The following is a 144,179-nucleotide window of genomic DNA, read 5'->3' as shown; positions in this document are numbered from 1 at the left end:
GAAAAAATGAGTGCCATTGCATATTTGAATTTTGAAACACCCATATAGAGTGAGTTTTCCCATAATAGTGGTTTCTCTTTCATCTTCTAATGTCCTCTTCCAGCCCTTCCTTTCTTCATGGTCCTCTATCTCTTCCATCCATAATGGGTCTTTTCCTTCAACGGTTACGATAGCCTACTTTGATCGTGCATTAAGTCTTCGGATAGGACAATTGCATGGTCTTTTGAGTACTTGGCTATATCCTCTCCCAAGTGTATGAAGGGGTCATCTCGTGATATACTGCCACTATTTTTGTATATTGGTGGAGGAATGATAACATTCTAAACAAGGTCTGTGTAGGATCCTTATGACTGAAAACCACAAATGCAATTCATTGATTGAGTTCGTTTCATGGTTTGGCAATCCCATGCATTAGTCCTGTCAACATCACCCACCTTTTCTTTTTATTCTCTCTTTTATTTCTCTTTCTACTTTTCTTACTCATTCCTTTCCCTAATTTTCCAGTTTCCCCTCCCCTTCCCTTCATTTTAAAATGTACGTATGTTTAATTAATTGAATTTACAATGCGTGTTAGGCTTTATGAATGAAGTATGACATCTAAGGAGCTTCAAGTTGTAGCAAACTGGAAATTTATAATGTGTTTGTACAATAATGATGAACCAGTAGAAAATTATCTAGAGATATCTTTAGAATTTAAATATGAATTGCATGAAGTATAGACCCGTGATGGACATCTTGTATAGATGGCTATTTTAGTAACACATGGTGGTCTCTGGGGCAATCAATTTTCTATTTTATGAATTTTTAAGTTTCTTCAAAAAGCGATATATGTATGGTCATTAGTCGATAAGAAGATCTATATGCTGTATAGGCAAAAGTATATTTTAGAACCTTTAGTCAATAAGAAGATCTATATGCAGTCTAGGCAAAAGTATATTTTAGAACCTTTACAAATTTGTATGATTACAAGACTACAAGTCTTGCTCACTTTGAGCCAATCATTCAAATAATTATAACCTTATATGGTATGAACTGCACTGCAACTAGTTGTTCCACTAATAGATGATGTTGACTTTGCGAGGTCCCATTTGGCAAGATGAAGTTGTAGTCCTTAGAGCAACCACAAAAACATCAACTCAAGTAGATATTAAGTAGGATGACTCAATTGACATTGTACTACACAAGCAATATTGTGCCATGAAAGAAATTATAAATATAATCTAGGTGATTGCTTGTTTGATATGATAAAAAATTTAATAGACATAAATTTGATGTGTGAAGAAATTCGAGCTACAACACTCCAATAATTTATCACTTCCTTGCATAAAAACGATACGTAAGCAAAATATTGCCTAAAAACATACTTTTGCAAGGATTTTTTGCATAGTATGTAATATTAATTATGGTTGTATAAGGATAGCACATATTTGCAATGATAAAATGTCTTAAAAGTTTACAAGTGACATTTGTTTTAATAATACATGTAGACACTAAAAAAAGTAACTAGAAGAGGGCATAATAGATAGAAAATGAATTTGGTTTTTTTTTGTTATAGATCAATTTAAAATTTGTAGATTATAATATGTGTACATTTTATGAATACCCATTTTGAGGCCCTAGTTCACTGTACTCTATTTTTGCTTCCATGTTTTGCACTCACATGTTTTATATTTTTGTCGTCAAAATATTGATATTGACCATTTTTTTAAAATATGGAAATATGATTTATATTGGGAAAACTTTGTATGAGAGAATTGTATACTTTCTAGTAGGCTACAATTATAATGTACATGATTCGACCATTTGGATAGGGAAATAATGGCCTAAAGATCAGGGAAAGGCACTATGGACGACTTTTTCTACTTGGATTTACTACAAGATTCTACAATGTAGATTTGAGACCTAAGATGGTGGATTTTAATGGAAAAGTGGTGAGATGATAAAGGTTATAGTGAATTAAAAGATGGTTCAAAGTCATATTATTGATTATTTTCATATTTTGCACCATTTGGGATGTAAGCATGTAGAGCAATTGTGTTGACTGTGATAATCTCTCAATTTGGGTGAGGGTGAGCACTTTTGGTACAAGAATCTATGTGATTACTTCTTTTGGTACAAGAATCGATGCTACTTCTTTTGACTTTTAGCATTCCTGTAATGTCTGCTTGTTCGATCAACTTATCGACCTACAATTGATCAACTGACAATCATGTCCTACAGAATGCACATGAGTGAATCTATTGCTTAGCCAAAAATCATATTCTAATCATGCCTTAGTATAATCCAAAAACTAAAGATATCGACTCCATTTGGATCAGTTAGTCACTTTGTCTTGAAACATTACAGGCAAGGCCTTCTTTGATGAAAAAATCCAAAGCTCCCATGAAATAAAATTTTACCGAACTACTGGCAGAAATGTTGGTGTCAAAATTCAACAGCAATGGTCATGCAAGCCTAAAAATTATTCTTGTGTGCTTGTCCCAATCTTTGATCTACTGTACACACTAATAAATTGCATGCAAACAATGAATTGAGATCTTGCTTAAGCCACGAATGAATTGATATGTTGCCTGATCCTCGGATCCAAATGATTGAAAGCCACCTCTCATGAGCTATACCAACAATCTAAGCTTCTCGTCCCTTCCTTGTTGAAAACCTGCTCAATCCCACATACGGCAACTTGATGTGTAGTCTCTTCAAGGAATCCAAGGCCTAAGGAAAAGTAAGCCTTAGCAGCTAATGAAAGGGACAGTCTAAACTCTACTCTAGACTTTGACATATGGACATATTTGAAGCTATTTAAATGATTTGGTTTTCTATTTGTTATATGGATTTCCCGTTTGGTACATATTTCACATGTACTTCATTTGGTTTCTTGGTTACAATATAAATAATAATATCTTTCATGTTCATTTTGTTTGAATTAAATTTCTATACCATCAGTGGTGGTGATGAAATCTTAGGATGACTTTGTGGATGTAAAATATTTCTTGCAACCTTTAAAATAAAATTCATAATTTAGCATGTATCTTAAAGATGATATTCATGTGTAGTCAAGTATAAAAGTCTAAGTATTATGTGTCTAGATCATCTTAAAAAGTTGTGCTACATAAATTTGTGCCCTTTTGTAGAACAATTGTTTTTTGGATGTTGAATGGAATCATTTTTAGAGAAGCCATGCAATGTTTTCACTTCATCTGCAATAGTGTTTACATAGGAAAGGGAAATCAAAAAATGCTACGACAAGCATGGATATGGAAGAAGAATGGAAGATAGTTCAAGCATGGATTCAAGAATTAGCTCCACTTTCTAGAAATCTTAATAATATTTGTTAAAGGCAGTCCTCATGAGTACTTGTACTCTCTTGTTATTTTCACTAAATTTACAAAAGAAACACTCAAGAAAATAGCTTACAGATACTTTATTTTCTTTATTTGAAAAATCACGTGTGCGTGTGTGTGGAAGACTTTACAACCTTTTTGCATAGTGAAAAGACAAAAGAGCAAAGCTAGACAATGAAATAGGACTATGTGCATTAATGGAGAAGTCTGTACAAGTCGGTGGATCCCTGTTTATAAAGGAGACTAGTAGTGGGCACTTTTGTAAAAATGACTTTGTGGAATCTGTATGGAAGTTGAGCTTGGATAAGTCTTGGCAAGCATCACTTTTATTGAAGAGGGGAGTCTACCTACCTGCCACCATCCAACAAGAAAACATGATAAGAACTAGGTTAGTTGGGAAGACAGGTGTCATAAACCCTCCTCCCTTGTTATCGGGGTCACAATAAACAAGAAGCTTAGCCATAAACTTAACCAACATGATATTTGAAGGGAAAATTTTGAAGGGCTATTATAAAGGGAAAATGTAAAGGGAAATACTAATGAGAAAAAATATAGGAAAACTTTGAGGGAATTTTTTACAAAAGAGAGAGAAGGGGGAGGCCACCTAGGAACGAATGAAGAAGAAATTATGATAGGAGAAGGGGGAAGAAACTAAGAAAGTAGAGAAGGGGGAGGGACAATAGATAACTAGAGAAGGGGGAAGAAAAGAAAAAGTCTTTTTAATAAAAAGGAAAGGAACAAACCTATTAAAATCAAAGGGGAAACGGAAAGATCTAAATGATTAAGAAGTAAATGTCATATAATAGGGGCTTTCTCAACATCCTCTAGCAAGTGCTAACATTATGTTAATCCGCAACCCTTGGTAGCTATTACCATCATAGGTGGGTAATCCACACCCATAAGCAAAGTCCAATATCTTAAACACACAAATTATAAGAGGGGGTAGTCCACACCTCCCTCAAAACCAATTATTTCATCAAAACGCACAACTGTTCTATAGCTTTAACAAGGAAATTAAGGGACACTGACATGGGGTAATCCATAAAGTTAATAGATGAAAGAATTAAGTTTTAACAAACTAACAAACATAAAATATATATCTATCCCAATATGAATTCAAAACAATATATGCAAGGAAAATTATTAATTAAACATAGGAGATAGGGCAATTACATACAAGGAAAAAGGAATAGATGGAAAAAAGAAGAGGGTCGGGGGGGTTAATAAAAGACAAGAGAAAAACCACATTAAAAAAAGGGGGGAATGAAGTAACAAAAAAGGAACGGAGGTTAAACGTGTGTATAATAAGTACACTTGTGAGATTTGAATGGACCAGTGCTCGAAGGGTGCAGCATAGTACAATAGTGACAGGCGGGATAGTGAGTCGAGGGAGACGTGCCAAAAGCCAGACAACCGCGCAGGGACCGAGGAGCATAGTAGATGGGAATCAAGGGAGAAATGAAGTACTAGAGGTAGATAGGACCGAGGTCACACGAGCAGGCGATGGGGGGTTCTAGTACTTGGAATTGCACGGTGGAGCGTAGATTGTGGGGGTGGCCATAGTAGTCTACAGCGTAGCAACAGTGTTTGGGGAAGAAGCAAGGGAACTAGAGGTAGGCAGAAGGCAGCACATGAAGCGGATTTCACAAAGTCTTTTAGTCGTGAAGGGTAGAATAGACTATATATAAGGGGGCGCGGAGGTTTAGTCAGGGAGATAGCTAGGCAATTAGGGACTTGTCTTGGGAGGTGGGGGGAATTGTCCATTATGTACCAAAGTGCATGAAAGTGTGGGATGGCGGGTAATCAGTGGCGACTAGACCAAAGTGGGGAGGGGGAACTAAATGAGGGTAGGCCACTAAGTTGGGTCCTTGCCAAAACAATAAAATTAGAATTAGAAGTAAATGAAATATAAGAGTAAGGAAAAAAGAGTTTACTTGAGTTTTATAAGGTTAGGAAATCATGACTTTAAAAGATATTATAGTTAATTAGCTAGAGTTAATTAGAAAAGAAATAGGATAATTAGAAAGTATAATAGGACATATTGGAGTAATTAAAAACAACAATAAAGAAAAGAAAAGGGTTTGGAGGAAAAAAGAAAAATGGAAGGGAATAGTAATAACACATTTTTAAAATATAATCATTTAAAAGAAAAAAAGGAAATTTGAAGAAAAATCAAAGAAAAATTAAAGGGACAATAAGGAAAAAATTAAGAAAAACAAGAGAGAGAGAGAGAGAGAGAGAGAGAGAGAGAGAGAGAGGCATAAAATATGAATAAATTGAAAATTTATAAAAAAGGAGAAAAAGGTAGGGGCAAGAGTTTAATAAGGGGGAAACTAAGAAAACATCAAGGCTAAAAATGAAGAAATAAGGAAGAATTAAAGAGAATAACAAAAAGGAAGAAAAAATAGAGATCTAAGGAAAATTTAAGGAAAACAAAGGGAAATAAGGAAAATTTAAGGAAAGTTAAGGAAATTAAGAAAAAATAAGGAAGGAACAAGGAAAATAAGGAAAAATAAGAGACAATTAAGGAGAACAAGAAATTAATTAGGGAAAATAATGAAAACTAAAGGGGGATTAAGGAAAAAGGTAATAGGAGAAATGATTAAAAATAAAAAATAAAAGAAGAAAAACATATTAGGGAAATTTTAAAAAGGGGGGAAATTAGGGAGAAATTAAGGGGAGAATAAGGGAGTTAGAGGGAAGAGAAATTAGGGAAACTAAGGGGGGTTGTCGAGGGGAGCTCTAATGACCAAATGGTAAAATAAATGGAGGAAGGGATAGTAAGTATGTGCATGTGTGTGTGTGTGTGTTTTTAAAATATAAAACCTCTTAACAACATGGCACACGAAGCTCAGATAAGGGTGGATAAAAAGTTATTTATTACATGGGTGTTCATAAAACAAAAGTTGGTACCATAGTGTAAACAAAAATAATAGCACCGATAAAGTCTTGACAAGCATCTTATTTATTGAAGAGGAGAATCTGCATACTTGCCACCATCCAACAAGAAAACATGATAAGAACTAAGTTAACTTTAATTAGGAAGACAGGTGTCATAAACCCTCCTCCCTTGTTATCGGGGTCACAATAAATTAGAAGCCTAGCCATAATAAACTTAACCAACACTATGTAAAAAATTGAAGTGTAAAAGATGGGTTTTATAAGAGTGGAAATGTACAGGAATAAACCTGGTTACAAATAAGAAGAAAGTGGAGGGTGGGAAATATTTACTTGGGGGAATCAGTAAGGGGAAAATACTTTGGGGGGAGGGGGGTTTTTTGAGAATTAGAAGTACATATATGTTGAGAAGGGTGAGAGTTTTATATATATAGAGTAACGGAGTGCATTTGTAGAGGAGCATTATGGCTAGAGAGGGAGAAGACATGTAGAAAGAGATAAGGGGGTATAGTTAAATATGGAGAAGGGTGCAGGAAAGAGGAAGGAGTACTAGGTTAAGGTAGAAATGGAAAAAAATGTTTAAGAAGGGATTAACTATCCGGGAGTAATGAGCGTAAACAAAATAAAAAATAAAAAAAGGCTTCAAGTTAAATGTTAGAAAAATTAAAAATTTTAATAACCTCAAAGTAGTTTTAAGAATAGAGCAAAGAAGACCTTAAAAGAAATGAATTTAGGAGAAAAGAGAGTAAAAAGAATTTTAGGGAAATAAGAGATAGGATTTAGAAAGGTCCATAATTACGAATAAATTAGAGGTAAGTTTAGGAAAATAGAATGAAAAGATAAGTTGAAGTATTTTTATTTTTAGATAAAGAGATTAAATAGGAAAACTTTGAAGAATTAAGGGGATAGTGAAAATTTTTTTTTAAAATAAAGGGGGAGAAGAAACTTGGAAAAATTAAAGGGGAAAAGAAGGAGTATTTTAAGGGGGAATGTAAGGGAGTTATATAGAAATAGAGAGGGGGGAAGGAAAAGGAGGGGCAGGGGGGGGGGGTAATTAAGTATAATACAAGAAAATCACGCAAAACTAGAGTGAGAAAATGGGGGGGAAATTGGAACCTGAGAATCGGCAGGGAATAGACGGTCGTAGGAGGACATAGCCAATAGTAGATAGTAGGGTTGGCACAACGAAATGTAAACTAGGAAGTAGGGCCATGTACAACTTCTCTGTTTTTAATTGTGCTTTCTTGGTTGCATGGGCTAACCCCCAATAAGTAGCTATCTTCGTTCCAAGCTAGTCAACTGGATCCAACCCAAGGAGTTTCTACCAAAATCATCTACTAAAGGCTACCTTAATCAAGCCAAAGAGGTGCGAGAGCCTATGGCGCAAGGAAGTGATTGTTTTCAAAGTGTGTACATCTAGTTTCTCATAGTCGTGGAGGTGGAACGATTGTGGGTGGCTTCAAAACTGTCGAGCTCCTAATTATCGTAAAGAGCTCAAGTGAAGTGTAGCAGTATATATACCTCTCTAGGCTGGGAAGCATCTAGACAGAGGAGACTAAACACTTTACCAAGAAAAATGTTACCAAGAACTCGGGCAACCTGGCACATGCATGAAGAAGTACTCAAAAAGACCACAATCATGGCAAGTTCAACCCGGTAGTTTCTGCATAAAATGTCCTCAGTGCTAGCCTTACATGAATATGTTAAGAGAGCAGTAATTTACTAAGTCTCGCAGACGGGGTCTACTAAGTCTTGCCATATGGAGCTCTAACAATGCCTTGCTCCTCAAGAGCTCGTATTGATTTCCGTTTGGAAACCCAGGACTGTGGTCCCCCCCCTAGACTTTCATTCCAGTAGATGAGTAAGTGGGTAGTTGTGAGCCAAGAGCCATACATAGAGACTCATCAAGGTCTAATGAGGGTAGTGTAAAGTTCCAATGCAAAAATCTAACACTGCTTGAAGCTACATAAAAAAATCCCTTCGTTGAGGGATTGAAAAATCATGCCTATGTGGGAGGAGTACGCTTACCTATCACTTGTGATACTAGTAGCCTTCGCATATTTAGGTAGCATAGCATTATCATCACTTGAAGGGTAGTTGAGTTGCTCAACGATGCCAATCCCCATGTCTTCATGGGCTAAGGCTAAGCTCCTCAAATTTTGCAGCCATCTCACGTGAGCAATGTGAAAGCAGGTAAAAGAGTAAATTGAGTGGGTACGCCCGTTCATGAAGATGAGGATCTATCGTGAAGAAGTCTAGGGAGGAGTTGACTATCACATAAGGGCATAGAGTTGAGCTTCCCAAGAGTCTTAGCGGGGGAATATCTCTACCCACTATCATAAAGACCCCATTTTTTAAGGCACATGTCCAATAACCTTATTACATAGCACATTAATGACAAGGTCCTCAAGGTGCTTGTAAAGGACTGTTAGTTTGTATCTTTTACAATAAGATCCTCAAGATCACATGCCAACTAGAGTCATTAAATTCCACGAATGGTTGAAACAAGGTGCCTTGGTTCTCCCTCTATCAATTAATACCTATTGTACAAGTGTCCATTCTCTACCTTTATTAATGCCACTATTAATACACAACCCATTAGTAATGGGCAACTAAAGTGCTGACAAGTGTTCCATGCATACTTGGTGAGGGGACCACATCTTTATTCACCACGTGGTGGTCCAAGTTTTTCCAAGCTTTAACCAAGGACATTTTCCTTTCTATAATATTTAATTATCAAGTTAAGAAGAGGTCTAAATATATACAAATCCTTGGGGTCTAAACATATACAAATCACATCCAACCCATTTTGATTTCCCTTATCATGATTAGGTATGCTAAATCTATCCCCATCAATGCATAACTCATGGACCCCTAATCAGTAAAAATTTCAAGGAACCCCCTATCCTATAGTAAGACATAAGTAATCATGGCTAGGCCATAAAGTTGGAAATTTAAATCAATCATTCACACACACACTCACTCACTCACACTCACATTCCCCCATATGTTTTTTGTTTTTAATTAATCCAAATCCCATAAATAAGGACTTTATTAAAATTTTATTAATTAAACCACACTCACCCATACAATGTAAACTTTGTGTTGACTTCTCAATCTTGTTTAAATTAACTAAATATTTCCAATGCAAAATTATTATATATTCAAAAATCCAAAACCTAGTAGAAGTGCTTAACGTTCTTTGTTTATACAATACTTGTTCCTTTTGGCACCAAATTTTTTTGGTATAGATGTGTGGCTAATGGGGTGTATTGGTGTCCATTAAAGAAGAAATCAAAAAACACTATGAATTATTTAAGAGTGACCGATTAAAGACAAGAAATAATGACATAATAGTTCATCAAACACCAATTAGAGGCAAGCAGTAATGGCATAAGAATGAACCAAAATTCAAAGATTTAAAAATCCCCCTAGCCCTAATGCGCATGCGATTGCATTGTAAACACCAATAAGTAGCAAGAATAAGACAGCTAGTGACATAGATGCTGATTTTATTTAGCCCTATGCGAATGGTGCTTGTGCTTTTTCTAACTAATTTAGATATGAAACCTATTATCTCAAAGGCAACATTTCTATTGATTTTTTACTTAAAAATATATTTTTTCTTAAATAAAGAAAGCTAACAATTCTTCTTTTTGGAATGAAAGAATATGACAAGGTAGTGCTCATGATTACTTGTACTCTCCTATTATTTTCACTAAATTTACTAAAGAAACTCTCAAGAAAATAGCTTATTGATACTTTCTTTTCCTTATTTGAAAAATCATCCTTGTGCATGCATATAAGGAAAAAATGTTTGAGACATCTAAGTTGAAAAATGCAACTAGAGTTTGAAAAAATTTCGATCAAAATTAAGAATTTTAAATAATATTGAGTTTGACAAACATAAAGATGTTAAATCCTCAGGCAGTCCAAGTTTCGAGGTCAGGGTCCACTTACCTGCCACTTCCAAACAAACTAGATGTTAGAACATCATAATTACATTTGGGTAGACAAGTAATGCCTATTTTCCCTGGCTTGTTATCGCTTTACCTAGGAATATAGACAACCATATGGATTCTTAAGTGAAGTTTAAGTCACAAGTGGAGTAAGGAGCGAATGAGTGCATGGGTTAAGAAGGGACTAGAGGAGGTATGTGACGATTAGTGGGCTTGGTATGTGGGGTGGTTAAAAAGAAAGCATAAAGGGAAGATATCACAGGGGTACATAAAACAATAACTCATAGTTAGGAAAGTATTCATGTGTGTGTGTGTAAACAAAAAAGTGATTGTGTGTGAGATACATTTACTATCAAATTTATTGTGTGTGTGTGGCCCACCCCCAACCCAGAAGGTAAGACCACATGGTGTGGAGTAAGCCCACCATGTGGAACTTACACCCCACCTACTAATAATAAGTGAAATAAAGTGGATCTATATGATAAGTGTCAAAATGAAAAAATAATGCCGATAGTAAATGTGTAAACCACTTTATGACAAAAAATATATAAGTTAGTAAAAAATAAGGTGGATCACAACATGACTAGGGACTATCCATGCTAAAGAATTATCCAATGGATGTGAACTAATTGTATGGCACTAGCTCGGCCAAAGGCTAGTTAGGAAACCAAAGTGTGTGTTTAGATTAAAAAGTCCCATCAACAATTAAGCCATACAATTAATTCCATCAATTGGATAAAATTTTTAAAAAAGGAAAACATATAAGGAAAAAATATTTGAGACATCTAAGTTGAAAAATGCAACTAGAGTTTGTAAAAATTTCGATCAAAATTAATAATTTTTTAATAATATTGAGTTTGACAGACATAATATTCAAAAAAGATGTCGAATCCTTAGGCAGTCCAGGTTCTGAGGTCGGGGTCCACTTACTTGCCACATCCAAACAAACTAGATGTTAGAACATCATAGTTACATTTAGGTAGACAGGTAATGCCTGTTTTCCCTAGCTTGTTATCCCTTTACCTAGGAATATAGCCAACCATCTGGATTCTTAAGTGAAGTTTAAGTCACAAGTGGAGTAAGAAGCGAATGAGTGCATTGGTTAAGAAGGGACTAGAGGAGGTATGGGACGATTAGTGGGCTTGGTATGTGGGGTGGTTAAAAAGAAAGTGTAAATAGAAGATTTCATGGGGGTACATAAAATAATAATTCATACTTAGGGAAGTATTCATGTGTGTGTGCATGTGTGTGTGTAAAGAAATAAGTGTCTGTGTGTGTGAGACACATTTACTATTAAATTTGTTATTTTATTTTATTGTGTGTGTAAGGGGGGGAGTTTTTTTAAGGAAAAAAAGGACTCCAAGACCCCATAATTTGAGAAAAAAAAGGGATCCTAGGTCCTAAGTGTGTGTGGGTGCACACAAATGGGCACCCATTTGCATGCTCATGCACACGTAGGGCCCAAAAGATATTTTTTTCAATAAATAAATAAACCTAGACAACCCCCCCATAGCACACACACACACTCACTCACTCACTCACATTCACACATGTCTTTTTTGTTTTTAATTAATTAAAATCCCATAAGTAAGGACTTTATTAAATTTTTATTAATTAAAACACACACCCCTAGACAATGTAAACTTTGTGTTGATTTCTCAATCTTGTTTAAATCAACTCAATATTTCCAATGCAAATATATTCAAAAATACAAAACCTAGTTGAAGTGGCTAACTTTCTTTGTTTATACATTAGAATAAGAAGACTAGTGACATAGATTATGATTTTACTTAACCTTATGAGAATGGTGCTTGCGCTTTTTCAAACTAATTTAGATATGAAACCTAGTATCTCAAAGGCAACATTTCTGTTGATTTTGTACTTAAAAAAAATATTTTTTCTTAAATAAAGAAAGCTAATAGTTTTTCTTTTTGGAGTGAAAGAAGATGAATTGTGTTAGAAAGGAAAAGTACAAGAAATCTCCATTGGGGAGCCAAATATAATATCTACAAAAGGGCACACTTTAATGCAATAGGTGTTCTCTAAAGGACAGCAACACCTACAAGCTATATGTAATATGACGGTTTTATTGGTAAGTGCTAAAAAAATGACCACTTCCATTACATCTGCCTCAAAAAATGCTAAATACTACAATAACCTTCCCTCTAGGTTTGATGGCTTGAATATTTTTTGCCATCAATGGTCAATATCCTTGAATTCCATTTGACATTTCTCCCCACATGCTTGGAAGATGTTGAATGATGTTTATCTAATAAACTGTAGAGAGATTAGTTAAGAATCTCTAGCATTCATCCCTCATGTACCATGTCGATTGCACCCTATGCTTCCTTGCTCCAACACTAGCTACTACCAATAAGCACACAATTCATCACATGTGCTTGTACTTGAGGGGTCTACTTCTTGTTGGTAACATTCTAAACTAGAGCCATTAGAAAATTACAATGAGCATGCATCATGTAGCTTGCATCCTATGCTTTGTTGCTTCACCACCAACTATCAAGCACTGCATTGAGGTGAGTCTTGTAATGGAGCCATAAGAGGATTTGAAAAATAGCTTTGTAGACACGGAATCAAAGCAACAAAGATTCTAGATTAGCACAGGTTTGGAAGCAACAAAGATTTGAGATTATAAGATAACGAAACGATGAGAAGAAATTAGATTTAGGGGTTGAAAAGTGATTATGGTAAGAAGAAGGATTTAGGGGTTGGAAAGTGGTTACGGTGAGAAGAAGAGTTTAGTTGTTGGAAAGTCATAGGCATGGTTTGGGGAAAGGTTTAGATGGGTTTCAGGCCATTTAGGCAATTCTAAAAAAATGGGGGGAGTGGTATCCGTGACACTTTTTGGGAATGGGGACCATCTTGGGGTGTAAAGCAGGGCAAGATAAATGGGAGGCCCCTCTAAGTAGGAGAGAAAAGGGACACTTTTTGGGACCATCAAAGCCTAGGGAGATGCATTTTTTTGAACTCATATGGGGGTGATGTGACACTGTATAGGCCTTATTAGTTCTTTATCCATTTTGCTAATCCACTCCTTATGAGGTACCACTTGAGTCCAAAATTTCCCTAATGTACTTAGGTTGGCATGAATTTTTTTTTTCAAATGCAAATCTTAGAAAATCAAGTGCTCAATTGGGTTTGGGACAAAAAGCTATGTGACCATAGCATTGATTCTATGTTGATCACCAAAAACTACCAAGCTTTGGAAACCAATATATCTTTTGATTAAAAAATCCAAATAGGGTCATGTAGCATATAGAATGAAATGGCAATACATGATTCCATCAAGTTTAGAGAAGATCCACTCCTTATGAGGTACCACTTGAGTCCAAAATTTCCCTAATGTACTTAGGTTGGCATGAATTTTTTTTTTCAAATGCAAATCTTAGAAAATCAAGTGCTCAATTGGGTTTGGGACAAAAAGCTATGTGACCATAGCATTGATTCTATGTTGATCGCTAAAAATTGCCAAGCTTTGGAAACCGATATATCTTTTGATTAAAAAATCCAAATAGGGTCATGTAGCATATAAAATGAAATGGCAATACTCATTCCATCAAGTTTAGAGAAGATCACCCATTTTAGGCTATCATTTTGCAAGGGTAGGGATGGTAGGATAGCCAATTAGGCGCTCCTTTTTCAAGGGGGTGCGTGAAGCTCTTGAGAGTCCTGTATTGCACTCTAAGTTTAATTTAAGATTCTTTTCAATTGTTTTCTAAATGTAAAATTGTGTATGTTTTTGTGTCATAGATAGCATTGAATCAAATTTGGATTATGTGTTATAACTTCATTAGATTAGTTTTTAGCATATTGTGTATTGTGTCACAGTTAACACTCTATACCATTTTGGATAATATGTTGCAAATCTTAACACATTGTGTTATATATGCATTCTTGTTTGTCCCACTTGACATTCTATCCTAATTTGGATTGTGTATTGCAACTATGACATCACTTTATTACATACATAACGTTATTATACATAATTACTAGTTTCAAGTTGTTAATTAGTCTTATTTCATGACAATGTGTTGCAACCTTAAGACATTGTAGCATCATGATCCCAAGTTGGTATTCTTGGTTTTGGTAGTATCTTTCATGACTCCCCGATTGGCACTCTATTCTATTCTTGTTGAGTAGACATAGTGTTACACACCTGATAAATTGTGATTAGAAATAGGAATTGCTTGGTTGACACTCAATCAAAAGGAAAGATCTTGCTTTGCAACCAAGTTATAGAGATTTCATCCCTACTACACCCCTAGTTGACAGGTAAATGTTATTTAAAGATAATGTCTTTATCTCCACATGCAAAGGTAGGATAGATACCAAGTGGCTTGAAGACCACATTAACACTCAATAAAAGTTATACATAGTACAAATTATCTAGACAATATCTCGATGTATACAATAGTTACACATCATATAAATAATATTAAGAAACATATACAATTAAAGATTGTCATGTATGTCATGCATATTATGGTTACATGAAATATTGTTGTTTCCTTGTATATACACATGTTTTTTTTTCACTTAGCTAGATTTTGACAGCACATCTATTAAATGTCAATATTATGTTCTATAGAGTCTTCTCATTTTCTAATATTATGTTCAAGGCTTTTTGCTATCTAATATTCAATAATATTTTGATGGTTCAAGATATTGCATGGCAGACACAGGTGAGAAGAGGATGCATTGTAAGCATTCAAAGCTCACACAACCTCAAAAAAAGGTCCTAAAGAACGAGAATGTGCATTACTTAATGACTGTCAATCAAGATTTCATTGAGACCGCTTTCAACAATGGTGAAAGCAATGTACAAAATCTTGTAATTGGCATATGACCACTACCACATCACCCTCCATGCCACCTCATCATTTAGATCACCCTCTTGGGATCAAACATTGGCCATCCTTCCAGAAGCCAAAACTTTTGATCCAGGTGGAAAAGCAAAAATGATCACCATATCGTGCTCTACGCGATGAGTACCTCAGATCTTATAAGTGACATTTCTACAAGTCAACATCATTGAATCCTCATCATCGGGACCACCTCATGATCCATTGCAGCATACCCAGCTCATAAAATTCTTTTGCAGCATTTGATGCTTCGACGCGTAGTCTAGCTAGCTCAGCTTTAGAGGAGATTAAACTCCACCAAGCCAAGTAAGCCATTGCCACATTATCTGATTAGTTCCCACCAGTCTTAGTCCCATCAGATCTATCATCGTGGGGTAAACACTTTCACACATTTAACACCAATTCAGTACTATTGGCATTCGACAATTCATGACACATTGTGACACTTGGCAGAGTCATCTCCTCTTGGATTCAGGATTGTTGCACATTTTCACACACACATGCCACCCCTGTAAAGTCACACATTGTTGTTTATTCTTTCGCATTGGTTCTTGCACACATACATCAACCTTGTACAGCCTCTTGGCCATGCCCAACACTCAGTTGTCATCATTTCATTACAAGCTTAATCCTTGGCACACAACAATCCTTTCATCACATGACTTGGTTTGGATTTACAAGATCAACATAAGCCCCTAGTGGTAGCTCAAGCATAAGCCCCCTAGTGGCAGCTTTTTTATAGTGTTCTCATGGGTAGATGCTCTTGCCGGTACATGGGCAAGCCTCTTGCACATAGCACCATCATGGAGTTATACACATCACAGTTGATGATACACCAATCATGACTGTGAATGGATCTCTGAGTGGAAAGAGAACCTTCTTTGACAATTTATTGCCATAGGGTATGTACCGATGTATGATGTAGACTTGAGCCTCATTGTCTCACCCCCTTTTTTATCATTGAGATGAGAGGTACTGTGCACAAGGAAAATAGTAGTGGCGACAAGGGACATCCCTACCTGATAGACCACTTGAGTTCAAAATGCCCAACTACTCCTCCAAAGACATAGTATCACTAAGGTATTTTTGAATAGCATCTCCACCAATCAGACAAATGTCTCCCCAACCCTAAGCCTATTAGCAGTAACCAAGGAAATCCTAGCATATTCTATCATACGCTTTATTTAGATCTATACCAAATAAGACACACTTTTGACCCATTGTTCCTAGAATGAATCTCATCTATTCATTGTCCACCACCTTCATGCAGATTTTCCTAATCCAGATTGTCAAGGCTTTGGCAATCACTTTTTATGACAAAATGAGGCACCAATCCCCAACCTTTCTTTGCAAACAACTTTACCAACCTTGACCTTTATGACAAAATGGTGTGCCAATCCCCAACCTTTGTCCTATTAGGCCTCTTTGGAAACAATTTTACCAACCCTACATTTAGATCTTTAGACAACATCCCCTTACTAGCAGCTGCATTGGCCATTCTAACAAAATTAGCTTTTGTGAGATCCCAAAATTCCTTAAAGAATTCCTTTGTCAATCCATCAAGACCTGGGGACTTCTCATTTTCCAAGGAGTCAAGAGCTTATTACAACTCTGCTTCTGTAAAGTCTTGAGCCAATCATACTCTTTGAGTTACTAAAACTTGGGCATTCACACCATCCAACGCTTCTTGCACTTTTTCATTCCAACTAGCATTCACCATTGGTGGGCTCCAACTATTGTAGCCAACTCTTTCTTTAAAACCTCTGCAATTTTCCAAAACCCAGTCACCAGGCATCCTTTGCATCCTTTACCTTGTTAATCAATTATCTTTCATGCTTGCGCTTTAAGGCATGGAAAAACATATGAGAGGGCCTCTCACCAGTAGTAGCAAGCCACCATAACTAACGACTCTAAAATTCATCACCCCTCCTTATTCATGTATATGCCTATAATCCCTCTTGATTAAGATCACAACAATCAACCAAATCCCAAGAAGCACACAAACCCTCCCATGCCTCCGTTTCAACACAAGACAATGGTTGTTTTCCGTGCGATCTATCATTCTCCATCACTGCAATGTTTCAATCCACACAAAGAAACCATTTAGATCTAGAGAGCTGATCCTTTAGAAAATTCCACCATTCACTTCTTTCCTCAGAACCATTTGGGGCATATATTTAAAATTTTATGAGAACCCACCACTAAACCTCCTTGTTGCCATTGCAGCATATGTTGGTGAACCTTTTTGCTCTCCTCTGTTTTCCTCTACGTGAGACTACATGGCCTCATTGTGAACCTCCATTGCTAGGGCAACTCTTGAGTCAGGGTTTCCAACATCCTTTCCAAGCACCGCAGCTCCTCGGGATCCAATAAGCAATGTCTCTTCACTCCATATGCCTTGGAATGATTGAGGACATGACACTCGATGAGAGGCTTGCATGCACAACGTTCCTTCCCTTCACCAATCAAACAATTCTTTTTCCTTTGTTATTGTTTCCTATCTCTTTCCCACTCCCTTATGACTTGCCGTTCAAATGACTTGAAAAGCAAGAGTGAGTCAGCAATGTCGTTGCTTGCTTGCATTTCAAGACTGAATGTCCAATATGTTGCTTGAACACCATGCCTCTCCCCATCTCGCAATCCTACAGATGCTTGCACCTACAAATCCAATTTCAGATCACAATGCAATCCTTTACATATTGGCAACCCTAGCTCTTGCAATCCTACAATACTATAATCAATCCCTGCCTCGTCTTGGAAATCCTGAAGCTCATCTTACAAACCTACTCTCGACTTACTGCTATAACTACTTGCATCACGTCTCTTGAAATCTTGCAATTTCATAATCAATTTTCATAGTGATTGTTTTCGATTGATTTATTTGCTTACCATCATGGATGTATTACAAGTTAGAATGAAAAATCAAGTACTCATAGAAAATGCATTACAAACATTCATATCGAAGCAACAAAGGAAAATTACTTTCGCTACATCTTGGATTTGTTTTCTCTAGAGAAGAACATTTTATTAAAAAACTCCTTAGTGACACAAACACCAAGGAAAATAAAACTCCCTATGAAGGGTATAAAATAAAAACAGAAGGATATCCCCTTGGCTTGCCACCCTATGAGGGATTACCTTGTTCAAAGGGTTGAACAAAAACCACTTCAGTAGTTTAGCTACATCTTGGAATCTAATTATAGCGGCGGTTTCAAATTAATTCATCAGCTTACCATTGGATGTATTACAAGGGAGAATCAACAATCAAGCACTATAGATGCATTATAAACATTCATATCAAAGAAACAAAGGATAAGTGCTTTACTTATGTCTTGGAATTTCACAGTGATTGTTTCCAATTGGCTCATCCGCTTAGCATTATGGATGGATTACATGGGAGAATAAAAGATTAGGAACCCCTAGATGCATTACAAACATTTATATCAAAGGAACAAAGGATAATTGGTTTAGTTGTCTCGGGAACTCATAGTAATTGTTACCATCATGGATGTATGGGCAATTGCTTTAGCTAGTAGCATCTTGTAATTTCATTCTTAAACCGTTGGAGACTATCTAGATCTAATTAAGTGCAGCATCATCTTGAGCTATGGCATCAAATTTTCTTTTGCAGGTAAAAGATCAAATTTTATAAAAAATGTAGCAAAAACTATAGAAAAGAGAAGATCGGCATTAACAAGAGGGGCTACACATCAAAACCAATATTTACAACAAAATCCGGTGTGTAGCTCTAAGGGCAGATTTTTTTATTCCAAAGAAGTGGGCGATTCTTGTGAAATCAACTATGAAATCCTCCATAGACAGACTAGACACCGGCATCTTCTTGAACACCACTCTGTTCCAGACCTGGGTAATAATTAAAGCCCTCACCAACTACCAAATCTCTTGAGCTCCTCATTCATACCATTTTTAAATCACCTACCAATGCAACCTTCCATTTGATGTTGAAATGAATCGGCACTAAATAAAATCTTCTCACTACTCCTCTCCAAAAGCACGAACAATGAAGTAGTCCCATAGTAAATGAAATTGAGTCTCTATCTATCTTCCACACAACGGGCATAAAGGCGAAACTCTCGGGCTCCATGTAGTGATCCTATCTCTAACTGGCAACTTCCCTACCAAAAATCTCCATAACATGAAGTTAGTTTATAAGAGGGGGAGGCTTTCCAAATCCTTTGAAGTCTCATAGCCCAAATTTATGTCCTATCCAGAGGAGCCACAGTTTTCCATTGTTCTCTTGCAACCGTAGCAACATTCACTGAAGCCCCCTCATTGAAATCCTTGAGAGTGAGTTTTGAAAAAGGCTTTCCATTTTCCCATACATACCCCTTGAAAGAGCTACTATCCTTGAAGAAAGGACTCCTATTTAGTTCTCCCAACCAGCTCTTTGATAATTGCAGTCTCAACATTAGATAAAGCAAAAGTTTCTTTGATGCTGGCAGCATCCAACCATTTTTGTCCAACCAGATCCGAGATTTCTCTGAATGTGAACTCTTATCCCTTTCCTGAATAGGCACGCAACAACTTTGGGATGGTTGGCAACCAAAGCCAGTCCATCAACAAATGCATGCTCGTTTAACTAGATTGACTTGCCCAAAGAGGCATCACCGTGTACCCGACCAAGTAGAGCCTTGAATTTTTTCTTTCTAGATCTGCAGTAGTTTAGCCACGAACTTTGACTGTGGGATCCTGACTAGCAAATGAGACAAAATGACATCTTGCCAGGGCTAACTTGAGCATCGTGAGACTGATCAAGTGTCTTGCTATTCTAGCCCATGGCTTTTCGCTTGCAATAGACATCGGCCATTTCGAGCATAGCATCTCGTTCTTAGTCTTCATGTGCATTAAATTCAGGGCCCCAATAGATTTAGGTGTAGTAGGTAGATCCCAAGTGAAGGGGTGCCATCTACCTTCCCATAGAAACTTGGCAATACAATTGTCCACTTTCTTTAAACATGCATTAGAGAAAGGCATCAAAGACAATACATAAATGAAGAGTGACTCCATTACATGTTTGGCAATTGTAAACCTACCAACCACAGAAAGAGGCTTACCTTGCCACTTCTCAAAGTTACCTTTTATTCTCTAAAAGGCCCAATCAAATCTGTCTTTGAGAGATACCCCAACTCCGAATGGGCAATCAAGGTATCTAAACACCTGACCTTAAGGGATCCATGTAAACTGAAAATTCTCTGTCCATTCAGGTTTGTCTTCCCATGATAGCCACAAAGCAGTCGACTTTTCACTATTAACTTTTGAATGCAACAAATGCATCGACTAACTGCATGAACCTTTGGACATTGTCTTCAGTGGCATTCAAGAAGCTGGTATTGTCATCAGCAAAGGACTCATAGCAATAGTCTAGCAGCTAAACGCTCATCTAATAGTCGACTTGGCAAAGAAAAGGCTCCTCGGGGAGCTCGGAGCACTCGTTTTAAAAGGGAGGCACATGGACAAATCACCAACCCCTATAAAGCATGCCATCCCAAGAGGGAATGCGAGATTTTGGGAAGGAAACGAAAATAGAAAGAACAAAGCAATGCGTGTGCAAAGTTAAGCTAAAAGATGTTAGGGGAAGGAATTTTGGTTGCACCCTATTTTGGCCAGTGTTTTGCTCGAGCGATTAAGCTTCCTTGTCTCCATCATCGTCGTCTTCATCACCTTACCTTCCAAGATGGACTTTTGCTCTACTCCAAGAGTCGAGGAGCAACATCAACACTTCTGCCACCCCGCCGCTTCCTGAGACAGGTTCCTCCGATCTTCTTCCTGCATTTCCACAGATTTGCACGCCTTTGCATGCCAATCTCCCTCCCCCCATGTGCTTCCACTTCGATCATATATTTGCCGGCACAACTCCATGGATGGATCACCTGCGCGATTGCACCGCCCCGCACTCCTCTTTGTCTTTACCGTGAATTCCAGCATGTTGGAATACAAACAAGTTTGCTCGCCTTCCAACGCGCTAATATTTTTTGCAAAATCTATCGTTCTTGCGAACCAAGGATTTATTGTCATGCGTTCATGTATCCTTGGGATCCAGAAATTCTTGTCTCTATCTTCCCCAAAGAGAGCCCAAAATCTGTCAGTTTATGCTTCGGAGAGAGCGGCACATTGTGCATCCCACGCGTCGAACAGATTTGCAGCAAGTCCAGTATCCAACTTCTGTCGTCTCCACCTTTGTTTGCAACATTTTTGAGGAACGGAGAAGCCTCCCCTCAATTTTCATTCTCTCCTCCTTGCACAAGTTTACCGGGCCTTTGGAACGCAAGCTTTGCACTGAAAAATTATCCTCACGCTAACTTTTCGCAGCAGCAGCTTCCGCGTGGCTCCATGCTTCAACCAGCATCTTCTCCGTGACTCGCGGATAGCCGGGCTTAATTTTTTGAGAAGCCCATGGCTGGATGTCATCTGTCTTCTGTAGAAGCATGACGGCCTCCTGCATGTGAACGAGCGCATCCCAGTACACGCGTAACTCGCTTCGCTGTGTTAGTGAATCAAAAGTTTATATGCAGCGATCGCTGGCTTCACGGTGATTGTCAGCTGTCGCGAACAGTGGTTTAGTGAGACGTGAAACTCTAGCGCTCAAACAAATAAGTGTACAAGTCTCTGCATTCCCTGATCCACTCATTTGCCTCTTTCAAAAACTATTCTCATACAGCTTCATTCATTCAAGACTTCTAAAAGGTTGTGTACTCATTAATGCATACTCAGGCATAGTTGGGAACGAGGGAAGAGCTTGTCTTCTTAAACCCAATTTAGTTATGAGCATGTCGAAAATGATCTTTGCGCTGGATCTAGGCATATGGATCTACATGCACATTTATCCATAAATTTTGTGATGTGATGAGGGAAAAAGTCATCAAATTCTACATCAAAGTGGACTTTAATAGCATTGCTCTTTGCGTTGGCCTACATTCAAATTAACACATCATCACTACATAAAAAGTGCCGATATGAACGACGACGTGGTGGTATTATAGACAATGACTAGAAACATTTGCGTGCCCTATTTGCTAAGCGTGGTTGCAATTAACAAGAATTTGACAAGCAAACTTTATACTTGTACCTTCTATAGCTAGTTTGTTTGGTCAACCATAGAAGTTGGAGATCGCTCTAGGACACCTCTACTAGGTGTAGAGGCTAATGCCTAGGGTTGGAAACACCACTTACCATCCATCAAGGAGAGGAGAACTTGTACATTTGTAAGAGTACGAAAGGGTTCCGAGAGAAGCAGCCATCTAGGGGCTTTCTTTTTGCCTCCAATGTCTTACGACATGCATTCCCCCATGAGCTTATAGTTGTATGCACACTTGGGCTCACAAACTTTGCAGCTCGCTCAATGGTGTAAGCTCGTGGGTACTCTTTTTGGATGCCAAATGAGCGTGCAAGCCTTGAACAAAATGCGACAAGTTGCTTCTATGAAATGTATCCTGCACAAAGAGGGAGGAATCTCCCAAAATGCTATGTATACTCGTGGACTAGATAATGCATAAAAATCAGCCAAATTTTACTCCAGGATGAGTGAAGGTAACGAAGTAGTCATCTTCAGGTTATGAAAGTGATTCCACGGGAGAGGTATGCTTGAAGAGTTGCATGTAGCGCTACCAAGTGTGGGCATAGCCTTGCAAATGCATCTTGGCATAAATGATCATTGTCCACGTCATCCTTGTGATACAGATAAGAAGTAGTCTTCTAGCTTCATGATCCACTGCTCAATGTCATCGTGTTTCCTGTCAAAGTTATGCATTGTGAGTCTGTCTTTCATGTCTTTCAGATGGCTGCTTATGCTTGGGTACTCATGAACATAAACATAGCTAAGTTCTTTTCTTCTTTTTTGTTTTTCTCATTTACTCATAATTTTGGCTTACAAGCTTCCTTCTTTCCTTTGTTCTTTTGCTGATTCTATACAAAATGTTTAATTTGTAAGATTGGATATATTCTAGTCGTATGAAGGTATAGAAGGTATATGTCTTTCACGTCTTTCAGAGGCTAACTCTTGGCTTGGGTCGTCTTGCTTGAGGTTGACATAATGATGTAACGCATTCATATTGGTATCCTCAAGTAGGGCACAGTATGACCTAAGTACACATCATCCGCCTAATGTCTAGCCTTCACCCCAAGCTCAAGAACCAAGTTTTTGATTGAATAACATGATCGACGGGGGTGGCCACAGATTGAGGTACATAACCTTGACTGCAAGATGAAAGTTTGTGCATGATAACGCTTGAAGAACTTTACCCCAGCACTGGCCGTAAAACCCCTATGCATCGGGCATCACAATGTCTAGCTGAATAAAGATGCCAACACTCTTGCTTCTTGTGCTCCTCGTGCTTAGGCATAGGCTGCTTGTAGAGGGACTTTTGCCAACCTTCATTCCAATGTGTTGACTAATTTGTTGGCCAATCTGCTAAATAGAGGGAGGTTTGATGGAATCCCAAACTCGCAGACATGACAAGTACAATCAAGGTGCAAAAGAAAGATAGGTGCAAACAAAGATGATAGACAGGTTGGACAATTATGGCAGGTAGGAAAATTAGGGTGGTTAAGGAAAATGGGGCAGATAGTATACATAGGACAGTTTGGATTATCGGGGCACTTGGGGGGGGGGGGGTGGGGTTTGGGGGATGGTCACCCTAACTGTGCTTAAGGGCTTAAACCTTAGGGTAGAAAATGGCAATGTGTGGCATATGATGATGATGACTCACTGATATATGGCACCAGAGCGCTGAAAGAGTTTCTGTTTGGCGGTCTCACTTTCTTAATCATACACAGTATGACATACGTCAAAATGACTCATACATAAACTCATAGGTAGTCACATAGCTCTTCCAAGTGATGCCAGCAAGAAGGCTAGTCTTTAAGAACTCTGGCTTTCATTGGTTCTCCAAACCCCCAAGGGAAGAAGCCTGCATGGTTGCACAAAACTTCAGTGCGTGCTTCTAGCTAGGACCGTGCTACTAAGGAAAGTTATTAGAAACTGTGTACTCTTACTTTTCTCTTTAACCTTCAAGGAAGAGGCTTGCACAATATTTACTGTTGCCACACATTATAACGCTTAATCATCATGCTTTCATGACATTAGCAACAGTTAATCATTATGCTTTCATGATCACATGACCGTTCTGATTCCCTCACAAACTTCAAAGGATAGTTGCTGAAAGAGAGCTGTGAAAGGACTTGAGCTAGCTGCATCTTAGGGGGCCTTTATGTCAAGAGTGGCAGCGGAAGATGTAAGCAAACTGAAGCTACAGAATCACACAGAGAATACTAGAGACAACAAGATGTGCCACAAACAGATCTGCTGTAACTTAGCCCATAAACCAGGGCAGCAACTGTAATACAAGGAGTCCTGAACAGGATGAGAAACAGGAGCTGCAGAAGGGGCTGAACTGGAGCAGAGGATCTGGGCACAAGGAGGCTGGAGCCTGAGAGCACGGAGGCTGGATCCTAGGAACGAGGAGGCTGAAGGAGCCTGGAGCGAGGAGGCTGAAGGAGCGTGGAGCACAGAGGCTGGATGAGCCTGCAGCGAGGAGGCAGGAGGAGCCTGGAGCGAGAAGGCTAGAGGGGCCTGCAACGAGGAGGCAGGAGGATCCTGGAGCGAGAAGGCTAGAGGGGCCTGCAACGAGGAGGCAGGAGGAGCCTGGAGCAAGAAGGCTGGAGGGGCCTGCAATGAGGAGGCAGGAGGAGCCTGGAGCAAGAAGGCTGGAGGGGCCTGCAACGAGGAGGCAGGAGGAGCCTGGAGCAAGGAGGCTGGAGGAGCTGCACCAGAAGATCTGCAGAGGGAGCGTGGGCAGCCAACAGAACAGCTGAAGGGAGGCTCCGGTGAAGATGGCCAGGAGCAGGCTGAAGACAAGAGCCTCGAGGAGCTGCTAGAAGAAGTGATAGATGAAGTGAAGGGAAGGAGGCCCTTTTATAGGGCAGGCCAGGGGGGGAGTCGGCCAGTCTGGCTGGACCGACCAGCCTGGTCGGTCAGGCCAACTGGGCCGACCAGCTGGTCGGCCAGCCTACCCCCTCTGGCCCCCCTTGCTACATGGGGGCTGGTCGGCTGGCCACTCCTGGAGATGCTGATTCTCAACACCCCCTCTCAGCTCCAGGGTGTGGCACAAGACCCAGAGAGCTGGTATGACGTTGGAGAAGGGGAGGAGAAACAGATTTGGTAAATATGTCGGCGACGTTGTCGGAAGTGGTGCTGAATAGGAGCACAATGGTACCATCAAGAACCTTCTCTCGCGTGTAGTGGTACTGAAGTTCAATGTGTTTTGTCCGAGCATGAAAAACCGGATTGCGGGCAAGGGCAATACAGCTTTGATTGTCACAAAAAAGTGTGGTAGAAGTGGATTGCTGAAAACCACAATCGAGAAGAAGGCGCCGAAGCCACACAGCCTCACAGGTGGCACTACACATAGCCCGATACTCAGCCTCGGTGGAAGATAGGGCGACCGTGGGTTGGCGTTTACTGGACCAGGAGATAGCCGCAGAACCAAAGAAGAAAACATAGCCCGTGGTAGAGCGGCGAGAATTGGGGTCGCCAGCCCAATCGGAGTCACTCCAACCTCGGAGAGTGAGCGGGGAAGGAGAGGAACCACCGGCAGTATATAAGAGCCCGAAAGTAGAGGTCCCCTGAAGATGGCGGAGGAGACGTCGAGCAGCTTGCCAATGAGAAAGCGAAGGGGTTTGCATGAAGGTACTGAGGGTGCCGACAGAAAAGCCGAGATCCAGTCGAGTGTTAAGTAGCCAGAGAAGAAGCAGGGAGCTGGGTGAGTCCGCAAGAAGCTGGTACTGTCGATGACGAGCCGGACTGTTGAAGGATGGTGAACGGGAGAGTCCCCCTCGAGAGTATGTTTCCGGTTGGGGCCATGTAAAGAAACAATCCAAGACTCGGAGTGTAGTGCAAATGAGGAAGGTTTGTCGGTGAAGAGAATCCGGTAGATGGGAACCTGTACGAGAGAGTAAATGGAGAAGAGGATGTCTGTCCCCCTCTGAAATTTCGGCGATGTTATCCTTCCAGGTGTCATAGTTAGTACCATCAAACTTCTGAGTTTCGGAGAAGTGGGGAAGGATTGGGATCTGTATCTGGGTGTGGAGATCCGTACTTTTTAGATAGGACTTATGATTTCTTGAGTGGCTGAGGTCCCCCATGTGTTTCAATACCAAACAGAGAACTATCGAACCCAAAAATCAAGAGCCAATAAATTCTGCCAGGAACCCCTTAATAAAGTCGTACGGGTGAAGACGGGATCCGACCCGATGCGCGATGAAGGAAGGGGGGGAGAGGCTCTTGATGAAGCAGTAGGCTGCTATTGATAGTCCTATTGATAGTCCGGGGTACGGGTGCAAATTTTCAAAATATAAATTCACAAAACCGATTTTCAAGATGCCGACTGGTGCCTCGGAGTAGGAGATGCTAGAGAAGCTGTCGAGGTCACAGATGTACCTGGATTCAGGGGCAGGATGGATGCCGACTAAAATTGGTGCACAAGAGGTACTGCCGACCAACAAGACATGTGCCTAGGAAGATGCCGACCAGAAAACTAGGAGCCTGCAGTGAAGCCAACCATAGGGAGAAGTGACCAAGGTGCCGATCTCGGGGCAGGAGGAGAAGGCAACGGGCTGATCACAGAGGCAGGAGGAACATAGGCTGCCGACCAGCAAGAGAGATGCATAGAAGAAATCACCCAGGTGTTGGTGGATGCTTCAGTAACCAAGAGGATGGGGAGCACCTAGTGCTCTAATACCATGTCAAGAGTGGCAGCGGAAGATGTAAGCAAACTGAAGCTATAGAATCACACAGAGAATACTAGAGACAACAAGATGTGCCACAAACAGATCTGCTGTAACTTAGCCCATAAACCAGGGCAGCAACTGTAATACAAGGAGTCCTGAACAGGATGAGAAACAGGAGCTGCAGAAGGGGCTGAACTGGAGCAGAGGATCTGGGCACAAGGAGGCTGGAGCCTGAGAGCACGGAGGCTGGATCCTAGGAACGAGGAGGCTGAAGGAGCGTGGAGCACAGAGGCTGGATGAGCCTGCAGCGAGGAGGCAGGAGGAGCCTGGAGCGAGAAGGCTAGAGGGGCCTGCAACGAGGAGGCAGGAGGAGCCTGGAGCGAGAAGGCTAGAGGGGCCTGCAACGAGGAGGCAGGAGGAGCCTGGAGCAAGAAGGCTGGAGGGGCCTGCAATGAGGAGGCAGGAGGAGCCTGGAGCAAGAAGGCTGGAGGGGCCTGCAACGAGGAGGCAGGAGGAGCCTGGAGCAAGGAGGCTGGAGGAGCTGCACCAGAAGATCTGCAGAGGGAGCGTGGGCAGCCAACAGAACAGCTGAAGGGAGGCTCCGGTGAAGATGGCCAGGAGCAGGCTGAAGACAAGAGCCTTGAGGAGCTGCTGGAAGAAGTGATAGATGAAGTGAAGGGAAGGAGGCCCTTTTATAGGGCAGGCCAGGGGGGGAGTCGGCCAGTCTGGCTGGACCGACCAGCCTGGTCGGTCAGGCCAACTGGTGGTCGGCCAGCCTACCCCCTCTGGCCCCCCTTGCTGCATGGGGGCTGGTCGGCTGGCCACTCCTGGAGATGCTGATTCTCAACACTTTATTGGTGACTGTCTTGAGCTGTTCAGCTGGCTGTGTAAAGGGAGCATTGACCTGCATGTAACTGTGCATAGGTCTGCACATACATTCCTGTTAACTGAGCACAAATATAACTATAGATTGAGGAGAAGTGTGGCTTTAAACTGAGAAACGCTGACCTGCAAGCTCAGCAGTGGTTGGGTTGCAAACTGAGCAGTGTGGAGGCTTGCAAACTGAGTGTTCAACTGGCTGCATAAGGAGCTTGCAACTGGTTGTAGGTAGACTGCTAATTGAGGATGGAAGCTGGCTACAAAGCTTGGCATGAAAGCTGGCAACAACTGACTGCTAACTTGTCTGCTAACTCATGTGAAAGCTGGCTGCGACTGGCTGCTGACTGGGGATGAGAGCTGGCTGCAACTCGCGGCTAACTGAGCAGGATACGGCTGCAACTGACTGTTAACTGACCAGGATAGCGGGCTGCAACTAACTGGCTAGTAATTGAGCATGGAAGCTAGCTGCAAAACTTGGCTTGAAAGCCAGCAACAACTGATTGCTTCTTGGCTGCTAACGACCATGAAAACTGGCTGCAACTGCTGCTAGCTGAACGCTCCAAAAGGGAGAAAGAAATAGAAAGAGCTGATGGTCTGTGAAAATCTCTAAGGAAGGAGAGAAAGTTGGCGAGGGGGCTGATGGCCTGCAGAAGCTCCAACGGTAGACGTAGAGAGATAAAAGCTGCAAAATGGCTGAGTGGTTGCACTTACCGTTGTATTTCGTGAAATTCGGAGTAACCTTTGGTGTGGTTGAACCCGAGGAGGAAGCAATGCTCATGCCCTGCATAGTAGCCAACATCTGTTTTGTTGGAGCAACATAGATTCCAGGTTGAGTCGGTGCTGCTTCTCAGCTTGGGCCATCTCGTCATGCCGAAGTGCCGCCTCTTGTTTGCGCTCCTCGTGCATCAGCAAGAGAAGTTTCTCGAATTCTGAGAGTCCCTTGCCGTCTTCAGGTTTGTCCTCCTCTGTAGTTTGTTTTTCTTCGAGCCGTTTCTGTGTTTCCTCCAGTTGCTTGTCTTTTTTGCCCAACTGCCATGAAATTTCTTCAAGCTGGGCCAGGAGGAGTTTGTTCTGTTCCATGAGGTTCTCTATCATTGCTTGAGTGCTTGGCAGAAACGTACTTTCTTTATCTTCGTGGTAGTCGAAGCTCTGCTCTTCTTCTCTTTGCTGCTCAATGATGCTAGCCTGTGTGTCTGCACGCGTGGTAGTCAAGCTGGATTACAAACCGAAGCTCTGATACCAATGTAACATGCAACGGTGAATGATCGTGTAATGCGCAGCAAGACCTTTAAACCTTTGTGCAAGGCGTATGCGTATGCACCATAGTAGGGTTAGAGAGAGATTGTAGATGACACCAGATTGGGTCCCTATACCCACTGAGGGCCGCTCCCCAAACGGGAAAGAATTTGCTTTATATCTTTGAGAACTGCAAAAGAATACAACCTTTTCTACTCGTGATGGTGTACGCAAAACTTTATCGGACGTTTTGTATGTGCCAACTCTTGCAAAGAGTTTGCTTTCAGTTTGTGCAATGACCAGGAACAACACGAAGGTGGAGTATGATGACAAGCAGGTTTTGGTGAGAAATCGCTAGAACAATGAGATTGTGGCTTGAGGAATCAAGGATGGTAGTCTTCATCGGATAAATGCATTGCTTGCTCGTGATGATCAACATTTGGCGAGCATGTTATGGCACAGGCATGCTGGCCATGTACCACTCACCATGTTGGTAGAGATGCATGAGAGGAAGATGGTGACATGGCGTCCAAAGCTTCATCTACATTCTTCTATCTGTATAGCTTGCCTTGAGGATAAGCAACATTATCAATACTTTCCACATAGCCAGAACAGGCCTTGCATTTACGTTGTTGGATGTGGGAAGTAGTGGAAGAAAGCTGGAATGCAAGGAGGAGACAACAAGCTGATGGACCTGAAGTGCACTTGCAAGCAGACAATGTGAAAGTACAAGAGATGGCCAATATAAGACCCAAAATCAACCAAAGTAGGGCTAAAATATCCCGAGTGTACTACGTGTCCCTATAGGACTAAGTGTCCTAACTAGCCCCAAGGCTCCATGGTATGGGTGAATTATCCTGGTCCCTGGATACATCTCAGGTATATATCTGGGAGCTATATCATTAGCAACCTATGATAGTACTGGGAAGCAGAATCACGTAACAAATGGCACCAAGTGTAAAGCGGTACCGAAAAGCTTCAAACTTGGGTCGTAGTAGAGCCTTCATGAAGAGATATGCTAAGTTATCCTCCGTGGGAACGTAGGACAGTTGTATATCTTCAGCTGAAACAGTCGCTCTCTAACATAATGATAGGGCACCTCAATGTGCTTGGTACATGCGTGAAAGGATTACATGCAACGGCCAAAGCACTTTAGCTGTCAGTGTAGATCATGGTAGAAGATGCTTGGCTGACATCAAGATCTGCAAGTAACTTGCGAAGCCAAACACACTCTACAGTGGTTGTGAAGGCTACCTTGTACTCAGCTGCACGAGTAGCAACTACAGGCTGCTTCTTGCTGAACCAAGAAATTCATGAAGAGCCAAGCATGAAACAGTTGCCACTGAGACACGAGTGTCGTAACAACCAGCCCAGTCACTATCCCAAATGCCGCGCGCCTTTCAATTACCAGATGATACGTTTTACTGCTTGCCACTGCTGTGTACTAGGCTTGTGCATGGACCTACTTAAGTGAGAGACTACGTACTGTAGATCAAGCCTGGCGTGACTGGATGTCAGATAGTAATACAACTTGTCCATAGCTGCTGATAAGGGGTAGCATCAAGTGGGTCAATCCCATCCTTTGAGGAGAAACATAAGCACTAGAAACCGGCTTACAATCCTTGAGCTGGAAGCATTGTAAGAGCTGTCCAATATACGTGGATATGCTCATCATTATATACTCAAAACTGGCAAACTGGATGTCAGATAGTAATACGACTTGTCCATATCTGTCATAGCAAATGATTTTTGCAAATCATCTTTGAAAGCTGCAATTTACTTTATATCTGGCCTAGTAATAAGCATGTCATCCACATAAAGTATTAAAATCAGAAAATCTGATTCACTCTTCAGGACATAAAGAGTGGCCTTTGTTAAAATTCAAGTTATTCACGACCACTAACTGAATTCACGAGCTGAGCAAAGAAGAAAACCAATACACAAGAATAGACAAAGAAAGCTTTGTATTCCAGAATATGCAGAGTAGACTCATCTTGGGCGGTTTTTTATATCCAAAGCACCTCGCCATTGACTCATAAAATAAACCGGACACTGCCATCACCACCAACAATCACGCCATAATCTGCTGCGCCGAGTAGTCGCCATGATCAACAGAATCGCTCTAATGCCCTATAATTCTCACGCTATGCAATGTGCATGCAGACGTGCCATATGGCAGATGACTCACCAACCCCCCTTGACCTATGAAGCAACCAAACCCACTCGAGGTTTGCCAACCAACACCCCCTTCAAACCGAGAGTGGGTGAATCTCAAGCATAGTTGCCAGCCAAAATGGAAACGGAAGAAAAGGAAACGGGAAAAACCGGGGAAACGGAGTTTTTGGCCCCCGCCAAAACGAAAACGGAAGAAACGGCAATATGATACAATTTATGTATAAAAATTTATTTTTTATACATAATATAATTATCAATAGAGTGCAAATCATACATAATTCAATTATCTATACTTGAAGCATCAATGCATTATGCATGCTTCTATGATTCTAAATTCCTGAATGATGCTTCAACAATCAACATGTGTCATGACTAAGTTTGATGTTACAAGAATCTGAAATTTAGAAGTTTGAAGTACTTTAAACTTAGCACACAAGTTGAAACTTGAAACTTGAAAGCATTCAATGTCCATAGATGATCATGATCCACAAATTCCATGATCATGACTCATGATTCATGTAAGACTCAAAATAAAAGCATCCATGGATGATATTAAAAAAAGCAGCTGCCACCAAGGTCCAAAGTATACTCAGTATTGTATCTACTATCATAAAAAAAGAAATAACATAGTCTAGGATGCATTAAGTTATGCATCTGAAGTGTCATGACTAGGAGTAGGCTAGCACTATAGTCTGTACAGTTGTAGTCAACAAGGTACATCACTACTACTAATCATCTGCATCATCCATGGACTCCTCGTCATCGTCATCCTCTGCCTCCTCAGATGAGCCTGAGGCATCTGTGTCATTGTCTGAAGAAGAAACATCAACATGAAGATCGGGTGTAGCTGAAGCACTAGCACCATCTCTAGATGGTTGAGCTTGCGATCGTGTGTGGTTTGCTGGTGGTGACAGCTCCTCATACAACATGGAGTATATGTCCAGTTCGTCTCGTGGGATATCTGGTATGACCTTCATCTTCTCCACGTCCCCCTTGTCTACATTCACTTGGCGAGGTTCGGGGTAGCCGACGGCGAACTCAAGGAGACGGAGGTTGCAATGACAAAACACCAACCACTCCAATTGAGCTGTGCTCAATCTGTTCCTCTTCTTTGTGTGAAAGAGGCCCAAGTGGTCCAGTTCCTCTCACAAGGACCAGAACTGCAGTCTTGTGAGAGAATACGTATAACAAGGCGTTTCTGCTATAAGCCATTTAAGCACAGATAGGTATCAGGAACTTAATAACTTAAAACATATTTGTAGTAGATAAAACTTCAAATTGCTTAACTACTAAGTTCTAACTAGTGACGTTGTAACTTGTCTCTTACTAAAGTAGTACAATTGCCATATTTCTCCCACCAGGAGACAGGCTGTAATCGTGTCTCTCGGAGCCTAGCCGTAGGTTGACCAAAGGAGAGGTTGTGATTGCGGAACAATAGAAGTTCCATCCTCCATTCTTCGTTGCATCTCCAAGTCACCACTCGTCCAATTTTGTAGATACTGTTGCATCCCCTCCCCCAACTCGTCATTCTCATATTGCTCTTGACTGCACCAGAGGGGATGCAATACATGTGCCACCGCATGCATTACCACTTATTCCATATAGCATGGATGGACTCAACCCTAAATCATGCCACAAGAAATTAGAATGCATTATGCATGCAAAATTCATAGTACATACATAATACATATTTAAAAATTCCAAGCTCCAGCCATAAGCTTTGATAGCAAATTGCAATTTAGTAACTGCAATAATTATACATATTACAAAAGTAAAAAGCCTTACTTATCAGGCGATAGGGAAGTGTTTCTGTTGAGGGCCTCTCCAATCTTGTCCATAAACTCGTACAAGAGCCCTAATGTGCTTCCCTCCATGTCTTTGATGCGAAGCACTGTGTAGATAGGATTAATATTTGATTAATGCCTCCGCTTGATTCCACCAAGACTCATCCATGATCATGCGGATAAATTTGATAGACTTTGCTTGGCCTCTATCATCCCAATCTCCCCACTCCCGAGACACAACTATGCGCAACAAGCCCTGGCGCACTCGCACAAGCCTCTCCACCACTATGAACATGTAAGTAAACCTTGTGGCTGGAGGTTTCAGTAGCTCAAGGTCATTGTAAGCCCGATAGATGTTGAGGACTTTGGGTCTCTTTGTGACAAACTTCACGATACTACGGGCTGTGCTAAAGATGGCATCAATCCAAGGTATCTTCCCTAGTTTCTCGATCTAAAGATCAAGGCAATGTGAGGCACAGGGTGTCCACACAATCTTCGGGAAATCATATTCTAACATGGCACCCATTGACACACAGTTGCTACCATTATCTGTTACCACTTGCACCACATTCTCAGCACCTATCTCCATAATGGCTGCCTGCATATGCTCCCAAATATACAACCCTGTAATCTCTGTACCTGCAGTGGAAGCGTCTATGGCTCTCAAGAACATGGTCCCCTTGCAAGAAGACACTAAAATATTGTACACACTCCTCCTGCGTGTATTTGATCATCCATCGCATAAGAGTGTGCATCCATATTTTCCAAGTCTCTTTCAAGGGCTTCATTTGGTTTTCCACACATTCCCTCTCTCTTCTTAACTCTCTTGTCCACAAGGCCTCATATGTAGGCCCTTCCCATTCATACCCAATGCGGCTCACGGCTCTCATGGCCTTCCTCCATCGTGTAGTCTTCGCCACATGAAAGGGTATTGCACATTGTATGAAGAGCTTTGTGAGCTCACTAGTGGCCTCTTTCACTGCTTGCTTTTGCAAGCGTGCTTGAATGCTAGACCTTTGGAGTGATGTTCTTTTTCTCGCACTAGCATCCACACTAACTGATCCATGTGGCAAGGGTGTTCTTGTAGCACTAGGACCCGCGCTCGATGCAATTGATGCCCCTCTACTTCTCTTTGTAGATGAAACGAACCTTAGCTAATTCTCTTCTTCGATTTCGTCTATCACGGGCGATGGCATCTCGTATTTCCACCCAGCCAACTTCGTGGATCGCATGGTTCATCTAATACGTAATTTTTTCTCTCATGCCTATCCACAAAACCCACAACTCCCTAGATGGTTCCCTCTGCCATATGTCATCATTTTAGCCCTTTTTACTTGGTACACCATTTACCCCTCTCTTGGGGCACAATTAAACCATTTGCCCCTTGGCATTATTACACATTTAGGTGCACCTAGGCCTTAGCACTCAGAACCACCTAGTCAATGCCATTACACCCTCACCTAGGACCTTGGCAGTTACTTCTCTTGACCATTTTATTTACGCACATTAAATATTACAGAAGTCGGTCATCTAAGAGAAAATGCCCATCGATCTTTCCGAGGTCATGCTATCTCGGCTAGAGCATAACATTCCTTCCCTCTTCAAGCATCAGCGTCCTCGATGATGAAATCTGGGAACACTCTCCGTAATTGGTATACGGATTCCCAGGTAGCTTCCGATAGAGGTAGACCATGCCATGCAACCAACACCGTGGGGATCTTCCGATTGCGCACTTGCATTGTTCCTCGGTCCAGGATTCTTGTTGGTTTGCATCTTGCATTATCCTCTATCTCCTGAAACAAAACAACACCTTCGATTAGTGAGTCGCCAGTATGTAAAAATTTCTTTAAACGAGAAACATGAAACACTGGGTGCACCTTACACCCCGGTGGTAATTCTAATTTATAGGCTACCTTGCCTATTCTTTTTAGAATTAACCACGGCCCACAGTATCGAGGTGATAACTTAGCACACTCTCCTGAAGTCAACGACTTCGAGTGCGAAGGAACTCTGAGAAAAACTTTTTCTCCTTTTTTAAATTAGACCGGGTTTCATCCGCATACACCTTGGCTCTATCCATAGCCTGGCGGATATTAGCTCTCGCAAGTGCTAGCATCTCCCGCATCTGAACCACAAAGTTCGCGGCACTAGGCACTTTCTGAGGTACTCTAACTATAGTTGGATTTGCTGGTCTATAACCATAGTTCAGCTCAAACGGACTGAACTCGGTAGAGGAATGTTTTCTATCATTGTAGGCAAACTCCAACAATGGCAACCACTTGTCCCATGTATGTTGCCTCAATGACACATATGCCCTCAGCATATCCTCTAAAGTCTGGTTGACTCTCTCCGTCTGACCATCCAAATTAGGATGATCCCCACTACTCACTCCTAACTCAGTCCTTAGTGTCTCAAAAACCGCGGTCCAAAAATGACTGGTAAATCTGACATCTCTGTCTGACACTATGGATCTAGGCAATCCATGCAGACGAAATATATGTCTAATAAACAAATCCGCCACTTGTGGGGCACTAACAGACTCCCTAGTCGGAATGAAGTGAGCCATCTTGGTTAGACGATCAACCACCACAAGGATAGAATCATACCCTCCTTGTGTTGTAGGCAGCCCTACAATAAAGTCCATGGAAATGCACTCCCACTTACTTAGTGGTATCTCCAAGGGCTGTAAAAGTCCGGGTGGCTTCACCCGCTCGGCCTTGCTTACCTGACACGAGCAACACCGTGTCACATATTCATGAATATGCTTTTTCATCTTTGGCCAAAAGAAATCTCGCTTCATGAGATCATATGTCTTCTCGACCCCTGGATGTCCTGCACACGGGCTATCATGGCACTGTCGAATGACTCTCTGCCTGAGATCATTCTGACTAGGTACTACAACCTTGCCATTTCTTTTCAGCATACCATCTCTTATGGTATATCTTGCATAAGTTTGGCCTTTTCTGGATGCCAGGTCATCCTTTTCATTTTCTCTGGGTTTAAACACATGAGCCTTAGGCCATAAGCTCTGGACAAACTCGTCCATCTTTTGAGTTTCTCTGATCTCGGTCATTAGAGCACTCTCTAATACTGTGAAACTCAGGCTGTGCATAATGCGAGACAACGCATCAGCAACCTTATTATATTTTTCTCTTCGGTACCGAATCGTTAAATTAAACTCCTGCATGAGCTCTGCCCACCTAGCTTGGCGGCCCCTCAAGTCAGGCTGTTTACAAAAATATTTCAGAGTATCATGATCCACATCCACATAAAACTCTGAACCATACAAATAATGCCTCCATGTTTTCAAAGCATGCTCTTCAAAGTTTGTGTTGTCATTGACGACACACATCCCGGCAAACTCCTCTATGACAGCATGGGCAGCCTCTTTTTGATTCCCAACTTCTTTGTTCTTCTGCTCAGTGTCATCTCTCTTCTAGTTCTCATTGTGCCCTGGCTTACCACAGTAGCTGCATCGTAGGTCAGCTTTCTTTGCCTGCTTCCCAGTTGTCTTCGAGAGATACACGTGCTCTTCAAAACCTTCTTCCATCTTGCATAGTGTACCTTTTGCACAAAACATCCTCCCAAAGTTCGGGTCAACCAGTTACCCACATCAGCTGCCACAAGCATGCGACCTGGAAAGAAAACTATGACAGCATTCTTGGCATATTCCCGTATAGGATCAACTATGTCATCAATCTCTACAGACAATAACCTCATACACAAGCTGAGCTTCATGTGAAAATTGAGCAGGGTCATCCTGGCCCATATCCTGCTTCTGTTTTTTATTTTTGGAAACAAAAGTTTGTTCCACCTGAGAAGTTGCCTAAAGCACACCCCCCCCGTGTTATGGTAGATAAGGAGAAAACACACACACACACACATCTTGTGGGAAACAAGCGTAAACACACACACACACTGTGAAACAGATAAAAAGAAGACCATAGCAGAGTAATAAACAGCAGCAAAAGCGAGATGGAAGAGTACTTACAAAAAATCAAAATGGGCCAAAAAAGCATGAAATAACGACACTCACGCACACGCAAGTGGCAAAGCAAAGAGGGGGGGCAGCAAGTGGCCGAACCCACACGGTGGACTGCATTGACAACAACAATTATGGCGATGAACAACTGCAGGTCAAAAGGCGAAAGAGAGGGGAGCATTTATGGCGATGGAAATCTGCAGGTGAAAAGGCATGCAAGCAGCTATTGAAGCTGAACACAGAACTGTGAGCAGAATTGAGACGCCAAGAAGGGGCTTCAGAGCAGCGCAAATACCCAAACAAAGGTAATCATGCATGCAAAGAGGGCTCCATGGAGGAGGAAATCCAGGACGTAGTAGAGGAACAGGGCTCAGAACTGATCGCGGACAGGGGCATAGGGTCTCACACGAGGGCTGTGAAAGCTATGGTGATCCCAAAGGGGAAGCGTTGTGCATGAAAAAAGCCCTAGGCCGCCTGGAAGCTAGCTCCCGCCATAGCCTGCTCTCTCTCTCTCTCTCTCCTTACACACAGACACACACCATATGTAGTCGACTACACACCTATGTCCACAAGCTCACACATGTGACCCCTAGACTCTAAGCATCCTATCCCAAATACATCTAGTCACACACCTATGTTCACATGAGCGCTCACACATGTGACCCCTAGACTCTAAGCACCCTATCCCAGATACATCAATTTGTTCGAACAGCAGCTTGATATCAGGATGCAAATTCATAATTTTGATCCAGAGGACGCAAATAGTCCCAAATAAAAAATCATTTTATGCCATAGGAGAGGATTGATTTGGTTCTCCTCTTTGTGTATGTTGATGATATTCTTATTATTGGCAGTAGTGATAGCAAGATGGAGCATTAAAGGATGATAACATCTGACTCTTGACATGTGAGCTTTGGGAATGCTCCATTACTGCTTGTGAGTGCAGATAGCATTTTTCGTGAGTATTGGTATAGTACAGATGGCATTTTCACATGTCAAACCAATTACTCAAGGGAAATATTGCAGAAAATTCAACATGCAGGACACCAATCAGCAGCACCTCCTCTTCAGGCATAAATCTTACACTCTCAATATATATCATGCAGTAAAGTTTTTTGATGCTATACTTGAATATACTCAAGTTTGAAGTTTGTTATTCTTTTCATGATTCCCCTATGCAATTTGTTTCATGTGAGTATGAAAGGCATGATACCTAGCTATGGCATTACAATTCTGGTTTTAGAGATGGGAGGAGGGTCCTTCTCTAAATGAGCCTACATCAAGCATCATATGACAATGTCAAGGGGGGAGCGAATTGAAAATTTCAAACTTCTCATAGGTTGCTATGTCCTTATCTAGCATGAACATGTGCAGCCACAGTACCTTAAGTACAAGTATACAAAAGGAAAAATTGTCTTACATCTTACTCAAATGGAGTGAAGGATGGAAGAGCAAAAGCTTGTCCCAAGCCCCAAAATTACAGCACAACTAGAGGGAATCTCCTACACACAGCATGCAAATTCACACTATTAACAATACTGGTGGGCGCCTATATGCTCAGGGATTGATTCTTGTCTTTTGAGTATTTTAGTCATTTCATTTGGGCGCGGGATTTGACTGATATTACAATGGGATGACCTCATAGGCTAGTTTCTGGGCCTAGACAGACAACTAAGAGCAATAGCTGGCTTCCATATGTTGCCATTTAGGATGTGCTTGCTTAGTGGATTGTGATGATGCATCTTACGTGTTGTAATGTTGGACCACCTATATATTTCAACTCCCTAAATCGGTTTGGGTTTTGCCTTCACATGCATTGTTGGAGCTGCCTTGTCAGAAACGATGTTGTATTGCTTGTTGTGCTCATTTGAAGACTTTAGATTGATTTGTCTATTTGATCTTTATTCCAAGGTGCAGGCGGTAGAATGCTTCCATTGATACTTCTTTGGGAATCATGGTTGTCCCTTGTAAATAACTGTGAAATTACTGTATGCAGTTCACTAAGGTGACTTCACAGAAACATGAGTTTTTAATCATGTGAATCTCGCGGCTTGCTTGGATATCTACAATACGCTGAATTTTTTACCAGAGAGGTCGCCAATCCTGTGTTTGTGGCGGTGCAGCTTGCTTGCAACATTTTCAACTTACCAGGATAGTCCCGACCAGATTTCAGAACACAAGTGTTGATGCACCTTGTTCTTCAGTCTTTCAGGTAATCAAGAATATCAGAATATGCAATGAAAAGAGGCTGCTTTTGCATTTAATGTTCCTCTTACCATGGCAAGCATTCCCTTTGGAAAATTTATGCCTTTTTTATTTCATTACTATGAGCAAGGTAAATTTTTGGGTGTCGAGGGCAAATCATTTAACCTCTTGTTGTGCAAGTCTAATCTGATCTATGTCAATGCATTGAGTTTTGGATGGAAGCTAGAAGATAAGGGTGACTTGTCCTCTGATGAGTGTTCTGCAGCCACTTTGATCCTGTCAGCTGCCAGGTACAGGCATGAATTCAGAAGGCTCTGGCGAGGTGGAAGCTGGGCTAAAAAACCCTAGTGGGATAATTGATTCTGCCCAAGCACTTGGAGGTCCTATGCCTGCAACTTTGGCAGTTTTCTTGGTTTAGTACAAAACTGTACACTGCTGGTTTTGGTGATTGAGCCCCTTCCCCTATATTTTCCCTTTCTTCCCTTACAATAAGAAACATTAAAGCTTATTATTGGTATAACATCTGCATTCTTCTACAGTTGATCCAGCATCATCGATCGGGACTACTGTCATAGGAGCCATCGATGGGAAGTTTGATCATGGATACCTTGTCACGGTGATGGTTGGTGCCAGAAAGATGAGGGGTGTTTTGTATCATGTACCCTCTACAAATATGCCTTCTCAAAATGTATGCGTGCCATCTTTGATGAAAAATGTTGGCTCAGACTTGAAGTCCTCTGACCTTGTGCAAATGGTGAGCCGGAAGAGGAGGAAGGACATCTCCAGGAAGGATCCAAATGCTCCCAGGCAGAACCGGACTGGCTACAACTTTTTCTTTGCTGAGCAACGGGCCAAGTTGAAGACCATGCAACCTGATAAAGATAGAGCAATAAGCAAAATGATTGGGGATTTGTGGAACCGGCTTTCAGAAGACGAAAAAACTGTAAGTGGCAGCTTCATAATGCAATGCTATTTGCTTCCTGAAGTATGTCGTGTGCTCTGGGCATTTAGTCCCTATCTTGAATGTCTAGGTTATGGTTTTGCAGCCGTACCAAGAGCAGGGTCTTATAGACAAGGAGAGGTATAAGAGGGAAATGAGGGAATACAAGGAGAAGATCAAGCCCCCAATTGTTTCTGGGGATGGTCTGAATGATTGCAGGTCTCCAATACAACTGCTGGAAAAGAAGTGTGGAAATAATGCTCAAGATCCTCCTGTGAGTGTTAAGTCAGGTGCTATTGAAGAAGAGAAAAGGAAAAGGTTGAAGAACCAACCTGAGACATCTAAGGCAGATATTTGCACCCCTGTTGTAAAGAGTTCTGAATATCAAGGTGGAAGAGAGGGACAGGTTCTGTCAATTCAACAGTAAAATATGTTTTCATAAATATGCTTTGTGAAAAAAGAGGCCCCTTTATACAAGAGTATTGTGTCGGGGGTGATGAAATGAAGTAAAATCTCACATCAAGATTCACACTTTTATTGTATCATAGTAATTACCTCGTGTCTGTTGGCCAGAATTGAAGGTGGAGACACACTGAAAGATAAGTAGAATCTTCATACAGGTTTAGTGTTCAAGTTAGAAACATTGCTGGGATTTCTCAAATGTCAACCAGAGAATCCTGTGTCATCAGGAATAACCAAAAGGAAGTTTAAGTCATACAGGTTTAGTGTTCAAGTTAGAAACATTGCTGGGATTTCTCAAATGTCAACCAGAGAATCCTGTGTCATCAGGAGTAACCAAAAGGAAGTGTAAGTGAGGATGAATTTAATACCTTGTCCCAGCAGGATTTGCGTTCAATCGTAGCCCATTATTTTGATTAGGAAAATGAGATTGTTTAATTTCCTCTGCATGTAAAAGATGGCATACATGAGAGTGTACTAAAAGATCTGTGTGGTGACTTTTGTCATGCTTTGGAAAGTGTACTGCCTATTAGAAAATGTGACTGTTGGACTGAAATGGTTGTTGTCTTGTAATATGAGACTTGAACTGTCATATATTTTTCCTCAACTCTTTACACCAATTGTGGATATGAGTTGTAATCTACAATAAATACAATCAGTCAAACCATATGTTTGAGATCTTGTAATTCAGAGTTAAAGAGGTTAAGATGAGATGAATGCTGGATAGTTCAGACTCTGATGAATTGATTTTTCCTGATCAGCTTTGAAAGTAATTTTTGGTTTGTTTACATGGAAACACACAGCGGAGAACACATTGCCACTGTTGGATGCTGCTAAACTAGGAATATTTTAGAAGATATTTTGAAGGCAAAAGCTGTTTGGGTGGAGGACCTGTTTAGTGTCTTTTTCTGTGGTGGTAAAGCAGAGCTGTGATTTTGTGTTGCTTCTGAAGATAATCATCAGTGATGCATGGCAAATGATGCAAAATACCAAATCCTAAGATGCCATGTCTGTTAGATGATGGACTTCCGAACAAAGGTTAGGAATGTTATTCCCAGCAAATATATATTCTGCATCAAATGTGGCACTCCTTGTTTCAATGAATTCTGATGTTTTCACCCGTGACCTTGATTGATGAAAGCTGTTTGAATGCTGTGTAAATTGTGAAACCACATGTGACTCATTTGATGGTGTAGAAAAGCTAAATAGAATGAAGTCCTGGTTTCTAGGGCTTTCCTATATTGTGGTTCGTGCTGTGGATAACTGTAGCTTTTCAATCTTAAAAGTGAGAAATGCCATGATGCAGTGGAACATGTTTGGGCTTTCCTACATTGTGCTTCAGCAATGGATATCTATAACAGTATTAGCAGCATGTGAACTCTAAAATGCTCATATATGCCGTGGAACAGGTTTTTGGGGATATCATACATTGTGCTTCAGCAATGGATATCTATAACGTTCTTAACAGCATGTGAGCTATAAAATGCTCATGATGCTTGGAACAGGTCGTTGGGGATATTATACGGAATTCTCAAGATCTGAAGACCCTCTTCTGGCTTGCTGCTGGTAGTCACAACAAGATATGAAGCATGGAGTCGATCAGATCGTGTTGATTGGGAATTACTGGGCTTAACAGAAAAGTGTACGAGGGGGATGGGGTCTATGGTCATAAATGTTTTTATTTTCCGTGAAGTTGAGAAGACATTTTTCAGTGAAATATTAAATTTACCACGTTGTTGCTTGCTTCATATGTGCAATAAATCTAACATGCAATCTCCTAGGGCGTTTCTGGATTCTCAAGATCTGAAGTGCCTCTTCTGCTGCTAGTTACAAGTGTGAAGCATCTAAAATTTGCATGGAGTTCTTCAGATTGTTGTGATTGGGGTTTGCTGGGCTCAACAAGCAAGCACATGATGTATATTCTCTCTGAATGTTTGTACTTGCTGTAACGTTCATGTGAAGCATCTTATATTTGCATTGAGTTCTTCAGGTGGTTGTGAGTGGTATTCACTGGGCTCATCAGAAAGCACACGATATACTTGAGCCTTAAATTCTGAATGTTTGTAATAGGTGTGAAGTTGCAAGTACTTTTGAATGGTCCTTCAAGGTCAAATATACCACTTTGTCAATTTTCAATACAATGATAGTCTGGGACTGATTGTTAGCTAAGCATTTTTAATGCATTGCATATGATTATGTTTAAGGTCATTCAATGTTGAAGGGGTGGTGATCAAGCTGAACAAGGAGGTTTGGAGTACCTAAGGTTAGCATTTGTTGCAAAACCTTCTCTGGTCATCAAATGTATTCAATATCTCCTAGTGTTGTATGTTTCACGGAGGGAGGACAAAAATGTATTTGCGAGTTAGCTTTTCATACCTACCGTAAGGTGGGGTTAGCCACTGGTGAGGCCCTTGCCATCATGCTTCCTTTTTCTCCACCCCGCTCAATGCTCCCCTTCATGCCCTTGCCATCCCTCTCTTGATCCCCACCCCACCCCCCACCTCTTTTTTTACGAGTTTCAAAATTTGGGAAGTCCACATTCATGACACCATATTTTGTGGTCTAATGGCCACATCCAAGAGACCGTCATTTAAGGATGGAGGGGTTCGTACCATAGCTCTTGTCACAAATTGCATAGATCTTGCTTCAACGATGTCTAGCATATTTGGGCAATTCATCAGTACCGTGGCTTAGTACCATGGCTTCACAGTGAGCAGCATGGAGACCAAGCATCATGTGCCATGCTTACCAATGACACTCAATTTGTAGAATGGCTTCACAGAAGTAAGCAACATCATGGATCATGTGCCATGCTTACCAATGACACTCAATTAGCACAATGGCTTCAAAGTGAGTAGTACAATGGCTTCATAGTAGAGAGCAGCACGGAGACCAAGCATCATGTGCCATGCTTACCAATGACACTCAATTAGTACAATGATATTTTATCATCGATTGGGGAACACTTTGACTTCATTTTTAAGTCAACTACTGTTGTGGCCTCGGTCTATATGGATCAGGGGGTATTGAAAGTATAATTGGTTGTGTTGGACTTGCCCTCTCCAGAACATTGTAGTCAAAAGCATGTGTGGGCCAAGTAATGTGTGTGGACCTAAAAAACAATAAAGAAAAGGGGCCCCTTTGGAAAGGTAGCTTTAGGATTCTTTGCCCAAGGAGAGCTAATTCTTGGGCGAGTAATGTAGGTTGGCTTAGAAAACAATAAACAATAAAGAAAAGGGGCCCCTTTGGAAGGCGTCTTACACGCTCCTTGCCCTAGGTGGACTCTTGGATTGTTGGAGACTTCAACAACCTAGGGTTTGCTAAGGAAAAGAGTTTTAAAAACCTTTTCTTGTCATTAGATTGTGGATGTGGTAGCCTTTGATTCGTTCCACTGGGCTCATGTTTTGTTGTATTGTTTATGAAGGAATACCTTTGACTTGTTCTACTTGGCTCATGTTTTGTTGTATTGTTTATGAAGGAATACCTTTCTCCATAACTTTTGGTATGTAGGCTAGATCTTCCATCCCCAAACATGTGGATCATACCTAGATCTTCATCCCCCAACGTGTGGCATGAAAGCTTGTTGTTGAAAGTTATACTTGCCTTCGACTTGTTCTACTTGGCGCATGTTTTATGAAGGAATACCTTTCTCCATTGCTTTTGGTATGTAGGCTAGATCTTCCATCCCCAAACATGTGGTATCATACCTAGATCTTTCATCCCCCAAGCATGTGGTATTAAAGCCTGTTGTTGAAAGTCCTAGGCTAAATTTGAGAGCCTATGGTTCAAAGTCCTAGATTCTAATCTCTGCTTTGCTCCTCTTTGTCCCATCCAAACATCTTGTTGAAATCGTGCTCGATTCCATATTAAATCTCCCTCAGAAAGGTTTTTGAGAAAAGTCTATATGGATTAATTGTAAGCTCCATAAGAACCCACCCCCCTCTCCAACATGCATGCGCATGTGAACGTGCATGCCCACGTCCACGCGCGCGCACACACGTGTGCGCACACATGCACGCACACACACAAGAATGTAGTGCAACATAAGAGAGACGCACACACATGCACGCACACATGTGCACATCGGTACACATGAGAATGTAGTGCAACATAAGCGAAGGTCCATGATGGTGATGATTAACGTTGCAATGATAGTAGAATGCCCACTAGATAGAGTACAATGGTAGATTAACACAAAGGTCACCATGCATGTAGATGTTGAGAAATAATGACTTGATGTCGAAGTGTGTCTTAGGGATGATTCTGATATTTGTTACTATAGCAAATTGGTATTCGTAGAAAACGTTGTACATGAGATTGGGAATTCTATACCTCATGTCCCATGTATTTTTGGAATTTCATTTGTACTTTTGGTCCTCTCGCTACCTTGACGGACCTTGGCGGACTCGGTGGTGGAATGGGTTCAGAGATGTCCATTGTGACTTGGTCCCCTGGATTCAATCTTTGAACTTGTGATAGCTATGATGATTTGTTTTCTTGTTCTTCCCAAAACTCACCTCGTATTCCTTGGAGGTTGAGATTCTCAACTCTCTTGACCATTTCCTTCTTCCTCTCTTCGTTTTGTGTCGGTTCTACCAAAGTGTTCGGCCTACTCACTCTTTTGAACACAATGTTGACCGGGGCAAAGGAGCTACTCCCCAATTTGCCCTGCCCTTCGATCAGCTGTTCACATCGGTGCTCAGGGCATTTGGTTTGGTGAATCCCTAATATGTTGATACTAGGGTTCAACATCCAACAATTTTTTTCCCATAAAATTGTAAATATGTCTACCATGACCTCATCATGACTAGGGCCCACACCTTTTGTTTCTTGTGGGCTTGGTCCTATGCCATGTGTCTAGATTAGTGAACCAAGTGAAATTGAACGAGCCAAATGCCTTCTTCGTATCAATATCTCCAAGTGTTCTGAGCCTCTAAGATCTCCACACGAGTATGTAGTCTTTTAATCTCTTTAGGTTGGGATGCAATCCATGGTAACATCTTGCCTCACTAAAGGAATGAATGAATGTAGCTTGACCAAGTAAATGATTCTACTAGCTCGACCAAGTGTTGTGTGCTTGTGGTGTGTGCACATGGACCTAGCTTCTCTATTCTCTATAGTGGCTCTCTTATGCTCGGTAGGTATGCCCTTTTCTATTTTAGATAGTGTTCGTCAAAGCCACACGAAGATGCGATATGTCATGGACATAGACTTGTTGTGGATAAAAGTCATGGGAATTTGTTGGTTGTTTGGCATATTCCTTTCTATATTGAAGTAGGATAACAGCAAAACCTGCAAAACCCTTGTGTCGAAGATCTACTAGCTTTAGCTAAGAGTACCTATTTCTAGCTTGTCTTAAGCAAAGAACCAATATGTTTCTTAAGAATTTGATGGACATAGTTTAGCTACTTCTCTAAGGCTAAGAGGGTCCCCTATTAGTGTATCATCATCAATAAGACCAACAATGAAGCTTCCTAAACTCGCTTTCCCTAGCAAAACTCTTCACTCTCCTAAAATTGCTTGTGCCGTTGGGTAATTCAGCTATACTTGTAAACCTTGTTGAAGCTTCTTGAACTCACTTTCCCTAGTAAAACTCATAGGTCTCCTAAAATCACTTGTGCCCTTGAGTAATTTAGCTCTACTTGTGAACCTTGCTCATGAGGTATAAACTCCACATTTGTATTCTATGGATCACCCATTGATGGATTTATTGCCTCTTGTGGATCACCCATGGATGGGTTTACCTCCTCCATTGCCATTCATGAGTATTCTAAAGCAAGACATTCATTAATGAAGATATCTGGGAACCATTCTCAAAACGTTCTAAGTCCCCACTGTGAGGAGACAAGTGTGCTCAGATGGCACTGCTGATATGGATGTTGACTAGGCAGGTTAATTGGGCACTATGTTGTCTGGGCATCCTACTTAGGTGGTTAGATGATGTGGCAGAGCATAGAAAACATCAAGACAATCCATCACACAACTGACATCTTGCTCAATATTTCTAGAGGTAAGTGTAGTGTCATGTGAAAACTGTAGACAGACAAGCTGTTTACCATTCATAAGCTCAATCCCTTGGAGACTGCCCTCTTGGATTTGGCTTTTGAGGAACCAACCAAGAGCATCTGCTGCTATAGCAAAGAGAAGAGGAGCCAAGGGACATCCTTGTCTGATTGATCTTTTCAAAAAGAAAGGATCACTCATCTTCCCATTGACATTAACTTTAGTTGAAGCATTTGTGAGAAGAAGCTTGACATTTGAAACAAAGGATGGTGGACCCAGACCCAAAGATTGAATTGAGAAATCCCATTCCAATCTATCATATGCCTTATCAAAATCAACCTTAAGAAAGCATATATCCTATCTAGATTCTTTGGCATACTCACACCCTTCCCAAATGATGTAAATTATGGCTTCAAGAAGGTGACATTCTTTAATGAACCTCTTTTGTTCAGGAAGAATCCACTCTTTCATCTTACTTTGTAATCTAAGAGCCAGAGCTTTTGCAAAAATCTTGTAGCTGCAGTTTAACATTGTTAAGGTCTCCAATTTTTAAGTTCATCTTTGGGGGGATTAGTTTAATAATGCCCCCATTGATATGAAGGGGGAGAGCACCTTTACCCAAACTTTCTTGCCATAGTAGCAAAAGATAAGGGCCAACCAGCTCCCAAAAAGTCTTGTGAAACTCAATAGGTAGCCCATCCTCACCTATTGTCTTGCTATCTGCCATAGCTGAAATTGCTTCCTTCATCTCCTCTAATGTAAAAGGCCTCTCCAGATGTGGTAGATCTTTTTGCTTGACATCTTTCTCCCTTATAATTTGGCATAATTTTCTAGCTCTCTCGGTGTCCTCATTTGGAGTAATTGCAGTAGAAAACAAATTCTAAAAATGTTGTAGGATAAAATGGATATTCTCTTCTCTAGTTGCAGAACAAGAGCCATCTGCTCTTTTAAGAAGAGGAATCTCCTTCTCTACTCTCTTTCTTCTGATTAGTTTAAATGTTTCTTTAGTGGGTCTATCTATCCTCCCTGCCCACCAATCTCTAAAATAAATCTTGGAGTCATTTAATCTGATCTACTCCTACCTCCTGAGATCCTTTTTAGCATTAATAAGAACCTTTTGGGCATCTGTATCTCCTATTGTGGCATTCTATTCTAGGACTTTGACATTGTTTTGTATTAATTATTGTGTATTGAGGCACCTAATTGAAAAGAAAAACGTGGAAGAAACGCCGAACCCATTACCGCCCGATGCTCTGTGGTTAATACGTGCTGCTCTTGTGAGCTTTTAAAAAATGTACTCACATGTGGACAACCAAAGCCCAAGCTTTTGCAACAACAGAAGTGTGCTTGGAAAAAGCATTTTGCCAAGCCTTCCCAATCAGAAATTGAACACTCGTTAACAAGAAAAGCTTTGGATCAGCTTTAAACCAAGAGGAGCCCCTAATACCAAGCCCAAAGTCACAACTAAGTAAGACAGGTTTTGGTCTAACAAACTTAGAGAAGAGAAGGTTTCTACTTCTAAGGATAAATGACTGTTCAATAGTCCCTGCGAAACATAAAACCTATCACAGTCTGGCCTCCCTTCTATTATCTCCTACTTAACTATTGCACCAAGTGAAATCACCACCAAATGTTCCCACATCTACCCATTGCCAATGTTCCTTGCAATCCTCCCAAGACAGTAGCTCAATACCTCTGATGCATGTCCCATTTTCAAGCCACCTATCTGCCTTGCATTCAATCATATCAAAATCTCCCATAGTAAAACAGTTACCATCTACATATTGTAAAGATGCCCATAATCATGTCCTCTCCACTGCTGAATTAGGGGCATAGAGAGAAATTATTGAAAACTTAATTTCCTTAATAAGACATTTAAGCATTACCCATCTATTGTGATCATCTATCATAACTTGAGTGATACCATCCTTGTAGTGAGATAGGACTCCAATGGTTGTCCCACCTTTACCCTCCACATGTGAAGTATAAAAGCATACTGTTCTTTTAATCTATAGCTTTCAATCTAGTATCTAGAACATTCCCACAAGCTTTGACTTCTTGTAATGCTAGAAAGAGAAGTGAGAAAGAATTAGCTCTCAATTAGAAGGCTAGTTCCTCACTCCTTCCAAGGTCCATTAACCCCCTAACATTAAGAGTCAAGAAGGTAACAGCTTTATCTGGGATTCTTTTTCTACCCCTTTTTAGCCCTGGGGTTGGGGTTGTTCACTTGGACAATGGCAACTTTGGATTACCTCCTCTTGTGTTGAACCACGGTGAAGGCCTTACGTTGGCTAGAGTCATCGTGATTAACTGTGTTGACAGGAGTACCCTTACATTGGCTAGAGTCATCTTGATTAATTGTGTTGACAGGAGTACCCTTCACTTGACCTTCTTCTGATTCCTCTTCACTCTCTTCTATAGCATCCTCTCTATTGACATCTTCTTCAAAGTATTTTGACCACCTAGCTTCTATCACCATATTTCCTCTGTTAAAGAGCCAACGTGTGGTCGTTGCCAGTAAGCCTAGTGCACACAAGATCAACGGAAGAACTAAGGAGGCTCAAAGCACACTAAATAAGACATGAGAGGGAGATAGCAAATCTATATCTCTTGCAATGTGTGTGTTCTCAACAATACATGATAGGCCTCTTATATAGAGAGTGCCCTTTGAATAGTCAACAATTGTGGGATCTTCTAATCCACATCTCTCCTTATGGATATCCTTGATCCACATCTCCATATCATGTAGTCCACATCCTAGGGTGGCTACTTTAATTCTTTCCTTAGCACATACCTTAGCCTCTAATTATGTGCTCATGGCACCACAACTCTCAACACCTCCCCTTGGTGCCATGATCCTTTGGCTACTGCAAGGTGGTCAGATGTGAGTCTTCAATCCATCACCTCCCCTTAGTGCATACATTGCTACTTAAGGTGGTCAAGTGTGGGTATTACAAGATCAAATCCTCCCTTGGACGCTTACATGGCTATTCTCAGGTGGTCAGGTCTAATTTACAAACATATGGGATGAAGGTGGAAAGGATGTTGCTTCTCAATGCTTGATGTCAATGGCGTTGTCTTCTTTGCTTGATGTCGCTTGGTGCATGATGCTTTGTTCTTCCATGTCGCTTGGTGCATGATGCTTTCTTATTCCATGTGCCTTAACGCTTTATATGTGGATGCCATGTTCTGTGCTATGGTCATCTCATGCACTTGAGCTTTTGGCATGCTTATGACAACGATGTGTGCATTCATGCTTTAATTTGTCATTTGTTACAAAGGTCTTACCAATTGATTTCTTTCAATATTGGTAGTGTCTAATTGCTAACAATGATTCTGATCTGATAGGTGCATAGAGCTCAAAAAGACAATCACTTTTCCTTTCTGGAGCATGTCCAAATTCTTCCTGGATTGGAAGTTATGACTTGTCGAAGTTTTTGTGAAGAAGAGGGCCTTTGATGATGTGGCACAAGGATTCACAAGCTATCAATTCTTATCTGCCATGTGTCATTTTTTGGTGACCTTGGAGAACCTTAGGAACTCTGAGGTGATGCGATGTCGAAGGAGAATGCTTGCAGGAGCGATGTGGGCTTCGATGGTTGACGAGCTATGGAAGAAGATGCAATTCGTAGTTGGTTCTGTCCACACGTTGTGAAAGGCCAACAACTGTCTCTTGAAGGAGTGTTGGAAGTCACATTGTTAGTCGCTTGGAGTGGAGGAGTGGAGGCATCGTCCATTTGAGGCTGGTTGGAGCAAAGAGTCACGGGCAAGGCTTTTGTAGTCAGCTAGAGCGTTGAAGGCTATGAGGACGTGAGAGATCATTTAAGCGTAGCTTCGTCTATGGTGCAGTTTGTCTAGAGTAGACGGTGCTATAGCATGGCTTCTGATCACTGCAGGGTACTCATTCAAGTGGAGGTTGTCTTCTTAGGCTTGCTTGTAGGAGCTTTGGAGCATGTGCTCGTCGGTGTTAAGGAAGCCGGTGCTATCTACAGTTCATTGCACAGAGGGCATCGTGAGGCGTATGCATATGCTTTCTCGTAGGAGGGCATCGTTGGAGCTTGCTATGGGTAGTTGTTCATGGGATGTGGAGGCGGCTGTGTAGCTACTAGCTCTATGGCTTGCTGTGAGCATGGAACTTGGAGAGGTCGTTGAGATCATAGATGGCGCACTGGGCTAGGCTGGAGCATTGCAGATCTTATCGGCCATCGGTGGAGGTGCTTGGCTAGATGGAGTGTCATTGTAGCGGTTGGTTGAGCTATAGAGCAGTTGGTAGAGCACTTGACTCTCTAGGAGTTGCTAGTCCGAGGAGAGGTTCGCTACAGGAGCTGCTTGGGAGGTCAAGGGAGAAGTCGCGATGGAGCCTTCAAGCCCTAGTTGTTGTAGGAGACCGCCAAGGAGGATAGAGTCTTAGCTAAAGCCTTGTGAGCTTAGGCTATTGGAATGATGGAGGCTGCTAGTCGCTAGAGGTAGCAGTTGAAGGACAAGCTAGTTTATGAAGCCTTCTTTGGAGGCTAGGAGACTATTAGAGGCGACTGGCCAGTGGTGCTGCTATTAGTGAGCTGTGGCGAAGGAGCTCTCTAGTGTGGAGACTGCTCGCTGTTTTGAAAGTGACAGCTTGTATGGATTTGAAGCTAGAGCTGGATGCCTTGTCTTTGAATTTCCTCTCAGAAATCTCTCCCTATATTGCTCTTAAAATGAACACACTCTCTCTCACAAAGGACTCTCATAGAATCTCAAAGCTCTTAATGAACACTCAAGAATCCACCATGAATTAAAACTATCTCATGGACATAATCTCACAAACTTTCCCTAACATCAAGATAAGAGTGTGCCACTCACTCTAAACTACCTAGGCTTGTGGGCAACCTATGCTTTGATACCATGTTAAAGAGCCAACATGTGATCGCCACCAGTAAGCCTAGTGCACACAAGATCAGCGGAAGAACTAAGGAGGCTCAAAGCACACTAAATAAGACATGAGAGGGAGATAGCAAATCTATATCTCTTGCAATGTGTGTGTTCTCAACAATACATGATAGGCCTCTTATATAGAGAGTGCCCTTTGAATAGTCAACAATTGTGGGATCATCTGATCCACATCTCTCCTTGTGGATATCCTTGATCCATATCTCCACATCATGTAGTCCACATCCTAGGGTGGCTACTTTAATTCTTTCCTTAGCACATACCTTAGCCTCTAATTATGTGCTCATGGCACCACAACTCTCAACATCCTCTTGACTGATTTTGCTACTATTTTCAATGGCATCTTCTTTATCTTTGAGAGGTTCAAAAGGATTCTTGTTTGTTGAATCTAGAACACTAGCACCCTTGTCTTTAACACTATTTCTAATGACAAATCTGATCTTGATGCTGATTATTCACTAGAGGTGCTTGAGTTTTAGGAACCCACCTTTTAGTAGGGCTAGCTTGCTTGACCAATGGGGGTTTAGTCTCTTTGGTCTTGCCCCTCTTCAAGGGATAGTTTTTTACCACATGAGTGGAAAGACCACACAAAAACCAAGAATGGGGAAGGTTCTTATAAGTCAAAGGTTACTCCCTATATATGCTAACACTTCTATTAAGAATGATAGGTGTGTTTATGTGGTAGGGATTATCGTGTCAATAATGTGCTTAGGATTGTCCCATGTGAGTGTGGAAATGTGCCGACCAATGGGGGTTTAGTCTCTTTGGTCTTGCCCCTCTTCAAGGGATAGTTTTTTACCACATGAGTGGAAAGACCACACAAAAACCAAGAATGGGGAAGGTTCTTATAAGTCAAAGGTTACTCCCTATATATGCTAACACTTCTATTAAGAATGATAGGTGTGTTTATGTGGTAGGGATTATCGTGTCAATAATGTGCTTAGGATTGTCCCATGTGAGTGTGGAAATGTGCCGGTGCAGACGAATCGAGCTTGCTCTTGCGGCTTTCATTCATACTGAAAAAATAATAATAATCAGTCCTATTCTGGTAGCTCATTTGTATGGGGTTTTTTCAAGCATTAATAGAAGTTTCCTTTCTTTGCAAAAAAATGGCATGATTGCCTTGCCCTAGCACACCTATAATTTATTATTAGTCTCTAATTTTGGTTTTGTATTTTCATAGGTTATTATAATTATCATGGTTGAGGTTTGTGTAACCATGGAAAGGGCCTCCAATCAAAGTCCATCTCCCTTCCTCTTCTGGCTGCAGTAGACAACGCCCACGAGCAGCTCCCTGAGGATAATAATGTCATCGCTCTTCCTTCTATAAGAAAACAATACAACGTCTGTGCTCAACAGATAACAGGATCTCGTATGCAAGAGAGTGCGCTCCTATGAGAGAAGCTTCGATGGCATGCTAGAAACAGTAGAGGACGGAGGCTGGATGCTAAGGAATCAAGGTTGCTATAGCCAGTGATAAAATGGGCTTCACGAGCTTGCTCTTATATAGCCACCAATCGTAGTCGGTTAGACCCAATTGGGTAACCGACCCAGTCCGAACAAAACGGCTGACTGGGAGTCAGTCTCGAAATAGGCCACCGACCACACGATAGAACCGTGGCCCAAAATAAAGTAACTGACCTACGGGCACCGTTTGGCCCAGAGCCATCCGAGATCATTTGGGGCTCCAAACGGGCCTTGCAACCTGAGAGTGGGCTGCCTCGGGAAATGCTCCATCTACCCTCAGTGCGGTCAGTCATGGGATACCTTCCCACACTTGCATGTAGCCTAGTTGGCAGTGTGCCAACTTTATCTGAAGCCGTCCAGCCATCAGGCCACACATGGCCCCCATCTAGTGTCCAAACCAGGACCTACCAGATAACCGAGCTACTCAAATGCCTTCTCCTCATATGGGGGGCTTCCAAGTAGAGTTAGCTGGTTCTCGCGTAGTTACAGAGAGTGGAGCATTGATATCTAACACCTTCAATAGCCATGTTCTTATATTCTTTTTTAACAGTATGTACATTCTCAGTGATCCCTTCCAAAACTGCCCACATTTCAAATGTGATGGGTGCTATAACCTTCAAGTCATTGAGTGACCACAACTTATGGTCCACCTGGTGTGCAAATGTCCCTTCTAGTATTCTTCGTGGGATAAGGGGATTAATTGAAATATCCTTGAAATTAAGAGCCAAAGTGTCTAGTGTAGGAAAGTGTTGTGTAAGGACACTTCTCTCTTCTTGAGATAAAGTATCAAATGGAATAAGAGAGTGTAATTTTATGGAGAAAGGTGTAACAGTGGTGTTACGCTTCCTTCCTCCATTACTATCCAAAAGATATTCCACATTGTGGTAGCAGTAAAAAGCTTTATCACCCCATTCGATTTTCTTTTATACTACTCATACTGTGATTCATCATTTGAATTTATCTTTCCAATACATTTTGATAGCTTTTGAATAGTGGAAAGGGCATTGTCAGAAGATTTTGCAGAAAGTTCCCAAATGCAACACCAATCTAAAATACTTAGCTGGATCAACATTAGTTGCTAGTTCTCTGGATCCATAGAAAGTAAACCATTGTCATGTTGGATGAATTTATGGATTTCCATACTAGAAATGATGGATAAAAATCCTTGGATTCCAATGGAAGGGGCCAGAAGGGGATCGATAAATCCCATTTTTAGAAGATCACCGTGCCAAGCATAGTCCTATTTAATTTGGACAAACAAGAAAAAGATTGGATAAATGTTATGGATGGCAATAGATGAGGGTTATCATCCCTTGTCCATCCCCCAAGTGTGTGTGTTCATTTCAAGACAAATCTTAGACTTATCATTCACGACAGCATGTGACAAGATAATTTTCACAAGGAGGGTTTTATGAAAAAAACATGCAATTTGCTAATTTATAAATACCGAATGATATTGAAGGAGCTCCACTCCCCTGCATCCATCCACAACAAGGATAAGTTAGAACAAGAACCCTTATTTTTGGGACCACAGGCTTCAATGGGTAGCTCCACTTGTTATCGATGTCACAATATCATAGGTTATTCTAATATGGCAGATTGAATCAACCTTGGATGGTGGTGCATCATGCGCACCTCAACATTTGAGTCACAGGCATCCAGATTCTAGATGCTCCATGTGTATGGTGTGAGTTTTTCACACTTTCTGAAACATTATTTTACAAATTACCCTAGTTAGGGGTTTGGAATAAATTTTAGTCTTGATTGATATGGAGAAAGTTTTATCTCCATTGAAGCTATAGAAAAGATTCTTATAAAGACCAAGGATTTCTCCATTAGTCATATAAATTACCATTCAATGACATATAGCAATATACACCTAGAGATATCAATTCATGTCTATAGGAATATGTCAATAATATGCCTAGTGTAAAGTATATAAAAAAATCATCATACCTTTAGAATATGAAACAACAAGGTTAGGCCTTGAGGCAAGAAGTGAAGTATGAATTTCTCGAGTCTCCACCAACTCACATCTAGGATCCAAGTGAATCCTTGATTATTTTCCATTTTGGGAACAAGAAAATGTCATTTCTGTATATATACACGGAAAAATGGTATGTGTCTAGGAACTATATTGGCATTATACTCACTATTACCATGCTTTAAGTGGTGGAAAGCATTGAGTGTTCCACCCTATCATTAGTGTGAAAATTCATGCTATAGTGCTCCAACCAAGGGTCGGAAATCCAATTATAGTAAGTGTACTTATCATGTAAGCATCAATTTTGACCACCAACTTGCCCTTATAAAGCTTCACTAGGAGCCAAATAGTAATGATAATCGACTGTAGATCATTAGATTATTAGTTCATGAGATCAAATATGACCGTAAAAGAGTTAAGTATAGCTTCAAAAAGGAATGCCTATCAGTCTCTAGATCACCTCATATGGTCAACCAGTTGTGTTCATAAGCATGCACATTGTTTGCCTTAGTGTGATAATCCGTGGTTGGTCGTGTGCAACTCCCGTGCAATTCGTCAGATTGTATGCCAACACTAATAACTGGCTTTGGTTGCACAGATCGTCATATCTCGGTGCGATGATTGGGCACAAAGTAGTTGGCTGCAAATTACATATCGAAACTACAATATTGTATCATGGCTATTTTATATAACACATAAGATGGATAAGAGGTGTAAGTACCTGTGATCGCACACTCCCCGTGACTTCGAAATGTACTCTTGTAGATGTTTTGAGTATCTTTGCACCCTCTTTACACGTCAAAGACTCTGGTGGCTGACTTTGAAATCATATGTGATATCCCTCATAAATTATGTGTAGCCATCATGCTCAAGTTGTAGCAAGTGAACATTAATACGACTCAAATACGGCTTCTACACGTATCAACTAGCTTGCATGCTTCTTATTAAAGTATGATAATCGGTGTGCCACCTCTCGCAGATCATGAGCAGTTTCTAAGGTAGACAGCCAACAAGAATACTTACTTCTGGCATGGCTCTTTGGGGTGTCGACCAACGTATATGTAGCTTGCTTCCATCGTTGAAACCTTCCATCAATAGCGTGTAGCCTTCAGGTCTTTAGATGCGATGCTAGACCTTCCCATGTGTTTGTAGACAACTGGCGCACATTTGCTCGTTCAGCCACATCAGTATCCGGTCTCTATATAGGCAAAGGAGGACAGCATGATTTCTACTACAAGGTCAGGGAAGCCAATCGTACGCAGCTCAAGGCGGAGAGATGAGTAGAGGCTTCGACAAACACGCATCCAGCTCAACAAGAAGAAGATGTGCAGGGAGCAGCTATGGCTTGCATGGGTTGATTAAATAGCCATTTCGCTCCTTAGGCCGACCCAATCGTTTCATTTCTTCAATTTCACGTGAGGATTTCCATGCCAAACCATGCATAATGCCTTCAAATTTACATGTATTGAAACCATGTAATTTTATAGGCCCTATTAAGATAGTCCTGCATCGTAGCTTGGAAAAAAGGGGAGAAGAACCTAATAGACTCATCTTTCTACTATCATCTAGAGGATATGAGGATGATATCATTTGCATATAATAGTATCTCTATCATCAAGCCAGCAAGCAATGACCTTCACCTCCAAAGTGGTCAATAAAGGATGTGATCTCATCAACATAGATCCCAAAAAGTGTCAGTGAGAGGAGGCATCCTGGATTCACTCTGATCGTGCTCTCGATCTAATAAGATAGGCCATGCACTATTTGTACTCTCCTACTGACTGACTCATAAAAGGTTATCACCTAGATTTGCATCTCTTAAAGACTCTTAAGAGATTATACAAGATCGTGAAGCTGTATCAAAAGCTTTTTGAAGTCTAGAAGGCAAGCATAGACGTTCTAAGATCTCGATCTTTCTTCCTCAATGATGGCTTGTCAAGTGAAGGTGAGGTTTATATGGAGTGTTGTCTCCAAAGCCCCGCCTGTCTTAAAGCCCACTGCCCCTGAGCCTATGTGAAAGTGTTGATCTCTCTCTCTAGTACACATTTCTACATAGATCTTGGCCAATCTATAGTCAATCATGAGAGTGCAGAAGTATCTAGTGTCCATGGGGTCCCTTAGGTTGTGTATCAATACTATGGTGGTGGTACTCTAGGCGACCGAAAGACGTGACATACAAAATGATTGAATATTTGTGCTAAGATCGAGGCCAATACTTCTTGCCCATGTGAGGAGTGCTCCGTCCATAGTCTCTCCTGGTCCTAGGCTCTTCTATTGTGGGATCGATGTAGTGCAGCCCATACTTTCTAGGGCCTCAGTAGTTAAGGACATATCAAGTGGTATCTCAGATGTCGTCAAAAGTCCGAAAGCCTACTTGCATATGAGTTGAGATCTCATCTCTCAGCACTCAACATCAAGCCATAAGTTTTTGGGCATCTTCCTAGCTAGAGGGCATCCTATGGATCGAGTCGTGCATGGAAATGATCCAGAAGCATCATCCTGAACTACCAATTAGGGTATCTGGGTCGATAGCTCGCAAAACTAGTGAGTGTAATAATTTGCATCACGGGCATTATCAAAGTGTAGCTTGATATGGGTGGTGGCAGGAGGATAGGCATGTGTCGGGTCTAGCAATCGAGAAACAAGAATTGCCGATGCAAAAGGGGGGGGGGAGGTCATGTATGCATGACATAAAGACTTTAATGCCTGGGAGCCCCATCAAGTAGTCCACTGTACTTGTCCCCTCACCATGTGGGAAAGAAGTGCAAGTCATGTACAGCTCCCATCTCCAATAGGTAACACCCATACTTGTGAGCTATGGTGCATCATCCAACTACCTCACTATCCCAAGCTCTATAGGACCCACCTTTGTGCTCTGAGGTCGAATAGTTTTCTCCCCATGCGTGCATTGAATATGAGTTGCAGCTCTCCGCAGTGATATCATGTGCATAGGACAATGTATGTAGGGGACAGTAAGACATAGCAATGAAAGATCGAGCATGCAATTGCATGAGATTTTTGAACTCATACCCACGTGTTGTGCACTCCCGCATCACGAAAATAAGTGGTCTCAAGTGTGATCTCAAAAGAACTGCTACAACCCTAAAGCCTCGTACCCCACTGTTCTTATCTCTTTCCTATGGTTCAACTTCTAAGTGTATCTTGTCACCATCGGTAGCCCTATCTACATATGGAAGATAACATCTCTACCAATGTAGGTCTCTAAGAACCACCTTGGACCTACACTGACTCTTGAGGTGGCCTGATGTGAGTATGACCCACATAGAGAAGATGACCTTTGAAGAGCTTTCACAGTACTAATGAAAAGAGCTTGTGCCAACTAGCTATTCACCACCCATAGCAAAATAAGAAGGGAGTTGAACCATTGTGGGATGTGCCATCGTTACGAGGTACTATGCATAGGATACCATTGGGATTCCGCATAGCCAAGCACAATCTCTCCTATAACCATGCCCCAAAGGCCTGATGCTGTCATGGTTCCTTTTTATCCCTTTCTCATCTTCTCCTTTTCCTTGGATGATCCCCGTACTATCTTTGTACGCAACCCATTTCACTTCAAGTCCAACTGCCATTACTCAAATCACTCTCCCTTCTATGCACCAAGAGTGTGACATCGACATCTAGGTATGTCCTAGTTCCCTTCAATGCTGCCCACATTTCCATGAAGGTTGATCTATGCATTGTATTTCTAAGTCTTCTCAACATTGGCCTTAGTGGTGCATTAGCTGCATCTACTCTCTACGCTGCCTCAAAAGTGATATTTATGTCCATTTTGTTAACCAAAGCTTTTGCATCTCCCATCAAGGTGTCATCCATTGCCAGCTCTTTGACAAGCATATTTAAAGCTTTGTTATTCCTCCTCTTGGGTTCTCTTAAGGCATCTTATCCAAAACCCTTAATAGAGGTTGAATTACCTTTTCTAACCACCTCTTTCCACTCTAGCATATCTATTTTTCCCTCAGTTATATTTTGCAAAAATTCAGCATGTTTATTAACCTTATAGCTATCATTCTATTTATCAAAAGCTATTTTTTTATTTCAATCCTTCCATTACCTTGCTTGCAACCTCTAGTGATTCCTTCATCTCCTTGAGTTGTTTGGACTTTGCTTCTATAGCTTCCATCTTCCCCTTTGTATTGGTCCTACCCAACACCCATTCAAACTTTTGTTTTTCCCACCCTTCTCTTTTATTCTTCTCCTTTTTCCATTCCTCCTATATCTTCCCTCTTTGCTTCTTCATCTCAACTAGGACTTTTTCCAAGTGTCTTCTCACACATCGGTGCCATGTTTGTGGCTTCTAGGCTATCAACCTTCCCAATCAATACAACAGAGATTTTTTGAGATATCAGAGGTGGCTTAAGTGATGCCATTGCCTATTCAAGTGCCTACTTTCCCCATGTGTCCTCTATCCAGTCTCGTGCCATCATGATGTGGACAAGCAACCCTGCACGTTTCTTTTTCCTTGGTCTTTCTAAATCCTTGCTCTTGGAAATTTCTTACATGACATATTTGTTACCGACACCTTCATGTCTCTTACATAATTGGTTGATTGACTGTAGGAGTAATCACACAACAACCTCAATCAACAACAGCTTCACCAACCTCGACAATAGGAGCTCCACAATAGCAACCTTACTAGAAGTAGCAACAATAGGGAACTGCACCCTAGTAGCAATAACCTCACCATCAATAGCAACAACATGCCAAAAAAGACTGAGAGGTTTCACATTGACAGTCAGCACATTAATCTAGAGATTCAAGCAAAGCATCCACTTGCTTGAGATATTAATTGTACAACATTTGCTAGCCACTTTCTCGATCCATTTTTCCAATCCTTGCTATCTACATTATAGATGACTCATGTGATTCATTCTTAGTGATGGGTCACATGTCATGACAAAGGCCAATGTAGTATGGTTTCTTTAGTAAGAGTTAAGTAAGCTTGATAGCTAAGTGACATGTTGCATGCGGAAAGGCATTACACATACGATAGTCCTTCTAAGCCTCATGTATATATTATCTACTCACTCAAGATTGTAAGAATCAATTAACCAATATACTCACAGAGAGCTTCATGCTACTTTCGACATTAGCTTGCCATTGACTAAAACCAACTATAACATAAGAGAAGAAAATGAAGGTTAAGTTGTAAACATGTTGCCACTATGCACTCTTTTTTGATTTTGTTGCATAATGCAACACTTTTATTTTAAATAATCCAAACGTAACTTTTGCAAAAAACAATACAATTTAAGAAGAGGTGTTGGGAATGGTGTAAATTGCATCATGGTCTAGAGGTCCTAAAAGAATGTAGGCGACAAACCCTAGCCTTAAAGGATGAGATGTGCATATCTTAGTTTTCTTTTTTCCTAAAATAGTATAGAAAAAGTCATCTTGAGTGTGCACTCCTCCCCCACTACATCTTTTCAACATCCAAGCACTAGCTCCCGCATAATACGAATTAATATGGACCAACTCACAAACCCATTTCATAGATTCGACATTGAGGCAAGACATGAGATTATGCATTCTCTATTACATACAAGAGGTAGAGATAGAGTATGCTCTGATGAGATGCCCTAGATAAAATAAAATTTGGGAGACATATGCAACACAGTCTCCCTTGTTTGTACATCCTTGTAGAATGTGATAGAATATGTTTGTAAATGGTTAAAATCCTTATCGATCCAAACGGTACAACTCTTTTAAGTGCCTCATCAAGGAGTCCTCCTTGACATAGTCTTTTGAATCCTTTAAAAGATCCAATACAATAGTCATTTCTCACCACCATGCCTAATTTAGACAAGAAATCGTACGTTTGCAAGGCGTAAAAGAAGCCCCCAAACAACCTCCTACAACTTTAGACAAATACTATGCATATGGGCATAGCCATTGATAATCTAGACTAGAGATGTCATGCACTCTTCGTAAATGACGTCACCTAACTCCAATCGAGACATGATGCCTGCTATAGAACATGGTCCCAAACAACAATAGATCACACACTACTTGGCCCAAAGTGATTCGGGAGCATTGCGCTTGGGTCCCTAAGCCCAATATGCAAGGTGAGCAAAAGACAAAACTCAAGCCCCATTAGCACATCATCCCAAGGCACCATCATAGCTCTCTCTAAGGCAACATCTCTCTCTCTCTCTCTCTCTCTCTCTCTCTCTCTCTCCCCCCTTCGTTAAACGAACAATCCGAGCATTCAATGTTTTCAAAACTTTTTGTCCTACCTATAATGGCAATAGCCCAAACATTGCTATGACCCTAACATTGAATTTGTTTTTCATATAAAGTGTTCATCCACAACTTTTCCTACCATGCTTTGCAACTTGATCTGAAATCCTTTGCAAGACTGACGAGCATCTTCTAAGCCCAAAGAAAAAAACACAAGACTTAGAAATTGTTATGTGCGTGCTTGACCTACCACTGCAAAACCCATCATGCCTTTGCCATATGAGAGGTAGACGATGGTAACATCGTAAAAATTGTCTTCATAAAACACTTCTCAACCTACCAACCCTATATAGTGTAATCAACATGTATACACAGATTTCATAGACCACTATTAGATCGAAATAGAAATGAGTCTCATCAAATACCACACACACACACATATATATAGATATCATGTAAAACTTTATTTAAGAAAGAGTCTCTCAAGTGCAAACTCAAGTATGGAATACCATGTAGGGCCAAAAAGGATCCCTTATGTCATCTATAAGCATAGATCACATAGTTGTACTATTTGGAGCAAGTTTGTTTATGCACGAGATAACAACCCCTTCGAGCTGTCCACAATACACACAAGCACACGTTGGCATTTATGTAGTCATGTAATATATTTACTTGCAGTATTAAGTGTTGCATAGAAACTCACCTTGGAATGCTTCCCTTCCTCCGTCCATCAAACTCTGTGGCCTTGCGTAATGCTCTCGCAAAGGCTTTAAAACAGGCCTCAATAATATGATGTGAGTTTTTCCCTGACAGCTGCACAAAGCACGCCTGTTGAAGGAAAAAAACTACGTAGATCGATACAGTCTGCTTTCTTATTAAAAAAGTTCAGATTCACTCAAACAGACTTTGAGGGCAAAACCTTTCGGATATGAAGAGTCATGCCAGAGGTGTTCACCAAGGACTGAAAGAAATGCTCTACCAGCTGAACAAACAATAAAATAAATACACTTGTTAGAATAGATCTTACGCTTAACGTTCTATAACTGGAAGAATGAACTTTTCCACCCCCTTCAAAACAAAGGAAAAGAAAACAATCCATCTCTCTCTCTCTCTCTCTCTCTCTCTCTCTCACAACCGGAACCCCTTCAAGGACCACACAAACACATTCATAGTGTATTCCATTTTTCAGTTTCATTACATCTTTAGGTGTGTGCTAGACACCTCCAGTTCTCTTGAAACAGGTTTTCTAATGAAGTTCCAGGTTGTTATCACTGCCTATTCAGAGATGGTTTTGGACCCCCCTCCACCTTCCTTTCTAACCCAGATTAGAGATGCCGTGCTGCCGTGGTAGAACAATTGATGTGGATAAGAAAAAATCATGTGTCCTTAATCAAATGATTGACAAGTATAGAGATTTAAAGTGGGTGAAAACGTTGGATATTGATGCCACACCAAGGAAGGATGTAAGAAAAAATGCCATAGATTTTAGAGAGGTAGTATGAAGAGATTATTAAAAAGAACACCTTGGAGACCACCATTAGGCACAGAGATCACTTCCTCAGGAAACAGAGACAGGGTCAGGGCACACAACCAGACTCTACCCAGAGCATGATCATGGAGTTTTTCCAGCTAGAGTGCACGGACCGGCAAATCACGGGTAGTCATCAAGGCCGAGATCCAGAGCCAGTGGCACAACTTGACAATGGGTTGACGTACAGATAAAGCTTGGAGATCTTCCCTCCAAGTTCACTAGATCGGGCGCACGACTGACGGGGGGTTGCAATGGCTCTTGTCAAACGCAAGGCCGCCATAGGAGACCACAACAGGTCACACGCATAAAGCACCGCTCTATCACACATTTCCTATCATCACAACCTCATTTATCGATGGGCTCCCCTTGAGCTTCCACCCCAGCCATGTGTCCAGATTTATTTCATGTATTAGATCTGATATGATATGGTTATGTTGTATTCATTGTAGGCGGTGAGTCCTGATTAGAGGCTACACCCTTTCAGCTCATGGTATCAGGCTTCTTTCAGTCTCATAGACCCTTCGGTCTTTCGAAGACTTTTAATAAAATTTCTTTCCTTTTTTTCTCATAGGCCTTTCTCACCATCCGAAAACATCTCTCTCTTCTCTCGCTCTCTCTCTCCCCCCCCCCCACACACACACACACACATGTGTGCATGTGTGCGTGGGTGTGCGTTTGCGTTACGTGTTGTGCACACAAATGCCTCATTTCATATCATCACCTACCTCCACTAAGCTAGACATCATGGCCACACAGCCGTGGAAAGCCAAAGGTTTCCATAGAGAGCTCTCTCATATCCATGCAACTCGCACTAGTGGGTGATGAAAAGTGTTGGTATGTGCGGGCCACTGGGTTCGCATGTCCCTTCTTATGTGCGAATTTGCACTAGTGGGTGATGAGAAGTCCCTGGATGCACCCTTCTTATTCCTAACAAGACTAGAGGTTCCTACAGTCATCACAAATCATATATGGATGATTTATGTTCAGCATTTGAAGAGGCACTGACAGAACCAAACCATGAGGGGGCCCACGGGGGAAAAAAAGGGGCATAGGGGGGTGGGGCACGCTGGTGTATAGAAATCTAGAAGTCTGGGGGACACTGTTTTGGGCCTTCCCAAAATGTTTCAAAAACTCATTCCTTGGTGTTTTGGGTTCCCTACATGGTCGCACAATGTGGGCTAACAAAGAATGCAACAAGCTGCCTTGCTTCACTCATATCTTGCCTTAACCATTGTGCCTCTCTCACTCCCTAGCCTACCCTCCACTCCACTCAATCTCCGTAACCTCTCCAAGCCTCAAGCTTGCTTCCTCACCTACACTCCACTCTTACACCCCCTCAAGACTCTATTTCCCATAAGTCCTCACAGGAGAGAGATTCTCTCTCTCTCTCTCTCTCTCTCTCTCTCTCTCTCTCTCCTCTTTTAATTGAGAGATTGAACCGGGCTACAAGAAACCAACCATTAGTGCTTCATTCAAAAAATGTGCTATGAATGAGCTGTTCTTGGATAGAGTATCAGCAAGAGTAACACGAGGTAAAATATGCCATGCAGTCTACATGTAGGATGAAATACTAAAGTTAGGTAACATGAACTACTTAGGTAATCCTGTTAATCTACATTTGGCACGCTTTGTATTTCAACCGTTTAAAATCTAATTGCAATTTGAGATCTAACAGGAGAAGCCATTGATGCTGGGACAGGAATATTTACAGGCACATTTAAAGTAACGTGCAGGCTATGCCCCTTTGCCTCGACACACTGGTCAGACCAACAGCCATGTGAAGAAGACCAGCCTGAGGGTAATATGTGTGTAGTCCACTAATGTAATTTTGAGAGGCTACAGATCTTGATGTTTTCTTGCCTCATCTGCAACAAACCCTCTTTTGCACACCAGATCACCCTCATAGAGTCTGCAAGTAGTAGCCACTATGTTACAGTTAGAGGGTATACTCAAATGCCACATTTGGGAGAGATAGTATTGCCAATTGTTCACACCCTCTTGGTTGGCACTTGTGTTTCACACAAAAAATACCAAGAGTACAATGGAACTCAAAGGCAAGATACTCATGCTTTCACCTTTTCTTTGAAACGCCTTCATACCTTCCAATTTAATTTGAATAGCTCAGGTCAGACCTCTCCTAGATATAATTAGGTAGAGGACTTCATCTGTACAGTGACAGCATATACCTCTTCCATCTTGGGGGCAAGTAAGTATATATATATAACATTTCCTCCCCACTAGCATTCAACCGATCTTTACATCACCCTACAACCCCACTCAAAAAATACTGGTTCTGTATTGAAACCATACATCTAAAGAAGAGCCCGCACAGGCCCTTCAGCAAGGTTGAATCAGAGATCCAAGCCAAGGATGCACTTAACAATCACCTAAGTCACATCAGACGTTACAATGTACTAACACACCAGCATCCCTGGCCATGCAGATCATCAATATTTTGCATATTATCTTCTCAGAGTGTCTTTTGCACCGGGCAAAGTGTGATCCTCTATATCCATACATGTTACATCTATATTCCCCCCCCCCCCCCAACACACACACACACACACAGAGAAGCGCACATGCGTAAATAGTATTTGCACATTGGCCCTTGCCCTTATGGCATGTAATCCATTAATTGAAATGGTGAAATTTGGAGGCTAAGTGCCTCATGAAAGCACTGATATTTGAATATACTGAGTTGATTCAAGCCCCTCTTCTCACCCTAGCTCTTTTTGGGGCGTAAGGACGCTTGCAAGGCTATGGGTGGAGGTCTAGGACTCTCCATACCCCCTCTCGGTCACTTGCATGGTATCAGAGATTTTCAGCCTGCTCGGCCTGTACGTGACAAAATGGTGATGCTCTGGCTGCTCGTGGCTCTCTGTCTTCTACACTGCTCTGCATCTGCCTGCATGGCAGATTCTCTTGTAATTGTGCTCTGTTCTGAGCTGCACGACCTATTCTCTGCCACTCTACATGTTGTGTCGTCCTGGCCCCGTGTGGGTAGTCGGATTTAAAGTTTGTCGCAGTCAACGTTTGTACTTTGTGCTTGGCCCATGAGGGGGATTGTTGGCACATTGGCCCTCGCCCCTCATAGCATGTAATTGATTAATTGAAATGGTGAAAATTGGAGGCTAAGTACCTCATAACAGCGCTGAAGTACATGCAGACTTCGGGACATTAGTCCCATGTGCATTGTTGTAACTTGATGGTCCTTGGATATACTGAGTTGAATGAAAGCCCTCCTCTCATCCTGCTGGCTCTTTTTTTGGTGTGAGGAGACTTGCACCGCGATGGGGCGGAGGTCTAGGACCCTCCTTACCCAGTGCTCCCTGTGGTGATACATGGCTCCCTCTGGGTCATTCACAAACAGATAGATGGATAGGTAAATGTACACACCTAAATGCATGTACATACGAACGAATATGTGCGTGCATGCGTGTGTGCCTGAGTGTGTGTTCACAGGGCAGGGCCAAGGGTGAACATACCTACACAGTAGGTGTACACACACACACACACGCACGCACGTGTGAAACACCACCTAAATTATCTTCTAGTTGAGAAAGCAAGAGCAACGATACAAGACTAAAACAAAACTTTATCAACAAGTTAAGCCCGAAGTATTTCAATCGGCACCCTTGTCTCATCATGTACATGCCTTCCAGTATCCATCGTTGCTGCTCTCTATCAAAGCATAAATCTTTTCCCTCATTTGAAGTCCTTGATCTTCAAGGGTTTAAAAAATAGATGTTTCAATTTGAGCATTTTCATACCTGCGTGTCATACGTGCCAACTCGTTGGGTTGGAATATCCATATCATAGGCTAGAAATGGGCGTCCAGATAGATCCTAATAAAGCATAATAATCAATGTCATTAAAAGATTAGTCGTATACTCATTAAATTACTACATTAAACAATAAACTCTATACTGCATTGGTCCCATTACAATCCAATATATTATTTATCCCTCTTTTTTAAGAAAAAACACATCTTCCCAATCAGTAAATAAATTATTTCTTCCTTGCCATCCTTCCACTGCCAGGCCCATCTTGAATACAGAGTTACATCTCATGCCATAATTTTGAGAAGTAATTGCACTAAAAAGATTAATAGAGCAAGAATCCACAGCTATATATTGACTTGTGTTATGCAGATTTACAAGTATTTATATGTTTCAAATTTTACAACTGCGACAAGTGTCAAATGATCAGCCCAAACAACAGAATGCTCACGTGAGTGGATCTAAAGCATTGTTGACTCTTTCTGAATTCCTCTAAAGGCTTCAGTTCTAGAGTCTTATAAACCTTGCTCTTAAAATCTTCCTTTGGTCTCCACTTCTACATTTCAAAGCTATGCATTCAAGTGAGTTCATCCTTTCCACGTAGAACATGATTTGTGTCATATGGCAAGCACATAAGCCACATCTTCATAGGTCAAGTCCAACTCTTTTCAAAATGCAAATACATCCACATTAGATGTACATTTACAATCACTACCCATATACATCATACATGCATCCTAGTGCACGAACATGTACCACACTTATACACAGAAAAGTGCATGCTTGTAGCATACATAGCAGCAAAATGATGAGGAAACACTCTCCTTTAGAGATTCCTTTAGGGAAAAGGTTGGCTGCAAACCAAATCACCAGCTTTCTTGTGAGACATTTCACATGCTTTGACAAACTTTGGGTCCATATGCCACCCCAAGTCATTCAAGCCAACCACCAGCTTTCTTGCCAGACATTTTACCAACTTTGCCCAATTTTTTTATTGTTGGTCCAACAAAGTCATTCAAGCCAACTAATCTGCACAGTACAAGGTCCACTTAATAAACTGATACAATACCGAGCAAGAAAGGCATTGTGAGCCAGCGAGGCATTGAATCTAGTTTTCATATAGAGATTAAACAGATGCTTTCAGACAAATAGGCACATGCCCACAATCTATGGACAGTCACAAATTTTTGCTTTTTTGGATACTTACATGTTGAAAGGAGAGATACCACTTTGATCTTTACTCTTGATGCAGAGTTATAATATTAGAATTCAACTTAGTCATCAGGAAGGCTGGCACTTAAAAGGAAGAGCCTAAACAGAATGTTTCAGTCAAACTAAAACTCCTTGAAAAAACTAAATTTAATCTCTCCAGGAAAAATAGCTTTAAAATCTTTGAAAAGGGGAACACACTCAAAAGTACAAGAGTGCAAGATCAACTTTGAAAAGACAGCTGATAGGGGAACAAAGAATTGTCACACTATCAACAGGCTGCAGTTTGGACATAGATATTGAAAGGTGAAATCTGCACGTTTGCATACATGGCAGAAATGAATATTTAGAGGGATCTCATGAGTCTTGCAAGGAATAAGCCATCAAATTAACTTTTACATGAATCTAGAAGTATGTATGCCACAGAAGACAATTGTAAAATACCATGAATGCCTGCTGCAATAGTCCCAATAAATCAAACAGCGCATGGGAAGCATGGAGACTACACTTAATAGCTCACTGAATCTTGTTAAAAGAACTAGTATTAACAAAAAAGAACTCCATCTTATGTAAAGAGCTTTGAAGGAACAATTTTGAAATGATCTATATGACAGCACTTTCCATCTACTTGAACCTTGTTAGTGCATCCTAAGAGCCACAACTTCAACACTGTGAATCAGAAACCAAAAGACCATGTTTCCAAAATTCAAAGCATGAAATGGTAAGTGGCAGCTTTATACCAAAACAACATGAACTAGAGCCTCATCGAGTGGTGCTGTAAAATCCCCAAACCTTGATATGCCTTTTCTATCTCCAAGCGCTTGCAAGAGTGCCTGCATGTTCACTATCAGTAGGGACAGTATGCATCTAGCCATTAACGAATCTGAGTAATAAAGTACAACAAACAGGGAGGAAGAGGAAAGAAGTTTACCGTTCCCAGAGCCAAAGCCACATCTTCATTTGTGTGATGGTCATCAATATGAAGGTCACCTTTTGCCCTTATATTCAAATCAAACAAGCCATGTGATGCCAGTTGCTGCCACACTCTCCGAAGAAAAAATAAGTTAAAGGGATGTATTGGATGGCTTTTCTATTGTCCCATAGACCTTTGGTCTCCCGTGGACGTTAATAGACTCTCTCTCTCTCTCTCTCTCTCTCTCTCTCTCTCAATTAGAGATTTCAAATCCAAACTCAAAGACTCTCAGTCTTAAACTAATGTAATGAAGGCCACTTAATGATAGGAGTACAACATAGTTGTATACTATAATAACTTTGAGCTGAGATGCCATGTGCATTCCTAGACTCTCTGATACTCAAAGATGTAGTAGCTACTCTTTTTTTGGTTGTGTATTTTGTCGCATAGACCCGTGGGGCCTCTAGAAGATGTCAATAGATCTCTCTCTCTCTCTCTCTCTCTCTCTCTCTCTCTCACTCTCTAGATGAGGAGATCAAAAAAAGGAGCAAAAGGGAAACCTGCTCAGTGAGACCGATCTTGGAAGGCCAAAACCACTGTCCGAGATCTAACTGGACCTTCCTCACGGGCCTACCTTCCCAAAGCCAGAGGCGCCATCTGGGGGCATCCTACTCTGGGATGCTGGGAGGATCAATGTGCCACTCCTTACCCAAACAACCCGCAACTCTGGTCATCTGCCAATGAATCCCATCCAGACTCCCGTCCATCTCTGGGTCTCTCAATGAGTGCCTTAAGTAGGCCTCCAAACCCAGGCTGCGTGCTGCCTCACCGAATCATCATCCTCAAAGGGACCCCAATCCAAGAAAACTGACCCAACCATCTACTGTCCATCCACATGCAGAGTCCCTCCCACCAAGACTCAGGGATGGCTAGGTCAATCTCCCTCATTTGCTGCCCTACCCCTCGCATAAGCACTATAGTTCCAAGCCTCGCCTCTGCCTCCATGGGTAATCTGCTCCATCTGGCAAAGGAGCAGGTCGGGCTACTGCTACTGTTGCGGATTCAATCGACAAGTTCTGCCTAGCCTCAGGGGGACTTGTCAATTGGAACAAATCAAAAGGCATTTGGACTGTGCCCATCCAATGTGAGTCCATTGTCTGAGCATACGTCCATCCTGATCCCTGATCTCCAAGTGCCAAATGAGGGGCTGACGCTCGAACTCCCCTGTGCAACGGGGCTAAGCACGAATGAGACCCCCTACTAATCTCTGCCAGACCCTAAGGAGGCTCCTCATCATAGGGAAACCCTTTCCCCGTAAGAGGGGCCTCTGAGAAGATCCATCTGTGTGAATGGTGCCACTGCCCCCCAGTGCGTGGGGTGTTCCTGAGAAGCCCTCGCTGTAACAGGAGCTCCAGGGCTCTGCGCCAAGGGAGAGGCCGCGCACAACCAACTTGCCCAAGAGGGCTCTGCTCTACATCTCCGCAAGGCCCCCAATGCCTGCGGCATGATCACCGTCTGCCAAGCGAGACCCGGGCTCTAGTGTTTCTCATGCCATCCGATCCCCAAATGAAATTCCGAACCAAACGTCAGGCCTATCCAATGCACCCTTTATGAAAGCATCAGCAGGAGGCAATGTATCAGACCGTGGCAAGGAGGACTTGGTTTGCTACTAAGGCACAGTCCCCTAGGGAGAGTTTGACCGAGCTCCAGTAGAGAAGCTTGCGCCGAACACTCTCAAGAACCGAGGCGATTTGCTGCTCTGCTATAATATCGATACCCACCTGGCACCCAAGGTATCTCGATGTCTGGTCTTGTTGTATCTAGCGAAAGCCAAAGGCACTCCCCCACTCTCGAATCTCGTGATTCTCCTCATAGCCTATAAAGAAACCGATGGATTTTGTCCCGTTTATCCATGCACCCGTGGCCTCACAATAAATAGCCAAGGCTCCCCGAACTCTCTCCAAGCTCACTATGGTGCCCTCTACATAAAAGTTTGTGTCATCTGCAGACTCGGAATCCAATAGCTCCTCCTCCAGTCTAATTGGGAGCCTCAACCTTATGAGGCGCGCCACTGGCCGAATGAAAGGGTTGAGGAGCTTTGGGAAGCCCTCAAGGCCCTTTCGACCCATCCGCTCAGCCTACTAGGAGATCTTCGACACGGATTCCCTTCCTCAGTCCCAAAGGGAGAGATAGGTCAAACATCCAACAATGGAGACCAATCACCCTGCTGGGCACCGCATACACGATCCTTGCTAAGGTCTTGAGTTTACGGTCATCTCACCGACATCATCCATGATACACAGACTGGCTTTGTACAGGAGCGCAGCATTCTGGACAACATTTTCACGTTCTGGGAGGCTGTGGATTGGGCCAGGGAGGAGTCATAGCCCTTGGCCATCCTTCTCTTGGATTTTGAGAAGGCTTACGATCAGGGTGGAGTGGTCTTTTCTGGAGGGTACTATGCAAGATTGGGTTTCTCAGACAAATGGATTAGAGGAGTCTCTGCGCTCTATGCGGGGAGCTCTAGTCAGATGCTTATAGGTGGACACACAGGCAAGGCCTTTTCTCTCTTGCGCTCAATTCGCCAGGGCTATCCCCTAGCAGTTGGCATCACCCTCTCCGCCTCAAACAGCTGGCTATAGAAATCCGTGGTCAACTCTAGAATCTCCTATGGATCACTGTGTAAGATGCCATGCGGATCCCATAATCGTTGTAGCTGCATGCTTGCCAATCGAGGTCCAGTGGTCTCGAAAAACTCCTTCGTTATCCTATCCCCTGCTGAACCCAACAGGCCCAAGTAGAGTGGTAGGAAAACTCATCCCGTCGAGCCTCCGTTCCTGGAGCTCAAGGCGCACACTCTCATATCTATTACTAAGCCACTAGGATCCTAGGTCCGGTTCCCTGAGCCTCTCTATGGAGGCAAGGTCTCGTCGCAGTGCATGCTCGTGCTCCTAAAGAGCCCTCCTCCGTCTAAGGGCGTGAGACTGCAACTCCTCGCTGCTCTTCTGAATCACATCTACCACCCACGAAGCCCAACCCTCGCAGGGTACTCACTCGGACTGTTGCCAAATCTCTACAATAACCAACTGAATCTCCTCATCCTACAGATGTCTTTTTGGGGAAGCGACGGTGGGACTGCTCTAGGTATAATATTGCTGGAGAGTGGTCTGACACCGTGGTGCCTGCTAGAATCCTTGTAGAGCCACCTCCGTGGAGTGCCTAGTCCCCGACGTAGAAGCGATGTAGCCTCTCAAGCAATCCATCATGTCGCCTCTAGCCGAATGAGAAGAGAAGGCTGCCAGGGATCATGCTGAACTCTGGATCTCTCCACGGGTCTCTGCCACCACTAATCGTGAAGATGAACTATTCCCAAGTGCTCCGCTCTGCTGCTGTTGGCATCTCGAAAAAGGAGACACCTCCCTGCTTGTCCTCCCCTGCTTGGTCTCTGTTAGCCTCCTCCAAAAGGCCAAACATCTAGCAGACACTCTGTTAGCCTCCTCCAAAAGGCCAAACAGTGCTGTTTGCACGCCTATGCTTGTCCTACCACTGCCATCTACAACTCCTGCCCAAGGATCAAGTACTGCGGCTGACTACGTGCACGGTCGTGGAGCCCGTGTACGTTCCGACTCACTATGGTCCAACTCATGAGGACGAAGACGTAGGAAACAAGGCTCTCCTGTGAGTGGGTGCCTGTTCCATTAAAATTGCCTTTTATGACTGAGGGAGGTTTGGAGGGTTCCGTGCCCACTGCAACAAAGGGAACGTCCACTCTAAACATCTCAACACACTTCGGGAGTGGCCAATAGTGTGCCGGATTAAATCCTTGCCTCAGGCGGCAATCTGATAACCCCTACTGCCAATCCATAGATCGACTTCTCCCACGTGAAGCTCAATTGGAGATTCACTTCAGCACCATGGGCTTCTCCTCAACCGCTGCCGGACTACCCTCCCTAGATTCCACCATCACAATGTCAGGAGCTCCTAAGGCACGCTGTTGATGCAAGGGTGACTTTGGTCGCTATATCTCTACTAATGGAGGATCACAAAGTGATTATCCGAGAGAGATCAGACAGGGGAGAAAGGGAAGAAAGAGAAGAAGGAGAGATAGACAGCACATGACGGTGTCAGACCCAAGGGAAGAGGGCACAAGGGGGCTTGAAAATGGCGGTTTGGAACTGCAATGGCACCCTCTGGTCCGACCCAGGAGCTTTCTTGGAGACATACACAGACAGGGACAAAGTTTTCTATACCGAGACACACGAGAGCCCAGAGAGAGGGCTGCCCACCATGACAGGATACACATGGGAGTCTGCCAATAGGAGGGAACTAAGGAGGGATAGTGGAGTACCGAGGCTCTGGGGGTGTGGCTGTCCTCTTCAAATCAGCTCTCAGGCCACTCCTTTCATTGGTTAGGAAAGAGAAACATGCATGGCACATGTGGATTAGAGTTCAGATACCAGAGGCACGACAGATCTTCATTGCAGTGTGCTACTTTCCTCCGGATACATCATCATATGCACGTGAGGTTGCCACAGAAGGGAACATGCCATATGAGAGTATACATGATGATATCATGGAGTTCTCTAGACAGGGTGACACCCTCCTCCTTGGTGACTTCAATGCACGCACAAGGGACAACCAAGTGGGACTACTTGACTTTGCGTCCGATCCCTCATAGTACCAGAGTTAGGTGCAGCTGAGCTCAAGATAGTGAGACACTCAGCAAATGCTCCACACATGACAGGGTATGGGTGGCACCTACTTGTGATGGGAGCAGTATATGATCTAATCATATACAATGGCCTTCAGAGATGGCCATCATCTGGTGGACTCACTTGTTTCCCACATGGAGGGGGGACAAGCGCAGTGGACCACCTGATGGCCTCCCTTGCCTTCGCATCTCAGATTCATGACTTTGTAGTACCCCCTCCCCCACTCGGTGCTGATCACTCATACCTGACATTCTGTATTTCCACTACCAGGCTAGTCACAGAGAGAGTCCTCCATGCGCCCACTCGGACCCATGTTCACTTTGGAACTCATCCTCCAAAGTAAGCATGTACTAGGGAGGAACAAGATTTAAGGTCAGCAACAAAACTATTCCAATTGAAATTTGTCACCTGTGTGACGGGGTCAACATTTCTACTGGCCCAATGATGCCACCACATTACTGTGAGATGGGGAGCGTGTTAGAAATCACCCAACAGAGGGTACGCACAGCGGAAGACTAATAGAATAGCCCAGGAGCTCCCACACTGTGGGGTGTGGAATCACAAACTTCTTAAACTTATGTGCATAGAATAGATGGGCAAACTCATCAATAGACAATGAACCAACCAGATAGAGAAACCACCAAAATCATATATTTCCGTCCAAAGCTCCAGATAGAGAACCAATCATTGGTGGGACTCCAGATAGATCCGGAGTCCCACCAATGGTGTGGTCCTCTGATCTTACCACAAGGTACTCCTCCTGTCTGCTGGCTATCTCTAGACTCGAGCCCGTGTGCTCCACCTCGAGCGTCTGTAGACTTTTTGTCCAGAATGATCTTCTCAACCTTGCTGCCCTGCGTGTCAGCCTAGGTAGGCAGCCCTCTGTGAGCTAAGTCTGCAGCTCCTCAGCCCAGTTCACCTCCTGATCATAGGCCCAACTGGTGCTGCTCTGCTGCTCCTTCCTGCTCCTTGAAGATCTGCTCCAGAAGATGGTGCATGAGGGCCTGGAGGCCCTCCTTTTATAGGCCCCCAAGGGGCTGCAATAGAACCGACCAGCCATGCCTATTCTGGCCGACCAGTCAGGATGCTGGCCGACTTGGTTGGCTGGTCCAACCAGCCCTATAAAAGGGCGTTTGGCAGGCCCTTTTGGGCTGCTGCCTTTGCGCCTAATGCAGGCCCCGAGCCTGCCCATGTTCTCTGCCAGATAGCCCGCCATGCAGGCGCCTCCAGCCTGCTCATCTGCTGCAGCATCTCCGCCTCTGTTCAAGGCTCTTCCAGCCCTTTGATCCCATGCCACTGTTCTGTACAAACAGCTCCAAAGCTCCGTACTGTTGCAAGTCCCTTCGTGGCAGATCCATGTAGATCCAGGCTTCCAAAGCCCCTCCATCCATCCAGGTATGTTCTGAGGTGTGCTACCCACATGGCAGCCAGCCCATGTGCTGCCCATGCGGCAGCCCCTCCTCTCCTTTTCTTTTGGGCACATGCCCTAGGTCTCCCTCCCCCACTCTCCTCATATAGATGGCCCATGGGGAGGTGACCTTTCCAACACATCTCGGCCCAATGCCAACACGTTGATGATGATGCTCCAGTATTCCCTGGTCGTAGTCCTCAGGAACATTTCGATGTCGTAATCTTTTCGTGGCTTTTCATCGAGTGGCTCCTACTCCACCAAGTCTGGTTCCGTTTCCGCACACCATCCTGGTACAGAGGTCCATCTCTGGTAGCACCACCACCTTCAGTCACTTCCCGCCTTGGAACTCGAGCAATCCAACCGCCACGATTTTCCAATTGTCCCCCTCATAATGTGTGAACAACCTGGAGTCTTCCAGACACCATGCTGTGAGAGCCTGTTTCAACCCGTCCTTCCTTTGGCAGGTCTGCAACAAATGAATATCTCCAGATAACCTCAACCATGAACTCTCACTGAGTTCTCAAGCAGGTATACTTCTGGCTTCAGTGCACCTTGTCCATCACCTTCCAACAATCTGTGTCCTAGATTTGAAGAAGCACCCACACTTCCCCTTCTGCCTTCAAAGAAGGCCAATTCCTTCCAATCTCGCATTACCTGAGACAAATGAAGAGCAGAGTCTCTCCACAGCATGCTATAAAGGCTAAAATGAAGAACATCAAGTACATACCAGATCATCGTACTGCCCGTGTGCTTGCTCTGAAAGCAAACCACGCACCTCATTGAGGCACACACCAATAGCCTGTGTAATCCTGTACTATCCCCTTCTGAAGTGCAACATCCATCTGACATGAGACCCCAAGGCACTCCATGGCATCCACCCTCGTGTCAGTATCAACAGCCACGCACCTGGAAAGATACCAAGTACTCCATGATGTCCGTCACCTTCACAAAGGTCTCTAACTCCTCATCGAGCCATATTTTAATGTCAGACATCCTCACTATGGTTTCTAGGTCAACATATCTGATCTCAATAACACACAGAGATGTCACCAGGAACAACTCTTCGATTACCACATTTGCTTTGGCCTTTGTATCACCCTCTGAATTTGAGTCGGACTCCTTCCTTTTGTTTTTCTGATCCACCTTCTTCTTTCTATAGTCCTTCGCAAAATGTCCTAGTCCTCAGTACCATCAAGGCCAAATGGCACGAGTCCACCTTCTGACCAACTAATGCTAGTTGATCCGTCACCACCTTGACCTTCGTCAAGTGGTCATGTACCGAATCTCCCTATTCCATATCGAGGTTGTAGAGCTGATGCTGAAGAAGCAAGATCCGAGATGTGTAGTCTATCTCGCCCTCTACTGACGTCTCGGCCATCTGGATGTGAGGAAGCACAGAGTCCACCGTAGTCCCTATGATCAATGCCAGGGCATGGGCATCTATGTCTTCCCAAGCTTCCAGCTCCTCTTCGTCTACTGCCATGAGTATATTCCCCTGTCTGTCCACCATGTCCTTTGGCTTCGCCTCCACTCCCGTTGTCAATTTCCACAGCTTCTGAGCCACTAAATGACTCCGGATCTTCACCCTCCAGATTGGGTAATTTGACCCATCCAGTTTCCCAGACTCTCCAAAGTTAGGGATAGTGAAAGAAAGAAATATGGGGGAGGAGGAAGGGAGAGCAGAGGCTGAAGAGGTCGACATCTCTACTTCTGCTAAACCACACAGCAAAGTCGAACAAACTCAACCTTCACTAGACCAGAACTCTGAACGCACCTGACTGAACCTGCATCACCCTCCTTCTCGCAAGGACACTATCCTCCAGTCATGGAAGTCGATTCCCAAGAGCTTCTGAATCAAGGTCGTCCTTCAGCAAGGTCCCTACCTTCAAGCTCCCACACCTGTGAGCCTCCTACTTGGGCTCTGATACCATGTTAGGAATCACCCAACATAGAGTACGCACAACGGAAGACTGATAGAATAGCCTAGGAGCTCACACAGTGTGGTGTGGGGTGTGGAGTCACAAACTTCTTAAACTTATGTGCATAGAATAGATGTACAAACTCATCAATAGACAATGAACCAACCACATAGAGAAACCACCAAAATAATATATTTCCGTCCAATGCTATGGACACAATACACAAGAGATAGATCCAGAGTCCCACCAATGGTGTGGTCCTCTGATCTTACCACAAGGTACTCCTCCTATCTGCTGGCTATCTCTAGACTCGAGCCCGCGTGCTCCACCTCGAGCATCTGTAAACTCTCTGTCCAGAATGATCTTCTCAACCTTGCTGCCCTGCGTGTCAGCCTACATAGGCAGCCCTTTGCTCAGCTAAGTCTGCAGCTCCTCAGCCCAGTTCACCTCCTAACCATAGGCCCAACTAGTGCTGCTCTGCTGCTCCTTCCCGCTCCCTGAAGATCTGCTCCAAAAGATGGTGAATGAGGGCCTGGAGGCCCTCCTTTTATAGGCATGCCCCAAGGGCCTGCAATAGAACCGACCAGCCATGCCTATTCTGGCGAGCATGCTGGCCGACTTGGTTGGCTGGTCCAACCAGCCCTGTAAAAGGGCCTTTGGCAGGCCCTTTTGGGCTGCTGCCTTTGTGCTTGATGCAGGCCCCAAGCCTGCCCATGTTCTCTGCTGGATAGCCCGCCATGCAGGCGCCTCCGGCCTGCTCATCTGCTGCAGCGTCTCCGCCTCTGTTCAAGGCTCTTCCAGCCCTTTGATCCCACACCACTGTTTTGTACAAACAGCTCCAAAGCTCCGTACTGTTGCAAGTCCCTTCGTGGCAGATCCGTGTAGATCCAGGCTTCCAAAGCCCCTCCATCCATCAAGGTATGTTCTGAGGTCTGCTACCCACATGGCAGCCCATGTGCTGTGCCCATGTGGCAGCCCCTCCTCTCCTTTTCTTTTGGGCACATGCCCTAGGTCTCCCTCCCCCATGCTCTCCTCATATGGGGGCTTACAGATGGGGAGATGACCTTTCCAACACAGCGGTGAGGTGGACTTTGTCTTCCTCATCCTAAATTCGAGCCGAAGGGAAAATACACTACAAATTGATGAACAAACTATAAAATTGTTGAGTGGTCGCACTTACCATCATACTTGGGTAGTACATACCAATGGTGGAAAGGCTGTTGTCAATGCCATCTTCTTGGAGGTGTGGATCACCCACATGGCAGCCCATGTGCTGTGCCCATGTGGCAGCCCCTCCTCTCCTTTTCTTTTGGGCACATGCCCTAGGTCTCCCTCCCCCATGCTCTCCTCATATGGGGGCTTACAGATGGGGAGATGACCTTTCCAACACAGCGGTGAGGTGGACTTTGTCTTCCTCATCCTAAATTCGAGCCGAAGGGAAAATACACTACAAATTGATGAACAAACTATAAAATTGTTGAGTGGTCGCACTTACCATCATACTTGGGTAGTACATACCAATGGTGGAAAGGCTGTTGTCAATGCCATCTACTTGGAGGTGTGGATCACTTACTTTCCACCACCATAGACCAAGGCCTCAATGCTGTCCACATCCTATGATGAGGATCACTTCTGCAAGGCTGAGGTTGAGGATAGTGCTGTCCACGGGATTGCAGGGTGCCTGCATGAGTGAGAGAATGAAAGGATGTAGAAACTGAACTAAGAGATAGATATATGACAGAGAGAAAATGGAGGGAAACAAGGGCTGTAGAGGCTCTTGCAAGAGAACTGTGGATGATCTGTGCCTCAAACTGATGCGCGACTGTAGCCATCTACAGCTGCCGACTGAGCTGACCTTCCAAGAAAAGACTGGGCTATTTCGCTCGGGCAGGGGCTGGATATTGGTGAGGCAGGGAGCTGTCTTTGCTGCGAGGTAGAATCAAGACTGAATGCCTTCTACTGATGGCTGGTTTTTACAGTCCAGCCAAGGTAAAGCTGCATTCTCAGCAAAAACCACGTCTCTACTGACAATAACCTTGCCTGTGCTAGGCTGGTACAACATGTGTCCTTTGCTCTGTGAGCTGTAGCCAAAATGCATTTGACTGCCTTATCTTCCAGCTTAAGCCTGAGTTGAGAGGGAACGTGTGCACATGCCAAGGACCCAAACATTGGCATGTGCAAAATCGCAGGCTTTTGGCCTGTCCATGCTTCATAAGGAGTGGGATGCTCGATTGAGCACATAGTTTACACACATAGTTTCATCCAACCAAAACTTATTGGGCAAAGACTTCCCTTAAGCATGCTTCTTGCCCTTTTCATCAATGCCTTATTCTTACCCAACTCTGTTGCGGAGTGTATGGTAGTGTACAATGATGTATGATGCCCGGGCTTCTAAGAAATCTGAAAATTCATGGGTCATGCCACAAATGTGTATTTGAATTGACAGATTCAGCAGCTGCATGTGCTTCTGAAACAGCCTGTTTGTCATATGCATCAAGGTCTTACAGCCCTCGGGAAAGGCAAGTAAGTACTATACAGTCATGCTGGTTGTCATACACAGCACAACGACAACTGTTGAAAATAACCCAAAAGCCATTCGTGGAGATGGCTGAGATAGAAATTAGGTTTTTTTTTATTACTAGAACATTTAACACTTCCAATAGAATCATTGCATCCCATGACACAAAAGTGACTTCAACTTTGTCCAATCCCTTTCACCAGATAAGATGCATTATTTGCAAAAGTAATAATGCCCTCGTGCGGAGCATCACTTCAAGGCTGAAATAGAGATTTGTAGGAGGTAATGTGGTTAGAAGCACCGCTATCAAAATACCAAGCTAACTTATAATCTGAAATTGACAAAGCGGAAGCATGCTTCTCCGAATTTTAATGACAGGTCACACAAATGCCCACTCATCATGGGCCATGTTTGCTACCTCATGAGTGCATTCATGGGCAGCAGGAGCATTTGTAACTGCAAGACCTTGTTACTTTTTTTCTTTTCCTAAGCAATGCACTTCCGACATTCAGATATGCCTTGGCCAGGCTTCCTGCAATAATTACAGCACTTTGATTTCTTCTTCCCATTAGCCGGGAGAGGAGAAGATAAGGTACCAGAAGGCTTGGGCTTGCATAAATTCTTGTCCCCCTTACCTTTGCCTCTATGATCTATGGCAAATGCTTGAAGGCAGCCCTCTTGGAGCAGCTCTGTCCTCTTGCAGGAGCAAGGAAACATGCTAATTGAAGGAATAGTGGTGGGGTTACCCATGGCCACTATCCGTAACGTTGTAGCAAAACCTTGGTAAGAATTAGGGAGTCCATTCAGTGTCATGGACACAACCTAAGAATACGGTACAATCTCATCAACGTTGATGAGCTGCTCTCTAAAGTCCTTGACCTATGTGAGATAGGCATCCATGCTGTCCCCTTCATTCATCTTCACACTATCCAGTTGCCTACGCAAATAGGCAACCCTGGACCCATTCCGAATGACCTAAGTGTCCAGTCACATGCATCCCTGCTCTAGGGTGCATTGTGACACATTGGACTCAACATTAAGTCCATAAATGTATAGCAGTAGTTACCTCGATAGGTGCTTTTGTCGTATGCTTCGCCCTAGTGTGAGCCCTTGTTAGGGATGTGTCAGGCACGAGCTGCGTAGGTCAGCCTTGGATTCAGTCGCAAGTAACTTGTACCTGCTTGAGAACTAGTTAGGATAGTTAGGTTCAGCCTAAGTTAGTAGTTAGGAGGCAGCCTTAAGGGCCAGCTCGAGGCAGGGCACAAGGGCCAACTTTGGGACTGTCCTGACAGCCAGCAAAGGTTGGGTGGTCGAAGGCTGCCTGGTCAAAAGGGCGACTGATCAAAGGGTGACCGGTCAAAGTCTGACCGATTAAAGGCTGACTGGTCTAACAGACCAGTTGGTTGGCTGGTTAACTGACTGATTGCGTCAGCCTGACCCAGCCCTATATAAGGGGCTCCTTGGATCCATTGTAGCCTCTGATTGACATTTTCTCTGTAAGGGGTAGAAGGTATCACATTGGGGATTGAGAGAGCTTGCCACATGGGAAGCAATAGTACGTCCTTCTTGAGTTAGTTTTAGGGCAACCCATAGGGCCACCCTAGTCAGCACATAGGGCTGACTTGTTAGAAAGGTCACATACCCATTTGCGTGCCCCCATATTAGTAGGATAGGGTACAGCAAGCCTAGGATAGGATAGGAAGTTACCTGTCTTTTCAAATGATCCGTTCTTCTCCTTGTTCCTTGGCAAAATTGTCAGAGAGTATTCATTGCTGTGGGCTATCTTTTCGGCAATTGATTATCATCAATGAGATCAATGCCATTGATCTCAATGGCACAATACAAGAAGCCTAGCGCCCTAGACACCAATGATTTGCAATAAAAAAGATAGCCCATTAAATGAGCTTTCTTATTTTAAATGAGATCAATGACACATCATCGTCTACTAGGAGGGAACCGGGCCCTGGCCAACCACCTACGATTGCACGATCTTCTTTTCTTGGTGCAATTGGCTGAGCTAAACTTGACAAAGCGTGACCACAAAGTAAAGTAAAGTTAACTTAGACATGCGTGTTAAAGTAAAGGCTTAAAGATAACGATAGCCAGGACCTAGCCTATAAGTATAGGCCTATAGGTTTGCTAATTTAGCCTAATCAGTTGGGGAGTCCTGGGAGACGAGATCATCATGACAAGAGTTGAGAACATGAGAGAAGACCAAAATGTGTGTTCTATTGATTGTGAGAGACAAGCCTCTCATTTATAGAGTGGGAGAGAGGGTGTCCTAAATCATAGGCACCTCTCCTACATCAAAGGCAATCAGCCCTACATCATAGGGACTTCCTAAATCTTTGGCACCTCCTCAAGAGGGCGCCTTGTACTGCATCACCACCTGTGTCATTCACTTCAGGACTTGCACCCTTGGAAACATTGCCTCTTGGTGGTTCCCTGCTCCTATGAGCTGTCACACCGCTTGTGTGGTAGCTTTCCTTGCAGAGGACATTAAACCAGTAGGTCATCCTGACATTCAGCATAAATATCAGCATCTGAATCTAAATGATCATCTTGAGTCTGTTCCGCCTTTTTCCCTTCATGGACTTGAGCTGGCCAAGCCAAGGTTCCCCTTCTGGAGTGGAATGGATGAACAAGAGTGAAAAGTCTAGCGACCTGAGTGGGACTCAGAAAATCGAACGTTTCCTTTGCCCAGTTATCACTTAGAAGAATTAGCTTGTATGAACAGATTCCGCTTCGACACAAATAATGGAAGTCAATTTGCCATGCACAGAATACGCATGTATCCCATTATCTGAGACGGGGGGGGGGGGGGGGGAGGGGGCCTGGGGGGGGAGGGGATATGTAGGTTCAACAATTTGCTTGACTAATATTACTAACATCTTGGTAATCTCAATCAAGTGTGTGATAGCAGGAGGGGCAGATACCTACCTACCTTATCAGATGGGAGCTGTAACTACTCGTTGGTGGGAAAATCAGTTGAAACATTGGGACCTACTAATCAGGACAAGGATGCTACGGATAAAATTGTTTTGTCCAAGTTTAAGGGTGAATCTTGTACCCCTAATGAGCTTGAAGTGGCTGAGTAAAATGGAGGATTATTTCATGCTATACCCTAGGAGTGATCAAATTAAAGTCAGGTTTGTTGTGTTGCTAATTCGAAGGAGAGAGGTGTGGGTATTGGTCACTTGGATAGCAGACCTCTGCGTAAGTTTAGCCCTCCAGTGATTAAAGGTTAGCCCTCTGGTGATTTCTAAGCAAGTGGTATTCTCTTCGACAGCCTCTCCTATCCCCAGATTAATAGTGACTGCCAGTCTAATTACCCAAGGAGATGCCAACAATGGAGAAGTGAAATTATTGATGCATTTATGGAAGTTGGCAGAGATTCAGATGGGAGAGCCCTTGTGTTGAGGAAGATGATCTATTTTGGGACACTCAAATCTGTCCTGTACAGCATCTCTCCCAAGGCATTTATTCGAGTTCAAAGTGCCCAAACACTCAGACTTAAAGGGGCAATCAATGGTAGGCCTGTTCGTATCCTGATTGATAGCAGGAGCACCCACAACTTCATTAATACTAAATCTGTCCAGGCAGTAAGGTTACACCCTAGAGTAATTGATCATGGCTTACAAAACAAGAGGCTAATGGGGAGCATCTCTCAGTAGGTACTGTTGCCAAGCCACTCAGATTCAGCTATCATCAGAATATACTTTCCAGGGAGATCTATTTGCTCTGGACATGGGGCCCATAGACATTATTCTAGGCTGTGATTGGCTGATGTCCCTTGGTGTGATCACCATGGATTTTAATCACAAATATATGAGATTCCTGCACAAAGGTAAGCAGATACTATTGAAGGGCTATGACACACCTCAGTTGACTGTATGTGGCAAGAGACCTAAAAAGTGTTTGTGCAGTCTATGCCATCCATCTTTCCAAATCTGAGAACACAAAGGGAGTCTTGGTTGAGGATCAATAGATGCAAGAGTTATTGCAGCAATATGCAGGTGTGTTTGCTGATCTTCCCCGTCATCTCCCCCTCAAAGACATATCGATCACTCCCATCACTCTTGAACCAGGGTCCAAACCAGTGAACAAAGCACCCTACAAGTTCTCAAGAGTAGAGAGGGAGGAGGTCGCTAGTTTGGATACAGACTTTATCACCCACAGCCAATTTCCCTTTGCCTACATGTCCTATTGGTGAAGAAGAAGAATGGATCCTTCAGAATGTGCATTGACTACAGAGACGTCAACAAAATGATCATTAAAAATAGGTTTCCTATACCTAGGGTTGATGCTCTCGTAGATGAATTGAAGGAAGCCAAGTACTTCACCAAGATAGACCTCAGATCAGGCCATCATCAGATTAGGATGAGGGGAGAGAATGAGACAAAGACATCCTTCAGGGACTGTACCAATTTAAGGTTACGGCATTTGGACTCACCAACGCCCCAGCAACTTTCCAAGCCCTAATAAATACAATTCTGCAGCCCTACCCTTATAAGTCTGGAGAATCAAACACCTGGCAGTGGCAGTTTTTTTCAGAGAGGTAGGCCCAAGGGTCAAGAGTTGGTGCTCCAAATTTCAGAGTGAAATGATAAAGATTTGACCACCACATCCCATGAAAAGTGCTCTGATACCAATGTAGCTAAACCAAGCCTATAGGTTTGCTAATTACCCTAATCTTCTAGCTAGACTAGCACTAGGATAGCAAATTGGAATGAATAGACAGAACAGCAAGTACACGTGAATTCCAAATGCAAATTATTAGGGGAATACCTGGAAACCCGAGGTATCCAAAGCTTCTGAGGGGCTGCACAAGCACTTCAAACATGCTCAGCTATAATGATTGTTGATTAAATGATATTCAAAGTATGAGTACATGGTCGGGGGCCGGGGCCCCTTTCATAGTTATAGGCCTAGGCAGAATTTACCATTATGCTTATGGGATGGCTACCCTAGGATGTCACGTTGCAACGTTAGGCCATCTCTTTAAGCACTTGCAATATAGGATCTTAATAACCACTATTGATCTGCTCCTGGCGTTGAGATGCTTGCTTGATTGAGGTGCCATCTGTAGTCCGCTGTTTGCAACTGCCAAGATGATCCAGGATGTCTTCATGGACTCTTTCAATGGTGTCAATGCCCAATGGAGCTGTTCCCTCCAATGTTGTAGTGTCAGTTATAGCATCATCCTCGGGGATAGACTCAAGATCTCCCATAGAGTGACTTCCAAGCCTCCTTGCAGGAATCTTTATGATTCAAACCAATCAAACGTAAAGTGCTGTCTGAACACTCTTTAGATCACTGCTTAGGACACCGTTTGTGCTGTAGACACTCTGATTGGTAGACTCTGTCAAAACATTCTAATGCCATTTATGGGTTCAGATTTACTGTTGTGTATTGGAGAGATTTGTCTTCCTTATCCCTTGTGCACAGGTGCATACTTCAGCACTTGAAAGCCCGACATGGTATTACAGCCTCACCAATAACTCTTGTGATACCCCTCAGAACCCATTTTCAGGAGCACATCACAGTTCTCACTCTTAACCCATTTTCAGGAGCACATCACAGTTCTCAGATTCAGACAGATCTCACTCCCCCTCCCAAGCCTTTCACATCCTCGTCATGGCCAGCACACTTCCCATCCCAAGCATTGGGTACTCTTGAAAGCTCGACAGTACATATTATCCTGTCTCGAAGATGAAGATCCGAAGCCACCTTGAGGTAATGATGATTTGGGAGATTACGACAGGAGTGGAGCTAAAGCCCCAAGACATCACAAATGCTTCTGGAATCATGGTGACACCAGCAGATCCTGATGTAGTCAAGGATTAGGTATTGCATGATGCAGAAGCCTTTGCCCTAATCATTTGCACAACTGCAGACTCGGTCCTCCCACATAATCAACTTGCAGAACCGGCATTTCAAGCATGGACCATCCTAAAGAACAGATAGAGATCAACAAGGCAGCTGGAATACTCGACCTTGAGACAGAGCTCTACAACATGCACATGGATGAGGCGCACTCAGTACAGGATCACATCACCAAATGGGTGGTGAAGGATCAACTCCACATAGTTGGCCAATAAATCGATTAGGCTTGGGTAGCTACTAGCCAAGCATGCTCCCTAGGAGCTACGGGGGTTTTGGAGCAACCATGATTGCACAGGCTGTGAGGCTGAAACAGGCCCAGCCAAAGCCCCTAGATTAGGACAAGTCCACGGGCTGGTCAACGGCCTGGACTGGACCAGAATAGGCACCTGTAAAGGGGCCCTATTTATAGGCTGCCCTGGTCACCGGTCGGCACTACAGCAGCAAGTAAAGGATAGGGGCACGTAACAGCTGTCAGGTCGGCCAGAATAGGGCCTCCCTACACCGGTCAGGTCGGCCCATTTTGTAGGTCTGGTCAGCTGCAACAGCTGTCTGGTCGGCCAGAATGGGGCCTCCCTAACCCTATTAAAAGGGCCCCCTTGGGGGGGTCATTTGACAATTTGGCCAGCAACAGTTTGGGGCCTTCCTGTGTGTGGATCACCACCCAGATGAAGAGCAGGAGTGAAGCTCATAAGCATAGTTAGTGTAACCGGTCTTTGATCGACAAAGGGCAGTGTAACTGACTCTATTATCTCACAAAACTGAAATACAGCCAACTTGAAACATTTCCATTGCCCACAAACAAAACCCAAAGCATATAACTTCACTGCATAGCATCTTTGAACCATTAAGACAAGGGAGGCTAGAATGCCCTTACTCAAAAACATGAAGAGTGACACCTGTTGGCCCCAACACTTGCGCCCCTTGCCGTATTTATTTAATTACTCGTTAGCTCAAATACAAAGGGACCCCCTTCAAGAGCTCACCCACAAGTGCAACCCAGTACAATGCCAACCGGTGGCTGTGCTAGTGACCAACTCCCAGTGCTATTCGCTTGGTTCCTTTCAGAAATCATGCATAACACAAGCAAAACAACTTGACCACATGCCAAGCAATGCATTCACATATATCCAAGCCATTACTGAGCCCAAGGCTAGCCACTGCACCCCCAAGAAGAGAGTATCACAACCAGTGCCCCAATCCTCTCCCGGGCCAACGGCAAGGCATCCAACCTTGCAGAAACTCAGTCAGAATGACAGCAGCATAGAGTAGAGAGGGAAGATGAGAATCCAGCCAACAGAAAGAGCCTGTTTCAGCCCGGAACAGCTCCAGAAGTAGGTTGAATAGAAGACAGCAAACTCTGGTAGGAGGGAGCTGCCTATGAGTGGCTTCCAGCACCATAAAAGATCAAGAAAGAGAGGGTTCAGCAAGCTGAAACAGATCCGCCATGATTGCGACCACCAGAATGGTGATTCCAGCCCACCAGCAACTCTGTTTTCAGTGCGCCTTGCACCAGGCAGGAGCAGGAAGAGAGGCATCCAAGAATATGGCTTCAAAATCAAGAAAGGAAGACTTTTGTCGCAAAGAAAGTCGAGAAAAGCTCCAAAAGTGGCCAAGAATGGAGGCGTCCAGGTCCAAGAAGCATGCCAGCAGCAAAGAGCACCAAGGGGAGGAGAACTGTCACGAAGAAAGCTCGAAAATCGACTTCAGCCAGCAAGAGGGAGGCTGCGAAAATCCGCCATCTTCAGAATGAGGCTGCTCTGGTAGGGGAGAAGACTCAAAACAGCGAAGAAGGGAAAGGAAGGGCTCCAGGGGCTTCCAGAGGTGACACTTAGGTGCCACAAGGCAGCAAAGAGGCCACACACAAGCACATGTACAAAAAGAGGCGTGGGATTTTAATGCCCCTAGGGGAGTCAGATGGCACACCATGACCCTAACGCTTGGGAACCAATGACCCTAGTTTGTAGATCTCTAGAGGGCCAATTTTTAAAGAATGACCCAGAAATTGAAACCACTCTAATAGCACTAGGAGTTGCACTTATTGCACATGAAATCATAGGTACCTTTTGGGCATTAACTACGGCCCAAACGAATGACCCCACTGAACCAAACCAATGACCTTAGAAATTGAAACCACTCTAATAGCACTAGGAGTTGCACTTATTACACATGAAATCATAGGTACCTTTTGGGCATTAACTAAGGGCCCTAGCCTAGTACCCTAGGCTAAATTCAATGACAATTAGTTTAGACACTTCACCATCACCACCACGTCCCCGTGACATACCCCCTCTTGAAACAACACACTATCTTGTTTGCTGTCCCAAAATTACAGCAAATAGAAAATGGTGTCACAATAGGCATAAACAGCCCATAATCATTAGTACAATATCACATGAAGTACCAAAAATACAATGTACATGCAGTAGGACTACAAATCCATCCGTATGGCAATGTATCAACCAACTGGAGTGGCATGATCACTCATCATAGAAGTCTCACCGCAAAAACACTGTCAGCATCAGTGCCTCGGGTGAAACCGCAGTGTCACCAAGCGACCTCTAGATATCTTGTGAGCCTGTCTGCACTGTGGGTGCGGAGGTGCTACCCCCCCCCATGAGCATCCGGTAACACTCCAGACCTGTGCTCTCCTGAACCTGCATGAGTCGCTACCGCAGTAGGCTCGAGACCAAATGCCTCAAGGTAGAGCTGTAAAACCTGTGGTGAATCTCCCAATTCACTCTCTTCTATCCAGATCGCATCGTTCGCAGGATAATTCTTGCATTTCACTCGATAGCGTCTGGCAACTCTACCATTAACCTTCCGATCCTTATGTGCCACAATCTGCTCAGGAATCAAGACCTCATCTTGCTCATTTACTTCAGGTTGCTCTTCAACTAGCATATCCCATGGCACTTCTCCATGAAAAGGCTTCAACAAGCTAACATGGAAAGCATTGTGGATGGTCCACTGCTCAGGTAACTTCAACCTGTAAGCTACCTCATTGATCTTCTCAAGAACTTGAAAGGGGCCTTAGTACCTCATATTCAGCTTGGTGTACAGCTTTACTTTCCCTTTCTTGCTCTTGAAGCATGCCTTAAGAAAACGCAGCAACACCCAATCACCTTAAGTTCTTGTGATGCTTATCTGCAACTCTTTTCTGCTTGTCCTGGCTGCGTTAAAGGGCATACTTAACCTTTTCATTGGCTGCCCCCAAGTCCTCAACATACTCATCTGCCACAAAAATCTTCTCTTTTGTATACAAAATAGGAGGAACCTTTCTCGCTCCTTCCACTATTTCAAACGGTGCCTTACCCGTGGAAGAGTGCACTGTATTGTTGTATGCATACTCAATCAGCGGCAACTTTGCTTTGTGCTCAGACACATAACAACGCAGCAAATCCAAAACTGTAGAATTTGCCTCTTCTGATTGACCATCAGACTATGGATGATAAGAAGATGAAAACAGCAATGAGGTACCCACGTCATCAAAACAAATCTCTCCAAAACATGCTGGTCATCCATGGATCTCTATCGCTCACGATAGACTCAGGCAACCCATGATACTTGAAAACAGATTTCAAGAATTCCTTTGCCATCTGCTCAGCTGTAATCTTCTTCCTTACTGGAATGAAGTGAGCCATCTTGCTAAATCTGCAAATTATGGTCCATATGCCATCATGACCAGTAGGAGTGCGAGGGAGATTAAAAAAAAATCCACAGCGATACTCTGCCATGGTCTATCTGGTATAGGCAAAGGATGAAGTAAACCGGGCTGTTTCTACCTCTCATACTTCACCTTTTGACAAGTGATGCATGTCCCGACATAAGCCTCAACATCCTTGCGTAGAGAAGGCCAATAAAAGTAGTGCTCTATTGCTTTGATTGTAGCCTCAATATCCCTATGCCCTGCATGCGATGGGGCATGACTTTCAGTGAGCACCTTATGCCTCAATGGCTGCGTTACACACAGCTTTCCATGCATCATCATAAATCCCTCCTTAAGTGTATAATGATCATGCCCATTGCCCTCCATAAACTGATCATAAACACGTGCAAAAGCATTATCTGTAGCATACTGCTCCTTCATGACATCAAGCTCATTGTGATAAGCAATAGTAACTACAGATACATGTGGTTTCTTGGACATAGCTTCCATACGTGGCCTTCTGGAAAGTGCATCAGCCACTACATTTTTCTTTCCAGCCACATGTACAATCTGAAAATGAAAAATGGAAAGGAAGTTTTCCCGTCTCATGTGCTTCTCTGACAACTTTCTCTGAGTGAGGAAGTATCGCAGCGATTGATGATCAGTTTGCACATAAAAATCAGCACCTAAAGATAGTGCTTCCACATAGTAAGAGCATGAATTACAGCTACCAACTCTTGCTCATATACATTCATGTTGTGTTCAGCATCACGGAGCAGCCTGCTCTCATATGCAACCACTCTGCCTTCCTGCATAAGCACTCCACCAACACTATTGCCACTTGCATCACATTGAAGAACAAAAGGCTTTCCCAAGTCTGGCAAAATAATAACAGGATCAGAGCATAGCTTTTCTTTTAGCTCATTGAATGCTGCAATTTCTTTCTTCCCCCAACGGAAAGGCACTGCCTTCTTCTGCAAAGCATGTAAGGGTGAAGCTATCTCAGCAAAATAGCGAATGAAGAGTCTGTAGTATGAACACAAGCCAAGAAAACCACGGACTTCATGTAGGTTCTTCAATGGAGGCCGATTCTTGATTGCCTCTATCTTGACAGAGTCCATCCTCACTCCATCTCGTGAGATAATGTGTCCCACAAAATGTATCTTTGGCATGAAGAACTCACTCTTCTTTGTGTTGACCAGCAAGTTGTGTTTCCTGAGTTCTGCAAATACAACTACCAAGTGTTGCCTATGCTCCTCTCATCTTTCGAGTGCACAATAATGTCATCAAAGAATGTATGCACAAACTTCCTGTGCTCCCTGAAAATGTGATCCATCATGCGATTGAAGGTAGCAGGAGCACTAGTCAAACCAAATGGCATGACAAGAAACTCATAAAGCCCAAAAGTGGTCCTAAAGGCAGTCTTATGTACATCTTCGGGCCTGATTCGTATCTGATGGTAACCATTCTTCAAGTCAATGCGCGTGAAGATGGCTGATACCTCTAATCGATCCAAGATGTCATCAATGCGTGGAATAGGAAATCAATTCTTGATTGAGATCTTATTCAAAGCCCTGTAGTCAATACACATTCTCCAAGATCCATCCTTCTTCTGCACAAGGAGGATGGGAGAACAATATGGAGAAGAGCTTGGCTGAATCAGCCCCTTCTGTAACAATTCATTCACCTGACACATGATCTCCTCTTGCTGTGCCGCACTCACCCTGTATAATGGTCGGTTAGGTGGAGAACTGCCAGGAATGATATCAATGGTATGATCTTCTGGCCTCTCACGAGGTAACTCCTTTGGGAGTTCATTTGAAAAACCAGCTTGAAACTGAAATAAAAACTCAGTTCGATGTTTTTCCAGCTTGGAAAAATTAGAGTCATCCTCGACTGGTTCTTTTTCTTTGACAAAAATCAAATACACTGAAAGATGCTTTTTCATTATAGAAGAAATCGCCTGATAGGGGCAGCAAACTCAGTGTGTGAGTATACATACATAGTTCCTCCCTCCCACTCCCCCCAAAAAAAGAAACTTTTTTATTATGCTCTAGAAACCAATACAAGATCAGCTATCTGTGAGGGCATTCTGCAGCTTCCTTGATCTGTGTGAGTGTAAAAGGTACTTGCTGGCCCTGCCTTGTAGAACCACTCACATTGCTTAGATGTCTTCGTGAAATGCTCATTACCTTACTCTCAAATCAATCTCAATGTATAAGGGTTGTCCAACTCGATGATGGTTGCAAGTACACGCGCACGTACAGACATACATACGCACATAAACACAGATATCACACATATCAGCATGCTCCTTCTTGAACCTGAAAAAATATGGTTCTACACTCTCCCTGGTAGTTTCCAACATGCTGAAAAAACTCCCTAAACATTGAGCTAAATTCCTATACTTCGAACACAAAAAAGGAAAACCATAATATATATTTTACCAACAAATGATCATACAAACACAATCTGAACATAAAGAAGGCACTAGTGAAAAATAAATCATCACTTACATCAAGCATGTGATCAAGGAAAGGAATGCCTGTGTCAGTTTCGCAAATTCCAGTACCATCAAGATTAATGCTCACTCTTACATCAGTTTCTTTGGTTGTTCTTGTTACTTCTCCAATCCGAGCTGTCAATATAGCCATTACCAGCACAGTTGGAATGCATCGAAAGCAAGCATGCCATACTTGTCGACAAACAAGCAATTTTTGAATAACTAAAGCATTAAAGCATGCCCAATTCCATTAGCTGAATTTAGAAAACAAAATAGAAATCATGAAGCTGTAAATGGATAGTAAGTGGATATGTACTGGTAAGCTGAGCTCGTTCAGCTTAAAGCACTCTCTCTCTCTCTCTCTCTCTCTCTCTCTCTCTCTCTCTCTCACATGCACTAGTCCTTTCACCTTCGAAGACATTGAAGTTGGACTAAAGAAGATGGCTAATGGCAAAGCATCAGATCACATGAAGATACAGGCGGAATTTGTGAAATGGACAGGAGAACGAGCAAGAACATGGCTCTCACACATCCTAACACATGCTCTACACCATGGTTCCTAACACATGCTCTACACCATGGTTTCCCTCAGGAATGGCAAGAAAATTGGGTCCAGCCTTTACACAAAGGTGGAGACAAAAATTCAGTCACAAATTACAGAACTATAATGGTCAGCTCTACATTGACCAAGCTCTTCAGTACAGTGCTTGAAATGAAAATCAGCTCATGGGCAGAAGAGGCACAGAAAAGAGCCACCAGACAGGCAGGCTTTCGCAAGGAGCACAGGACAGCCGACCACCTTATTACCTTAAGGGTCCTCATGGATGAATGCAGACTGAGAGGACGCACTCTATTTTGTTGTTTTGTGGATTTCAAGAAAGCATTTGACACAGTTCCAAGAGAAGGATTATGGAAGAGAATGCAAGAAATAGGAGTCCCTTTGGCCTTAAGGGTAGGCATCTCTCGCATCTATGAAAAGGTATTATGCCGACTCAAACAAACACAAGGTATGTCTGATGTATTTGAGAGCAATATGGGAGTGAAGCAAGGCTGCCCTCTATCGCCTACCTTGTTCGGAATATGCATTGACCAACTAGAGGAACTCATCAATGAATTTGCAGTAGAGAAAGGGTTGCAAGGACCGCAATTGGGGCTTTGGACAGTGCTATTGTTGTTATACGCAGATGATGTCGTTCTTTTTGCATACGATCCGGAATCTATGCACAAACTTTTACAAGTGCTTAAGACTTTTTGTAGGGAAAGCGGGCTGCAAGTAAATGTCGGAAAAACAAAGATGATGGCAGTCTGTACCAATCAGCCAGAACATCCCCCTGAGATCACCTTTGATGGACAGATCATTGAGTATTTCAGCACCTTCAAATACTTAGGGGTTGATATCCCGGCAAATCACAGACGGTGGCAATGTATACATAGAAGGATGGACACTGGTTGGGGGAAGTACTACCAGCTTGAGAATGATTGCAGGCACACCGACACTAGGAACTGGAAAATTCAAAATATATTGTTTGATGCATATGTTGTGCAGACAGTATTATATGGAGTGGAAGTATGGGGAGGCAGCATTTCAGCCTCTACATGGAATGATATTGAGAAAATGCAAAAAGCTTTCCTAAGGAGACACCTTGGTGTCAAACCCACTACTCCATACTCAATACTTCTGTTGGAAACGGGAAGGAGAGAGATTGAATTTCATGCATTAATCAGAGTTATGCAATACCTAATAGATATGCAGCAAATGCAACCTGATAGGCTGCCTCATAAAGCATGGAATGCCAGCACAAAGCTTCAAAAGAACTACAAAAGTAAGGTCATCTGCACAGGATGGGCAACCGACATAAGAAAATGGTTCAGCAGATGGAAAGTGGAAGCATATTTGATCATGCCGCCTGAAAAGGTCAACATGCAAGAGTTTGAACTACCTTTACTGAGCACTTTGCGGAATCACTGGTTGACAAGTGAAAAGAGGGTAAAGCTGGAATATTACCAAGACAACATAAATCCCACATGTTGGTCTACATACATGTCCATAGAGACTCATGCTCAGTCTTATATTAGCACACCTATCCCCCTTCTATATCGCAGAAACATCACCAAGTTCCGTACCAGATCTCATACATTTGCCATTGAGCAGGGAGCTTGGATACACCAACCTAGACATGCTAGAGTCTGTACCCTTTGTGACATGCAGACAGTTGAGACGGAGGCACATGTAGCTCTACAGTGCCCCCGATATGCACATATCAGGGAGGACTATTAGCAGATACTGGGGGACTCCGCTCAGTTGACATCAGTTCTCTCCACTGCCTCTCCGGCAGCACTGGGATCTTTTGTCACTCGTCTTTTTACCTGTCGTCAGGAACTCATAGACTCCTGACCCCTCTCCTTGAGGAGACTCTTTTTACATTGTATCGAGACGGGTCCCATGGGTCATTTTTGGCCCCCCGAGGACGCTAATAAATTCTACTTCTACTTCTACTTCTCTCTCTCTCTCAGCCCATCATCATAGCCCCTACCCGTCAGCATAGCCCATCGTCACCGTAACGTAACATAGCAGCTCATGCCCACCATCACCATAGCAGCCCGTCATCCAACGCCACCTACCTTCAGAGTTGTTTCCAACCACAGCACCTTCTGCGCCTCCGCCAGCAAACCCTAGCCCATCCTTCTGCGCCTCCTCCAGCAAACTCTAGCCCGTCACTAGTCGTCATTCAGTGCCGCCTCTTGCAAACCCTAACCTAACCGCTGCACCAATCCAAGGTTTGGTTGGTGCCTAACTCTGGGTTGGGCTGAAACCCTAGCCCAGCCCAGGGGTTAGGATAAGCTTGGGGTTCTCTCAAATATGGCCAGCAAAGAGTGGCCTAGCCTCCCTCAAAATCCTCCTCGATATCTCCATGTATCCAAGGACTCCAATGACTCCAGCCAGCAACAATCGTCATGCCGCAAATATTCCTATCAGTAGCAAACCCCTCTATTGCTCAGTTGCCAGGACACCCTCTCCATATCAACTTACGTATTACCAGGGGGGTTTTGACAAACCCATTCTCAGGCAACATGAATAGTTTATTTCCTACAACAAGAAGTGAGGGAGCTGAAGATATTACTGGAAGAGGTAACAGCTAGACTTCGGGTCCTTGAAGGGCCTGAACAACAGTTAGTTATAGATGAAGCTGTGAAGGTTTGCAAAGCTTCTCCCCCTATGCCCTAGCTAGTCTTCACAGTCAAGAGTTTAGTGCATACTGAGGTTCAAACAATTAAGAAGGAAGTGAGTGTGGAAGTCGACACAAAATTAAGTAAGACTGACATTCAAGCAGAGATTAAAAAACATGAAGCTAGACAGAACAATGCACTGAAAATCAAAATAGGGGGACTCCCACAAGACTAGTACAAAGAGGACACATTCTATGTAACACTAACAAAGGTCAAAGCAACCCAACCCAACATTGAATGGTCGGAAGGTATTGTGGAAAAACATGATAATTCCAGACCAGCTTATATTGAACATTCTAAAGGTCATGCCATCCTTACATTAAATCAAAACAATGGCGGATTAAGCTTCTCCGACAATCTTATAAGCTGAAAGGTACCAAAGTATGGATAGTTGAGGTGCTTACACAAGCTCAACTCAAGAACAAGGCAATGGCATTAGCAAAGGTTAAGGCTGCTAGGAAAGATGGGAAATGGGCAGTATATCGAGAAGGAGTAGCACTTATTAAAGAGTTCAAATCAAAAGCCAAAAGAATCACTGATGTATGGCAAGCTATATATGTGTGTGTTTTATCTAGGTTATCACTAGGTACTTAATAAAATGGAGCTTCCTCTGCACTCCCTGGGAGCTGCCCTGTGCCCTCCCTAAGCTGATGTACTAGATGGTTTTCATGTTGTCCCATAGAACCTCTTGGTCTCCCGTGGACGCTAATAGACCCTCCCTCCCTCCCCCCTCCCCCTCTCTCTCTCTCCCTCCCTCCCTGCAAGCCTCTCCTGCTCAGCCTCTCCCTCCCGCTAGCCTCTCCCCGCTCAGCCTCTCCTCTCCCGTTAGCCTCTCTCTCTCTTTCCTCGTTTGTACCTCGTCCGTACCCCGTCCGTACAGCCCATCAACAAGCAACCAGTACCGTACAGTCCCGTCGTCCGTACCTCTCCCCCCATTTGTACAACCCGTCAACAGGCAACCAATACCGTACCGCCCGTCAGCAAAAGCCGTACCTCTCCCTCCGTACCCGTTAGAAGCAGCTAACTAACCCTAACCCCGAGTTGGGCTAACCCCCAACCCAACCGGAGGGTTAGGTTAAGCTAGCGGGTTCAAACAGACAGCCAACTATGGACTACTGGCCCACCCTCTCCTCCAAGTCCCCAGTGATTGTGGAAGTGGACACCAAAGCATGTAAGTCAGATATTCAAGCAGAGATTAAAGAACACGAAGCTAGATGTGATAATGCGCTGAAGATTAGAATAGGGGCACTCCCAAAAGATTGATACAAAGAGGAGGACATATAGTGTGAAATATTGACAAAGATCAAAGCAAGCTTGCCCAACATTGAATGGGTGGATGATGATGAGCAGGATGATGGCGACTCCAAGCCAGCTTCTATCTTGCACTATAAAGGTCATGCTATCCTTACACTGAAGTCAAAAGATATGCGGATTAAGCTTCTTCGACAATCTTACAAGTTGAAGGGCACCAAAGTATGGATAGCAGAGGAGCTTACACAAGCTCAACTTAAGATTAAGGCAACTGAATTAGCTAAAGTCAGGTGTCATGTGCATGGTGTACCTAGGGTTGGATAGCAGGTGAACGTGGGTTATGGGATAGCATAGGACTGGATGGCTATTTTTAGCCGAGATTGCTATATATAGCGATTGATTCATATATATAGTGCTCGCTTTATATGGAGGGAGCTATTCATAGCATTGTGCTATCTATAGCGGGTTTCCTTCTATATACAGGAAGGGCCAGTGCTATTGTGTAGTTAAGTACACAAAGTTTCGCTCCTGCGAGCTTCCCCTCCCCCCCCACCGCTAGCTCTACCTCCCTCCCCCTAGCTCCTCCCCTCGCCTCGACCACCCCCACCCCCTGCCCCTCCGCCCTCGCCCCCCGCCCCCCCTCCCCCTCACCCGCCGCCCACCTCGCTGCGCCCCTCGCCTCCGCTCTCACCCCCCTCGCCGCTCTCTCGCCTCTCCGCTCCCCTCCACCTCGTCCCTCCACTCCCTCCACCTCGCCTCTCCATCACCGCCCCTCGCCTCCACTCTCCCCCCCCTCCCTCGTCTCAGCCGCCCCTCGCCTCTCCGCTCCCTTCCATCCCGCCCCTTCCGCCTCACCTCGATTCGCTCAACCCCCCCTCGCTTCACCTCACCCCCCCCCTCTCGCCGCTCAGCCTCACCCGCCCGACCCCCCTCGCTTCACCCGCCCCCCCGCCTCCATTCCGCTCTCCCCGCCCCCCGCTTCACCTCTCCGCCCCTCGCCACACCAACCCCGCCCCCCCGCCCTTCCGCGCCCCCCGTCTTCCCCGCACCACGCACCCTTCACCCCGCCCCCCGCCCCGAACCCCCCGCCCCCTCACTCCGCCTCGCCCGCCCTTCCGCTCCACTCCTCCACCCCGCCTCCACCTTCCGCCTCCGCAACCGTCCTCTCCACACCCAGGCTCCACCCTCCCGCTTCGACCCCCTTTTTTGGGTGGCAGCCTCTTCCTCATCGGAAGCTTGCAGTTAGTCTTGGCGGTATGGCGGCCCCCTGCCCGAATCCGGAGGCCCAGTCGGACCCTCCCTCTCCAGATGCCTACCGCGTTATCCTGACAGAGCAACAATCATCTCGTGTTCAGGAGGTTGCCATTGACTTTGCCCGTACCTCTGTTTACGGTAGAGTCATTGGATACTCTCCCTCCAGATCAGCCATCAGGGACTGGCTCCAGTCCACTCTCCTGCTAGAGGATGGCCATATTGAGGAGGTGGCCCTTATGGGAAGGGGCATCTTCTGGCTCAAACTCTCCAATGAGAAAGCTACGAGCAACCTGATTGTCGGTTCCCCCACATCGGTGGATGGAAAGATTATCATGATAGTCCCGTGGTACCGTGGATTCAGCGCAGCGGATTTTGATGTTCGGTTCCGTATACCTCGCCACCCAGTGACACTAGTTTTTCCAGGTCTTGATGCTGAGCTGCGGCCGATTGTCAGGGACTTGGGCTCCCACTTTGGCTGGGTTATGCACGACACTTTCGCCGACGCGGTGACCACGGCAGGAGCCCCCGAGTCCGTGTGGTTGTGGCAGATCCTGCGACTCTCCCTGCAGTGATCGAGATCGTGACAGATGCCGGCAGCATCACCCAGAGTATGATAGTCACCGGACAGCCAGGTCAGTGCCTGAGTGCCACGGCTTTGGGCACTTGGCGGCTGCTTGTCCACGTTTCGCCAGCTCGTCTCGACCCCCCCCCGCCCCCGCCCCCTCCGCCCCCGCCCCCCCCGGACAGCCACGTCAGGAGGAGCCGAGGCAGCCGGAGTCCGGTCCAGAGTTAGTGGGCGGTTGGACCGAGGTTAGAAGGAAAAGAGGAAAGAACAAGAAGATTTCGGATAAAGGCAAGGAGGCAGAGGTTACCCTTCCTGCAGCAGCACCCCAGAGACCTGACAGGCAGCCACCCCAGGGACCTGGGAGAGCTTCTTCTTCGACGGCAGCCCGCCCTTCACAGCCTCAGATCCCCCTCTCTCCCGCTCCCCCGCCCCTTTCCACTCAGTCCCAGCCCCTTCCCCAGTTTCCCCCCCCTTCGCCCGACCCGCAGCTTCAGCCCCCGCCTCTTCTTCCTCAGTCTCCTCCTCCTCCCTCTCAGCCCCAGTTCCAGATGCATCCCCATCCCCCCCCGCCCCCCCCGTCCCCCTCGACTCTCCTACAGAGTTAGCTGCACCGTCGGCTTCCCAGCCGAGGGCAGCACCCCGCTCCTTCTTCTCCACCTCCTCCGCTAGTCGCCTCCGTGGAGTCCGAGTCGCCTACCCCTCAGCCTCCTCCCCCTCCCCCCTCGCTGGCAGGACACCCGGAGTCTACACCACCACTGGAGCAGGCTTCCCTGTCCGCTAGCCCCTCAGTGGCAGACTCTGATGGGTCTCAGCTTCAGGAGAGAGAGCTTCCTCGAGACTTTTACAGATCTGGCCCCTGGGACTACTTGGATGTGGCCGACCTTGGGACCTTCCCGGCTTGTCTCGACATCAGTATCTTCCTGCTCCGCAAAGGGGCGGATGGGAAGATTGCCGCCTTGGCCCCTAGGGATGGCCCTAGCTTCGCTTTCACGTTCCTCAGCGATGGCACCGAGACCTGGACAGACGACTCGGTTTGGGAGGCTCTCAGAGAGCAGACACACGCCCAGGTTTGCTCCTGGATAGGCCCGTCCGGTGGGCAGCTTCTCGAGACTCAGTGGTCCGAGGGCGATGTGCGCCTGCGGTGGCGTTGCGCCGCCAAACGCTTCCGACTGATTGTGATCCTCAGACCTCCCCTGTCATGGCCTCTCCCCCAGGATGTCAGAGCTTGGTCCCATCAGAAACTCCGAACCTTCTATGGGATGACCACTTCAGAGATCTCGAGCTGGCTCGAGAAAGCATTTGCTCATGGCACCAAAGGCCTCTCGCCTTTGCTGAAGGTGTTGAAGAACGGGCAGGACGACCCCGTCTCCCCCTCCAAACCTTCTCATAAGCGGCAGCGCCTCCATTCCGATATGTCTGCTTCTTCATCGACTTCGACTGCGAGCAGACAGTTGTTCGCAGCCTCTCATCCCTCTCCATGAGCCTACACCTCGTATCCTGGAATGTGAACGGGTTTCACTCTTCTGGCACCCGTGGTCCCAGGAAGCTCATTTTGCGACAGGAACTTCAGCCTGCAGTGATTGGTCGTTTGGATGTACTTCTGCTCCAGGAGCACAAGCTTTCTGCGGCTCATTCCCGTAGCTGCGGGAAGGTTCTCCCTGGACGTTCCTACACTTATTGGGAGCCCTCGATCGGCGCACAGGGGAGGAGTGGGGGTGTCTGTACCTCCGTGTGCGAGCAGTTAGCCCAGGGAGTTTTCGGTCATGTCACGTTGATCCCAGGCCGGGCCCTTTGGGTAGGCCTGGATTTGGAGGGATCCAAAATAGGAATCCTCAACATTTATGCTCCCACAGACCTCCGATGCAGAGCCACCTTCTGGAGGACACTTATAGGGATTCTTCCAGACATGGATTCCTGGATTGTTGGAGGTGACTTCAACAATCTGGAGACCTTGGAGGACCAGCAGGGCAGAGGTCCGGAGTTCACAGGTATGGCTCAGGCAGAGCAGTCAGCTTGGGACTCTTTCATCTTCGCGACAGGAGGGAGGGACAGTTGGAGAGACCCGTCCTTCCGGCGTTGGCACGGGAGCCTGGACTTCTCATGGGGCTTCCGCAGGGAAGGAGGCAGACTCCTGGAGAGGCTTGATAGATTTTATGTCAGTGATTGGGCCATCAGCAGAGGCGGTCAGGCGGGTATAGTTCCAGGGACGACACTTTCCGACCATGCGCCTGTGCTCCTATCATTAGATTCGGCATCCCAGACCCTTCCCCCTCGGTCATGCAGGATTCCCGACTCCATTTTCTCGAGGGTGGACGTGCGCAGCAATATTTGCAGTCTTTGGGACAGAGACTGGGGCGAGTGCGTGGATCTGGTAGACTCGGTTGCGCAGGCTTTGCAGGAGTCCAGCCAGATCTGCCAGCTCGCAGCCCTACAGAGAGCTCTTCGGAGGGACCACGCCTCCATTCAAGCGACTCCAGCAGGCTTCCCCGGGCTCGGAGGAGCTTCGGATCCAGGCCGTTCGAGCCAGAGCCCTTCTGGAGGAGACACTCCAGCGTCGCTCAGAGTTTTCCTATCACGCCTCTCTCTCCTTCTGGGCCCGGAAGGGTGACCGGATGTGCAGGGAGTTCTTCAGGACGCATGGCCAGAGAGCTGCAGGTGATCAACTTCGGAGTCTCAGGACAGCGGATGGTCACATCGTTACGGATCCGGGGGAGGTCCTGGGGTTGGCCACTGACTTCTACAGGACCCTCTTCCAGCAGGAGCCGCTTGCCCCTCGTGCTAGTCGTGCCCGTGAGGAGGTGTGGAGGCACATTCCATCCCTGGTCCAGCCTAGCATGCAGGCGACGTTGTTGGCACCGTTCACCGTGGATGAGATGTTGGAGGCCTTGATGGTCATCGACGGACAGAAATGCCCAGGTGAGGATGGGCTATCCCGAGCATTCTTCACCTCCTTCTGGGACTAGATCCATCAGCCCCTCCTTGCAGCTCTGCAGGGGATTTTCAGCAGCGGTCAGATGCCAGAGAGCCTTTCCTCGGGACTGATTTGCCTCATCCCGAAGGGAGGAGATAGAAAGGAGATCCGCCAGTGGCGTCCGATCACTCTCCTTACCACTGCCTACAAAATCCTCGCCAAGATGATCAGTGCCAGAGTTCGGCCTCTACTCCCAGACCTCATCCATGACACTCAGACAGGCTTTGTCCAGGATCGCAGTATCCTGGATAATGTCTTCACCTTTTCAGAGGCGGCGGAGTGGGCTCAGCACAGCGGATCACACCTTGCCATTCTACTTCTCGACTTCGAGAAGGCCTACGATCGCGTGGACTGGTCCTTTTTGGAGGGGACTCTGGAGCGGCTAGGTTTCCCGGCAGGTTGGATTCAGGGTATCTCAGCTTTGTACAGGACAGCGTCTAGCGAGGTCATCATTGGAGGCAGGATGGGTGAGCGCTTTAGCTTGGAGAGATCAGTACGTCAGGGCTGCCCCCTTGCTCCTTACCTGTTTCTCTTCTTCGCCGAGGCCATGACTTACTACCTTCGGGCGAGGTCCACAGGGATCAGGGGTGCTCGCCTTCCACTCCGGGAGGACACGGAGCTTTTGGACTCGGAGTACGCAAATGATACAGCCCTTTATGTCCAGGACGATGAGAGGATGCTAGAGAGGGTGCGGATGGCCCTGGAGGTCTTCTGCTCGGCTGCTGGTGCGAAAATCAACTAGAACAAATCAGTTGGTTTTCTCACAGACCCTGGGGCGTGTTCTCAGTGGGGGCGATTTCTGGGTTTCAGATGGATTCCACGGGGACAGACAGCTAGATACCTTGGCTTTCACGTTGGCCTAGACATCACGCCAGCTCAGCAGTTTCTCCCGGTGCTAGACTCCATCCGACGGAAGCTGGCTTTCTGGAGCACTGCTAAGCTCTCTCTTGCAGGTCGTGCCCTGGTAGTTAACCAGGTCCTCCTAGCCACGGCTTGGTATGTGGCTTCCTGCTGGTGCTTCTCGAGATCCAGCGTGGCACAGCTCAGGAGGTTGGTTTGGAACTTCCTTTGGTCCGGGGAGGATGGTCTTAGAGATACCAGAGCCAGGGTTGCTTGGCAGACAGTCATTCTTCCGCAGGCTGAGGGTGGCCTGGGGGTCATCGATCCAGAGCTTCAGAGTCAGGCCTTGTTAGGCAAGCTTGTCATCCGCGGTTTGACCCCGGGGGGGCAGACGTGGAAGATGTTACTTCAGCAGGGAGTCGGTTCTTGTGTCCCGCGCCGAGGTGGAGAGTGGCTACCGTCCCTCAAGTGGATCTTCACTTCCGCCCCGCTCACTCAGCCCCGTTCCCCACTCATTCGTAGCCTCCTCATGGTTTGGAGGCGGCTCCGCCTCAGTCTCATTCAGTCCCCTCCCAGCTGTCAGGAGGAGATCGATCGCCAGCCACTTATCTGGAACGGTCAGGTCAGAGATGCCGAGGGCCTTCAGTTGGGGGAGAGATCACATATCAGGTGGGACGGCTGGATGAGGGGGCCAGCCCGGTCCCTTCGAGTTTGAGGGATACGTACAGACATCTGGAGATGGCTGATCTTGCAGACGCAGCTGGAGGTGCACGTGGAGCCCAGGCGAGACGCACGGAGATCGACGGTGCGATCCCAGCTGTTTGGTTGGTTCCACCTGAGCCTCAGGTCCTCATGCCTGGTGACACCCGCTGGCTGGGACAGTTCACCCCCCGTGGCATCCCACTGGTGATCGCAGGACGTATGGATGACTCCTCTATCTCCTTCTTCGCGGTTTCTGGGGATGGACGACTCAGGAGAGAGGATGCGCTCATCGACCCCCTACTCCCATGGCAGAGGGTTCGGGTCGTAGGCCTTTTGGGGAAGGTCTGGCGTACCGACCCTAGCATCGAGCAGGATCAGATGCAGCTTTGGCGTCTTTGGCTCTGGGAGGGGCGGGCCTTGTCAGAGCTTGATTGGGACCCAGGAGAGTGGTGGTGGCCAGAGATTGTGACAGGACAGGGGCCGACTTCCTTCTTCGCCTACAGCACGACTCTGGGCAGGCGAGTTCTCGGGAGGATGCAGAGCCGCCTCCTTACCCAGCGACCCAGCTGGTACGCACAGGGTATTTCCAGGTTCTTTTTGCAGGCATTCTGGAAGGCCTTGTGGGAGAGCTGGCGGCCGCGGAAGATCTCATACTTCCTGTGGCTTCTTGCCCACAAAGGTCTTCCAGTGGGGAGCTGGTTGAGGCAGATAGGCCAGGACGGATGCTGCCAGATTTGCCATGCGGATGAGGAGTCACCAAAACACTGCCTGTGGAGCTGCACTCGCGCCCAGGAAGTGTGGAGGTGGACTTTCGGGATTCTTACTCGCGCAGCACCAGAGCTAGGATTGATCACTTGGGGCGCGTTCTGTTGGTGCAGCACCGCACTTGGTCTTCATCACTTATTCGAGGCATGCCAGCAGGACCCCACTTTCCTTATCACAAAGGGGACGTGGGGGCCGCTCGAGGGTATCCCGCAGTACCTAGCAGAGGCTGATACAGGAGTTCGGGAGAGGCAGCCAGTCTGGGAGATTATTAGCAGCATTACAGGGTGGCACATCTGGACCTCGCGCTGCGCGCAGATCCTCGGTGGCACCTCCTTATCGACTGCCCAGATCATGGCGGAGATTTGGAGTGAGATTATTCATACCCTCAGAGGCCAGTGGGACCAGATTCAGGGAGACTCCCGGGCCGGTCAGGAGAAGCGGAGACGCTTCCTCCGGGCTTGGGACACACAGGGCCTCTTCTTCGAGCAGACTACGCAGGGCCTTCGGTGGCACTACTCACCACCCCGATGGCTGTTCATTCACACTCGTCTTATCCCTCCGTGAGAGTATGATTTATTCTGCTACCTTTTAGGGCTGTGTCCGATTTGTGAACGCAGCCCGTCAGCTATAAGCTGACCTCTTGTATCTTGTTCTCGAAGTAATATAATTAGCACTGTTTTTTCGGCAAAAAAAAAAATTGTGTAGTTAAGTTGAGCGCTCCTCGGCTGATGGATGGGGCATGGACCCAGGCCGGGACTCTGGCCATCTACATGGCGGATCATAGGTGGTGTATCGAAGGTCCTCTGGACGGGCTCAGGTGGTATGGGACGCCTAGGTTAGATACGGGCTATGGATGAGTCGAGTTGTAGCCCACGTGCTTGGGGGTGGTCGGGAGGATCAAGGCACCTGCACTATGATTCTGGTTGGATTGAGGGCGAGATTCTAGGTTAGTGATAGGGTCAGATCCTACGGGGTCGTGTCATTTGGTATCAAAGCCGTCCTATCACAATTGAATTCAACGCGAGGTATGCAAAAAAAATGTCTTCCAGGTACGTTTTTGAGATTGCTCTTGCAAATCTGAATTTCTGCTTATGTATGGACTGAATCGTTGGCTGATGATGTGCGCTCATGATTGGGAGAGTTGTGGAAGAAATAGAAGTCCATAGGCTGTGTGCTCTCTCTCGGTTGCTACGTGTTTGGAAATCGAGATTCCCTGAGAAGGGTTGGCGATGAGAAGATTTAGTGCTTATAGCAAGAGATATGAGGATGATTGTTTCTGACCTATAACTTCCCACGCTTTGGTTGTTGATGTGATTGGCTGTGTGGGGACGCGTGAGAGTGGGCTGGTTAGGGAAAGAATTCGCTCTAGGTTCTCAAGGATGAGATTCCTACCCTAGAGACCTAGATTTGCTGCAGTCGATATGTAGGAGGAAAGAGAGGGCGTTCATAAGCCAGAGAGCGGCTTGTCTAAGAGATTCGGGCATCAGAGATAGTGGCGATATGATTGGGGCAGGCGCTTGGCTTTGGGAAGGAGTGTATGGCCTGATTTTAGTGTGTTTTGGCTATTTTTGGCTGGCTGGAGAAAAGCGGAACCAGATCTATTAAAAGCGAAACTGTTTTTTGGTTAAAAAAGCAGGTTGCTTTTTTTTCCTCTCTCTAGCAAGGAAAGCACTTGCTCTAAATCAAGCACCCACCCTAAATTTGCCTAGCTTTTGATGGCCCTTCCTGGCTATTTATATACCTGGGATTCCTCTCTCCCTCTCACTTCAACACTTCAGCGCATGAAGGCGAATTTCCCACCCTCTTTCCGTCTGAGATCAGCCTATCAGATTCCGCCATTTTTCTTGCTGTCCTCTACCCGCCTTCTTCCTTGATTCCACGCAGCACCAGATTCTCTTTTGCTAGTGTGAAGAGCACATGTTTGGACGCAGCTGTTTTTCTTCTAGTCCCTCTCCCGTGCGAGATATTTTCCAGCCATGGAAGGACATCAAAGTAATGAGACACCTACATTGGATTACTGTTTTAGATGGAGAACAAGGCTACATCGTAGATTTTTCCTCGTAGACCTCATGACCTGCTACGAGAGATGGATTCCTTGATGGATGAACTCTGGGCAGCTCTTCACTACTATAAAACCCCTCAGTACCAGAAATATATTGAAGAAGGCTCGTGTTGTTCTAAATGTAGACAACTTGTTTTAGAGTCTTTGTACCGCTTCCGAGTTATTGAGAAGCGATGAAGATGTTGAAATCCTCAGTTTTGACAGACACCCAATTATTTTTGGCTCAACTGGATCTTTTGAACCACTCTTGGTTCAAGAAGCTCCCCAATTTTGTATGATTTATGTTCTAAACTGTCTTGTTATTAAATTGACCAGGTTTTGGTTAATTTGGTTTTGATTTGTGGCATTTATAATTTGAGGGTTTTTTCAAATTATACTTGTGTTGCCTATATCTTGGAGTTTTTTAGATATATGGTACAATGAGGCTGCCTAAGTATTTGTTACATATTAGACCGGATTTAACAAAGGCAATTAGATTTTCCTTTCTCGAATCTTGCTGTATAGATTCCTGTTTGGTTTCTATTTGAAGTTTTGATCTCGATGTGATTGTGAGTTATGACGTTTCTTCGAGTTACCGTTTGGACATATGAAGGTTCTTATTGATTAGACCAGGATGTCTTGTTAGATACCTTCTTTGAATCATGTCCAAAGGCGGGGTCATTCTGATTCTCACTCTTTTTGCCCGAGGTCATGGATAGTCAAGATTCAAGAGTTGTTAGGGCGCTTGTTTTTGACCTATTGGTTGGGGTAGTGTAACACAAGGGGATGATATAATCACATTAAGAAAAGGATTGAGAACGGATTTGCCACCCTGACTCAATCTGGGATGGTCTGAGTAAAGAGGGATTGGCTACCCTGATTCACTCATATTGTCCACTGAGTTTTTACTTGCAGTATACTTTGGTGGTATGGGACACTAAGGTATGTTACATTTAAGATTCTCTGATGTGGTGGTATAATCCAGCGTGAAACAATACCCAAGGACCTCTAGGGTGAAGTACAAGTAGGCTGAATTGAATTGGGGGCAACCTGATTATATTTTTTACGAGGGCTGACTAAGATTTTTTACCCTGAGAGAAGCCATGTATTTTTTTGGGTTCAACCCTGGAGCTCCATAGTCTAAACAATCTCAGGGAGGATTACCACCTCTCTTCTGAGAATGGTTTGTAAGTGCCTTGTTTGGAACTTGGTATTCATAGATCCTAAGAACTGGATGATCCTGTGCTAGGAGCAATTTATTGTGCACAAGTTTATACAGGATATCCGATAGTGGATCTTGTTTTAAGAGATTTCGGATTGTAAGTTTCCATAGTCTTTGGATCACATAGGATGTTATTCCTATGATGGTTGACTATATACATGTCTAGACTAGTGTCATTGACTGGATATAGCCAACTGAATTTTTACTGATTATCCTCATGTAGGGGCATTCCGAGGATAGATCAGGGGACCATATCTTTGGTCAAGATTTTGCCCATTGATACTTCCATGAAGATTCTTCCATCATGAGTTATGAACGAATACCTAATTGTTCTGCGATGGAAAGTCTGTCATGTATTTCAACTCAAGAATTTGAACAAGGGTATTCTGTTGAGGATTTTCTGAATACTAAGTAATTCAAAAAATTAGGGTTGATAGAAATTGCAACCCCGGAACTGACCTCGAGGGGCTCAATTGATGGGGTTGTTCGAACAATGATTCCTCGATCTCAACCTAAGACTTTTGAGTTCAAGGGTATTCAGCATGAAGAATATTTTTTCGCGAATTTCCACTTCGAACGCAATAGATAAGGTTGATAGAATCATTTACCTTCAGGTCCGGATTTCACCATGCTTGTGTACGGATATGTCAACGGAATTAACTCTGAGGATTCAAGCGTTACTTGACTTCTCGAGGAGAATACTTGATGATATGTAACCTTGTTTAGATTGAGAGATTTACTTTCCTTGGGTTGGTTATCAAAGATTGTGACTTTGGCCTTAGATTCTCTTTGACTTGAATCTCATGGAAAGAATAGCACACTCAAACTGATAGTCCGAGTATAGTTATTGGCATTGACTCATCTTCACAGTGAGTTTTCGGGCTTTCTGGTGAACTCAGGAGTGAGTTCTTAGAGGAAGGGGAGTATGTCATGTGCATGGTGTACCTAGGGTTGGATAGCGGGTGAACGTGGGTTACGGGATAGGGATAGCAGGTGAACGTGAGATTTCTATATATAGAGATTGATTCATATATAGTGCTCGCTTTATATGGAGGGAACTATTCACAGCATTGTGCTATCTATAGCCCGTTTCCTTCTATATAGAGGGAGGGCCAGTGCTATTGTGTGGATCAGTTGAGCGCTCCTCAACTGATGGGGCTTGGACCCAAGTCGAGACTCTAGCCATCTACATGGCAGACCATAGGTAGTGTATCGAAGGTCCTCTAAACGGGCTCAGTGAGACACCTGGGTTGGATACAAGCCTATGGATGAGTCGAGCTGTAGCCCACGTGCTCAGTAGTGATCGGGAGGATAAGGCACCTGTGCTATGATTTCTGTTGGATTGAGGACAAGTTTCTAGGTCAGTGATAGGGTCAGATCCTGCGGGGTTGTGTCACTAGGGTCAGATCCTAGTGACACGACCCCGGGGTCGTGTCACTAGGTCAGTGATAGGGTCAGATCCTACCGAGTCGTGTCACTAGGGTCAGATCCTACTAGGTCGTGTCACTAGGGTCAGATCCTGCGGGGTCGTGTCACTAGGGTTAGATCCTGCGGGATCTAGTGACACGACCCCATAGGATCTGACCCTATCACTGACCTAGAAACTCGTCCTCAATCCAACCAGAATCATAGCGCACGCGCCTCGATCCTCCCGACCACCCTCGAGCACGTGGGCTACAACTCGACTCATCCATAGGCCCGTATCTAACCCAGGCATCCCATACCACCTGAGCCCGTCTAGAGGACCTTTGATACACCACCTATGATCCGCCATGTAGATGGCCAGACTCCCGGCCTGGGTCCATGCCCCATGCCCCATCCATCAGTTGAGGAGCGCTCAACTCAACTGCACAATAGCACTGGCCCTCCCTCTATATACAAGGAAACCCGCTATAGATAGCACAATACTATGAATAGCTCCCTCCATATAAAGCGAGCACTATATATATGAATCAATCGCTATATATAGCAATCTCGGCTAAAAATAGCCATCCAGCCCTATGCTATCCCATAACCCACGTTCACCTACTATCCAACATGTGCCCACGTGCATGGTGTACCTAGGGTTGGATAGCAGGTGAACGTGGGTTACGGGATAGCATAGGGCTGGATGGCTATTTTTAGCCAAGATTGCTATATATAGAGATTGATTCATATATATAGTGCTCGCTTTATATGGAGGGAGCTATTCATAGCATTGTGCTATCTATAACGGGTTTCCTTCTATATAGAGGGAGGGACAGTGCTATTGTGCAGTTGAGTTGAGCGCTCCTCAACTGATGGATGGGGCATGGACCCAGGCCAAGACTCTGGCCATCTACATGGCGGATCATAGGTGGTGTATCGAAGGTCCTCTGGACGGGCTCAAGTGGTATGGGACACCTGGGTTGGATACGGGCCTATGGATGAGTCGAGCTGTAGCCCACGTGCTCGAGGGTGGTCGGGAGGATCGAGGCGCCTGTGCTATGATTCTGGTTGGATTGAGGACCAGATTCTAGGTCAATGATAGGGTCAGATCTTGTGGGGTCGTGTCATCAGGGCTGCCAGAAAGGATGGAAAATGGGCAGTTTACCAAGAAGGCGTAGCATGAATCATAGAGTTCAAATCAAAACCAAAAGACTCTCAGTCTTAAACTGATGTATGGCTACTTACTCTTCCAAACTATCATGTAGGTATTCTAAATAATGTGGGTGGCTTTTTGCACTCCTTGGGAGCTGCCATATGCCCTCCCTAAAGCAGATGTACTAGAGGGTTTCTTGCTGTCCCATAGACCTTTTGGTCCAGTGGACATAAACTTTCTTTCTCTCTCTCGCTTCTCCTCGTCTCTAGTTAGGGTAGCAAACCCCAAGCTGAGCTAAGCCCCTAGCTCACCCTGGGGTGTTGTTGATCGTCCATTCCCCGTCTAATCGTATGTAGCCTCTCCCATCACCTACTGCTTTTCTCCTCCCGCCTGTTGCTAGCCTCTCCCATCCCTTGCTTCTTTTCGTCTCCTGTCTCCAATTAAGGTAGCAAAACCCCGGGCTGAGCTGAGCCCTTGGCTCAGTCTGGGGTGTTAGAGATAGCAAAGGGGCCCCCATCCACTCACAGGCCGTTATGGAGTTCCCAAAGGTGAAAACCTTTGTCACTAGTTGTATCAGTAAACTGTCCTACTCTGATATTGCAGCCACGCCCAGCCCTTAAGCATTGCATTACAAGCGAAGGATCAGTTAAGACCCACAGGAACATATATATTTACTACAGCAGAAAGCTAGAGAGCTCAGGCTCCAACTTGCAGCTCGGGGAAGAAAGATGAAGGACATGGAGAATAATGGCAAGAAGGAATACAGCATTGTAGCACATCTCCACCAGCACCAACACTTGTTTCTATGGTCACATAGATGATCTCCACCCAAGTCAGCTCAGCCAAGAAGGAGATGGCCACCATAGCCAGTCACAAAGTCAACAAAGAAGACCTTTATGCAAAAGTCAAAGAGAAGGAAGCTGGAGTGGCCAATAGGATAATACTACGCATTGGAGGGCTACCAAAGGAATGCATTAGCTGCCTTGGGTACACACAAGAGGAGAAATTCACATGTTTCAAGAAGGGGATACCACAAGTTGATTGGGATGAAAATGATATTAGCTTGTATCACTTGGACAAGAACACACGCACAAGTGTATTTCAAGGAAAGGGTAGGAAGAGTCAGGATTCTCCGGCAAACAAATAAGCTGAAGGGTACAAGGGTGTGGATATTTGAAGAGCTAACTTCGACTCAGCTCAAACAAAGGAATATTGAACTCTCTAAAGTGAAGGATGCACGCAAAGCTGGAAAATGGGCAGTCTACCGAGATGGACTGGCATTAATTTGAGATTTCAAATCTAAACCCAAAGACTCTCTGTCTTAAACTGATTTAATGAAGGCCATTCTATGATAGGATTAGTATTGCTATAATAAGCTCGAGCTGGGATGCCTTGTGTACTCCTCGACTCTCTGGTTTATCCAGATGTTGTAAGTCATTTTGACATGTTGCTTTTTGTCCCATGGGTCTGTGAGGCCTCCCACGGACGTTAATATGACTCTCTCTCTCTCTCTCTCTCTCTCTCTCTCTCTCTCTCTCTCTCTCTCTCTCACACATACACCCCGACACTCTTTGGACTCTACCTCGATGAGATCGCAACTTTCATTGGAGGGATGCTTGCTTTGCTGATCTGATACTGTTGTACACAGATGACACAGTCCTCATTTTTTCTTCAGCGGCGGCAGGCCTATAGAGACACCTAGAGACCCAAATAATTCTTAAACTTAACAAGGTATCTACAGATAACCTTGCCTCTAGGTCCTTTCTTCTCTGGATGATATACAATTTGTTATGGTTGGAGGACCTCCTCGTCCTCTTCCAACTCAGGTGGCTCTTCTTGAACTTGTTCTGTGGGTTCTGTTCCTTGATACTTCTTTAGAAGACTCACATGAAAAGCATTGTGAATCTTCCAACGGGCAGCTCTAGTCGAAAAGCGACTTCATTTATGGCCTCACTAACTCTGAATGGTCCATAATACCTAGGAGACAACTTTCGATATACTTTCTCTTTTCCTTTCATCTTTCGGAGTCGTCCTTTTTCAAACTTTAGTAAGACCCAGTCTCCTTCTTGGAGATTCATCTCCCTCAGGTGCTTGTCTACTGCCTCCTTTTGCTTTTGTTGAGATCTTTCAATCGCTGCCCATACTTGAGAGAAAGTTGTATCTAAGTCTCGGACATATTGGTCGCCTGCAAATATCTCGTCCTTTGTTCTAAGGATAGTGGTAAAATCACCTTTCCATAAATAACTTCGAATGGGGCTTTTCCGTGGAGCTATGAACAAGTATTATTGTATGCAAATTCCACGAGTGGAAGATACTTTTCCCATTCGACTTTCTACTCGGATGCATAACACTTGAGAAGACCCAATCCCTTGGAATTGGCGTTCTCACTTTGTCCGTCTGACTGAGGATGAAAAGAAGATGAAAAGTCCAGCTTCGTCCCCATCTTATCAAATAATGCTCTCCAGAATAAACTAGTCATCATGGGGTCTCGATCACTAACAATCAACTTAAGCATCCCATATTGCTTGAAGATATGTGCCAAAAACAATCTGGCCATGTGGTCTACCTTAATAGTTTTTCTTACTGGAATGAAATGGGCCTGCTTGCTGAACCTGTCAATGATGGTCCATATCCCATCATTCCCGTATCGGGATCTAGGAAGATCAAAGATGAAATCCATGGCAATGCTTTCCCACGGTCCCTGAGGTATGGGCAGTGGCATGAGAAGTCTTGGGGTCTTGTGCCTATCATACTTTACCTTTTGGCATGTACGACATTCAGTTACAAACTTGTGAATGTCTTTCCGCATCCTTGGTCAAAAGAAATATCTCTCAATGGCCTATGTAGTAGACAAAATACCTCGATGCCCTGGATAAGGAGGAGCATGACATTCTTCCAAAACTTTGGCTCGCATGTCTTGAGTCACACAAAGATGATCATCTTTCATGAGAAATCTGTCTTTCAATGTATACTAGCTAGATGATACACCCTGATGAATATTTGTCATGGTCTCTCCGAAATCTGGATCCTATAAATAAAGGACTCTTTCATGGCCTCCAAGTCCCGGTTCGTTAAATAAGTCAAATTACAATGTCTCTAATCTAAGACTTTAAAGAGGATAAAGTCAAGTTTTTTGTGTAAATTGATGGTGACATTATTCACTTTAGGCCTTCTAGATAAAGCGTTCCAAGATCCTAGAGTATAGACAAACTGAAAATGAAACATGGACAGAAAATTTGCCCACTTCATCTACTTTTCGGAGATCTTGGTCTCAGTCAAGAAATAAACCCTGATTTACAGCAACTAGAGTTGCTGTGGGTGGCTGGAAAGGTCAAGTGCAGCAAGAAAACACCTTCCCAAGCAAGAGCTTTCTAATAAGCTGGGGCTAGCTTTTTAGCTTTTTCTAGGCCAAATTAGGCATACTTTCTTCAAAAAGCTGAGCTTTCCTAAATTCAGCTTTAGGAAGCTTTTCTTGGAAATTGTGCTAGATTTTTTGGCTGATTTGGCCTTGTGGGGTCCTCCATAAAGTAGGCAACCACTTCTAGATGCTTTTTACTTTGTAGGACCTGCTTTTTGCACTTTCCCCTTTTATTCTTGGGCCTTTTTGCACTCCTCTTGGTCCTACACATTGCCAAAACAAATACCAACACTTTAACCTGTCAGAGGTTAGTCAAATGCATGCATTCTAGTCCGTGGACTATTTCTAGTCCCTTGTGGGCGTCCCCACAGTTATGTTTTTACCAATGCAAGGCAAAAGTAAAGACAATAAAACTTATTCTTGGTTAACCAACTTCAGCATTCTTTGACCGGAGTCAATTCTAATAAAGATTACTCTTTATTTTCTTAAGAGAAGTCCCAAATGATGATAGAGGGGAAGATAAGAAAGGGGAGGGGAGATATTTTAGCAAGGAGGTTCTAGAGGGACGCAGATGGAAGAACAGGGAGAGGAAGAGAGAGTGAAGAACATGGAGAGGAAGGCAGATGAAAGGGTGACGTTGCGATCAGCTAAGAGGTGGCAGATACAGATGGGCCGTGGTAGATTTTTTAAGGAGCCTTTGACCTCCATCAAGAAACTTCTTTAATTTTTGGACATACTTTAGGGTAGCGAGCCCCTTCATTTTCACCCCTCTTACTTTCTCCACGACTAATTAATGGTAATTTTCACCAACCGGCGGGCCCTATTAGGGGAGTTAGGGGTTAATCCAAAGACACCCTATCCCATACTACTCGCTAAGACAGCTCTAGAAGGGGAGGCATTAAGTCAATTTACGTCAGAGAAGGGTATGGGGACAGCAGAGATAATTTATAATTTCTGCTGGAGCAGCCAGCCAAAAAGCTAGAAGCTATTTAAAGGAGGTTTGGAAAACCGCAGCAAGGTACTAGGACTAGCACACAAGCTAGCCCGACAAGTACTCACTATGTAGCAAGTCTGTAAGATTTTCTCACTCGATAGAACGGATCACTACTAGTTAATAGTGTTTGCTAGTCCCATAGTTCCTAAAGTGTCTCACTAGCACTTTAATGCAATCATATCATATCATCGAGAGAGAGAGAGAGAGAGAGAGAGAGGGATCTGCACTTTATGTGATATGCAGGAGACCGAGACAGAGGATCACTATGCTTTCAGATGCTCGGTAAACTATGAGATCCGTGGACAGCACCACTGTCTTTTCAGTACCGGTTTCAGCCCACTCAAAGAGTTCCTAGCATATCAAGATCAGCGGCAGGTGGTTATTTTCCTTCTTGAGGCCTAGAGACACAGAGATCAACTCATACGAGAAATAGAGGAGAGCACATGAGGCACCGGCTGAGACCAGTCAGAGCACGATCACGGATTTTTTCTTCGGTGACTTGAGCCAAGGACAGCAAGGGATCTGAAGCAGTAGAGAGCCTGAGGACATGACTCGCCATATCTGACCTCAAGTGGACACTCACATAAGGACCGTAGACATATCCTCTCTCTTTGACATGAGAATTCACTACTAGAGTGATGATAGCACTTCTCAAATAGCGGGCCACATCACAAAGGCAACAAAGAGCAGGGATGGACCAAGACAGGCGGAGTGATAGCAGCATTCTATCACTGATTTTCTCTCTCAACACAAGCCCTTGCTAGATCTAGAGCCACTATCAGAGGAGCTCCTCTTGTCTCTCCCCAATCGTCCAATAGTGTTGGTCCCCCAGACAGCATACACACTTCTAGTCACTCAGAGACGGTTGACCTATTCATAGACGATGAGGGGATTCTCCTTGGTGTTTTCTCCCCCTTTGTGGGTTCTCCTTGCAGCAATAGAGTGATGTACTACTTTTAATTCTCGTCACAAGCATCAGCCTTTGGGGGTACCCATTTTAGTAGCCCCACCCTTAGGTTTCATCGTATCTAGTTTCTTTTCAGTCTCATAGACCCTTTGGTCTACGTAAATATCTCTCTCTCTCTCTCTCTCTCTCTCTCTCTCTCTATATATATATATATATATGTCTATCTATCTATCTACACACACACACACACACACACACACAAAACACATCAAAAAGCACAGCAGCCCTCATCCATTTTGGGCATACCTTGATGCAAATATGCATGAAGTAGGAGAGCACCATAGTTGAGTCCGTACGTGTATGGTTGGCTGAACCATACGTGTATGAAATAATTATTCCATACGCGTATTCCGCTCTGCAAGTCCATTTTGTTGAGGAGTGTATGACACTGTGCACTCATATATGATACCCCAGGCTGCTAGAAAATCAGAAAACTTCCTTTATAAGTATTCACTCCTAGGATACACACACACACACACACGTGTATGCATATGTGTGTATCACAGCTATGAATGTAAATTCTTCTTAATGAAAGGCTCTTAGAACAAAAAAAAAGTGTGTGCATGCATGTGTGTGTGTGTGTGTGTGCGTGTGTGTGTGTGTGTGGTGTGTGGAGAGACGACGGTGAGCGACGGTGAGTGCAGGCGCCCGATACCCTCCTAGGTTATCTCCCCGTACGTCCGTACGTCCGTACGTCCGTACGATCGCCGTACGGACTCTCCCGGTGTGCAGGACCGTACAATTCGCCGTCCTTCCGTACGTCTCTACTTTTCTCGTCAGCCCTTCTGTACGACGCGACACCGTCAATGTACTCAGCTTCTCCGTACCACCCCGGCTCTTTCCATACAATCTCGTACATTTTCGTCAGCACTCCTTGTCCGTACAGAATCCCGTGTACGATCCTCCGTACAGAATCCCGTACAGCTTTCCCGCTGCTCCGTACAGCTCATCTCGTGTACGACCCTCCGTACAGTTTTTTCCGTACAGCACCTCTTCGTCCGTACAGTACTCTCCGTACAGTTTCTTCCTGCTGTTCCGTACAGCCTATCCCGCACAAGGCCTTCCATACAGCATCTGCCGTACTGTTCTGCACCTTCTCCCGGTGCCTTTCCGTACAGTTACTCTGTATGCTTTGTCTTTCACTCTATTTCTTCCTTGCTTTGCCATATCTCAATCATGGATTCAGGTTCCGATGTCTGTACATATGCTAGAAAAGAAAGATCTGCAGATGCCAAGCGTCGTCCTTCTCAGCCTGCATCACAGGATGATGAGCTTACTATGGAAGCTCAATATGTGTTTGATACACTCAAGGATGACTTTCAGCAGTCACGACAGGAATGGGGCAAACCAGTTCCGGAGGTCACATACAAATTGAAATTGCCCTCCCTTGTGAATCCTCTCAGGAAGCTATCTCAAACCGCGGTAATTATTTTCTTTCCAGGAAGAATCCCAGCCGGTAGTGATGTTGCGCAATGGATCAAGTCTATCCTTGGAGAATGTTTTGTAGAGGGTGTCTATTTTGCCTCCAGAGGCTTTTATGAGGTGCATTTATCAGATGCTTTGTGCAAGCAGAGGCTCCTTGAGCTTTCTCCCCTCTTCTATGGGAAGCAGATGGTACATGCCATGCCTTGGTCCCCAAACAAGGATTACCAAAGTCTTATACGTCATCATTGTCCTGTATGGGTGGAGGTTGTTACTTCCCGGACTATATGCATGAAAAATTGCCTGGCCTAGCCGCTTCATTGGGACAGGTCGTTTGTCCTCCACGCCCCATGGGAAATCGTATTTGCATCCTCTGGGACACTGACATACCTACCCCTCCTTCTATTGTTGTGGAAGTTGAGGGTGTGCAATTGGGGAAAAAGTTTTTTGACTTGAAATGGGGTGTATTTGCAGGCGCATGCTTTGCCTGCCACAAGTTTGGGCATCTAGCCTCTGAATGCCCAATGGTTCTGCATCAACCCCCTCCTAATGCCTTGCCGCCTCAGACAAGGGAAAAGAATGAGAATTTGCAAGCCAAGGCAGCAAATCGAAATGCAGCAAAGAATGCTAAACCAGTTAATCAGGTGCAATCACTTGTTGGAAAAGGGAAAGAAAAAGAAAAAGAGAAGATGAAGGAATCCGTGGGGACAGATCGGGATGGTTTTCAACAGCCTAAGAAGGTGGTTGTATTGAAGCAACGCCCCTTTCAATCTCGGTAATGGGATGCTTCCTCTCCCTTACCACGACAGGCTTCTACTTCAGCTCCTGTCCTTCAAAATTGGGTGGGGGTTTTGAAGAAGGGTATCCCCATATGTGATTCTGAAGAAGGGGAGAATGCCATATCTTTTATGGATCATGAAAGCCTGCAACCCATGCAGGCAGAGGCTCTGATATCTTGTTTCATACTTATACTTTCCTGTATATATCTCTTTCATGCATCAAACACTTAAGTGCTTTACATACAATGTACAGAGCCTCTGCAATGTCTCAAAGTGGAGGCTTTTCTGGAATTATGTACATAAAATGCAGCCAGATATTGTTTGTTTGCAAGAGCATAATCAACACTCTAAGGCTGGTCATCATGATCACTTTGGCAGCTATGATATATATTATGCTGGTACCACTACCTACTCAGGTGTATGCATAATGGTCAGACATGAGCTGGAGCCTCAGTTAGCATTCAATGACAGCAGTGGCCGATGGATAGTCATACAATGTAATGTCAACGGTGACATTCTTGAGCTTGCATCAGTTTATGCCTCCCAGACCTCTGCCATGAGGGCTTCTCTATGGGATTCTTTAAGCAAATATCCATGGAGATCTAATACATTTATCTGTGGAGATTTTAACAATTCTCCTCTGCTGAGAGATAACACCACTTCAAGATCTCATATGCTTTCATCGGAAAGACAGAAATGGGATAGCATGCTTCTCTCTGTGCAGGCTGAAGATTTATGGCTGCTTCTACAAGGGTCAGTGCCCGGATATACTTTCCATCATAATGCATTTACCACCTACTGGGCAAAGCTTGACAGATGGTATCTGTTCTATCCACAACAATATGCAGATTTTAGCCTTCATCTCCTCATAGATTTCTCATTGGGATTGTCAGATCATGCCCCATTATGGTTAAATCTGCAATTTCGTATGCCACTGGATGATTTGCCGACCCTCTCCAGCAGATTACTACATGTTAATCAGGCTTATCTTCGACATCAATATTTCCAGCAAATGATCAGATTTGCAATTCATCCCTTGCTTTTGCATGCTCAGGAGGACATGAATTATGCTTGGGACAGCTTTGTCTCTCGTATACAGAATGTCATTAGGGACTATGGAAAATGGCACATGGCTACATGGAGGAATGAGGTCAAATGGGCAAAAAGGACAGCACAACAGTTGACTGAATTCTCACATTTAAGGCCTCTTTCTGAATCAGAAATGATTCCCTCTCACAAGCCCGGATCAAACTGACTGATAATGATCAGCGGAAATTGCACAAATGGCAGATTAGAGCAAGAATGAAGCCCCTCATGGATAAGGGCTGCTCATCAAAAGCCTTCTTCCAGGGCCTGCATGCCACTCGAAAGAAAAACTCATGTCTAAGGGTAAGGAAACTAGATGGATCTTGGACGCACTCTTTCTCTGATCTCCAAGATGAATGCCAAAATTACTTCCAAACACTGTTCTCTACCCCTGGCTCCCCATCAAATCAAATGACTGATGCGAGGACTGAATTTCTTCAATATGTTTCTTGGATAGTGAAAATGGATGATGCTCTTTTATTTGAGAGACCTTTTACTGACACGGAACTTGATAATGCATTGTCCCATCTCGGCAAATACAAGTCCCCTGGCTGGGATGGTCTTACGGTGGAATTTTATATTTCTTTCTGGGATGATTTGAAAGATGTTCTCTTACAAATGATCAATGTTGCCTGGCAAGAAAATCAATTGCCGCACCTTTGGAAGCATGGCATAATCAAACTTGTGCCAAAAAAAAATCTTTGTGATCATATGTCAGATTGGAGGCCTATTATTTTGATGCCTGTAGTTTACAAACTCATTGCCAAAATGATTGTGTATAGGCTTCATGGGACTCTGAATGCGGGCCTTCATCCTCATCAGTATGGGTTTGTGCCACGAAGACAAATCCATGACAATATCTCCAATGCATTGACTGCAATTGAATATGCTAAGTACTCGAATCAAGATGTGCTCATATTGCAGGTAGATATCACTAAGGCATTTGATACTGTACAATGGGATTTTATCTCTCAAACCATGACAAAGTTGGGCTTTGGTCCCAAGATAGCAAATGCAATTTATTGGCTTTATTCTGACTCTACTTCCCAGTGCGTTCTCGGAAGCCATCTATCTCGGTCATGGACATTGGGTAGATCAGTCAGACAGGGCTGCCCCCTTAGTGCTCTTTTCTATGCCATTGCGACTCATCCCCTCCTGATGTATCTTGATCATCTTACAAGCACAGGACAGATGATTGGTCTTAAAATCCCTGGGACTGCATCTTTTTTGGCACAAGCATATGCTAATGATTCCTTTTTTATGCCACAGAACTCTCCTCGGGAAGTCCGCATGCTTATGACCACATTATCATTGTATGGATTGGGATTGCATATCAACTTTGACAAATCCAAATTGCTTCCCCTGAAACAATGTGACTGGCATTCTATTCTCTGGCCTAGTCAGATAGAGCATTCCAAAGATGTAGTCAGGCATTTGGGATATCCTATAGGATGGCATATCACCAGGAAGCAGCAGCTAAAATGGATCTTCCAAAGACTTCAACATAAATTGGAATATTGAAAAATCTCTACTTAGCCACTTCATGTCAGGCTCAGAATAGTCTAGTCTATTGTCATGTCTTATGTTCAGTTCTTCTTGCCTTTACTACATTGGTCCGCTAGAGATATATCAGCTTTTATGTCTCAAGCTATGGAGCTGTTATGGAAGACAAAAACTGCTGTGAAAGCATTGAGACTGCTGAAGATGAAAATGGTGTGCTCCCCTAGGATGCATGGAGGACTTAATGTTCTAAATATCAGATATCATGTACTTGCAAGGAAGGCGACTATGCTCCATACCTTTTTCCGTCAAAAACAGCCATGGACTTGTATGATAGCATCCATGTGTGTCAACATGAGGACAAATGCTTATGGCCATTGGACTATTGATCATTGGGAGGTTGTCATTGGGAGATTTGTAGGGAAGATTCCTGGATGCCCTTGCTCTACTGCTCTGATACTGGACTGGAAACAAGTGCTTTCTAAAGTCAAATGGGCTCCTGATAATCATTCGGGGACAAACTCAATGAGGAAAGAAAGTATTCATTGGAGTGCCATCTTTGACACTCCACTTGCTTTACAGGAACCGGTTAGGGCATATAATCTCATGAAATTGGGAATTAGATACATCAATGACGTGGTAGATGATCATGGCCATGTCTTATCTTTTCCTCAGGCCACTGCCTCTTATGCATTGGGAATGCATCACAGATTGATATGGAAGAAAATTGCTGATCTCTTGCATCCTTTTCTACCTATTCCCCCTGTGGCTGACACAGACAGGCTTATGGATTGGCAATTGTACCCCTCTGCTACATGCTCTCGTCCTATTCCTCTGCCTGTTTTGACCTCCATCAAAGTCTACAAGCTTCTTCAGCCTGCCCCTTGGATTCATCAATATGCTAATACTCTGTGGCATATCAGGCAGCCCCTTTCATGGTGGCGGAAGAATCTCCGACTATTATGGAGGTGTAAAATGCCTTTGAAACAAAGACTTTTTCTTTGGAGATGCATGACCGGCACACTGTCAGTGGGAATCACACTTGCCAAACGTCACATTGCTTCACCCACTTGCTTACGGTGTCACGCTCCTTCAGAGACTGTCCCTCATTTGCTTTGGCATTGCCCGTCTACTCGGAACCTCCTTGGGAAAATTTCAGATCATCTTCGCCTCCGTTTCCCGAGTCACATATTTGGGAAACATTTTTGGTTATTTGGCAGATTTAGGACGCCTTTATCTCAATACTCACTCTTTTTTTCATGGGTGAGATATTGGGCTCTTTGGACAATCTGGGAAGAGCATAATCTGGCATACTTGGGCCGTCAGTTTCAAAAGTCATATGAATCTTTTAGAGCCTCATTGCGGCAATCTTTATATGATGCCTGCCATGAGGGTGATATACATGCATCTTGCATTGAGCTTTTCTTTTTATGCTTCTGATCTGTGGGACACTCTCCATCTTGGAGACTTTCCCTCTTGTAAAGTTATGACAATATAAATACAACGCACTGGATTTTACCCAAAAAAAAGTGTGTGTGTGTGTGTGATTTCGCTTAACAAAAAAAAAGTGTGTGTGTGATTTCACCAAAAACTCTGTGTGTGTGTGTGTGTGTGTGTCTGCTCTACAAAAAAAGAGTGTGTGTGCACGCACGTGCACACACACACTTTTTTTTTAGAAATCCATGTAACTTAATGTTACAATATGCAATTCCTAGAAAAGGAACATGCAATTACATCAGAAAATGGCATTAGAGTACAATAAGTACGATAATCTATCTCACGAGCATACAATCGTAAAATGATTGTTGTAGTGACATTTGGAAGAAGTGAAACTTAGGAAAGGGAATCGCCAAAGACTCAATGATTCCTATCCTTCCACAGAGTCCATAGTCCCCAATATTGAGCCCATGTGAAGAAAAGATCACACCATGTCGTTGAGGATAGATCCCAAATAGCCAAATAAGTGCTATTTGCCAAAGCAAGCAGTAGGAAACCGTGCTTAGAGACGCTACTTGAGTAACTATAAAAAATCGACAGTCCTAGGGCAATGCTGAAAAAGGTGAGACAAAGATTCCCTTGGAGCCAAACATCTACAACAAATAGCAAGAGCAATATGTCTTCGTGCCACGAGTTGACCGAAAGGAAAAACTCCAAGCATCACTCTCCACAAAAGGACCTATCGACAAGGAGCCAGATTTTTCCACCACCAATTTAGAGTACAAGTCATAGCCCAAATGTGATTTGCCTTTTTTTTTTTTTTTTGCAAATGTGATTTGCCCTCGTTGAAACCCAAGGTGGAGGCATCAAAACCCTATACAAGCTGGCCACTGTGATGTTAGCCAATAATGATGGACGTCTACCTGAACCCTCATGATGTAGAGCCCAATCCTTAAGTCAAGAAGTGAGCTCCAACTTTGGCACTCGGAGGAAACATTGAAGCATCTGAGAAAGATAATGCCAAACAGGTCAATAATGCAGCCCCAAACCATACTGCCTGATTTCCAGAGGAAAAGATAGAAAAGTACCATCAGCATAAAGCACACTGAATTCTCAACATAGGCATTGGCAACATTATCCACGATATGTATACGAGGTATGAAGCCTTATTGGGCAGGATGTAGACCATCATGAAGGGAACCCTTGATTCTATTAACCAGCTGCGGATGATGTGGCAGCCTGTGTAGCTCTCTCTCTCTCTCTCTCTCTCTCTCTCTCTCTCTCTCTAGCTAGCTATAGGCAGGTCAGCCTTCTAGGAAGGTCACGTGGGCAGGCAAAGACTGCCAGATTGGCAGCAGCCTTTTATAGGCTCAGATCCGCTCAGATGCAGTCTGTAAACTCATAGGCCAAGTTGGATCTATGGAGCGAATCGAGGAAGAGGCTCAAACTTATCCTTCGACTTGGTTTCCTCAAAGGCCTGGGACGCTGTCATGATACTTAGGGAGAAGAATATCAAAAATTCATCAGTAGCTCTCCGAAAACGAGCCAAGCAAAAGTGCCCGCGGTAGGTACGTGATAGGGCATACACGTCACCGTGGTAAAAAATCATGAACAAGTCTATGCCTTTCCCTTGTTCACATTGCATACCTTGTTCGTCCATCAGAATCGGAGCTCCATTGTAGTTGGCACAACGTGCTGGGATAACCGGGCGAATACTCGATGAAGACACCAATGAAAAACGAGGGGCAGCACTTTTGCTCGAAACCTGCACGCGATTGGTTGAGCGAGAATTGCCCCGAAAAAAGCTGATGCTGGGAAGGGAAGAGAAGCGTGGGCAGAAAGGTCCAATAATGCAGCGGTCAGAGACGGTAGTGGAGGAACTGGACGTGACAGAAGCGAAAGAGCGAGATGAGAGGGGGAGGGATGCCAGCTTGAGAGCAAGGCAGCTATCGATCAGCCGCGACGACGTAAATGTGGGGTTGGAGTGGTGGGATAGAGGACATGGTGCAAGGGAAGCCATGGAAGCTCTATTTCTGTGCTTATGAGACGTATTAATATGTCCCCGTAGCGGACTTTTAAAATGCAGCAAGAATGGGTTATGGCACCGTTTGTTCATGGCTCCCCTTATCGGAGTTGAGTTCTCAGACTTAACTCACAACATGGCTGTGAATAAGCTGTGAGCTCAAGGAGAGACTACTAGTTCGAATGCATTGGAGGATGGAACGCGAAAAGTGCTTAAAATGTATGTGGAGGAGAACATGGACACAAAGATGACATGCAACGCTAGTTCATTTGTTAAGGTAGCCAGATTCTCAAGGAGCATGATTGATCTTGTCGATCTAATTTGTTTGGAATATGATTTCCAAAAGATCAACATTCGAAAAAGACAATCTATGCAAGGGAATGACGCAGTATCCAAGAGAGTACTATGGATACCTGTGGATATTAAGCCTAAGCAACCATGCAAAGAGTACTTGAGAATCTAGGACTGTGGATTTTTCATGTTTTTCTTGGGAAGGGTCCCTTAGCAGGAGGAGTTCAAAAAATGGTTCAACTACACCTACCATAACAAGTGTTCTTTGGTTGATTTTTGGTTCATTGGTAAGGACTTTTATCAATTGATAGTTAGGAATGCTGGAGACAGAGAGTGGTTGGTTTCTAGCTAAGTGGGTTATAGAGGGAACTTGGTTTATGCCATCCTTTGGAGCGTAGACTTTACATCACAAGAGGTATTGCAGTTCGAATGCCCAGTATGGGTACAGTTTCCAAATATCAATGAGCTACTAGTCTTTGAGTTGGAGAAGATTGCTTCGCTCCTGGGAAAAGTGCTTTATATGCCATCAGTTTAGGGTAAAAAATCATCACCCAGAGTTTGCTTGTTGTGGGATAGGAGGAAGGACACTCCGAAAGGTTTGGAGTGTAACCTTCCTAACAGTTAGAGTGCTTTCATTGAAGTTCGATTCGAGAACTTTCCTGACGCATGCTATCTTTGTAGATCTTTGGGGCATTTTGCTCAAGATTGCCCTTGTTGACATGCAGAAGTATACGAGCATCTACCTACTCTAGAGGAAGTCTGCATGGAAGATAAACAGAACAAGGAGGCCATGCATGAACGTTTACCTGAGGCATCGAAGAGTAATGTGCATGGAAATTGTTCAAGATCAATTAGCAAGGGCATCGATCAAAGCAAAGAGGTGCAATCTGATGATCGACAGAAAGTATAAATTGAGCAAATTGTTAAGGAGGTCACTGAAGGATCTATCAAAGAGAAGACATGAGTTAAGAAAGGTAAGGTAGATGTGGCAAAGGAAATGGAACGGGAGGTTTCAACCTAACATGCATGGCACTTATAAGAACTCTTTAGCTGTCACGATGACCTAGAACATTACAGGTATGTGTTCGACATGGAAGAAGGAATCCGTAAGAAAGTTAGTTCGACAAAAGAAACCCTCAATTTTGGCTTTACATAAACTCAAGGTAGAAAATGCAAGATTTGATGTCAGGAATCTCCTGAGACATCAGATCCTGTGGAGTTGCCTTGTTAATGGAAAAGGAGGTACGGTTTTACTGGTGTAGTCAAGTTCTTTGTTGTACGAATATTCAAGGATGGAGTAGGTGAATATTAGATGGCAGAGTTAGAGGTTCAAGGGTGTAACTTTTTCATAGTGTCTGTTTACACCCTCAATTGTGCAGGAGCCATGCTGTGTCAAAGACTTCGATACTCTATTGTAGGTAAACAAGTGGTGTGCCTAGGGATGGAATAATGCAATTGACACTGTTGATTGGTCGCATGAGGGCAGCTTAAATAAAGTCAAATTTTAAAGTATGCTTAGAATCTTGTGGACAGGGTAGATTATGATTGTTTAAGAAGTTGCAAAGTCTTTACCTAGCATAACAAACACTTTGATGAGAGTTGGATGGCTACTCGACTCGATAGATTCTATTTCACTGAGAATGGATGATGGTTCTGGCCAGAGTTTTAAGGGGAGGTTTTAACGGGTCTGGTTTCTTCTTATCATTTCCCTCTACTATTGGGTTTTGATCTTCTTCCATTGAGACAGGTAGAGAATATGCCAGTTCCTTTTAAGAATTTTCGGCTATACCTTGTTTTGCTCAAGTTGTGATAGAAGCTTGAAGGAAGGAATCCAGAAAGTATGCAAATCCCATGAATGAATGGGAGGCTTGTATTAGAGCAATAATGGCCCTTTCTAAAGGTTTTGGATGGTCTAGAGCTAGAACAATGAAAGGACATGAGAAGGAGGCAATATAGGTTAGAGAATGTGTGTTGGCAGCTATTAAAGAGAGACTTGATGAATATTCTCCCACCTATACTAATTGCTATGGAGCTCTTTTTGAGATCGGTTAAGCATGCCACAAATATGCCATGCTTAAGATACAAGGATAAGATGGTTGCAAGATGAAGATAGGCCGTCCGCCTTTTTCTTTAATGCGATGAAGCAAAAGAGATTGCACAAGAATATTTATTTGGTAGTCAACAAGGAAGGGATAAGAGTATTTCATGAGAATTTGATTGCAGATGTCTCTGTGAAATTTTTGGAAAACATAGTGGAAACAATGCCTCCTCTTGCTCTAGATTACAAATTGAGGGTTGATGCCTTTGTTGATAAGATGCAGAGATGTGTTATACTTGATGAGGTGGTTCTCTTATAGAGGCCTTTCTCCTGGGATGAGATCAAGTTGCGAATGGGATTCCCATAGAGTTTTATCAACATCTCTGGCAAATTTGTGGCAAGGACATGACCACTTTGATAAGTTGGCGCCTTATAGTTGACGCCTTTCTTAGTAAGATGCAGAGATGTGTTATGCCTTATGAGGCGGTTCTCTTATAGAGGCCTTTCTCCTTGGATGAGATCAAGTTTAAGGTATTCTCAATGGCTAAGGGAACATCCCTAGGCCCGAATGGGATTCCCATAGAGTTTTATCAACATTTCTAGCAAATTTGTGGCAAGGACATGACCACTTTGATAAATTGGTGCCTTATAAGGGGATTCATGCCACGTAGATAATTTTGGTATTGTGAAGTTAATACCTAAGGGCCAGAATAGACATTTGCCTTGGCATTGGAGGCCACTCACTATGTTGAATTGTGTCTATAAAGTGATGGCCAAAGCTATGGCAAATAGAGTTAAATTTATAATTTGCACAATCATTCATGCCAAGCAAAATGGGTTCGTGTTTGGCCAAGATATTCATGATGTAGTCCTTAATGTGATGCTTGCTATTGACTGTGTTGTATTGCACAATGAGAAATTTGTTCTTTTGAACTTGGATTTGGAAAAAGCTTATGATAATCAGAGCTTTATCATTGCTACCATGCAGAGGTTGGGGTTTGGGCAAGGATTCTGTGTAATGACTGTTGTTTTGTTTTCTAATGCTTATGCCATGCTATCATTAAATGGATACTTAAGAGGCTCCCTTGCATTAAAGAGATCTATAAGGCAAGGATGGCCATTGGCTCCATTGCTTTTTGTTATTGTTACAGAACCTTTGCTTTGTCAGTTGGATTACTATCGAAATCAAGAATGCATTAGGGGATTGCCTTTAGCAAATTGATCTTATGTGTATACTTTATTTTTTTATGATGAGATGACACTTGTTTACTTGCGGGAAGAGATGAGAATATCAAGAATTTCTGATTATTTTTTCTAGAGTTTTCACTGGTCTCAGATTTGAAGATTAACCAAGATAAGACAACTGCAATGTGGTTGGGATGGGATGATTTGCCAGGCTGGACTACAACTTTTGCTTTTAAATGGATTGGAGCAAGAGAAATTGTTAGATACTTGGGATGCCCTATAGGATTTGCAATTAGCTTGAAAGACAAATTTGAATGCATGAATAAAGTGCAGAATAAATTTGCAACTTGGGAGAGTGCTAAGCTATCATTTGCAGGCAGGATTATAGTTGCTGAGCATGTATTAACATCAATCTCTATATTATGTCATGCCTGTATTTCCATTTCAAATAATTTGCTAAAGAAAATGGATAGGATAATAAGAGACTTTGTATGAGGAGATCAGTGACACTCCATTGATTAGAGTATTATGGTGGCAGAAAAAAGAGAGGGTGGTCTTGGGTTGGAAGGAATGGTTCAGAAATGCAAGAGGTTGAATGCTAAGTGGTTCTTGAAGGTGCATTTTGATCAACCATGGGCAGTAATTTCCAAACATTTGATAGCTATGAATGGGCCATGGGGAGTTCGTGCACCATGGCAAGACATAGTGCTATGCAAATATGAAGTTAAATTCCCACAATCCAAAATGCTCAATAAGTTGGTTACTGGTTGGAAAATGTCATTCTTTGGTGTTTTGCGGGAGAGAAGTGGCCTAATGCAAGGTGATACTTCTCTTAATAGATCATTATGGCTACCTAAGTGGGCTTACAGAGGGACCTCTTGTGATTGAGGGAAATTAGGTAAAGAATCTATGTTCAAAAGGTTTACTATCTTTTAGGAATGTATGGGATCCAGGAGGAGGAATGTGGCTTAATGCAGAAGTAGCTTTACCCTGAAGGCAGTATAGCTTGTTTAATGCTCAAAGGATGATTATACAACATGTGCTATGTAATGTGAGGAGTGATTGGCCAACCTTCCAAGTTTGTGTTAATAAAGGTAATTTGATAGGTTTTGTGAATGATGTCGTAAATGCACATTGAAGGACTTGTATATGCCATGTAGAGATTGGATAGTAGCAATGACTTATAGAGATTGGATAAAGGATGCCCCCAAAGATAGAGTAAATGCTTGGATGAGAAGGTTGGATGGGGTTTGGGGTGCTACACGATACTTTAGGAATAATCTAATGTTATGGAGGGTGCTCATTGGCAAGCTACCTGTGAAAACTAGGGTGTCCAATTGGAACCCGAAAGTCTCGGCATTTTGTGCACTTTGCAAATCGAGGGAGGAGAGTATATTCCACATACTGTAGGAATGTCCTAATATATTACCTATCCGTCGATAGAAAAGGACTATCCAGTGGTTTAATAGCGTTCAAATATGTTTTCTGCTAAGATGCAAGGTTTCTCTATTAGGGGATAAGGGGGGCATGAATGATGTTTTGTGGAAAGCTTGGCAACTTATTAGAGCTGTCATAATTAGTTGAATTTGGCATTCTAGAACCAGGATGGTTTTTGAGAAGTAGTTCAGATTAGGCGGTTGTTTTCAAGAATTGGAAGTTGCATTGAGAATTCCCTTTAAGAGCATGAGGGTGGAAGATATTTGGCTTGTGAGTTACAAAGTAGAGGAATGTATGAAGTCTTTGTAATTGTCTCGTTTTATGAGACTAATTTTTCTTATATATATAATATATGTAATGTTTATTTTGGAAAAAAAAAAAGAGCTTTGAAAAGACTTATCAAGGCTCTAGAACCTTAATTTTTTTAGTTGAGCTTTTGGGGTATTAACCATTTTTAGAACCTTAAGCTTTCTAGCTGAGCTTTTGGGGTGTTGACCCTTTTTAGCATTGCCTTTTTATTAGCATGCCTTCTTAGAGGAGTGCTATAGTGGAAGATTGGATGTCTTTTATGAATTTCCATCTTTAAAAAAAAACTAAGTTCTGTGTGTTAAATTGCCATTTAATGATATTAATAGCCCAACTCTCTTTAAAAAATCATTTGCTTTCTCTTTTGCATTTGAAAGTGCTTGCTTTACCACTATGCTAGGAGGCAGTGGCCACGAGCACTTGTGCACTCTTGTTTGTAATTAAGGTACTCCTTTGGTCTGACCAACCTTTCATACAAGGCGGCACTTTTTTTAAAACTCATCTCAATGAAAAATGCCCCAAAAAAACCACTATGGCCCTTGAAGTTTTGTATAATTTGAATGCGTAAAGTAGTCTATTTTTTTCGAGTGGTGATGAATAAATCTTGTAAGGCAAGGTCTCCAATTTTTATGCATATATGTAAGTTATGGATAGATGTGTCCATTATGCGTTAAGCGGTTCCAACTTTGTATTGAAGTGTTGGTCCTGACGTGATCTAGTTGCATTCCATATATTGTTATATGTCCTTGAACTGTAGCTTGCAATTGAAAGTATTCATGATTTGCTCTAGGGTTGATCATTGTGGTGTTTTTTTAATGTGGCAATATTAAGTCACCTAAATAGAATTTAGTTTTGTTTAGAACACTTGCAAGCAAAATTTTTAAAAATGTTATGAACATCTTATAGTTTTTTGATGCTGTTCACTATATGTTATAAATTATGTATGCTTTGTTTTGCACTTGTATATAAGCTCTTGTGATTTCTACATAGTGTGTAAGGCTTTATATGTTTTCAATGTTGATGAATTTTTGTATCAACATGCAAGTATAAAGATTACTTATACATTGAAAATTATTTGGAACATATGGACTACCATTTTTGGCTTTAGTTTCTTACAAGCAAATAACGTGTGAACTTATGACTATAGTTGTGTTTGCAAATCTTCCTTATATTTTGATAATGATATAGTATTCAAAGATTGTATATGTATAGTATGTTTTTGTATTCGTTGTTTACTTTTATTCAAAATTTCCCACCTTGATTCATTTGCTAGTCTTTTGTGGACATATTTTTATATGAAGATTTAAATGTTCATGTTTAAGTGGTTGAAGGAAGTAAAGGTCGATAGATTTTTTTATACACAATAATGTTGTATATGCAATATGCATACACCTTGTTGAAAACGCACACTTGTAATTTTCTTGAAAATGCAACATAGTAAGTTCCTATGCTCTATGAATCATTCTAGCTGTAGTTGGTTGGGTTGGAAATTGTTGCTGAGTTAGAATGCTTACAACTAGTACCAGGTGTCATAAGACACTAAAAGTACTAGGTGACCTAAGTGCCAATAACTAAAGCTACATGGCACATACCAAGGCCGCGAGGGCATCAATACAACCGGGAGAAGATGGCCTACAAACCCCCCTCCATGGTATGGGATGAAGTATTCTGGAAACGTCTCAGAATACCTGGTATTTTTTGGTCATGGTGGCACATGTTCATCCAAAACGATATAGCTACCTATGAATGTACAAGGTATGTCAGATCATGTAACAAAGGGAACCAAGTGTAAAGCTTGTCGAAAGACTTCGAACTTGGGACGAGAAGTGCCTTTGTGAACATATCTACTATGTTGTCCTCTGTGGGAAGGTAGGACAACTCTATGTCTCCTGCTGACAACCAACCGCTCTTGAACATAATGATAGTGAACTTCAATGTGCTTGGTACGCACATAGCTTGATTTATGCAAATTGTTTAGAAAACCCTCCTATCCGTAGTCATGACTTAACCCCCCTCTTTGGTAAAATTACAAGATTATGGATTTCTAATAAAGGCTTTTTTTTTTTGGATGTTTGTTTTAGTTAGAGCATCCAATAAATTATAACTAACTTTTTTCCCCCAACCTAACCTAACCTACGTCCTTTGTCTACACCCAAACCACCCACCACCTCCCTCTTGTCCACTCCCTCAGCCATGTTCTTCTTCTTAAAGGCCCCCTCCTTTCACGCTCCTCTTCATGGACTCCCTCCTTACCCACCCTTATCCATTCAAAATGTCCCAGGCTTCTCTCCACCTCTTGCATTATTTAGTCGGCCCCTCACGGTTTCCTTACATTCCTAAATCCCACCCGTGAGGCACGTTCAGTCTCCTTCTCTACTACGCTCTTGCTCTTGGCTGTACCCAACGTGATTGCTCAGCTCCTGCCACTCTCCCGTTTTCTAGTCTCTCGTGGCTCTCCCTATGTAAGGTAAGTAGACCTTAGTGTGCTCCTCCCTTCTCTTCATCTCGGCGCTTCTTGTCCATACGATCAACTGCCACAGACATGAACTCTAGCACCAAACTTGCAAGTAGCTGGTCGTAGCCTCTCAGAATGCTTTGCGCTTCCTTCAATTCTTGTGTGCACGTTGTAGTCATTTGCTGTGCGTAGACTACTTAGTTGCCTTCCTGGTTGCATGCATCGCCTCTGCTCCTTGACGTTTTCCGTTAGAGACTGCGCACGGAACCGACTCCCTCACAAGTCTGCTGCCTCTTTACTTTGGGTCTCATTACTAGTAGCATGGCTGTCCACCAGCAGCGCATACGTGCAGCCGCCTCGCCTCTTTTCGATCCTCTACCCACAACGTTGCTCTTCATCGCGTAACCTCGTAGCTGCCACCTTCTCTCAAGTGCTTCTCTTTCTGGTGTTTCTCTCTTCCGGCCCCTTCTGATGCTGCCTCCTTAACTCCCTCATTGGCGGTTCATCTGGACCACCCAGCTTCTCTAGAGCTTGGTTTGCCTCTGCCTTCTCCGCTTTTTTGCTCTAGGCTCACCTTGCCTTGTTTTGGGCAGCTTTTCTTTTGACTTAGACTCGTGGCTTCACAGTGCCAAGCTTGTAGCTTCAAAGTACCACAAAAGTACTCGTGGTTGTTAGATATTGGCACTCCTTTATATTTCTCTTCTTTACATCTCTGAGGCTCACTTTCGGTTCACCGTAGCGCTGAAGAAGAGTTTACCTTGGTGTTTACTTATTCCTCCCTTATTTATGTTGAGTTCTCTTGCGAAGAAGAAGCTCTTGTACTGAAGTCGTAACTCTAGTTCTACTGCGTGCTTGTAGAAGTGGTGTCTTGTTGTAGCCTAGACGGCTGCTCAACTCTTCTCCCTTGTTAGTTTTTAGTCGCCACCCTTACCCCTTTTATTTACTTCTTAGGAGCCTTGCACGTACCTCTTCTAGTGCTTAGGTTTCTTTACCTTCACGTACGTTCTTGTATGACTATCTTTATTTAGCTAAGCTAGTTTTAAGTGTGGTGCTCACGTACTTGATTATATTGGCTTTTTTTATAGTTATATATATATATATATATAAATAAAATGTTAGCTAATTATTCTTTTGGAGTGACACCTATAGGCTCTTGGGCCTTGTCTTAGTTTATTTATTTTTATTATTTCTTTGGCCTTATTGTTTGTTTTAAAGAAACCCCATAATTTATAGATTACTTTCTTTTGAGCTTGTTTCATATTTTAATTTTTTTAATTACATAATTCGTTTTTCAAAATTTTTGATATCTTTTTATGGTTCCGTAGTATTTCATATAGTGTTGCCTATTGCTTTTTTTACATAAGGATCTCATTGCTCATAGTTGTATATTTTTACCATTATCTATTTTTTTAATGTTATAGAACCATAGCTTTTTCTGTCTACGACTATTGTGATCCTTATAAACTATAAAGATAACTCATTAATTCTTTTGCTTAGGCTCACTATTGTGATTCTTTTAAGGTTGTGGACTACCCCCCACACTAATATTTTTTGTGTAGTCAATTTTGCTCTTCTATCTCTATGTAATTCTGATAAAATTTCTCGTAGTTGTAGGAGGTTATTGATTTACGAAATTTTAAACTTCTATCAGTTATGGATATGGAATACCCCTCATGGGACATGTGATGATACATTTGCATTATGCTCTTATGGTATTTTCAATAATCTACTTGTGAATCTACACGATTATCTTCATTCCTTGGTAAAGCAATAACAGGGCAGGGGATATAGGCATTACCTGTCTACCCATTTGAAATGATGATATTCTAATACTTCATTTTTCTTGGATGGTGGCAGGTAAGTGAACCCTGACCTAGGAGCCTGGACTACTGGATGGGTTCTAAACTTTTATAAACCTACCTTGTTTGGCTGTAATACCTCCGAAATAAAATTATTATATCTCATTTCTTTTAAATGTTTAAATCTCTATATTTGAATTATTTTTAAATTTTAATTGTTTAGTTTAGGGCCAATCTAATCTATGACTGAATCGATTGTATAGTTCAATTATTGAGGGGATAATGAATTCTAAACACACACACTGCTCTCTCTACTACTAGCCTTTGGTTGGGCTAGTACCATACAATTGTTTTAGTTTAGTAATAGCTTCTCTTTGCTTTGGTATCTTGTAGTTTCTCTTGTCCTTTTATACACGGTCGGAATCATCTCCTTACTAAGAGGTATTCAGTTGATTCTCCTGTCCCCTTATTCAGGGTCGAGTTGTTTCCTTACCAAAAGGTATCTGAATAACTCTCCTGTGTAAGAATATATTTCTTAATGATTGTTTAACAGTTTGAATCCCCTTAATGGGTCAGTCTTATGATATCTTATGGTGAATTTTCTTCCTTGATTTACTAACTATTGAATCTGATGCGCAGAGCTTAGATGAAAGTACACTTTCGATACCCTTTTCTATCAAGCCCAGTTATGACACTTACTTCGTCATCTCCTACAAAACACTTCTATTAAACTACGAAATATCTTGTAATTTCTCTTGTATCAATTTCTTTGGTGGGGAGTAAGTACACATGGTGGGCTTACTCCCTAGGATGTGGTCTTACCCTCTGGGTTAGGGGTGGGACACACACATACACACACACACACATATACTTTTTCACATGATCATATCTTCACACACATACACACTCTCTCTCTCTCTCTCTCTCTCTCTCTCTCTCTCTCTCTCTCTCTCTCTCTCTCTCTCTCTACTATCTCTCGCTTTCTTTCTATACTCTCTCTCTCTTTTTATTCTCTCTCTTAACTTTTCTTATTTTATTTTGATGACCTTGTTATGAACATTTATATGGTAAAACCCCTCTTCCTAAATATTGAGATTATATTTATAAATTACTCCCCCCGAGTATCTTATGGCACTCTAATTAGACTTACTTATAGTGGTACTTACCTAATGGAACTCCTTGCTCTATTTCTTATTTTTGCTTTATGTATAAAGTTTCCTATAAACCTCTCCTTTTTCCTTATTGTTTCTCTTTTTCAACTCATAAAATTGTTCTTAATTTAATTATATAGCCTTTACTATTTATTGTTTTGGTAATTAAAATTTGTTGGTTATCTTTTTATTTAATTAGTTATGTTGGCCTAATTTATCTTTTAATTTGCTAATTTATGATACTTTCATTAAGACCCATGTAATCTTTCATTTAGACGCACACAGACACGTCTCCTTTTCTCAGAGTCATTTAATGTACCTTTGTCTGCCTTTTTTTCTTTTGATTTAATTAATGATATTTAATTATTATGACTGGTGGCATTTAATTATTATTTCTCCCTTTCTTATTAGTTGCATTTAATAATTTCTATTGTTATTAATTTTTTAAATAAAGTTTCTCTCTACCCCCTATCGCTTTTCTTAGCTTGATTTATGCAAATTGTTTAGAAAACCCTCCTATCCATAGTCATGACTTAACCCCCTCTTTGGTAAATTATGGAATTCTGGATTTCTAATAAAGGCATTTTTTTTGGGATGTTTGTTTTAGTTAGAGCATCCAATAAATTATAACTAACTCTTGTCCCCCTACCTAACCTAACCTAACCTAACCTACATCCTTTGTCTATAGCCAAACCACCCACCACTTCCCTCTTGTCCACTCCCACAGCCATGTTCTTCTTCTTAAAGGGGCCCCTCCTTTCACACTCCTCTTCATGGACTCCCTCCTTACCCACCCTTATCCATTCATAATGTCCCACAATGAGGCTTCTCTCCACCTCTTGCATTATATAGTCACCCCCTCATAGCTTTCTTACATCCCTTAATCCCACCCATGAGGCACATCCAATCTCCTTCTCTGCTACGCTCTTGCTCTTGGCTGTACCCGATGTGATCACTCAGCTCCTTCTACCACTCTACCATTTTCTAGTCTCTCGTGGCTCCCCCTACGTAAGGTAAGTAGACTTAGTGTGCTCCTCCCTTCTCTTCATCTCGGCGCCTTGTCCATACGATCAACTGCCACAGACATGAACTCTAGCACCTTACCACCTGTGGAACTCTCTCACATGAACTCTTGCTCCACCCTCTCATGTCATCCTTCCCTTTATGAAGTCTTCTTGTGAAGCAAACTTGCAAGGACCTGGTCATAGCCTCTCATAATGCCTCACACTTCCTTGAATTCTTATGTGCATGTTGTAGTCATTTGCTGTGCGTAGACTACTTAGTTGCCTTCTTGGCTGCATGCATCGCCTTTGCTCCTTGATGTTTTCTGTTAGAGACTGTGTGCAAAACCGTCTCCCTCACAAGTTTGCTGTCTCTTTACTTTGGGTCTCATTGCTGGTAGTGTGGCTGTCCAACTAGCAGTGCATACATGCAGCTGCATCACCTCTTTTCGATCCTTTGCCCACAACGTTGCTCTTCATCGCTTGACCTCGTAGAGCTGCCACCTTCTCTCAAGTGCTTCCTCTTTCTGGTGCTTCGCTCTTTCGGCATCTACTAATGTTGCCTCATTAACTCCCTCTTTGGCAGTTCATCTAGACCACCTAGCTTCTTAAGAGCTTGGTTTGCCTCTCCCTTCTTCGGGTTTTTGTGCTAGGCTCACCTTGCCTTGTTTTGGGTAGCTTTTCTTTTGACTTAGACTCGTGGCTTCACAGTGCCAAGCTTGTAGCTTCAAAGTACCACAAAAGTATGCTGGCTGAGCTAGTAACTTTGAACAATGACGATGGAACTCGTGGTCGTTAGATATTCGCGCTCCTTTATATTTCTCTTCTTTACATCTCCCAAGCTCACTTTCGGTTCACCGTAGCGCTGAAGAAGAGTTTACCTTGGCGTTTACTTATTCCTCCCTTATTTATGTTGCTATTGACAGAATTCTCTTACGATGAAGAAGAAGCTCTTGTACTGAAGTTGTAACTCTAGCTCTACTGTGTGCTTGTAGAAGTGGTCTTGTTGTAGCCTAGACGGCTGCTCAACTCTTCTCCCTTGTTAGTTTTTAGTCGCCACCCTTACCCCTTTTATTTACTTCTTAGGAGCCTTGGACATAGCTCTTCTAGTGCTTAGGTTTCTTTACCTTCATGTACCTTCTTATATGACTACCTTTAGCTAAGCTAGTTTTCAGTGTGGAGCTCACGTACTTTATTATATTGGCTTTTTTTATAGTTTTGTTTATATATATATATATATTGTTAGCTAATTATTCTTTTGGAATGACCCCTATAGGCTCTTGGGCCTTGTCTTAGTTTATTTCTTTTTATTATTTCTTGGGCCTTATCGTTTGTTTTAAAGAAACCCCATAATTTATAGATTACTTTCTTTTGAGCTTGTTTCATATTTTAATTCTTTTAATTACATAATTATTTTTTCAAATTTTTCTATATCTTTTTATGGTTCCATAGTATTTCATATAGAGTTGCCTATTTCTTTTTTTACATAAGGATCTCATTGCTCATAGTTGTATGTTTTTACCATTATCTATTTTTTTAATGTTATAGAACCATAGCTTTTTCTATCTATGACTATTGTGATTTTTATAAAGTATAAAGATAACTCATTAATTCTTTTGCTTATGCCTGCTATTGTGATCCTTTTAAGGTTGTGGACTACCCCCAACACTAATATTTTTGTGTGGTGGTATCAATTTTGCTCTTCTATCTCTATGTAATTATGGTAAAATTTCCCGTAGTTGTAGGAGGTTATTGATTTATGAAATTTTAAAGGTCTATCACTTATGGATATGGAATACCCCTCATGGGACATGTGATGATACTTTTGCATTATGCTCTTATGGTATTTTCAATAATCTACTTGTGAATCTAGACGGTTGTCTTCATTCCTTAGTAAAGCAATAACATGCCAGGGGATACAGGCATTACCTGTTTACCCATTTTAAATGATGATATTCTAATACTTCATTTTTCTTGGATGGTGGTAGGTAAGTGAACCCTGACCTGGGAACCTGGACTACCAGATGGATTCTACACTTTTGCAAACCTACCTTATTTGGCTGTGATACCTTCGAAATAAAATTTTATCTCATTTCTTTCAAATGTCTAAATCTCCATATTTGAATTATTTTTAAAATTTAATTGTTTAATTTAAGGCCAATCTTTGACTGAATCGATTGTATGGTTCAATTTTTGAGGGGATAATGAATTGTAAACACACACACTACGCTCCCTACTAGCCTTTGGTCAGGCTAGTACCATACAATTGTTTCAGTTTAGTAATAGCTTCTCTTTGCTTTGGTATCCTGTAGTTTCTCTTATGCTTTTATACATGGTCGGAATCATCTCCTTACTAAGAGGTATTCAGTTATTCTCCTGTCCCCTTATTCAGGGTCGGAGTTGTCTCCTTACTGAAAGGTATCTGGATAACTCTCCTGTGTAAGAATATAATTCTTAATGATTGTTTAATAGTTTGAATCCCCTTAATGGGTCAATCTTATGATATCTTATGGTGATTTTTCTTCCTTGATTTACTAACTATTGAATCTGATGTGCAGAGCTTAGATGAAAGTACACTTCAGATACCCTTTTCTACCAAGCCCACTTATGACACTTACTTCGTCATCTCCTACAAAACACTTCTATTAAACTAGGAAATGTCTTGTAATTTCTCTAGTATCAATTTCTTTGGTGGGGAGTAAGTACACATGGTGGGCTTACTCCCCACTATGTGGTCTAACCCTCTGGGTTGGGGGTGGGCCACACACACACACACACACACATTTTCACGTGATCATCTCTTCACACTCTCTCTCTCTCTCTCTCTCTCTCTCTCTCTCTCTCTTTCTCTCACTCTCTCTCTGTCTTTCTCTTTGTCTCTCTCTCTCTACTATATCTTTCTCTTTTTTTATACTCTCTCTCTCTTTCTATTCTCTCTCTTAACTTTTCTTATTTCATTTTGATGACCTTGTTATGAACATTTATATAGTAAAACCCCTCTTCCTAAGTATTGAGAGTATATTTATAAATTACTCCCCCTAAGTATCTTATGGCACTCTAATTAGACTTACTTATAGGGGTACTTACCTGATGGAACTCCTTTCTCTTTTTCTTATTTTTGCTTTATGTATAAAGTTTCCTATAAACCTCTCCTTTTTACTTATTGTTTCTTTTTTTCAAAGTGTTCTTAATTTAATTATATAGCCTTTACTATTTATTGTTTTGATAATTAAATTTTGTTGGTTATCTTTTTATTTAATTAGTTATGTTGGCCTAATTTATCTTTTAATTTGCTAATTTATGATACTTTCATTTAAGACCCATGTAATCTTTCATTTAGACACACACAGACACCTCTCCTTTTCTCAAACTCATTTAAGGTACCTTTCCCTGCCTTTTTTTCTTTTGATTTAATTAATGATATTTAATTATTATGACTGGTGGCATTTAATTATTATTTCTCCCTTTCTTATTAGTTGCATTTAATAATTTCTATTGTTATTAATTTTTCAAATAAAGTTTCTCTCTACCCCCTATCGCTTTTCTTAGCTTGATTTATGCAAATTGTTTAGAAAACCCTCCTATCCATAGTCATGACTCAACCCCCCTCTTTGGTAAATTACGAAATTCTTGATTTCTAAAAAGGCATTTTTTTTGGGATGTTTGTTTTAGTTAGAGCATCCAATAAATTATAACTAACTTTTTTCTCCCTACCTAACCTAGCCTACATCCTTTGTCTATACCCAAACCACCCACCACCTCCCTCTTGTCCACTCCCATAGCCATGTTCTTCTTAAAGGGCCCCCTCCTTTCACGCTCCTCTTCATGGACTCCCTCCTTACCCACACTTATTCATTCATAATGTCCACCATGAGGCTGCTCTCCACCTCCTGCATTATTTAGTCGCCCCCTCACAGTTTCCTTACATCCCTTAATCCCACCCGTGAGGCACATTCAGTCTCCTTCTCTACTATGCTCTTGCTCTTGGCTGTACCCGACGTGATCGCTCAGCTCCTTCTGCCACTCTCCCATTTTCTAGTCTCTCGTGGCTCCCCCTACTTAAGGTAAGTAGACCTTAGTGTGCTCCTCCCTTCTCTTCATCTCGGCGCTTCTTGTCCATACAATCACCTACTACAAAAGTATGCTAGCCGAGCTAGTAACTTTGAACAATGATGATGGAACTTGTGGTCATTAGATATTGGCGCTCCTTTATATTTGTCTTCTTTACATGTCTGAGGCTCACTTTTGTTCACCATAGTGCTGAAGAAGAGTTTACCTTGGCGTTTACTTATTCCTCCCTTATTTATGTTGCTATTGATGGAATTCTCTTGCGAAGAAGAAGCTCTTGTACTGATGTTGTAACTCTAGTTCTGCTACTTGCTTGTAGAAGTGGTGTCTTGTTATGGCCTAGACGGCTGCTCAACTCTTCTCCCTTTGTTAGTTTTCAATCCCCACCCTTACCCCTTTTATTTACTTCTCAAGAGCCTTGCATGTAGCTCTTCTAGTGCTTAGGTTTCTTTACCTTCACATACCTTCTTGTATGACTATCTTTAGCTAAGCTAGTTTTCAGTGTGGTGCTCAGGTACTTTATTATATTGGCTGTTTTTATAGTTTTGTTTATATATATATATATATATATATATAAAATGTTAGCTAATTATTCTTTTGGATTGATCCCTATAGGCTCTTGGGCCTTGTCTTAGTTTATTTCTTTTTATTATTTCTTGGGCGTTATCGTTTGTTTTAAAGAAACCCCATAATTTATAGATTACTTTCTTTTGAGCTTGTTTCATAGTTTAATTCTTTTAATTAAATAATTATTTTTTCAAAAATTTTGATATCTTTTTATGGTTCCGTAGTATTTCATATAGAGTTGCCTATTGCTTTTTTAACATAAGGATCTCATTGGTCATAGTTGTATATTTTTACCATTATCTATTTTTTTAATGTTATAGAACCATAGCTTTTTCTATCTACTAGGACTATTGTGATTTTTATAAACTATAAAGATAACTCTAATTCTTTTGCTTAGACCCACTATTGTGATTCTTTTAAGGTTGTGGACTACCCCCACACTAATATTTTTTGTGTGGTGGTATCAATTTTGCTCTTCTATCTCTATGTAATTCTAGTAAAATTTCCCGTAGTTGTAGGAGCTTATTGAATTTTAAAGGTCTATCAATTATGGATATGGAATACCCCTCATGGGACATGTGATGATACATTTGCATTATGCTCAATCTACTTGTGAATCTAGATGGTTTTCTTCGTTCGTTGGTAAAGCAATAACATGGCAAGGGATACAGGCATTACCTGTCTACCCATTTGAAATGATGATATTCTAATGCTTCAATTTTCTTGGATGGTGGTAGGTAAGTGAACCCTGACCTGGGAGCTTGGACTACCGGATGGATTCTGCACTTTTGTAAACCTACCTTGTTTGGCTGTGATACCTTCGAAATAAAATTACATCTCATTTCTTTTAAATGTTTAAATCTCCATATTTGAATTATTTTAAATATTAATTGTTTAGTTTAAGGCCAATCTATGACTGAATCGATGTATGGTTCAATTATTGAGGGGATAATGAATTCTAAACACACACACACACACACACACACACACACACACACACACACATGCATGCATGCATATGCATATATGCACATCGTCTTGACAATTAAGGTAAAGAATGGATTCACTCTATGGCCAGTTCGAATGAAATGATTCTTTACATGTCAGTAATGAGTCAAATAGCTTTGGACTTATATTATAAATTGATAAAAAATAGGTTGAAAGAATAAAATTAACCCCTTGCTTCTAGAAGGAAAAAAGGAATTTTGCATTATAAATGGTCACATGGTTTTCAGGTTTAGAAAATGCAAATCACCCTTTAAAAAAAATTGGGGCATAAGATTAGCAATTGTCCCTTCATTTTTGTATTTTAGGATAATTTATGAGAAATTACATTGTTTGTGTTGGTTTTTTAAAATTTAGACTTTGTAGAATTTCACATTGAGCTTTATTATGTGAATGATATATTTCAAATTTAAAAGCAAATGCTCATATGTTGCAAAGTCAATTCGAGACTAATGGTAATGAATCATCATGTTCTACTAATTTTGAGTATTCCTCTATGTTTTGCATGGCTATAAAAAGTTTTGTGAACAATTCACATCCAAGTATTTGTGCCCCCATTTTTCTTCTTTTAAGATATTCTCAGGCAAAAATTTCCTAGTTTCTAAAGAAATTATTTTCCTTAATGAGTATGGGCTACCATTAAATTCAAACATATAAGAGACACACATGAAAATACGTGTATTTTGTAAATATAATTCTAAAACTTTTTGTTTCTTTGGAAGTCACCAAGTTCAACAATGCTACTCCGTATCTATAGTATGAAATTTTGCAAAAGAGACACTTAGAGAATTTTAAACAAAATATTGAATTCATGTTTAAAATGTTCTAGAAATGAGTTACAAATACAAACAGAGTTCCCACATCTACAAAGGTGTGGATGAGAATAAAACATGAAGGTTAAAACACACACATACACACCAATGCGCACACATGCATGCATAGAGAGAGAGAGAGAGAAAGAGAGAGAGAGAGAGAGAGAGAGAGAGAGAGAGAGAGATTAACATCCAGGGAGGCCTCATAGGCCTATGGGATAAAAAGAAATATGTCAAAATGACTTACAACATCTGGATAGACCAAAGAGTTGAGGAGTGCACATGGCATCTCAATGCTCATCTCAAGGTTATTATAGCACACATCTAAAAAAATGGTTATCATTACATCAGTTTAAGACTAAGGATCTTTGGGTTTAGATTTGAAGTCTCTAATTAATGCCAATCCATCCTGGTTGACTACCCATTTTCTAGCTTTGTGTGCATCCTTCACTTTAGTGAGTTCAATATTCCTTTGTTTGAGTTGAGTTGGAGTTATCTCCTACTAGAAGTTATATGTTTGCAATGACTTAGATCTAAAGTAAATTGATAAATCTCAAAACTTAACTACCATCTAAATATTAAACCATTAGGTCGAAATTGAACCACTTGGTCCAAATGATGATAGATTGTATTTCTCACTCGTCTAAAATTTGACCATTGAGATAGTTTAGTTACTATGAATATAAAGAGACATTTTTAATTTCTATAAATCTCTTTTACAAGCGTGGACTTCATATACCTATTTATCTTAGCATAAAAAATATGCTCTAATTCAATTATTGGGATGAACTACAATGATTGAGACGAAATTACTTAATTTCTTGTAGAAGATAAAGCATATTTTTATAAATGGAAGTAAATGATGTATTATACATTATATAGTCATGCACCAATTATTAGTAGCTCTAAAACCATTAGATCTACTCATTAACCTCGTTTTTTATTTATTTTTGGTTTGGCATGAAAAGAGAAAAAAAATCTCACCTTTAAATTAGCAATAAGTACATTATAAAAAAATCAAAATTATACTTAGTTTGCAAAAGTTATGAAATTAGTACTCTTTAATGTCACCAAAAGATTATAAGTTTGATCAATATTTAGGAGTAGGAAAAGATCTAGATAATGTCTTGCAAATGAGAACTCATGACTCATTATCATTTTTCACGACTCACTGTTTAACGTGTTTGGCTTTATGCATTAGTGGGGGAAATTTTTTTGGGAGCTTCTTGTCGTTGCAAGCTTTTTCAAGAGGTGAAAAAAAAATTGAGAGCTTTTTTTAGATTCCTTCTCACATAACTTTTAACCTACCCGCAACATGCACACGCACACACACACACACAACATCTTGCTTTAGGTGTGGACAAAAATTTTACAACTCCAAAGAGAGAAAGAATCCTATATCAACGGAAGTAAATTTTTCATGAACTTTCTTGGCATCCTAAAAAGTGTGCAAACAATTTCAGAACATTTGTAGTTACTCTTAGCCATATATATGGATTACATTAAGAGATTTAATTTATCTACATAAATCCTAGAAACATTTATATGGTTGAGGTATCAAGGATCGCATATAATGTTTAAAAAATACATATATACTCTAAATCCCTTTCCACAAAGAAAAGACTTTTGATGCATACATAATTTGGCCTTTCCAACACTGGCAATGAGCTCCAAAGGCCCCAAAACCCTAGAAATGATTGCAAACAAGGGTTTTTGATGATTTTTTAAAATCTCACAAGGGAAAAAAGTGCACTTGTAGGGGCGTGCTAGAGTTTATGTTGGCGCAGGCTCTACTAGGCCCCTGCCAGTGCAACTTCTAGTAGGCCCTTGTAGGTGCACTTTTTTCCCTTGTGGAATTTTGGATAATTGTCAAACAGTTCCTTGGTTTACAGTCTTTTATAGGGTTTTGGTGCCTTTTATGCTCATTTACAATATCAAAGAGACAAATTATGCATCTTTTAAAAGTTTTGATTTTTTCCAAAGAAATTAGAGCTTCTAAAGGATTTGTCTAATGATTGCAAGATATTTATTTCCTTTTATAACAATTATTTATTGAAACATTGAGGGCTTCATTAGAGGCATGAAGGTCACTAAAGACATCATTGCATTAAGAGAGCTCATACATAGTCTTCATTACTTCATATGTTCCGAGGTGTGCTCCTACTCATACATAGCCTTCATTATCATATATGTTGATGATGTGCTCCTACTCATACATAGCCTTCATTACCATATATGATATGATTATGATTATATCAGATTAAGGGTATGCCAAATCCTTATTAAAGATAAAAATTTAATGTAATGAGAATTTCATTGCTAATCTATATATTCATTCTTGTTTAGAAAAGATTATACACTACTTAGGAGTATTAGTATTTTGTAAAAGAAAAAGAGGTTAACATTTGTCAAAATTTCTTTAAACATACAAATAAAGTGTCTCTGGGATTTGTACATATGGGAGGGGGACGTAATACAAGCTCATAAATTTTATTGATGTCTCTAAAAAGCTCACGATAAAAAGCTTACCAAAAAATCACACCCTCCTTCAGTGTTCATTGGCACTATAAAGGAATTCTCCAAGCCTTGGTAGTGGTGTTAGAGGTATACGACACACTGAGCCAAAAGGAAGAATTAGACTTGCTAATCCATCATTGTGTTGTACACTAAAAAGGAATCTTGCAAATCTCTTGTCACGCTTTAGCGTATGTGATATTCTCCACCTCAAATAGTGACTATTTGTACATTAGATGCTCTTTAAGCTAATTCTCACAAGGGGGTCAATGTTTATTAAGAGATATCATGAAGGATGGTAAGGGTTAGGACATATGTAATGGTTTCATCCTAAAGTACCCTTTGAAAGACATGCTAAATGAGTTGTTAGTCTAAAAAGTATCAAGTGCTTAGGGTTAGTTTCCTTCCCTTGTCTCCTACAAAAAGAAAAAAGGCATATTATCCTAATTTAAGCTTTTGTGTAGAACCCTACCATAATACACACACACACACACAAAAGGGTGAGTTAGGGGTTGGCCACACTCTAATCCACAACAATAACAAAACATTTATTTTGGCACTAATTTGATATCGATACTTTATGTCACATCTAGAAGAACCACGATGGTGATTATGTGTCATCCAAGACTACCAATGTGTTTGACTTGGGCCATCGGCTCGATCGACATGTACCACTGTGGCCTACATTGAAACACGTGTCGTGCAATAAGACCATTGTGATGGTTTACTTGGGCCACCAAGCTGGGGTCGTGGTTGATGTGTACCATTGAGGTGGTCAACATGTGCCACTATTATGGTAGTCACCACATGCAAAAGTTGGATGTGGGCCATGAGATTAATTCCATCATCATGATGGTTAATGTGGATGGTTTGAGCCTTGCCTCCATTCCACCTCTCAAAATCTACATGTCTCTCTCTCTCTCTCTCTCTCTCATGTCTCTTTTTCTTCCTTTCCTCTCATGTGTGACGGTAAGATAATCGTCCTAAGTGTTGTCTCTTGGTGTCTTAAAGATGTTCAACTACTACCTTAAACCTATCTTTTTCTCCCATTGTGCCCTAGTCTCCTCTTTTTATTTCCTCCATTTTTGGGGTTTAGTTCCCATTTTGTCCTCTCCTTCACTTTACTTTAGCCTCTCGAGCCTCACTATCAGTCTTGAGGCATTTTTGAGTAGGAGCTCCTTAAAGGCGTTGATTTGGAGAGGGTGCTTTGGAAAGATAAAGAGGCGTATGACTCTATGTGAGAGATCTATTTTTGCAATTTTAAAAACACGTTATATTTTGGACTACAACTTTTTGGCCTCCCTCAAGGTAGCCTTAGCAACGCCTCAAATTTGGCAAAGCAAAAATTAGGCATTTTTAGAATTTTTGAAAGTACATTTTTACTATTGGACAATATCTTGACTCTTCTTCATTGGACTTGAATGAAGACTTTAAAGTGGTTGAGTCTCTCTCTCTCTCTCTGTCTCTCTCTCCCCTTCTTTATCTCCTCAACTT

The 144,179-nt window shown here is 43.0% G+C and overlaps 2 protein-coding genes across 4 annotated transcripts; one reads left to right on the top strand and one right to left on the bottom strand.

Moving 5' to 3' along the window:
- The first annotated feature begins 20,722 nt into the window (after nucleotides 1-20,722).
- On the top strand, nucleotides 20,723-40,838 carry LOC147906259 (high mobility group B protein 15-like). Of its 2 annotated transcripts, none has more exons than XM_087377475.1 (5): nucleotides 20,723-20,847; nucleotides 39,003-39,091; nucleotides 39,368-39,464; nucleotides 39,624-40,027; nucleotides 40,131-40,838. In XM_087377475.1, exons 3-5 carry the CDS (start codon nucleotides 39,383-39,385, stop codon nucleotides 40,449-40,451), a joined length of 807 nt encoding a protein of 268 aa, XP_087233601.1. In that variant the 5' UTR covers nucleotides 20,723-20,847; nucleotides 39,003-39,091; nucleotides 39,368-39,382; the 3' UTR covers nucleotides 40,452-40,838. The 2 variants fall into 2 exon arrangements, with proteins under 2 accessions (XP_087233601.1, XP_087233592.1); XM_087377466.1 differs by having other exon boundaries at nucleotides 39,350-39,464.
- A 20,333-nt stretch (nucleotides 40,839-61,171) lies between these two features.
- Nucleotides 61,172-122,116, bottom strand: LOC147906258 (uncharacterized). Of its 2 annotated transcripts, none has more exons than XM_087377432.1 (8): nucleotides 121,681-122,116; nucleotides 91,105-91,226; nucleotides 68,515-68,619; nucleotides 68,324-68,416; nucleotides 66,366-66,440; nucleotides 61,984-62,046; nucleotides 61,768-61,892; nucleotides 61,172-61,678 (listed from the first exon to the last, which is right to left on the bottom strand). In XM_087377432.1, the coding sequence occupies exons 1-8, from the start codon at nucleotides 122,051-122,053 to the stop codon at nucleotides 61,651-61,653; spliced, it is 984 nt and encodes a 327-aa protein (XP_087233558.1). In that variant the 5' UTR covers nucleotides 122,054-122,116; the 3' UTR covers nucleotides 61,172-61,650. The 2 variants fall into 2 exon arrangements, with proteins under 2 accessions (XP_087233558.1, XP_087233563.1); XM_087377437.1 differs by having other exon boundaries at nucleotides 61,173-61,678; nucleotides 61,768-61,877.
- Nucleotides 122,117-144,179: the final 22,063 nt, after the last annotated feature.

The sequence above is a fragment of the Dipteris shenzhenensis genome, chromosome 1, assembly GCF_047967505.1.
Source record: "Dipteris shenzhenensis isolate YYH24624 ecotype China chromosome 1, Dip_SZ_1.0, whole genome shotgun sequence".
Taxonomy (NCBI): Eukaryota; Viridiplantae; Streptophyta; class Polypodiopsida; order Gleicheniales; family Dipteridaceae; genus Dipteris; species Dipteris shenzhenensis.
The sequence above is the reverse complement of the archived record's forward strand: the minus strand, read 5'-3'. Positions and strand labels throughout refer to the sequence as shown.

Excerpts from the sequence above, each read along its gene's own strand:
- LOC147906258 (XM_087377432.1), bottom strand. The coding sequence starts at position 122,053 with ATGGCTTCCCTTGCACCATGTCCTCTATCCCACCACTCCAACCCCACA. Across the intron at positions 68,417-68,514 it reads TGGCTTTGGCTCTGGGAACG|GCACTCTTGCAAGCGCTTGG; the intron begins GTAAACTTCTTT and ends GTGAACATGCAG. Across the intron at positions 61,893-61,983 it reads TGACTCTTCATATCCGAAAG|GCGTGCTTTGTGCAGCTGTC; the intron begins GTTTTGCCCTCA and ends TTCCTTCAACAG.
- LOC147906259 (XM_087377475.1), top strand. The coding sequence starts at position 39,383 with ATGAATTCAGAAGGCTCTGGCGAGGTGGAAGCTGGGCTAAAAAACCCT. Across the intron at positions 39,465-39,623 it reads TTCTGCCCAAGCACTTGGAG|TTGATCCAGCATCATCGATC; the intron begins GTCCTATGCCTG and ends ATTCTTCTACAG. Across the intron at positions 40,028-40,130 it reads TTTCAGAAGACGAAAAAACT|CCGTACCAAGAGCAGGGTCT; the intron begins GTAAGTGGCAGC and ends ATGGTTTTGCAG.